The sequence below is a fragment of the Arvicanthis niloticus genome, chromosome 26, assembly GCF_011762505.2.
Source record: "Arvicanthis niloticus isolate mArvNil1 chromosome 26, mArvNil1.pat.X, whole genome shotgun sequence".
NCBI lineage: Eukaryota > Metazoa > Chordata > Mammalia > Rodentia > Muridae > Arvicanthis > Arvicanthis niloticus.
This window is the reverse complement of record NC_133434.1, coordinates 7114287-7258465: the sequence shown is the minus strand read 5'-3', so window position 1 is coordinate 7258465 and position 144179 is coordinate 7114287. Positions and strand designations below refer to the sequence as shown.

The following is a 144179-nucleotide window of genomic DNA, read 5'->3' as shown; positions in this document are numbered from 1 at the left end:
TTGAACCCCATCTCCTAATAACCTTCATATCTTAAGGGAAACCTATTGAGTTGCTTTCTTTTCTCGGTGTTTCTCCATCCTCAATGGTAATTTTCTACAGATACTACTCCCAGTATTCCTTATTACTTTACTATTTCTTTAGAATGGAATGCAACAAAATATCTAAGCTATTATCTGTCCTGAGAGTTTCCCAAGTGACTTTGCAAAACTAGTTTATGGCTGCTTTTTAGTCTTCAGTGCTCAAGATGATTTTCCGGAAGTCATCAATGCCAAGCAGGAACTTTCCTATTAAGGAACATCCCTAGACGTCCAAAGGCGCATTGCATCATTGTGATGTCATTTCTATACCTACTTGGAATTTTTATTTTAGTTTCTTGTTACGTTCTTACATACAGAACTTTATTAATAAGTTCAGCAATATCAATAAAGATTGTAGAAAAAGTATGGAGCCCAGAGAGTTACTGATACAGACTATTTAACTAATCTGTGAATTTCTTTAAAATAAGTGTTAGAAAAAATCATGTCATCAGTTATAGTATTGTGGTGATAAACTAGAAAATAATCATAAAATCAGTTATAATAAATTCCTACCTAATGGGAAATAGTGAAACGTAAGCCAATAATATAAATCCAATTGGCTTTATGAAAGAGTCATTTCTTGAGTCATCCTGAGTTTAAAATAGCTAGTGCCAAATGTATTGTTAACCTCAAGGTGAAGATTAATTTATTCCTCATCCGGAGGTTGCTAAACATGTGGCCATTTTTGAAATGAGGTATACTACAACCAGTATTGGAATATGCATGAATATCAGTAGATGAATAAACGAGACAGAAGTGACATTTATGACCACATTTGAGTTTATTAACCTTCAATAAAGAACACTGTGTAGTCAATTTATATCACAATAAAAAAAAAGTACTTGAACTGTTGCTGGAGTTAGACATGGTGGAATATTCTGGAATCTTCTTACTTATGAGGTTAAGGTGAGAAGATCAGGATTTCACGTTATTCTTGGATAATTAGTTTGAGACCAATCTCGGATACATAATATTATATCTCAAAGTTTTAATAAGAAAAAAGACAACAATAACAATATGAGACAAACTGAAGGAAAAAAAACTAGCTACTTCTCGTGGTAATGCAGAAATCAAGAAGAAATGTATCAAAGGTCTTAGTGAAACACTTGAAAGATTGAAAACAAAGGGCAAACATGAGAGAAACACTCCAAGACAGATGCAGAATCAAAGAACTTCAACACAGAATTCAGTATTTTTTTAACTTTTTTTTTTAATTCTTGAGATCATAATCACATCATAAAATCCTTCCCTTTCTTCCCATTCATATAACTCTCTTTGTTCTCTTTCAAATTCTTGTCGCCCTTTTGTAGGCAGGGCTTTAATGACATAGGAATGAAAGTAAACACTGGCCAATAGGTTAAAAAAACAAACAAATAATTCTCCACAAGAAGAGAAATGTTTATTAAGAATATGGGGTTACATTTTCCAGCATTCCTTCAACCGGATATCAATGTCTGCAGTATGAAAAGAAATCAACTGTCTTACTCACTAAAACAAAACAAAACAAAGAAATAATAAAAAAAAATTTGGTCAATAAATGTGTACCAGATCTGTGTACTTTTCAAAATAAGAAGATAAGAAGTGAAAATTACACAAACACAGACTTGAACATTTTTTGCCATGAGGCAATCAAAATCCAATCTGTAATGATAGTCTGTCTCGTTTAACTCATAACAAATATCGTCAAGAAAAGAAATAGAAAACAACAGCAAGGCTGTTATCAAAATAACACATCTGTACTGCTGCAGGAAATGTAACTACAGAATTTAGAGAGGAGGCTGAAAAAAAAAAAAAGACAAGTAACCATTACTGGCTGTTAGGCAGCTAAGGAAATTAGACCTAGAATATAACATCAATGTGCACCCATGATTGTTACAGTACTACTCATAACAATAAATCATAGAAATAGCATAGGACCTCACTGATGCATAAATGGCTAAAATGCAAGATATAGAAACAACAGAGAATTATTTAGTCAAACAAAGAAAAAAACCATTTGTCATAAGAAAATGCATGGAACTAAATATCATTTTAATAGTCATACGCAAGAAAGAGAAAAACATGTGCTTTGTGTTTATACCATATGTCATATAAAAAGACACAAAACTACCACAGATAAATTAAAAATGATTGAGAAAGCATGAGGAAATTTAAAGAGGTTACTGTTAACAAACTACTAACCCTGATCTCATTCATATGTTACAGTGATATATATTTGGGGTTATTATTAATGAACCACTATGAGTACATGCATATATTAAAATAATGCATATTTTTGCATAATTAGTTATACATTAATCATACAGCTCTACAATTGTAGTCAACACAGTGAACAATGTTACCTAAAGAAGCCATATGTAGAGGAGAAATTAAAGATTTTTTTTTTCCAAAGCAAACTGAGTTCTTCTATGAGAACAGAACATTTTGAATAAAAGTTCAGAATCCACGGCCTGAGTAGATGGTTTAATGTTTATGAGCACTCAGCATTCCCAGAGAAGACTACAGTTCAACTGTAATACCACAGGATGGCTCACAACTATCTCTAACTCCAGATTCATGGCATCTGACATCTGTTTCCAGCCTCCGCAGACAATGCACAAAAGCGTTATACATACCCATATGCAGATAAAACTCTCAAACATATACAAGAATCAATCAATAAGCCTTTAAAAATTCTAAAATTTGCTATTTGAACCAATGAAAAGATAAATGGTCACTTTATAGTAAAAAAAAATGCATTTATAGAAGAATATCTAAATCATAAAAACAAACCAAAAATTACTTTAGACAAACCTTTTAAGATCGTAAAAATACTTATATCATCCAAGTTATCATAGAACAAAAGATGAATTTTGTGCTAAAATATTTGCTTGATTTCTCAGAAGAAAAATTAATCTTTGTTTTGATATTCAAAATATTTTGCCACACTAAGCAGAACTTTCGAATTACTCTTTTCCCATCTCTGTGAGTTTTCAGTTTGTTAAATTGTACACATCAACAATACATGAGCTCCACGAAAGAGAAGGGTGATTTAGTTGTATTCAGGCACCATTGCCCTGCTGATGTTACTGTTTTAATATCAAGTAGCATTATCCAACAACGCAACAACAAAATATAAAATTCCTATAACCACAACTGTTTCTAAGACCTTCCTTAAAAGAGATAAAGAGATAACTTGCCATTTCCCCATTTCCCCATGCTTTGATGTTGCAAATTTCTTCCTACGTTGACTTTTAACTACAAATCATTACTCTGATTCCTGCGGTTGTATTCATTCTTCTCCAACCAGAAAACCAATCATTCTCCAACTAGCTGTTAGACTAAGTTTATCAAGGATAAGGAGTCCTATAAAAGCTTTATGAGGAGTGGAGAGGAAGCACAGCCACAAAGGTCCTGTGATACACACACACACACACACAAAATTTGTCATTAAAAAATAAATGTAAAACACCCAGCTAAGAAGGTCAAATGCACATTATTTACACCTGCAATGTAGATTATATTCAAGAACCAGTTAATAAAAACATCTAGATCATGAAGGTCTGACATTCCCAAGAGATACACTGATGCCCAAGAACGAATAAATGACAAGTTGTTTCATACATCATTACATTGACAAAGAGAGGCAAGTTGCCACAAGGTACTTGGACAGTGCTGTGTTAGTTACTTTGTAAAGTTCTTAGCAGATCATTGATTATTTTTAGGATACATCCCACACTGACATTTAGTTAATGGATGAAGTAGTAAAGAAGATTTTGCCAATAGTGTATAACTAAGAAATAATTATACCAAAATCAAATGGAAGAAAAGATATACCAATATTCTATAAATAATCAGATTTTTAAAAATACTTAAAGAAATCTAGTCCACAGAATTTGATTAAATCCACAGAAAATTCTCATTAGCATTACTATAGTGATAAATATATTAATTCCTTATCAAAATCTTCTCTGGCTAAATGTTTTTTTCAGGGCAAGTTTAACATCTTTGTTCCTCAAACTATAGATTAAGGGGTTCATCATAGGCACCAATATGGTATAAAAAATAGAAGACCTTTTTCCCTGATCCATAGACTCAGGTGAAGAGGGTTGAAGATACATAAATGCACCTGAACCAAAGAATAAAGAAACAGCAATTATGTGGGAGCTGCAGGTGCTAAAGGCTTTGGATCTGCCCTCAGTGGATCTCATTTGAAAGATGTTAGAGAGAATGAAGCCATAAGAGGTAAAAATGATAACACTGGGCACAATGATATCTATTCCACCTACAACAATAATCTCTACCTCATTGGCATAGGTGTTGGTACAGGAGAGCTGCAACAAAGGAAGTAGATCACAGAAATAGTGGTTGATGGTGTTCCTGTCACAGAAGGTCAGTCTAAGCATCCATCCAGTGTGGATCATGGCACCAGAAAATCCCATTATATATGAACCAAACATAAGATAGGAGCACACCTTGGGAGACATAGCAATGTTATACAAGAGTGGATTGCATATGGCCACATAACGGTCATAGGCCATTGATGACAGAACACAACATTCGCTAACAGCAAAAAAACAAAAGAAGTAGAGCTGGGTCATACATCCCACATAGGAGATAAAGTTCTTCCTTACTAAGAAGTTCATCAGCATTTTAGGTGTAATCACAGATGAATAACAGAGGTCTATTAGGGACAAGTTTAAAAGGAAAAAGTACATGGGGGTGTGAAGGTGAGAATTCAGTGCAATTAACGTGATCAAAGACAAATTCCCCAATGCTGTTGTTATGTATATTAGCAGAAAGAGTAGGAACAGGGGTAACTGGAGATCAGGGTCATTTGTCAACCCCTGTAGAATGAATTCCATCACTAAAGAACCATTCTCCAAACCCATTCTTCTTTAAGATAATCTGTGAATAGACAATAGAAAAATAACTGTGACAATTATAAGAGCACATGAAATTACTACCATAGCTTCTCTCATACCGGGGAAGTAGACTCTGTAAATGCATTACAGTTAGCAATTAAATTCACAGAATTTGCCATTGATACTATCAGGACACAGAGAGATATTTTCTCATATTAGTACATTAAAGGCTAAATAGAGTAAAGCAATTCACCAACAATCTATAAAGCTATGACCACTGTTTTTACTTACTAACATGAGTGCCCAGATATCTACTGGTCTACAGGACCAGTAAAGAATTTCCAACCCACTTTTCCTATTGTCATTGCTTCAGTCCTGTCCTGATACATGGAGAACCTGTCCCAACCTAGAGCTAGCATCATCTAGATACAATTGTCGTGGCATCAGGACCAACAATTTGTTTTAAATCTAAATAAAATTTAGATTTATCCAGATTCCCTGAGTGATTCGAAGCCTGTCCCTGCTATAGGAATGTGTGTTAATCTATAAAGATCTGAGAGGTGACACCCAGCGTGGCAGTTTATTGACTATGACATTGTATCACGGTGTTTCCTGAATCTTTTAATAGCTCATGCAATATTTTCCAGGGCATACTTCTGTGAATTTTCATTTGATTTTTAGAATTGATATAATATCAAATGAAAGGATACTCCTGAGATCCTAGGACTTCACTGAAAGGTCAAACAGCTACAAGCATAAAAAAAAAAAAAAAAAAAAAAATCCTCAAGACCCTGAAGGGAAACACTGTATCATATCTTCAATATGTGCACGAAAAACAGAATGTAGTGTGTTGTTTGCTGGGGCTCATAAGTTTGAAAATCAAGAGCTACCAGATAAATTTGCAAAATCGTTCAAAAGATAAACATTCTTTAGCCTGGAGAGCTAATCTTCACCAAGTTAAAGTAGTTAAGAATGGTGTATGTTTTGATTAAACAAACAAAAAATATTATCTTATCACTACCTGGGTGTGCATTTCTAATGAAGAAAAAGACATGTGAATAAACACCTTGTTGGAGAATTTTACATCTGACCAATGGATCAAAAGCTTAACTCATGTTTGTCATTTTATATCATAGCTAAAGATTATAAAGAAAAATGAAGACACCAGCATAAATGACTTACCATGTACCAAATCATGAGAGAATCCTCATCATGCCTTTAGTTTTGCTGTGTTATATCAGTCTCTGAGAGTTTTGAGCATTTGATTCTAAGAAGACATAGCACAAACTTAATTTTCCTATACCCTGGAATCTTAATTTGTCACAATTCATCATTACACCCTTTAATTCTTTAAAGTGCTGTCTTCTTTTTTATCTCACTTACCCCCAGATGAGACAAGAAAAGTTCTGTGCAGCTCTCTAGCATGATATATTTGGCTATTTCAAGGTAGAAGCCTACTAACTCTCTTCTCTGAGAACAAAATATAAAAAAGACATGGCGTGATGGTGTTTGGATGCTAGACCGTGACATGTTTTTTATTCCTTAGAGAGTTGACATTTCAGAGAGTCATGCTGTTCTCTTTAGGGACTACATTCTGTGCTTGAGACAATATTGTACCCCATCTCCTAATAACCTTCGTATCTTAAGGGAAATCTATTGTGTTGCTTTCTTTTCTCATTGTTTCTTCCTCCTTAATGATAATTTTCTACAGATTTTATTCCCAGTATTCCTTATTACCTTACAATTTCTTTAGGATGGAATGCAGCAAAATATCTAAGCTATTCTCTGTCCTTAGAGTACTGGAAATTACTTTCTAAAAGTAGTTGATTGTTGCTGTGTTTTGTCTTCAGTGCTCAAAATCAATTTCAGGAAGTCATCAATGCCAAAAAGGAGCTCTCCCATTGAGAAACATCCCTAGACTACTAAGGCACACATAAAGCATTACATCATTGCTACATCACTTCAATACTTACTTGAATCTTTTGCTTTAGTTTCCAGTTATTAAACTTTATTAAAGAGTTCAGCTCATTAATTTATAAAGATTGTAAAAAAATGTATGGAGCCCAGAGAGCTACTTATATAAGCTATTAAACTAATTCTTGCATTTCTGTAAAACAACAATCATAAAAGAACATGTCTTCAATTGTAGTCTTATGATGATTAAAAAATTCATGACATGTGTTACAATAAATCCCACATAAGTGGAAATAGTTAAATATAACATATGAATAAAAAACCCTATTGGCTTTTTGATGGAGCAATTTATTGAGTCATTACTAGTTTAAAATATCTTATGTCAAATGTAGTTTTGTAAGCTTTGCATTGGTTTATTGTGAATTTAATAACATACATCCTAAGCACACTCATCTCCCTCTCACTTCATACCCACCCTTCACCCTTGCAATCTCTTCCCAACTGAGAAAAAAATTCTTGTTGTGGAAGCTGTAGCATGGGTGTCTCAAAGCATACCATTTTGTTTACACTTTGGTTGCTAATGTTTATTGCAATGACCCATTGATCTAGTTTTAGATCTCTGGCTTTTATTACTATACCTATACTTGACCCTTCCTGAGACTCCTCTCAGATATCCTGCTGTTGCCCATGTCATGGAGATCTTGCAACTTTGCATCTGCACGACCAGCCCCTTCATTCACTCTAGCAGTTCAACGGGTTTAGATGTTGGGGTGGACCAATTCAACATCTGAGAGATATCTGAGCTAGCCAGCCTCCTTGTTCTCATGCTCTCAATATCTTGGGGCAGGTTCCCTGAAAACCCCATGACCAGGCCGAGCTCTACCCTGATGCTCAGTCAAGGTGCAGGTTCCACTCTCCAAAGTGTTGCAGCCAGCGAGGGACATGGTAGTTCCTCCACTCTCAACAGGTGTGTGTATGGCAAGCCAACTCTCCCACCTGCCATACGTGGCAAGAGGTGAGGGGTTGAGAAAGAGGCAAGCATCTCTCACTTTTTTACTTCACCACAGACAAGAGACAGGGATACTTTTCCTGTACTCAAGCCCTTTCGTCAGCTGGCCTGTAACTCCCATGCCTAGAGCCAGCTGGACTGTGCTGCCCAGGTGAGATGAGCTGTCAGCTCTTCAGAGTGTTGCAGCATGTGAGGGGCAGGGTCACTTCTCCCACCTGCTGCTGGTAGGGAGGGCAAAAGGTAGGAGTGGAGATTCCCTTCCTTGTCCAACACTGCCACACAGCAGAAAAGTGGAAGAGTTGTTTCTCATGGCTGGTACACCTGAAACCTCCACATCCATGCCAACTGTATTATACTGCCCAGGCAAATTCCAGGGCCTGCTTTTTTTTTTTTTTAGGACTGCACCTGGTTAGAGACAAAGACAGCTCTCCTGGTGTCATTACTCAAACACCTATCACAGGTGGTAAGAGGGATGTAAGAGGAAGATATTTCTTGCTCAGCCACACCATTGCATGGAAGATGAATGGCAGGGCCAGCATTCCCACACCCATATCTTCAGTGCAGGTTCACCTGCAACTCCCATAATGTGCTGAGTTTGCTGTTCCAAGTACCACAGCTGGCTAAGGGTGGGTCCACTCTTCTGATCTTATGACCCCAGGGCCAGCTTTCCCAGGATGCCCAGGTGACAGGTAGGGTTGGTTCTGCATATCCCTTACACATCAACTTGTGGGGGGAAACTCAGGCCACAGATGTTTGACAAGCATTGGTGATAACAGACCCCTGATGCTCCAACACCCCAGATTCAGACATGGCCCTCCATTGGCAGCACAGGACAGGACCCCACCATGGTCCCAGGTGACATCACTGACTATGGCTACTCACATCAGCCTGTTCCTCAGTATCCACCATGTCTCCCTCTCTTCCTTGTGCCCACATCCATCTGTTTCTCTTTCATTTCTCTACCACTTACTTGCTGCACTTAGTGGTTCCCAGGGTCTCTGAGTGTCTGGGGTCATCTTGGGCATGGTCTGTGCCACTAGAGCCTTGCAGCACTGGACTGGTTGTTATCTCAGGCTATCTCCCTGTCTGGATCTCATAGCACCAGGCTGGTAGTTGTCTTGGGATCACTCCTTACCCAGGCCCATCTGAGTGGCCCCTTGTGAGGGTTGTCTGTCTTGGGTTCATTCCTTCTCAAGGCTTGCATTCCCAGGTGGGTGGTGTTCTTTTAGTTTCCATCTCGCTGCCCTCCCTGGGAGCCTGTTAGGGCCTATGTGGTATTGGACTGGTGGTTGTATCAGGCTACCTTCCTGTATGGGTACCTTGGCACGGGGATGGGGGATGTCTCAGACTCACTGTTTTAGAGAAAGGTAGGCTACTAATCATTCAAATGTTTGCAATTCTGAACAGAGAGCCTATACATAGTCTCTCCTCTCTGCCACTTACTGTGGCATGTAACACAGCAGCAACATGTGCAACAGTTCTAGGGGCAGAATATTTTTAATTTTATTCCTTTCATGGAGATTACTAGACACAAAATGTTGTGTTTAAAATGGGTTAGACTACAGCTACTTTCTGAACCTCTGGTATTAGTTATTCAGTAACAAATATATTTTGTGTATGGTTTTGTTTTGTTTTGTTTTTGTTTTGTTTTGTTTTGTTTTGTTTTTTGGTTTTTCAAGACAGGGTTTCTCTGTGTAGTCCTGGCTGTCCTGGAACTCACTCTGTAGACCAGGCTGGCCTCGAACTCAGAAATCCGCCTGCCTCTGCCTCCCAAGTGCTGGGATTAAAGGCGTGCACCACCACCGCCCAGCTTTGTGTATGTTTTTATACTTCACATTTGGCAAATGAAATTTCCAGTTATTCTATCACTTTCCATTCTTACTTGACTTTATTTTTGTTGCCAAGGCATTTATGATCAAATATTAGTACTTGTGGTCCAATTTATGGGTATCCATGTTTTCTTGATTGTTTAATATATTGAGTCACACTTATTAAATATTGTGTCTACACCTCTGTGCTAGACCACAAATCAAGTGTTAGAAACTCTAAAGCAGAAACATTGCCGGACTAAAACACCTTTGGACTTTAGAAAAAGCCTTAGGTTCAAATAAGTTCTTGTCTCAAAAATCATAAAAATAGAAAAATTAAGAGTAAAAATAGAAATTGAACCAAATATTTTAATTAAATCAAGACTTGTGGATTTACCCTTGTTTTTATTTATTTATTTATTTATTTATTTATTTATTTTTATAAAAGTAAGACATAAGTCATCCTGGACAACGCTAGATGATTTGTCATAATAAATAATAGATAATAAATAATTATTTCAAGTAAATTCCAATAAGATTTACTTGCAGAACCTAAGAGTATAAGTCTTTGCTGGTATATACAAGGCTCTGTGTATTTGTGTATAATTGAACAAGAATAATAATATGATGGCCTATTTGAAACTCATGAGTGCTGATATAGAAACCCTGTCTAAAATCAAGGTGAATTTAACCAGCACATCATCTCTTCCTAAGACAGTACATATGTATCACATATAACTAAAAAATAACATATTTTAATATGCGGTAAGCCACAAAGACATGAGATATCTGTGATAACAGAGGACAAAAATCCTCTAAATGAATGTTATTGGAAAATAAGAATTAATATTCAAAGAATAAATAAAATTTAGAAAGTAATAGACAAACAAAATGATTTAAAAAGATTTAAAAAATTGATTTAAAAAGAAACAAACAATTGAAATGAACAACAGCAACAAACCATTAAGAGAAACCATGACAACAGATTTGCAGCACACAACCCTCTCCAGAATCAGAGCAGCCAAGAATTACTGTACTGAGAAATTACTTTGCCTATGAGGCAGGTGTCTAAGAGGATACTGTTAATTGTTATTAGAAGTCCAACCGCAGCAAACAGACACTCCAGACGACATGGTTCCAAGGCAGGGAGGTTTATTCAGGAGATACGGCAAAGGTAGGGGGAAAAAGATGGAAGAAGACAGAAGAAGAGAAGTAGAGGTCAGCCATGACCTCGTGGAGAGAGAGGAAGAGAGGGGGGAGGGGACAGAGAGGCAAGAGGGTAGAGGGTAAGAGATTAAGAGTAAGAGAGTAAGAGAGAGAGGAGGGGACAAGCAGCCCCTTTTATAGTGGACCAGGCCTACCTGGCTGTTACCAGATAACTGTGGGGAGGAGCATACCTGGCTGTTGCCAGGTAACTGTGGAGGTGGACTTTAGACAGAATACTAACAGATACACTGAACATTCTTTTGTTTGCTTGCTTGGTTTTTGTTCTGTGGGGTTTGTTTTATTTTTGCTTTTTGTTTTAGGTTTTTTTTTTTTTTTTTTTTTTTTTTTTTTTTTATAGAGATTTAGAAAGCCCTTAATTGCTGTCTGAGGCCTGGGCCGGACCTCTGCTAGGCCAGCTTGTGAGTACAACCTGGATTCCGCCAGACACATTCCGGGGGATCCATAGAACCCATAGCCAGCGCTAGCACTCCCCTGCCACCGCGTGCCCTCTTCTGGTCTGAGGCCTGGTGGTGAGTGTACCCCGGTTACCGCTGCCAGACACATTCTGGGGGCTCCACAGATCCCACAACCAGCTTTAGGTAGGAAAACCCACATACTACCCTGAACTCATAGCTGGGTGCCCTGAGTGCTCAGAATACAGCAGATACCCCCCCCCCGCCCCTGCCGGCTAGCAGCCCCCTTCTGCCCATCTCCCGGGTCTGAGGCCTAGACCAGACCTCTGCCAGGACTGCAGTTGTGCGGAACCCGGATTCTGCCTGAGACATACTGGAAGGTCCACTCAACCCAGAGCCACAGAGGAACAACTGAACTCAGAGTGTCAAACAACATATCCTGAGATATCCAAGAGGAGACATTGCACCCAGAACAGCAGACAACTAGCTGGACTGCTACCTTGGAGGCACCATATCCTGAGGCATCCTAGAGATACCACTGTAATCAGGGCAGCTGGAAAAAATCACAGAGACATCTGGACCCCTAGAAGACCAAACACAAGCAAGACAACTGGAAAGGCAGGTTACAATCAGAGACAGAAGCACAGGTAGCACTAGATTTAACCAGATGGCAAAAGGCAGGTGCAAGAACGTAAGCAACAGAAACCAAAGTTACATGGCATCATCAGAACCCAGTTCCCCCATCATAGCAAGCCCTGAACACACCATCACACCAGAAAAGCAGAATTCAGAATTAAAATCACTACTCATGATGATGATAGAGGACTTTAAGAAAGACATAAATAACACTCTCAAAGAACAGATAGAAACCCTAAAAGAGGAAACACAAAAATCTCTTAAGGAATTGCAAGAAAATGCAACCAAACGGGAGAAGGAATTAAACAAAACCATGCAGGATCTAAAAATGGAAGTAGAAACAATAAAGAAATCACAAAGGGATAATACTCTGGAGATAGAAAACTTAAAAAAATGATCAGGAGTCATAGACACAAGTATTACCAACAGAATACAGGAGATGGAAGAGAGAATCTCATGTGCAGAAGATACCATGGAAAACATTGACACAACTGTCAAAGAAAATGCAAAATACAAAAAGCTACTAACCCAAAATATACAAGAAATCCAAGACACAATGAGAAGGCCAAACCTAAGGATAATAGGAATAGATGAGGGGGAAGACTCCCAACTTAAAGGACCAGTAAATATCCTCAACAAAATTATAGAGGAAAACTTCCCTAACCTAAAGAAAGAGCTGTCCATAAATATACAAGAAGCCTACAGGACTCCAAATAGTTTAGACCAGAAAAGAAATACTTCCTGCCACATAATAGTCAAAACATCAAATGTACAAAACAAAGAAAAAATACTAAAAGCAGTAAGGAAAAAATGCAAAGTAACATATAAAGGCAGACCTATAAGAATTACACTAGACTTCTCACCAGAGACCATAAAAGCCAGAAGATCCTGGACTGATATCATACAGACCCTAAAAGAACATAAATGTCAGCCCAGACTACTATACCCAGCAAAACTGTCAATCATTATTCATGGAGAAACCAAAATATTCCATGACAAATCCAAATTTACACAATATCTCAACACAAACCCAGCACTTCAAAGGATAATTGGTGGAAAACTCCATCACAAGGAGCAAAACTACAACCTAGAAAAAGCAGGAAAGTAATCTTCTAAAAACCATAAAAGAAGGTAGCTACAAAAACATATCTCCACTGCCAATAACAAAAATAACAGGAAACAACACTCATTTTTCCTTAATATCTCTTAATGTCAATGGACTCAATTCTCCAGTACAAAGACATAGACTATCAGACTGGATACGTAAATAGGACCCAACATTTTGCTGTATTCAGGAAACGCACCTCTGTGGAAAGGACAGACACTACCTCAGAGTAAAAGGTTGGAAAACAATCTTCCAAGCAAATGGTCCCAAGAAACAAGCTGGAGTAGCGATTCTAATATCAAATAAAATCAGTTTTCAACCAGAAGTAATCAAAAAAGATAAAGAAGGACACTTCATATTCATCAAAGGAAAAAGGTACCAAGAGGAACTCACAATTCTCAACACCTATGCCCCAAATGTAAGGGCACCCACATATATAAAAGACACTTTACTAAAGCTTAAAGCATGCATTGCACCCTACACAATAATAGTGGGAGATTTCAACACCCCACTCTCAGCTATGGACAGATCATGGAAACAGAAACTAAATCGAGACACAATGAAACTAACAGAAGTTATGAACCAATTGGACCTAACTGACATCTATAGAACATTTCATCCTAAAAAAAAAGAATATACCTTCTTCTCAGCACCTCATGGTACCTTCTCCAAAATCGACCATATAATTGGTCACAAAACAGGCCTCAACAGGTACAAAAAGATTGAAATAATCCCTAGTACCTTATCAGACCACCATGGGTTAAGACTTGTCTTTGACATAGACAAAAACAAGAGAAAGCCCACATACACTTGGCAAATGAACAATGCTCTACTCAATGATAACTTGGTCAAGGAAGAAATTAAGAAAGAAATTAAAGACTTTTTAGATTTAAATGAAAATGAGGACACATCATATCAAAACATGTGGGACTCATTGAAAGCAGTACTAAGAGGAAAAATCATAGCTCTAAGTGCTCACAAAAAGAAAGTAGAAAGAGCATACATTAACAACTTGACAGCAAACCTGAAAGCATTAGAACAAAAAGAAGCTAGTATACCCAAGAGGAGTAGACGGCAGGAAATAATCAAACTCAGGGCTGAAATCAACCAAGTCGAAAGAAAAAGAACTATACAAAATATCAACAAAACCAGGAGCTGGTTCTTTGAGAAAATCAACAAGATAGACAAACCCTTAGCCAGACTAACCAAAGGGCGCAGAGACAGCATTCAAATTAATAAAATCAGAACTGAAAAGGGAGACATAACAACAGAAACAGAGGAAATTAAAAAAATTATCAGATCCTACTACAAAGGCCTATACTCAACAAAATTGGAAAATCTGGAGGAAATGAACCATTTTCTAGATAGATACCAGGTACCAAAGTTAAACGAGGAGCAGATAAACCACCTAAACAGTCCCATAACCCCTAAAGAAATAGACACAGTCATTAAAAATCTTCCCACCAAAAAATGTTCAGGGCCAGATGGTTTCAGTGCAGAATTCTTCCAGGCCTTCAAGGAAGACCACTTCTGGGTATATACCCAGAAAATGCCTCAACAAATAACAAAGACATATGCTCCACTATGTTCATAGCAGCCCTATTTATAATAGCCAGAAGCTGGAAAGAACCCAGATGCCCTTCGACAGAGGAATGGATACAAAAAATGTGGTACATTTACACAATGGAATATTACTCAGCTATTAAAAATAATGAATTTGGGAAATTCTTAGGTAAATGGATGGAACTAGAAAATATCATCCTGAGTGAGGTAACCCAATCACAAAAGAACACACTTGGTATTTACTCACTGATAAGCAGGGATTAGCCCAAAAATCTGAAATAACAAAGGTTCAACTACCAGACGACATGAAGCTCATGAAGAAGAAAGAACAAGTAAGGATGTCTAGGTCTTTCTTAGAAGGAGTAACTAAATACCCAAGGGAGCAAATATGGAGACAAAGTGTGGGACAGAATCTGAAGGGAGGGTTGTAGAGAGACCATTCCATCTGGGTATTCATTCCATGGGCAGTCACCAAAAATAGACACTGATAGGGATGTCAGGATGGGAAAGCTGACAGCAGCCAGATAAGGCTATCTCCTTAGAGTTCCCCCAGAGTCGGACATACCCAGAGACAGATACCCACAGCTATCCATTAATCTGATCAAAGGTTCCCAATGGAGGAATTAGAGAGTAAATAGAAGGAACCTTAAGGGCTGGTGGCCCCGTGAGGAGAGCAACAATACCAACCAGCCAGAGCTCCCCAGGGTCTAAACCACCAGCCTAGGAGCACATAAGGAGAGACACATGACTCCAGCTGTATATGTAGGGGAGGATGGCCTTGTTGGGCATAGGTGGGAGACAAGATCATTGGTACCCTGAAGGCTGAGCACTGAGGGGGGGGAATCTGAGGGTGGGGGCTGGGAGTAGGTGGGTAAACACCTTCATAGAGGCAGGAGGAGGGGGGATGTGATATGGGGTTCCTGGGTGGTGGGGGAAATATGGTAAGGGGATAAAATTTGAAATGTAAATATTATATCCAATAAAAGAGGGGAAAAATAGAAAAGCAGTTAGAACCAACATTCTTAATAAAATGTCAGCCCTCTTTTAAAAAAAACTATCTTGATACTAAAAGTTGTTTTGAGAATTGTATATTGCAGAATGATCAGCCTTGGTGTATCTACTCAACAAGCAAGCTGGGCAGACCTGCTCAAACCCCTGAGGTCCGGGAATTCCATCTGGAGGCAGCGAAGACACAGTATCAGAGGATTGTCAACTTGCTCTCCACCCCCACCAACTCCTCTTCTAATATCTCAACGCCCATAATCAGCTTGAAGAAGCTAATGATGAGTCAGCACCCCTATTCCCTGGGCTTGGGGATTAAGGTGGTAAATGTTGGGCTGTCTCTCTAGGGAAAAGTAGTGGTTTTGTCGAAATAGAGAGGATTAGCTAGGGTTTATTGCATAGCCATAACCTATTAGTAGAAATCTGTATAATTAATATCAAGATGAAGATATAAATTCTTAAATGGCACCAATTTACTTTGTTTACAAATTTTAAGGTTTTCATTGGCCTGAGCTTCTTAGTGATATAAGAGTGAGATGAATATTGTTACTCTCATAGGCATTGTACCAGTATAACACATTTAGGAATACAAAGCTTAGACCCAGTCCTTCTTTAACTTTTTTAACTGATTTGAGATGGTCAGCCTGTGAGTTAAGGGACTATAGCAAATTCATGGCTTGGAGTTTATTATAAGGGTGTTCTCTATGTTTTATTTAGAAATAGCTGAGTGGAGTTAACAGACAACAGTCCAGATTACCTTACATGGATAGCTGGTTTTCAAAACATCAGAAATCCTTAGAATTGACATGACAAACATTTCAGTATTAATGTTCATTTTCATTAGAGACCTGTCTGCTCCGGACATCTTCCTATATTGAATTCTAAGAAGAAATTGAGCATCCTTGGAGTTACTCCAGTTGTGGTGAGACAGCCACTAGTCAAGAATTGCCACTTTCCTTCTACAGACAAATTACTGTCCAGAAAAAGACACACTTGCAGAATAGTCGACTGATTATATCTGCCTAGACAGAGTAATCAGCCCTTAATAATTCTGCAGCACTAAGGTCTGTCAGATGATCCTGGGCTAGAAGGCAGAAGAACAGATGCTCCAATGTTTTGAAGTAGAGCAAGTGTCCAGGTGTTCAGAGGTCTCTATAAATTGGCTAAGTTTTAGAAACTATGATTTGTGCTTCCCACAATTATAGTTAACTCAGTCATTCTGGATTTCTGATGGGGTTGAAAACATATAGCTATTGATCTTAAGAGAAAAGACTTGAGTGGATGGTCGTCAGCTGACATTCATCCTAAAGCCAGGTTCAGAACTACATGTTTTAGTTAGAATAGATGACAGAGGAGCGGGTTAGTCAACAAAAGGATGGACTGGGTATTAGGACTATCCTGTACCTCACTGGTACAAATTGGCATAATTATGTTCTAATTGTATTTTGAGAGAAAAGTTTCATTTTAACAGGAAGGGTGATGTGTAGGAGGAGCTACGGTAGGAGGAGTACTGAGAGGAAGAAAAGGAGTAAGAAGAGGAGAAGAAGAAGGAGAGGAGAAGCTAGGTGAAGAAAGAGAGAAAGAGGGGGGAGACAGGGAGGCAGAGGTTCAAGTATCTCCACCAGTCAAAGATAGTTGTTATATCTAGGTTGGTCAGTGGGTTACACCTTTGATTGAACAATTCCAAACTTATAAAGCCTATGATTAACATTATTTTTAAAAAATGTATAAATGCAAAAAGGAAAAAGGGGCATGGGATAGGGGTTTCCTAAGGGGGGTGGGGGGAGGAATGGGGAAAGGGGATGCCATCTGAAGTGTAAATAAAATATCTAATAAAAAAAGAAAAAAAATAAAAAAAATAAAAATTAAAACATTAGAATTAGAAAAAAATAAAGAAACAACAACAACAACAACAACAAAAAAACAAAAAACAAAAACAAAAAACAAAAAACAAAACAACAAAAAAAAGAAAGCCCTTAATTCTGGTTATTAGAACAGAGGATGTGGAACAGTTCATCATCACTGACTATGAGTTTTTCTGATTTAAAAGGTTATTAAAAGGCAATAAAAAGTTTATTAATTAAAAACATTTATTAATAAAAGTTTATTAATAAAAAAGTTTATTAAAAAGTTATTAAAAGGGAAAAGGAGGGATGTCTCTAGGAAAAGTAGATAGGGAAACAGATGCAAAATAAAAATGTTGATGGAACACAACTAATCTGGGTGCTGTATTTGTGTTAATCATTTAAGAAGAACTCTGCCTTTCTTAATATAGAAGCATGGTTGACCAAGGAGCCATTGTGTGATATCTACTTTGTGGTCAAGTATTGCAGACCATAACTGAAGCAAGATGGTGAAGGATCTTCACATAAGATTGGTTTCAAAGTTTGGTAATCCTTGGGGCAAGCTCCTAGAGACCCTAGTCAATCAATGAACTCTGAGTTTAGTTGAGCAAACTTACTTCAATAAATAAAACAGAGAGAGAGAGAGAGAGAGAGAGAGAGGTATCACAGCAAAAGATAGCGTATATTAACTCAGACTTCCTCATTACAAATTTATATGAGTACATGTGCATTCACATATGTGTGCCTATACATATATTTCACACACATACATGTACTACCCATACAACTGTAATTGGTATTGAAAGTATAATTCATGAAGGATAAGTTCATATTATGTTAAAATAGACTTCTCTAAAAATGTTTTTTTTAACTGTATGATAATTAAGAATCAAATTCTAATATAAAATATTGAAAAGCAGCTCCAATATTTTCTATCCTCAGTGAATCCGCACAACCATATATAAATGCACACATACATAAATATCTTTTAAATATTTATTTTTAAAAGTGAAATTATCTCCATTTGTATCATACTATGTAAAATACCTTACAAATATCACTGTACAACTTTTGGATCTGAAAACTATGATCAGTGTAGTTGCATAAAAAATTAACACTCCAAAATAAATTTTTTTCTCTATATACAAATAAAAAACTTACAAATAAAGAATTCAGGAAAAACATAACACTCATACCAACTTCAGAAACATGAGAATAAACCTAAGTGAAGATCTGAGAACCCTGCGATTGGGACTTTAAAACTCTGGATAAAAAAAGAAAGGAAGACGAATGCTCATGCATTAGAAGAATAAATTTCTTCAAAATGGCTATGTTACCAATAAGTATATGCAAATTCAATGTGACTATCATAAAATAATAGTATTCTTCACAGAAAAAGAAAAGTCCTGATTAACATTAAAGCATAAAAGATTCTAAGTTTCCAAAAAAAATTCTAAATAAAAAAAAACAAAAACATAGAGCATTGCTTGTAGTGTGAGAACACTTGTTGTCAATGCACACTACAGATGTCCATAGCAAAAGCAGCATGGAACTGCTCAGGGACAGACACTCAGAGCAGGGAAATAGAATAGTTGACTTAGATCTAGGCAACTGATTATTGACAATACTATTAAGAGACACTGCAGAAAATACAGCATCTTCAACACAGTGGGTGAGGAAAACTGTATATTTATATGAAAGAGTACAACTAGAGGCCATTTGTCACTTTATGCAAAAATCAATTTATTTGAATCCAGACCTTAATGTAAGTTCTAAAGCTTTGACATCATTAGAGGAGTAGATAGAGAAACACATGAGGTGGTAAGACTCTGAAACTGTCTTTAAAAACTTGATAATCCATAGCAAAAACACAGCAGTAAGACTGAATGAAATTAAAAATTTCTGCCTCAGCAAATAACACTCTCAATAGAGTGAAGAGGCAGGCTGCAGAGTGGAAAAAAATTTTTGGCAACTGTATTTCTAACAAGGTATTACTATCTATACTGTGCAAAACTGCGGAACATTAAATGTTAAATCACAGTTTAATTCAGTCAATAAATGGATAAACGAACTAAGCATTCAGTTTTCAATGATATAGTATAGGGTGTGTGTGTGTGTGTGTGTGTGTGTGTGCGTGTGTGTGTGTGTAAAACTTTTCAGCATCCTTAATCATCATGGATACACAAATCAAAACTACAATGAGACATCATCTTATCTTAGCCAGAATTTCTATGGACAAGAAAACAAATAGCAGCAAACACTGTGGAGAATGGGAGAAAATTGAAATGCTTACATACCACCGCTGCATATGCAAATTAGGGCACCCATAATAGAAGCTCATAAAACATAACTATCAAATGTCCCAACTAGAAAAATTCTAAAACATAACAATCAAATGTCCCAGTTGCATCACTCCTGACATGGAAATTTCACAACCTTCTTTTATGGACCTAACTTTAAAAAAGCAACACAAATGGTAATGTAAACGATAAGGAGAGTTTATAGCACTGTCAAGTGGGGCATTCTCCAGGGGTAAGAATAGACATTGGCCAACATGACCATTGCAGACCAGAGCATTTATAGATGAGAGTGTACAATAGTCAAAAAAAAGAGAAAACCTGCTGTACTGGTTTGTAGTTTCAGCAGACTATATTTCTTCAAAGACTTTGCAGGCTAATAGCAGCATTTTCCTATCCAAGTGATTGACAAGATCACTTTGATTAAATTTTAAACGCAGAAAAGTGATGTGTCCCTGTTCTCCATAAGATCATTGCTAGACAAAAATCTTATGACCATATGGGAGGTTTCTAATGTCCTGTACTGCTACCCAAGCCATAAATATGACCAAGGTTTCAGTCAGATTAGTTATCAGAGTCCATAATGACATCCAAGCATGCTAATACATAATTAGGGACATGATATTCCTTAGCATACACTCCTAAGTATCAAACAAATACCCTACAGTGACCTTTGTAGATCCAAATTTATTATAGCATTAGTTGCAACTGTCAAGAGATGCAACATGTCCAGATGCTCATCAGTAGATGAATGAATGAGGAATATGTGGTATTTATAAACTCAATGGAGTTTATTAACCTGTATTACTGTGTTATCTGCAGGAAAATGGACACAATTAGAAACCTTCAGGTTAATTTATATACATGAAACTCAAAAAGACAAATTACATATTTTTGTGTCATGTTCAGGCTCTAGACCTAAATGTAAACAACATGAAACTGAAAGAATTGGGATAAGGAACAGAAGCAAAAGTAATGGGTTGGGTCAAGAGAACAGCAAAGTATAATTTAAGAAAAAAACCCACTAATACCATCTTTTGCTTCATTTTCAAAATCAAATAATAAATATAATTATCTATATTTCAATATAAAAATTCCATGACATCAGGGCTGATGGTGTATTTGTAAAGACAATGTCGATTAGTGGGAGGTAAGTGAAATTTTATATATTCGTGAAAATTGAATAATGTAACAATTATAATCTGTTAACTAAATAATACAAATAATAAATCAAAGTATGACTCTGAATAAATGTAGCTATAAACTTGAAAATTTACTAGATAGATTAGTTGAATTTGAACTATTAAGTATAGACACAACTATAGCTGTCTTTATTAGTTAATTACAATGTCCTTGCCTGGGAGGAAGTAAATGCTTCACTAAGTATCTCTCATAAGAGCAAATGTAGCCATAAATAATATTGTTGATAATTTGATCAAATGTTTATTATTTAATAAAAAGTATTCTAAAGTACACTTGGTACAGAAAACAATCACAATCCATAAAGCTTATATCTGACCCAAAACCATATACATACAGTTTCATAAGGCCTGGGATTTTACTCTTGCTAATAGAGCAGGTAATTAATGACACCTAGACTGCAAAGGAAAGGAAAAGAAGTAACTCAACAGTAGGCCCTACACAAAAATACACTGAGAAACAATTCTAGTATAAGCTGTTATATAATGTATAATAGTGCTGTATTTTATATATATATATATATATATATTACAGTAAATTGAATATAATATAATTATAATATAATATAAATATAATGAAATATATATATTTCAATTTACTGCTCTAAGATACTCAATAATAATCATGAAAACTGCAGTACACAGTCTGACTGTTACAAAGTCTATAGTGAGGTTTTCTGATTGTTGTCAGGGCCTTCCTGAAGCAGCATCTCATGACAGAACAAGACAGAGAGGCTGGGAGCAAGAGTCAGGATGCAAAGAGGAGAGTGAACAGTAGAGGGACAAATATATTATTGCTATGAAGAATCCAATTCTGTAAAAATGATTCTATTTCTTCAATAGCTTCACCAATGCAATCGGGACAACAGCTGCCAGGATGGACCATCTATTAAAAGCACTACATAGTACTTTACACTGGCAATTACATTTCAAAATGACTTTGAGGTAAGAGATGTAAACAATGGCAAAGCCAATGCTATTTGCTCTTACTATCAAAGAACATTTTAAAATTAAAACATTTAAAAACTGTTAAAATACAATTGCACACAAAACTAAAACCTTAGAGATATCTCAAAAAGATGAGTGCATCAGATTTTTTGTTGTCTATTCAAAGTTGATTTATTACATCACCTTTAAAGTTTGTGTGTGTGTGTGTGTGTGTGTGTGTGTGTGTAGTGAGTTTCATAACCAGTTTACTTCCTTTGACATCGTACACCTCTTGTTTCAGATACTATCTCATTTTTACCAAGAACTTGATGATTAAACTAAGCTTGTAGGCCTGGGAGCTTAAGGAGCCACCTGTCTCTGACTCTCCAGTATTGTCATTAGAAATGCCTCTCTTCCATCACACTTGGTTCTTTTGGGGGGATGGTGAAGAGGGGATGATCAGGGGGGTAATCTGGTTCTCAAGATTGCATGTAACCCCTTTATCTACTATGGTATCTTCCCAACCCTATCTTTAGTTTAATGTAATTGATCAATAAGACATTTATACCACGTTTCTTCCAAAGAATAAAGATTTTTTTTTGAATTTTTGAATATAGAGAAATATTTAGAAAAGCAAAGATGAAGAAAATTATTGTTATCTTAAAATTCATTGGGAATGTTCCATTGACCTCACATCTTAGTTTTCTATGTCTGGAATTAATTTGAAGTCTTATGTTTAAAAAGCCCATTGTTATTAGAAAATGGTCTTTGCACTCCAGTGATTGTCATTTAAAAGCTTCTTTCCTATGTCATTCAAAGTCTCATTTGAAATGGGATAATATTCTTGGCTCACATTGATCTCCATTACATAAGCCATATAAAGATGATTTTCATTGAACAGATGTGCTGCAATGATCTCTACTTCCGATGACCTTGGGTAGTCATCAGAACCATCATTAATATCACATAGATGGATAATCCGTGCTTCTAGTGTTGCCGATTGATAGTGATGCTCCTGAGCTGAGAGCTTAGTTTGCAAAATCCATACATTATATCTCTCAGAGGCACACTGCACAGTGGGAATAGATAAGCGCGATCACTGTTCTTCACAGTTCTATAGCCACCAATGAAAAAGCCCCTGTCACTTATTATAGAATAAGTTTTCCGGGGAAATTCAACTATCACTGTGAAATACTCCACAGCCCTAAAAGATTCTCTCAGAATTCACACAGCACTCAAGATACCTTTATTTGGTTTCATTATAAAAATTGTACCATAATGCACTGGGATGGGCATACTACAAACTCGACAATAACAATGGATGTTGACAATGTGAAAAAAGTGGAATACATTACTGATGGAAACATGCAAGTAGTAGCCATGTTTTTTTAACACTCTGGTAGTACAAAACGAGAGTTACTGTAGCTGGGAACATTCAAATGACACATGGTCACTATGAAAGGAGATCAGGACTAGAGATAGTCTATTTGATTCACAACTTAAAAATATACAAATAACTGTACTGTCCAATGACATGCTGACATTTATTGTTCATGAATTCTTTATTTGGGCTTGTTAAAACCACTAATACTTTTGAGAATGTGGTATGATGGTAATGAAAGGAAAAAGTAAATTACTTACTAATTGCTGAAATAGCTTTAGGCTCAAATTGCTTTTTGGTGCTCTCAAAACTGAAGGCTTTCCAATGCTAGGGATCAAAGAAAATCCACTGAAAATGAAACAAGTTATAAATTCTCCTCTCTATTGTAAATATAAAATAAAAAAAAACAAAAATACACACACACACACACACACACACACACACACACACACTATAATGAAGAATGTAGGAAAATATATTGACCAATACACAATAAAACTTGAGTTATAACTAAAGGTAAAGAGGATATCGAATTCTGATTAAAACTTACTTTTGGTTAACGTTTTTTTCAGAGCAATTTTAACATCTTTGTTCCTAAGGCTATAGATTAATGGATTCATCAAGGGGACCACAATGTTATAAAAGACAGAAGATATTTTTCCCTGGTCCATAGACCCAACTGAGGAAGGTTTTAGATACATAAAAGTACATGATCCAAAGAACAGTGAAAGAGCAATTATGTGGGAGCTGCATGTGCTGAAGGCTTTGGACATGCCTGCTGTGGAGCTTATTTTGAGGATGCTGGAGAGGATGAAGCCATAAGAGGTAAAGATGATCACAGTGGGTACAATAATATCCTTTCCTGCTACAATGAATAACTCTATTTCATTAACATAGGTACTGGTGCAGGAAAGCTGGAGCAAAGGGAGGATGTCACAGAAATAGTGATTGATGGTGTTTCCATCACAGAAAGTCAGTCTTAGGATACATCCAGTGTGGATCATGGCACCAGAAAGTCCCATCAAATATGTACCAATCATAAGGTAAGAACACACCTTAGGAGACATGACAATGTTGTACAAGAGTGGATTACAAATGGCCACATAGCGATCATAGGCCATTGCTGTCAGCACATAACATTCAGAAATTGCAAAAAAGGCAAAGAAGTAGAACTGAGTCATGCATCCCTCATAAGAAATAACATTCTTCTTTAGTAAGAAGCTCATCAGCATTTTGGGTGTAATGACTGAACAATAACAAAGGTCTATGCAGGACAAGTTAAGAAGGAAAAAATACATGGGAGTGTGAAGGTGAGAATTCAGAACAATCAGCATGATCAAAGTAAAGTTCCCCAGTGTAGCTATCATGTACATCACCAGAAAGAGTAGGAACAGGGGTATTTGTAGGTCAGGCTGGTTTGTTAATCCCAACAAGATGAACTCAGTGACAAAGGAAGCATTTTCCAGAGCCATTCTTCTCTAAAAGAATCTATAGAAAGAAAAATGATGAAATTAGGTAACATAAAAGAACACACCACCAAAGCTTCTCCTATAAACATGAGGTATGTATTAGAAATGTCTGAAAGTTATTAATTTGAAAAAATAAAACAATCACATTTCACGATATCACATTACTCAAAGTCATAGTGTTCTCCCTTTAAATATGAAATATATTCTTGTACATGAACAGCAATGTATGCAAGATGACTAGAGTACTGTCATATTCAATACAATTATTAGAAAAACTAAGAGAGAAATGTGAAGCAGGTTGTTCCAACTGAAATTGCCCTTTCTCTCCTTAGTACTGTTTATTTAACCCATCTTCTCCCTTGGGATTGAAGAGGCTAGACTAACATGGTACAGAACATCTAAGTTGGACCCTTGCAGAATTGAAACATAAAAATAACTTAATTCTAGGGATAGTTCATGTAGAGAACTGTGTGTCTACTCTCGTAGCTTAACAGGACTAGCAGGTGTTGCTAGATTAACATTTTATAAAAGGAACCCAACAGTTTTTTGTGTATACTTCAAAGTGTAACAAGCTTGGACTGGATAATAACTAGAGAGTTATCTGTTGCATCAACAGTGAGTTGATAGGATCACATTTAAAATGCTTTTGAGGTTCGACTGTGTTTGTCTCTTTCCCTCTCTCTCATCTTTATCTCCATGTCTCTGATTCTATCCTTCTCCCTGTCTTTTGTTCTGTTTCTCTGTCTATCTCTCTCTGCCTGTGTCTGTATGTCTGTCTCTGTCTTTCTGTCTCTCTCCCTCCCTACCTCTTTCTCTCTGTCTCTGTATATGTGTATCTGTGTGGTTGTGTGTGTGTGGGGGTTGTGTTTGCACAAGCTTGTATATGTATTTTCCCAGCATGTAATTCATAACAAAATAAAGGTCATTACAAATTGAAGTCTACAGCTTGGTATACAGTTATTGAGATTCACCTTACAAGGAGTAATCTTCACTTGGGTGTCTTTGGAAAGAAAGAAGGAGCCATACTTATCAGGGATATCCAAATAAGGATCCTCAGAGGCTTCTGGTCAGGTCCTGTTGCTAGAATGCAGCTCCTTGAAGTCAGCTACTTATGTTAAGTGTGTGGAATCCCCAGACTTGAAAAAAAATTTCCTAGGGAGACCTTTCATTTTCCAGTTTCATACTGATGGATCCCTCTCCAGTTTAGTTACCAGCCCTCTCACAACAAAACCCATGAATTCAAAATTTATCTCTGTCTATTGATATAGCTCCAGCTCAACACGAACCCTAACTGCAAACACAATAAGCTCAAAGCTTAAAATAGGAAACACTTTAAGACATCTATTATATGTGTGATCTAAGTTTTGTAACAAAATAGTGGTCATATAGTACATAGGACACATACATAGGACATAGAATGTTGGTTACTAGAGCAAATAGGAGAGAAAAAACTCAGAATTAAAAAATAAAGGACTGTCAAATGTCACTGTATAAATTTCTGAATAGTAAAAGAAAACTCCAAATACATGATGTTGGTTTTAAACATGCAAGAACTATGTGTTAAAACAAAACCCATTCAATGGAGAAAGATTCCTAGACTTGGGGATATACTTTTCAACAGATTAACAGGAATTATGCCTATCATCAACTTGAAATTTTAAGAGAGTATATCTTAAGGTCACCTACTCACTACACACAGATTAAAACCAAATAAAAGCAGGCTATGTGCAGGACAGCCACATTCAAGTTAGCTTCATTGGTGAGCATTTCATAAACACATGAGTTAAACCACATTTATCTGACATTAGCATTTTAGAGTTAAAGATATCTAAGTGAACATGTCAATTAAAAAGTAAAATATAAGCATACAGTTCAAAACTTACCCTCCTTTTGTGAGAAAACTGTTTGCTTACTTATTAGTTTTACTTACTCTGGTATCCTGAGGAGGACTTGTATTTCCTTGTTGCAGTATGAGGTGATGCAATACAAAATTAATATTCCATACTCTGGAAATATTTCTGAACTACTGATCATAATTCATAAAGCTATTCCCTAACACTGTGAAGAATCATGGGGAAGCATACAGATTTATTTTTTACCATCCTGGCCACTGGGCAAGACACCAGATATTTTACATAATTTATATGGTTATGGTTAGGGAAGGGGCTTTCTTACTCTCTGGGCACAGGCCTCAGATATAAAGAAATAATGGGGTTATTGCATCTGCTTCCTAAACTATAATGTATGTCTAGACCTTTAGGGACCAGTTCACTATTCAGTTATGCCTTCCCCTTTAGGGAATGTACTTTCTCCCTGCTTGGACCAATACCAAACTCCCATCTGCCAGTCACTTTCATTTCTTAAGGGAAATCTGCTGCTTTTTTTTCCTCTTTGTTACCATATCCACAGTCTACTACCATTATTGTCTATTATCTCATTAATTTTATATTCTTTCAAGAAAGTCACTGTTTGGAAAAATTTTTTTCTCATCATCTTGTAATGTTTTTATAGGTCTGTATCAAACTCAAGAAGTCACCCATGATAGGTATGTGCTCCACCATTGAACAATATATACAGACCCCCTAAACTGAAAATCACATTTCCTGTTCAGTGTGAAGTGGTGCACTCTTTTAATTCCACCATTCAAGAGGTAAAGGCAGGCATATCTCTGTGAGTTCAAGGCTAGCAAGACTCTACATGTTAAGTGCCAGGCCAGCCAGGACTACATAAAAAGACATATCTCTTAAAATAAATAAAGAAACAAAATTACATTTATGGTACAGCAACTCAAGTTAATATTTTAAACAATAATTGAAAAATATATGTATATATATTATATATGTGTATGTATATATTATATACATATAATATATAATATATATTAATACAAATAAGATATATAGTGTTATTTTTTTAAATAATCCTCTATATGTTTATATATGTATATATGTGTATGTATATATTATATACATATAATATATATATAATATATATATTAATACGAATAAGATATATAGTGTTATTTATTTTTTTAAATAACCCTCTATATGTTTCTTTACTTTTTGTATTTCTATTTTCATTTTCATTTCCATCTTCTTTGTTCCTTGCTGTCTTTGTTTCATTCTTTCTATCTTTCTTTACTTCTTTTATTCACTTTACATCCAGCTCAGTCCTCTGCTCCCCTCAGTAACCTCCTCCCAAAATCTTTCCGTTTCTTTTGTCTCTGCCTTAATATTTGTTTCTTTCCACCAACTTACTTGGAGTTTAATATATATATTGAAAATTGCTCTATTCACAATGGCCAGAAAATGTAATACGCTTGGAAATGAGTGAAATATTATAATCACATAATTCTTATCCTTGAGTTAACTGTGAAATTGAGTTACTCAGTTTTGCAAACCAACTATTTCTTATTTTGCATAATATTTTATATAGATAATTTGATCATGCTGAATAAGCTTTTTAATATGTTGTTGAACTGCTTATATTTAATTATAGTCAACTATCCTTGAGTCCTTGGAATGAAACACAAGTTGTCATTGTGAACACTTTTTGGGATGTGTTGTGAATTTGATATACTAGTATTTTACCAAAAAATATTTCATACCCTTTTATTAGTAGGATAAGCACATAATTTATTCTTTATTTGTTTTTATGCAGTTTTAGAATTAGAATAGTAGTTTAGTTTCTCTAATTTGCTAGAATACAAAATCTTTCAATATGCCACACAAATCCTCAGGATTTCATGAGTCTATATTGTAAGCCACCTATTTTTATCTTTAATGTTATTAATCTGTACCTTGTCTCTTTTGGTTAATACAAATAAGATATATAGTGTTATTTATTTTTTTAAATAACCCTCTATATGTTTCTTTACTTTTTGTATTTCTATTTTCATTTGCATTTCCATCTTCTTTGTTCCTTGCTGTCTTTTTTTCATTCTTTCTATCTTTCTTTACTTCTTTTATTCACTTTACATCCAGCTCAGTCCTCTGCTTTCCTCAGTCACCTCCTCCCAAAATCTTTCCATTTCTTTTGTCTCTGCCTTAATATTTGTTTCTTTCCACCAACTTACTTGGAGTTTAATTCATTTTTATTTTTTAAACTTTAAGATATTCTATTAACTCATATTTTAAAATTATCTCTAATTTTCAAAATATAAGTATTTAGCTCTTCACTTCTGTTTTTCTTACATCCACAGGGTCTGGTATATTATGTTTTTATTTCATTCTGTTCTACAAATATTTCCTTCCTAGTGTATTGTTAAGACATACAGTATTAAGACATGTGATATGTTGTTCAGGCTTTATAAATTAATATAGTCTTGTAAACTTGATTTATGTTTCTATTTACTGTACCTTGATAACCTATGAGAAAACAATTCAATTTTTTTCTATTTGTACTGAAACTTTTTTATGTTCTAAAATGTCATTTATTTTTAGAAAAGTTCAATGAGTTGTTGTGAAGAATGTATTTTCTAGCTTTTACACAAATATTCCTTTCATTTCTGTTGAGTTATTTTGATTTATGCAGTCATTTAATTCTAGATTCTACTTTTGCCTGAACACCCAACGTGTTGACCACTATTTTAGTTTCTTATTCCACCTAAATGTAGCCATTTCCCATTTGCATCCAAATATAATCATCTTCTAACCATAGTAGAAATGGCATATTGAAATTATGATTTGGGTGTGATAATGTTTGAAAAATTTATATTTAGAATTGTATTATCCTCTAGACTGATGATTGTCTATAATAATCAATATTTGTTGTCCATCTGAATAATCTTGTATTATTTTTAAAACATCAGTACTGATGAAGTACTTTGCTTTTCAGTTGCATTTGTTTGGAACTTACATTTCTAGACTATCTAAGCTATTTTCATCATTACCATTAATGTGCATTTCTTGGAGGCATGTATAACTGCAGTCTATTTTTAACCATGTCTGCTAGCATGTCTTTAATTAGAGAATCGAAATTGCCATAGTCTTCTTTATCAATTGCTGTCATTTTTTTGTTTTATGTTTGTCTTATTCATCATTCTCACATGCATATTGACTGTTCTACTACAGTTTATTCTTTTCTAGTTTTATGTGTGTGTTTATCTTTCTCTTCAGAATGTTGGCTTCATTCAGGTAACTCTAAGTTTTGTAGTGATAAATTACTTTGCTCTCTACCACTATCTTTCTGTACATTAGATGTATCAGCATGAAACATTACGGACACTTACCTTTCTGATTTTCTTTTATTCAATTTTAGTTAGATTAGCCTTTTACAAAAGTTTCTTTTTACAGGGTTAGTACAGAATGTTTGTCTAGGTGATCATATAGTAAAGAGAAATGCAGAATGATGTGCCAAAAAGTTTAGAAGATGAGAAAGAAAAGGGCTACAACTCAAAAGTCCATTTGTGCTTTCATACACCCTTAACCAGAACACGCTCATCACATTCTTTTGGAAATGGGCTAACAGTTTACATATTAAGAGTTTAGATTAAGTAATTTCAAGACGAAGTTTTTAATTCCTCTTTGTACTTATTAAGAAGGAATCTACTTTTCTATGTCATCCAGTATGTCCAAATTTTCATATTGTTTTAGAGACATGTTCTTTATTAAATGTAAGAACAACTGAGCCCCGTGCTTTTCTTCCATTATAATTCTTAGGTGTGACAATTCTCTCTCTCTCTCTCTCTCTCTCTCTCTCTCTCTCTCTCTCTCTTTCTCTCTCTTTCTCTCTCTCTTTCTCTCTGTGTGTGTGAGTGAGTGTGTGTATCTGTGACTGTGTCTATGTGTTTTGTGTGTGTCATATTTAATTTTGTGATATATGAATATGTGTACTAAAGAAAGAGGTCAAGGTCCCTGGTTTATCACTCTCAGCACTAGTCATTTGAAATAGAGTCCTACTCACTACATATGGAGGTGCTCTCTAGCCAGCAGGATCCAGTGTTCTCCCTGTCTACACATATCACAGCTCTTGTGCCATAAGCATATATGTATCCAATCCTGGATGTGTTATAATGAGGGTGGGCTCCACACTCAGATCATTATGCCTGTGTAGCAAATGCATACACCATATGAATGATCTCTCCATCACCAGCTCTATGTCAATGACATATATTTTTAAGTTTCCTCTCTTTAAAAAGAAAATCAAATAAGTACATCTTATACTCAACTACAAAGAGCTATCAAATATATCATCTGTAATAACTTCATCAGTCTTATATTTTAAAATTATTTTCCCAAATTCCATTAAAGAACAAAAACCCATATCAAATATATTTTCTAAAACTGTAGAAATTTATTTATATTTTAAGATTTACTGGGTGAAAGATTAGAGGGATGATGTCATATAGATACTCTAATTAGTGTTCAAATTCATAATGATGTAAGTGCACCACAACTATGGAGAATTAGAAACAATGAAAATGTTATTTGCATAATTATAAATTCTATCCATTCGATAAGGAAAGTCTCTTTTCCCAAAGGAGGAAACCTGTAGGTTAAAAAAAAAAAAACTGAAAGAGGGGTCAACTGTTTTACACAAATAGACATTTTGGAATGAAAACCAGTGTTGCCAATGCTAATATCTAATCATAACAAACAAATCAACAATTACCTATACAAAACATATCAACACATAAATACAAAACTATGATAACATCAAAATAGTGAATGTTATTGTACTACAAAGCTGAATATTGTTAATTGATTACTATCATTTGATTGATATCAATTGATTTGATATCAATTGATTACTAATATGATTACTATAATCATTTTTTGGTCTGTTTTCTCAAAGGTAGAAAGAATACAACCTTTTATTCTAGAAAAGAAATATAATAGTTTGGGCTTGAGAATGAATTTTCTCTCAGATGACTTCACTTATCAATTTGTGTTCAGGTGCTTAAGCCTTTTTTTTTAACAGAAATAGGGTGTTTGGGTGATATGTTTACATTGAATCAGCATATAAAAGTCCAGATATCAGAAAAACTTTAACTGTCCTCAGATATTCTGACAGAAAAAATTAATATTTCATTATTACCAATAACTTCAATCCATCCTACTTAGAAAAGTCTAGAAAGCTCAATATATTTAAGGTCTTTTAATTTGGAGATGACATATGGTGGTGAGCTTTAATTTTAATTTTTAAAAATTTTCTAAGTTTTTATTTGACTTTTAATTATAGTTCCTCTTCCAATCTTTAATAAATTAATTGGTGATTAATCCATGTGTTATAGGTACACCAAAGTACATATGTGGAAGTCCAAGGACAACTTTTGGGAACCAATTTGTTTCCCTTCCAACATGTTGAGTTCTAGGGATTGAGCATAGATGATCAGACCTTGCAGCAGGTGCCTTTACTTGATGAATCTTCTCACCTGACCACTATTTTAGTTTCTTATTCCACACAAATGTAGCTATTTCCCATTTACATACAAATATAATCATTTTCTAACCATAGTAGACTGTAGCTTTTCTCAAAACTTTGAAAGTAGAAGATAATACAGTGTCTCACATGACAAATATGTCTTTAAACTGAAATGTATCTTCAAAACCCTGGGAGGGAGGGAACTCAGATATTTTGACTTTGTGTCTGCTCGGGTATGAGGTCATGTTGTTAGGCTCTTTCCTTTCCTACACTAATCTTAAATACTAAACACCTAAAAATAAGCCAAATTCATATTTTTGACATTTTTGTACAAAAATCTGGCTTTTAAGACAGTCACTTTCAAACTATTTTAAATTACAACAAAAATAGCCATTAACCTGTTTTCTGACAGAATGTAAATCAACATTTATCCTGATAAGAATGTTAATCATCTGAAGTCAAAACAGTTGGCTTTTCAAAGAAATAATAGTTTTGTTTATGTTCATTTTTCACAATTACTGAAACAAAATGAATAAATATTGTGTCAGAAAGTAAGAAAAAGGGCATTCTTTTACTTGTGGTATTTTGAGGAAATAATTGTGACACTTTAATAATAAACCATGGTGCACATTAGTATACTATTCATGTTGTAGATATATATGAGAAATCTTTAGTGTGAGTTTTTTGGTACAATGATGAATACAAAAATACCAAAACAATCTCATTATTTATAGTTCACAACAGCAAAATGTGTTGCATAAATAATTTTTGCAGAACTTCATCTATATCTGAGGTATTCATTTGTGATGTTGGATGATGAAATTAAAGAAAGACATAGTCTCATTTGTGAGTTCATTAAAATATAATAAAAGTCAGATTTTATTATATTAGCAAAATTTCATCTCAGCAGTTTTTTGATCATTTAATAAATAATGTATTCTTCTAGAAGAAAAAATGATGACAATAATTAAAATGCAATTGATTAAAATGTTTTAACATGATAAAAATATGTAATAAAAGGTAAGGAAAAAGGAGTAGCTATCATTAATAAGACATGCAAACAAATTCAGAGTGTGCCTAATAATTATACAAACAATAGAAAAACATTTCATCTTCTAGTATTTTAATAAAAGAGATAAATTTTCACATAACCAAAAGCAAATACAGGTGCTGTGTCTAACAAAACTTCCACCTACTCAAGGTTTTCCTCAGGGCAACTTTAACATCTTTGTTCCTCATGCTGTAGATTAAGGGGTTCATCATGGGAACCACATTGGTATAAAAGACAGAAGAGATTTTTCCTTCATTCATAGACCCAGCTGATGAGGGTTTAAGATACATAAAAGCTCCTGATCCAAAGAAGAGAGAAACAGCAATTATGTGGGAACTGCAGGTGCTGAAGGCCTTGGACCTGCCTTCATTGGAGCTTATGTGGAAGATGCTGGAGAGAATAAAACCATAAGAGATGAAAATGGTGATGCTGGGCACGAGGATGTTGATGCCCACAACAATGAAAACCTCTAGTTCATTGACATAGGTGCTGGTGCAGGAGAGCTGCATCACAGGTAGGATGTCGCAGAAGTAGTGGTTGATGCTGTTTGCATCACAGAAGGTCAGCCTTAGCATGCATCCTGTGTGAGCCATGGCACCAGAAAATGCCATCAAGTATGAACCAAGCATAAGACAGGAACATATTTTAGGGGACATAGCAATATTATATAATAGTGGATTACAGATGGCCACATAGCGATCATAGGCCATTGACATTAACACATAACACTCAGAAATAACAAAAAATGAATAAAAATAGAGTTGGGTCATACACCCCATATAAGATATAATATTCTTATTTATTGTAAAGTTCAAAAGCATTTTGGGTGTAAACACTGAAGAGTAACAGAGGTCTATCAAAGACAAGTTAAAGAGAAAAAAGTACATAGGGGTGTGAAGGTGTGAATTCAGTCCAATAAGAATTACCAAACCCAAATTCCCAGTCACAGTTATCATATACATTACAAGGAACAGGAAGAACAGAGGGAGTTGGAGATTGGGCTGGTCTGTTAAGCCAATAAGGATGAATTCAGTCACAAAAGACCTATTTCCAAAAGCCATTCTTTTCAACTGGAATCTGTAGGCACAAGACAATGTGTTATATTCTTTACAACACAGTATCTATATCTATCTATAGATGATAGATAGATGAATAGATAATAGATAGATGATAGATAGATAGATAGATGATAGATAGATATCTTGCCACCAATATATATTTACAGAAAATTCTCAAGTCTACCTTAATCTCAAACTGTAAAATTTGCCTGTGCTATGACTCTGAGTGGCATAGAGTCTCCATCATTAGTCTTTCCAAGGTAAATATGTCAGTGTTCCTCAGCTACTTAAACTAATTAATGAAGGCTGGGTCATTTCATGAAAATGTGACTGCTCACAAACCAAAGTATAAGGAAACTTGTAAGTGTACAGAAAATTTTTTCATCTCATTACTTAATTAATTACTTGATTTACTTGTTTTCTAGGAAGAAAAATAGCAATAGAAGCTTTAACAATTGGTGCTAACCTCTATTCAAATTAGAATTATTCTATTCAAATTCAATTTTTCTCATACACGAATAAGGACTCTGACTATAGGCAAGGTTACTTAACTACTGTATATCACAGAATCAAAGTTGTAAATCTACTCTCAAATTTCCTGTTCTTGAAGAACAAAGAAAGAATTATTCATGCTCTACTTTTAAACTATCTTTAATTTCTATCTGGATCATATTTATGTCAACTGTATTTGCATCTCAAAGTTTAAGAGATGGGCCTGTCTTATATCCCTGAACTTCCATTATTAACAAAAAAAGACATTAAAGTAAATAGATTTCACAAACTCACCCTTGTTGAGCCAGAAAACATTGGTGCTTCCTTATTCTTGTTTGAAATGAAATTTTCAGTATTTGTATTTCATGGGCCTTTTGTTGTTGTTATTACTAAGAATTAATTACCAATGTTTCTCAGAAATATTTATGAATTGTAAGGTACACTTTCTAATTATGTTTTTCACTATTTCATAACAGAGAAATATCCTCATGTTGGTCTATTTGAAACTTTATAAAACAGAAAATTTTGGATGTGACTATAATAATATTAATATAATATACCAGGCTTTAAACACAAGGCAATCTTGTTTGTTCTCTTCCCTTGAGAACAGACCCATGGTGCAAGAAGGGAGTACCAGGATTTTGTTTATTCCATTTTCCAAGATCTAGCTTTAATTCCCAAGGGACTTAAAATCTTACTGAAGTTTTTCATTCACCCTTGGGCTTGTACAACTCCCAAGACAAGCCCCAAAACAAGATCCTATCTCTGTGTTGTATCCATATCTGAGGGGAACTATGTTTAATTATCTGATTCCTTTCCTGTCAGGGGACAGCCCCAGCATAGGACAGGTCCCTCAGAAGAGATAAGGAGTGGACTAAGACATGAGTCATCCATAGTGGTCAGAGGCATTTTTGCAGCAAGATGCTTCTTTATTTATACAGAACTCAGTAGGCAGGGATAGATTCATGTTGTTCCAAAACTTAGATCATATCATTTTTGCCCACAGATATGTGTTTTAACTTCCTCTTGATCATACATAAGTTTAGTCATCACTGATAAACCATGACAGAACACAGTTATATTTTACTGTCATTTTTCCTCATCAACTCCATACCCCAACTTTTAAGAATCTAGAGGTACAGTTTGAGAAAGCCTGACAGACAGGCTTGTGGCTCTTATTATTTTAAGGACTCTAGATAGAAAGAAAATCTTTAAGGCAGCCTACATAAATTCCCATGTTCCAAGCAGTGTGTATTAACCACTTTCCATGGTCAGAGTGTTGTCATTAGGCCCAAGAAAAATTTTCAGGTCAAAGCTGCTGCAGTTATTATTCAATTTTTTTCCATAATGAATTGTTTATATCTTTGTAGAATTGATTTATAAATCTAATTTTGGTATTATTTTGCTCCTTGGTCATGCAATACTGTAGTGGCCCTGCACAGGCTATGTTTTCTGTGAACTGGAAGGTCTTAATACTTCATTCTTTATCATTTACCCACATCATTCTTTGTCCATCATTTTAAGTTCCTATATAGGGAGGGCTGTGGTAACTCAGGCAATCTAATTTAGATACTGTATCTTTTTCTCAAGGGACATACCATTGTGGTCCCCAATCTTCTATGCCATGCAATCACCTAATCATATAGGAAGATGCTTTTAATCTGATCTGCTGCTAAGTCCTCTAGCCCACTGACTCTTGTTCACTTTAAAAGTTTGTTTTATTCTTATTATCTTGTTTCTGAGTCAGTACAGTGGCAGATGTTCCAAGAGTGTCTTGGAGTCAGAGCCTCATCTGGAGATCTTGGGTGACTTTATTTGAATCACAACCTCCAAGACATATAAGAAAGTTCTTCAGTTAGGGCCAGATAAGGATATCTCCATAAAAGCTTGAGGGCTAGTGTGCTCAGGACTTTCATGGAGAAGGTTAGAAGCCTATTCTCCTGGAAGAAGGCATAAATGTTTCATAAGAAATTTTCCTTTGATCCACTATCCCCTAGTTGTTCAATATTAAAGATCTCTTCCCACCACCCCCACCCTCCATGCACCAGCATGTAATATGTGGATAACAAGACCCAAAGTGAAAGACAGCAGGACAGCAATTGGGTCACATGGCTCAGCTTTTCTGTATCTTTGTAAGAAACTGTGTAGAATTAGATATAGCTGGTCAACTTCACACATCCTAAATAGAAATGTCCCATATGCTCTCATTCTCTATTTCCTATTGCCTTAGTCTGAACTTTTCAGTAATTTTCAGTTCAATAGTCTCCCACAGAATATTTCATTTTATAAAATTTTCTCATCCCAACATTTTTACTTTTATAATATTTAAAAATTGTAACAGAAGGGCCCTTCTAACAATTCAGTATAATTAGTTATATCAGCTAAGCTTTCATTGCATGGTATTTACAATATATACAGTAAATCACTACTAAGTGCACTAAGATCACTACTAAGACTAAGAGAACATATTTCATCAGGTTGCTATGACAACTAAATAAAATACTCTAAGTAAATTGGTGATAACATAGAGGCACAGGTCAAATACCTAAAACAACACAATGTATTGCTGTTGCTCTTGGTGGCCCACCAAAGGAAGATAGAAAGACCCTATTTCTGAAGAATATATTTTGATTGCAGAATATAGAGAAGTTGTTCACGAAAGGAAATATCTCTCTCTCTCTCTCTCTCTCTCTCTCTCTCTCTCTCTCTCTCTCTCTCTCCTGTGTATAAGTAATTGTGTGGGAAATCACTATGGAGAATGGTAGATATAAAAGAACATTAGTGATATTACTCACTGATGTACAATGATGCCAACCTGCAAGTTAAGATATACTAAGAAGTGTAATAATAGAAAGACTGTTTAACGGTATAAAAATCTGTTCGCATTATTGGTTTTGCTTTTTGTTTTATAGGAGGGATATTTTACAGGGTACTATAAATCTAGCCAACACGAGTAGTATGCTTGGTATTCTCTTAGAGAAAACTTACTGTTGATGCTTTTATAAAAGGATCATCTTTTTGAATGGTTTTCTGAATATATATGTTTATATCCACAGATTTGCATTGTTTTCAACCTTAGTTAAAGAACTTTCATATTGCAAAGAGTGGTGGTTACTGCAGAGATCCATTATTGCTCAAAGTGCTAAGAATAAATAACTGTTAGCGACTACCCTTTCAGGGGATATCAGTATCAACACTAATACTCCATGTAAGGCTCAGGAAATATTACAGAAATGAGATGAAAATAATCTGGAAGCATGAAGAAAACGCTGAGTTATGAAGTACTCCCTTCTGAACATGATGTGGCCATGGCAATCAAATCTATATCCACAGAGAAAACTAACCCTTTCTCCCTCAACAGTGATCAGTTGTCAATAGCTCCTCAACTAGGGGTAGGCTGACTGAATTCTTTCATTATCCATGCTGGAATTCTGACTCTATTAATCTTGTATGGATCCTAAGCAGGCAGCCACAGTTACTTTGACATCATTTATTCCAGCAGCTCTCTTACATACAGTACATATGCTATTAAATTATTCCTCCACAACTCTTGGCTCTTCCAATCCCATCACCTTTCTCCCAGGATATTCTCTTAGACTTGGGGCCCAGGCTGTGATATAGATGTCCTGTTTGGGAATTTGTATTCTACGGACATTTTTCTCTTCACTTGACAAGTTGTATGGCACTGTATTAGCTGTTGTCTATAGCATAAAGAAATTTATTTAACAAGGGTGGAGAGTGGTACTCATTGTACTAATATATTAATACAGAGATTAATATTTAAAAGGTAGTGTGAAGCCATGTCAAGCTAGAAAAATAATAGTAATTGTTTTTCTCCTGTGGATTATGAGCTCTCCATTCAAGGACACTTGACCAGATTTAGTACAAACTATGAGTTTTCTTCTTTGGAGTGGGCCTTAAGTCCAATAAGAAAGTAGTTAATTACATCATTCATACTATTAATACATCCATGGACTTCTTAATTATCCTTCTACTCATTGTTTCCTTCATTTTGCTTGTCATAATATTGACTATGAGAACAACCTATCAAGATGCCATTTCAATAAACACACACACACACACACACACACACACACACACACACACACAGCAGATGTCCTCAATTTTGTAAAACATTACTACACATAAAGACAAAGGCTAAATTCTAAACAATAGCTGATGATTTTACCACTCTATTCTCATGAATATAAATGTCACCCCACAAAAGTTAAACAAAGAAAGATTTGAGCTATATGAAATGCATGAAATTATGTTTGAACACTTGAGTATTTGAAGTTATATATCTGAACATTTGAACACATGACTGAACATTTGGTAGTGCTGTTTGAGAGGGCTGTAAATCATTTTGGAGATAGAACTTTGACAGGTAAGATCCCGGGAGAGAGTTTTCAAATTTCATATACATGCTCACCTTCCCATCCACACAATATTTACTGACTTTGATACTATTAGGCTATTATGACTGAGATCATCGTCTTTTTTTTTTTCTCACAAACTTCACTATTGGTGTATAGAAAGGCTACTGATTTTGTAAGTTGATTTTGTATCCTGACACTTTGGTAAATTATTTTGATCCTTCCTATAGGTATTCTTTTAGAATTTTTGGAATCTCCTATATATAATAACATATTGCCTGTAATTAAGAATAAATTGACTTTTTTTCTTGCTTATTTGTGCCTCTTTAATTTCCTCCCCAGTACTTATATTTACAGCTAGTACTTCAAGCACTGTACAGAAAAGGAGGGGAGATAGTGAATATACCTGACTCATTCTGATTTTAATGAGAATGCTACATTTTTTCTCTATTTTGGATAATAGTGACTGGGTTTGTCATATATATCCTTTCTTATGTTGATGTATGTTCCCTCTAATGCTACTTTCTCTAGTACATTTATCATGTCATTTGGCAGATAATATTTTCTGAAACTATCATGGAATTTTATTTTATTATGATTTATTACATTTATTGGCTTATATATGTTAAATGATCCTTATATATTTAGTGAAAAAACAACTTGATTGCTATGTATTTTTGTTGATGGAGTGTGTTAGGTTTTGTTTGTATGTGTGTTTTTGTTTGATATGTATGTGTTAAGTTTGCAAGTCTTTATATTAATTTAGTTAGTTTACATCACGACTGCTCTCTCTCCTCCCTCCTGTCCTCCCAGTTCTTCTTTTCCACCTCCTGCCCCCAATCTATTCCCCCTCCCTTTATATTGAGGATTTTTCCATGTTTGTTCATCAGAAATATTGGTTTGTAGTTTTCTTGTTATGTTGTGTCTTTATCTAGTATAGATATCACAATAATATTGGCCTTATAGAAGGATTTTATAACTTCTTATGATTTTTAGAATAATTTTTAAAAGTATTATTAGTTGTAGATTTTTCTAAGTCAGGTTGAATTTTGCTATGATTCTATCTGGGCTTGAGATACTATTTAGACACAAGAGCTTTTCTTATTGTTTCAATTTTGTTTGTTATAAGTCTTTTTAAATAATTGATTTATTCTCATTTTGTCTTTGGTCATTCAGAGGATTGGAGAAATTCATGTATTTATTTAGATATTATATATGTTTTAAAGTATTACTATGCAATATTCTGAATTTGGTTACTGCCTGTAATGTTTCCATGTTCATTGCTGACTCTGTTGGCTTGGTTAAACTCTTTATATCTTTTAATTAATCACAACAATGGTCTGTCAATCTTGTTTAACCTTTCTAAGAACCAGTTCCTAGATTCATGTAATTTTGTACTGTTTGTTTTAATTCCATTACTTTGTGATTTAAAAAGAATTCTTGTCGTCAACCAGATGTGGAGCTTGTTGTCTCTTGTTTTTCAAAATTCTTCAACTGTATCATTTCTGTACTCTTTCTGATTTTTTTTTAAATGAGGGGTTGTGAGACTATAAATTTCCCTCTTATGACTCCTGTAGAGTAGGTTACGTTCTCGATTTGTTTCACTTTCCCATTGGGTTCAAAAGATTTCTTAATTTCATCTTTACCTAGTCATCATGTAGTGTCTTGGCTACTTTTTGGTAAACTTGACACAAGCTAGAGTCATCAGATTAGGGAGCTACAATTGAGAAAATTCCTCTATAAGACTGTAAAATTCCTCTGAAAGCAAGCTTATAGGGCATTTTCTTATTAGTTGATAGGGGAATGTCCACTTCATTGTAGCTGGTATCCTGCCTAGACTGGTGGATATGGGTTCTATAACAGAGCTGGGTAAGCAAACCATTAGAAACAACCCAGTAAGCAACACTCCTTTATAGCTTCTTGCATCAGCTCAGGTTCCTAGGTTCCTGACATGTTAATTTCCTGTCCTGACTCCCTTTGATGATGAACAGTAATATGGAAGTAGAAGACAAATGAATTCTTTACTCCCTAACTTGGTTTTAGATCATGTTTTTTTTTTTTTTTTGTATCAGATAACTAGAAATCCTAACTTGTACATTTAGTATACTAAAAATTCATCAGCAATTGATTTTTTATTACATCTTGATAATGTATGACAAATGGGCTTAATATAATATTTCTGAATTTATTATAATTTGGTTGTATCAAGAAGTTTGGTACCTTGAAAAAAAATCTACTTTCTCTGGTTTAAAACTATGTCAAATTCCCCATTATATTGTAAACTCTATTTCCATATAAAAATATATGGTTTTAATTTACAAAGAAAAATGTGAACAAAAAAAGGCTTTAGTCACTGGAAAAATTGTGAACCAAAGGAAGCCTATATCTTACTGCTGGTGTGAATGAATGTAAACTAGTCTTGCCAATACAGAACGTACATGGAATTTTCTCAAAACCTAAAAATAGATCTACTATAAGAACCACTACTCCCAGGCATTTGTATGAAGGATTTCATGTTAATATCACAGAGCTACCTCTACATCAGTTCAATCATAACAACTATGTTATAAAGCAAACTAAACGTCCAACAGCAGAAAAAAATAGCCAAAGAAAGTGTGGTGTATTTATACCACACTTAGAGTAGAGAGTACTTCAAGCATAAGAAAAACCAAAGTCATCATATGTAAGTGTTATATGTATATATATATATATATATATATATATATATATATATATATATATATGTATATATATAAAATACATATATATTATACATATATATTATACATATATATTATACATATATATATATAATTTGTGAGAAAAAAGATATAACTGAGATAATCCTATGAACCAAATTAAGACATTCTTTGAAAAGCCTGAATATGACATAGAATTGAAATTTTTCAAGGGAGTGGAAGGGACTTGCAACAGGAGTGGTAGAGAGGGTAAGATACAAAAGTTCAGAAGAGGGCTGCATACATAATGACATGTTTCTGGATGAAAATGTTCTTAGGAAACACAATATTATAGACAATGATTATATATGGTGAGGATTTGAAAAACAATACTTAAAATGTTCTTCAAATTTAACATCAGAGTATCAGTTTTTAAATCTTATGACTCTCAGAAGCTACTAAAAGTTTCCTATTCATTGTGTTATATTAAGGAAACTTTAGTTGATCAAATCTGAATGGCCTCACCCTAAATGACAAGGACCATCAGAGTTGTCCCCTCCAGATGCTGTTGTGAGATTTGAAGCAGGAGTGAGCAGCATCTATCAATCTCTCTCAACCTTGTTTTTATTTTATAGATGGGGATGAAACCTTTCAAGATTCCTTCAAGTTTTTACTAACAAATTAGACCACTCCTGTTCCAAGTCCCTTCTACTCCCTTGAAAAGTTTCAATTCTGTTCAGACTTATGTATAGATACCTATATGTAATCTAGAAATCATAAATCAGAAATATATATCAGATTTGCTTTTCTAAGAATGTCTTAATTTGGTTCATAGAATTATCTGCTTAGGAAAAAATAATAGTCTTTTTAAAAAACACATGCATAGATAAATATCCTAGAGAATATAATTAAAAGTATTATCATACTCTGAGTTTTATGTAGATAAATTGAAAAATGATAGATATAAAGTTAATGGGTTTATAGTTCTAGTTGTTATATTTTCCATCAATTTTAGTGATAGATAAGCACATCAAAAATATATTCAATAATCAAGAATAAAAAACATCTAATGTGAATATCCACAGCTTTGAAATGCCTACTCTAACTATATAGAAGTTCACTGAGATATACCTACTTTAGTAGAGTTAATTTCAGTGTGTTATTTGTTTAAATTTCAAAGTTTTTAATGACAAAATGATTTTTAATTTTTAAAAATTTTATTTAAATTTTTCTCATTTTTTGTTGGTAGATGCTGCAACTGATTATAGTCAATAGATAATACATAAAATAGATAGATAATATTACATATAAATATGCCAGTTTGTAAATGTCTCTAGGCTTTAACAAGGTATATTTAAAATCAACATCTATTTTCCCAAACACTATTAAGGTATGAAACCCGTTAGAGACATCTAAGACAATACTTTCACCTTGTAGATCTAATACTTGTGGAATTCTAACTAGATCATGTAGGAAAACATGGGTCTGATGATACCTCAGAGGTTTCAGTTAACATCTGTCTTCATTATCAGTGTCTTGTCTCCTATAAAATGATTTTTAATATCTTTACTCTGTTTCCTTACCTATTCTTTTATGTGTGTAGGTTGGGGGGAGTGCAATGCAACATTCTTTTTTCGACTTTGATTTTCTCTAATAATATCCTCAGGAGTTCTCTCTACAAATGTACAGAAGTTAATTGACTTAAAGAATTAGATCTTCGTTGCACTTTATTCAGATTGACTAATATATATAAACAGAATTCATAGTAAACTGAACATGTGATATAATGAGAAACATAATCAATGCAATGGAAACCCATAAAAGAAACACTAGTCAAGCCTCAGGCAATCTAAAGGTGTGTCCAGCAATGTAACAGAACACAAAGGGATGATACAATGCAATCAGACTGAGAGGAACATGTATGGATGATACAATGCAATCAGAGTGAGAGGAACATGTGGATCAAACATTACAAAATGCAAAAGACACAAGATAGCATCGATATTACTGACTAGATACATTTTTCTCTCAACAAAGAAAATCATTTTATTGGATCAAGAGACATGACTCCATTGTTGAAAATATTCATTGCTCTTGCAGAGGACTTGAGTAAATTTCAGGGAATCCACATGGAAACTCACAATCACTGTTAACTCTAGTCCTGTGCTTCTACTGCCTTTTGGCCTCTGTGAGCTCTTGTATGCCCGAGGTGCAATAAGCTCATACAAGGACACACACACACATACACACACACACACACAAACATATACACACACAAACACACACATATATGTGTTTGTGTGTGTGTGTGTGTGATGTTCACTGAAAACACATTTTAACTAAAAACTATAAACAAGAGAAAAACAAACAATAATTTTAAATATATACACATATTATATAGCTAAGGTATATAAATATATGTATAAATGAATTCATAAGAAAGACTAAGGTGGTTAATATTGATTTCAGGTGGGTAAATAGTTGGTATTTCTGAAATGTAAGTCCCAGATTTAATATTGTCAAAAGCTACCATAATAGAAAAATCAATTGTTTATTCTAAGTTTCAAACTGTCAAAATATTTAATAAAGTTTAGAAAAAATAACAAAATACGTACAAGGTATGTTTAAGATGTTTATTGTAGAATTTGATGTTTTGTCCTCTTCTCTAAAGAACAATCATTAATCATCTTGTTCCATGAAAGACATTATCATAACTTTAGTCTCTAAATAGGTTTTCTGACGTTTAAATTTTCCATTTTAGGTTGAGTCATTGCTAAATGTTTCTGGCCCAAAAATATACCTATAACTTCTGAGGGAAAAAGTTTTAACTTGACAGATTATCTAAATGTCTTTGTTAAAAATTTTTAGACCATAGTGCTTACTTATATGAACATTTAACTTGAGTTTACTGTGAAACCTTCCATTGGCGATTTCTAAAGGGTATATCCTTCAATACAGTAAGGGATGTCCGGGACAGAAGCATACTGTTACCATTCTGAAGGCCTGTGCCAGCTGAGTCCCTCCATGTCCTTGACACAATGTAAAGCGTGGTCATTATCAGACAGTAATCTTTCTTCACAGGGAGAAAACGTGAAAAATATCACTTCAAATACATAAATTTATTCAATATACATACGTAATAAATTAAACATTCCTATAGTAAAAAATGAAAGTTCTTATCTGTAAAAAGTAGAGATAAATTATTGAAAGGAAACCCATTTTTTCTTAACTCTACTAACAAAATAGTGATCACACAATGAAACTAACTTTCCAAGTCCAGTAACTACATGAGAAAGGACACACTTTCAGATCATCACCTTCTCTGACTCAGGGTCTTTATCAAGGCAGCTTTAACATCTTTGTTCCTCAAGCTATAGATTAAAGGATTCAGCAGAGGAACTGTATTGGTATAAAAGACAGAGGAGATTTTGCCTTCATTCATTGACTCAACAGAAGATGGCTTAAGATACATAAATGCACCTGATCCAAAGAACAGAGAAACTGCAATTATGTGAGAACTGCAGGTGCTGACGGCCTTGGACCTGTCCTCCTTGGAGGTGATATGAAAAATACTTGAGAGGATGAAACCATAAGAGATGAAGATGGTGATGCTGGGAACAATGATGTTGATACCCACAACAACAAATACCTCCAGATCATTGACATAGGTGCTGGTGCAGGAGAGCTGAAGCAAAGGGGGGATGTCACAGAAGTAGTGATTGATGGCATTTGAATCACAGAATATCAGTCTCAGCATACATCCTGTGTGAGCCATGGCACCAGAAAATGCCATCATGTATGAACTAAACATAAGGCTCACACATAGTTTAGGAGACATGACAACGTTGTACAAGAGTGGATTACAGATGGCCACATAGCGATCATAGGCCATTGAGGTCAAAACATAACACTCGGAAATGGAGAAGAAACTGAAAAAGAAAAGCTGGGTCATGCATCCGCTATAGGATATAATGTTTTTCTCTGATAAAAAGCCCATCAGCATTTTGGGTGTGAACACAGAGGAGTACCAGAGGTCAACAAAGGACAAGTTAAAGAGGAAAAAGTACATTGGTGTGTGAAGGTGAGAATTCAGTCCAATTAAACTAATCAAACCCAGATTTCCCAACACAGTAACCACATACATCACTAGAAACAAGATGAAGAAGGGGCACTGGAGATAAGATTCCTTGGTTAATCCCACCAGAATGAACTCAGTCACTGAAGAGTCATTTTCAAAACCCATTCTTCTTTAAAGGAATCTGTGAACACAATAGAAGAGAAATAATATTAAAGAAAAATACAACCATTCACACAACAGTCTTTTATACTACATAGAGTATCATCTTAAGAACTAATTCTTTTAATATAATCATTATTTTGTGCTTAAATTCTCTCTCTTTCTCTCTCTCTCTCTCTCTCTCTCTCTCTCTCTCTCTCTCTCTCTCTCTCTCTCACACACACACACACACACACAATCACACACTATTTCATACTCCTTTTGATAATTTTAGCCATCAGTCTCATATTTTCTGAGTTCTAGCCTCCTTTCTCTATGTGCTCAATTTTATATTATTTTTATTCATCATCAGGCTAATTTGTGCTGACAATATATTTTTGTAAGAGTGGCCTTCCACTAGAAGAGATGGTTAACTCATCAAGGACTACACTCTAAATAAAAACTGACTCTTCTTCTCCCTGCAGCCTATAATTGCTAAGGCAAAGACTTCAAACCAGACTCCCCTTCCTATGCAAGGATTTGGTCTGTACTGGGCTTGCACAAATCTTTTGCATGATTTTACAATTATTGTAAGTTTGTATGTATAAGTGTCCAAAAGACACATTGTCTTATATTAATTCACCATCTGGATCTTATACTTTTTCTGTTCCTAATTATTAACAAGAAAAATAATTTTGTACAATATGAATCCCATCCTGTATGAAAACGTGTCTTCTGAAATTTAAAGAATAAGGAAAGAGAGAGTTGAACCAAGCTAGAAGAATCACATTCAGTTTTTACTTGTCATGAAACTTCCACTCATTGATGAGATTAGCAATATATACCTTGGTAACATTTGTTGACCTCTAACACAGATTAAACTTTGATAAAATGAAATAAGTATCTTGTTCTGAAAAATTCAAGAATAGTTGAGTTACTCTCACATCATAGAAAAAATCTATGACTATAGAACAGTACAGTTCTATTCAAGAAGAAATAATAACTTCAAAATTCTGCTTTTCTAACATCTCCAGTATCTCGGAACAGTTTCCAAGTCCCATTTTGAGCAGAACTTTAGATACCTTTCATTTGATTTACAAAATATGGAAAATAGTGATTCATATTTTAGATCTATGGACGTTAAACTTAAAGGAAGACAATAATATGAATGGAATTCAGACAGTCGTATTTATCAAGTTAAAAAATACACTTTTTCCACTTCGGTTTTTTCTTTCTTTCTTTCTTTCTTTCCTTTTTTTTTTTTTTTTTTAACTTACTTAGCTGGTCTTGAAGGAGCAATTATGTCATTGGTATATTTTGAGTATATTCAGCCAGTATCTCAAACTGAAACTCATATCTTAATATATCATAAGTTAAAGCCATCTCAAGGAGCAGAATAAAATTATCACCTTTCCTTTTTATGTGTAAGTGTTTCAATGTGCTACTAATGTTATTGTGCAGCCCCATATAAACAGGGTAGATGATCACCCAGACTTCTCAAAGGAATAGTTTCTATGTGTGTTAGGGAGATAAGTTGTTTACAGTTACACCTTGGACTTTCAATCTGTTTCAGTTTTTCCTTAGGGAACTTCGACACTTTACTCAAGTTTTCCTTCACTTTAGGGACTGGAAGACTCCTCCAAGGAGAATGAAAACTACATAGTTTCTAATTCAGTAAGGTAAAAGAATAGGAAATGCAGACTCCTTCTTAATTAACACAGTATTGGAGCCATAATTACATACACATCAATCTGTGAAGATTCTGAAAATTAGGCATGGAGTTCCTGCATCTTTGCCTGCCATTGTACTGGCCACACTGGATTCACAGGGAAAAAAATCATGCACTACTCCTGACATAGCAGCACAGAATAAGGATGAAAACACCCTCCTAGGAAACAAATGTAACAAGCACACACACATTTAATGTCACATTGTGTTTATCTGTTATTTTTGAGATTATTTTCTATGTAGCCTGTCTCACAGGTCTTTCTAAACAACACAGTACATACACTGATCTCAACTGCCAGTAAGAAAGAAGTCATGGGTGAAAGTGGGAGGCTGTATAGTTAATACTTTCAAGTCAATATAGGGATAAGAGTTAAAAAAGAGTTAAAAAAATCTCACCCATTATTTCTCCCAAATAAAAAATAAATGATGAGTGCAGCCCTTCCAAAGCCCTAAACTCTCTATGAGTTAACCAGATCTTTGTTTGCTGTCCAGAATGTTGAGCTATTGTCGAATGTTAATAAGAATTAGGATGCAGTACACTCATTTTCAGTAACAACAAGAATAGATATGGGCATGTGGAAAGGAGATCACCACCATTCCTACCCAAAATGTGTCAAAGGCTTAAAATATGAAAACTCCTAGACACATTATCTCCTAGCATCACCCCCATGGATGGAAAGAAGTATCTAATATATCATGATCCAACTTATTTGGATACTGCTCTGGAGTTGGTTTCAGTCTCTGTTTCCTCATAGCTCTGAAGGAACCTATCATTCTGTACATCTGGAAGCTACCCAGGACAAAACAAAACAAAAGAAGTAAATGCTGTGTTCAAGTATATGAAAATAGTTAACACCAAAAGTTTTCAAACTCTTCACAAACTCTGAAGGACCATTAATACATAAAAAATATTTTATAAGTCTAATTACTAAAGTCAAACAAAAATAGTCAGACAAATATACTCACTCCCATGACTATATTTTAAGTTTTTCTTTAATCCAGCTAATTATGTATGGTTAGTTTGGACATCGTTGTCTTATCAAGATTGCATTCCAACCATTTACTTATATTTATTTCTTACTAATTATTTAATAAAGTTGGCTACATTTTGTTGTATAATTTTTTTACTCTCTGTTGGGGTTCGTTCGTATATATTCTCATTTTCTTAATTACCTTCCCATATTATTCATTCTTAATATATTAAAATGGAATTGACATTTGTGTTGACAGTTAAAGATTGTTGAATGTTTGTGCCATTGTAAGATGTTAGTTTGAATCTTTAGAACTTTTGGCATAGAAGGCCATATCCTTTCTGAAGAGGATTCATTATTCTTCACTGTTTCTATTTGCATTTTAATACTAATTGGGTCCCCCAAAGCAGTTTGCAAGAGAGGGGCCTACAAATAATTTTTGGAAAACTGTCCCACCTTGATTCTGATTTGTAAATAAAGATGCCAGCAACTAATAGCTGAAGAGGAAAGACATACACTGGATTTTAGGATTCCTGGTCTTGGGACCATGAGGAGGAGGACAAAAGAGATCCACCATGCCAGGAGACTGTGGAAAGAGGAAGACATGGTGTAGAAAATCAGAGCACCTTGGGCTCTGGATCAAGAAAGGGGCCCAGACCACTGACTAATAGGAGTTCAGAGCAGCCAAGATGGAACATAGAAATTAGTAAATAGTAACTCAGAATTACCAGTGGGAGGTAGATTCTAGAAGCATGCAGGTTAGCAAGTTACCCAGCTATTGTGCTGCTGCTTAGAGCATATTAAAATGACAAAGCTCTGTATGTGTTTCTTATACTGGAAAATAAACCATTGAGGCTGTAGCAACACCATCTGGGATTTATTAATAAATATTAATTCTTAACATCGGGATTTCTTGTTCTTTTATTCCCCAATGACTGAGTCTAGAAATTTAATACCACATTAAAAAGAAATTTCAAAATATTTATCACTGTAATCTTTATTTCAGGGTTAGTGTTGAATGAAATTTTTTTCTGGGTCCTTATGTTAGATAATATCCTCACTCTGTCTTATGATTTTGCATCTCTTTTATAATGGTGATTTCAGAGTTTCTACTCTTTTTATTTGCAGCACACTTTCTTCAGCACATTTAAAGACAATTTTTATCTATTAATCATTTATTGTTAAATCATATCACATTTCAGGCTGTAAGCAATCAAGGAGATGAATATCACACCTTGAAACTACACAGAAAAGAACTAAGGACCAACTATTTATTCTTTCTCCATTTTCTCTGTGTGTGTGTATGCCTGCATGTAATTCTAGTATATGTACTTGCTTTTTGTGTGCTTGTGGGATATGTGTGTGTATGTGTGTGTGTTTATACATTTGTATACACATATGTATGCAGGTACACATTAAAATATGTGTCCATGTATAGGAAAGCTGTACATTTAGATGTATGTGTATCTGTGTCTCTAGGTAGGGGTTACAAAATGCTATAACCCACTATTATATGTCTCAAGGCAACACAGAGAGGATCATATGAACTTTAATAAGAGTTGAAATACTTCATGATAATTCTGTAATTTTAGGTTACAACAGGCATAGTAATCAAACAGCCCTCTGTATGCTAAATATTAGCCCAGGCTCATATAGCCCACTTATTAGAAAAGATGTAGGAGCTACATTGTAATTAATGCCTCCTACAGAAAGGTGGGTACAGATAGGGGACTGGGAGTACTTTGTTAGGATCTGTCCAAAGCCTGTAACTGGGGGGTTAGAAAGGTTTTCCATGCCAGGCGGTGGTGGTGCACGCCTTTAATCCCAGCACTTGGGAGGCAGAGGCAGGTGGATTTCTGAGTTCAAGGCCAGTCTGGTCTACAGAGTGAGTTCCAGGACAGCCAGGGCTATACAGAGAAACCTTGTGTCGAAAAACAAAACAAAACAAAACAAAAAAGGGGGGGTTCCATAGAAACAGTGGCTAACAGAAAAGAATGTAGATGGTTTTCATGACCCCAAAAGGTATGTCTTACTGCCAGCAAAAGTCCACCCATTTGCAGCCTTCTTAATTGGATTTTGGGAGAAATATTGGAAATACTCTGAAGAGAATCCATGCTACCTACATCATATTGGTCCACCACAATAGCTGATATCTGTATTCACCAGAATAGTTCATTACTCCTTGAATAAATAGCCAACTTGACCTGAGGAAGGCCAGCCACATCCATCCTTTGAAAAAGTCAAATGTTATTTCTCAAGTTATTTTTTGAAGCTGCTATGGATATTTAGTGCTTCAAACTGAGGACTGCAAAAATCAAATTATCTTGTCCATTAAAAAAATATTCAGCTGGGCAGTGGTGGCACATGCCTTTAATCCCAGCACTTGCAAGGCAGAGGCAGGTGGATTTCTGAGTTCAAGGCCAGCCTGGTCTGCAGAGTGAGTTCCAGGAAAGCCAGGGCTACACAGAGAAACCCTGTTTTGAAAACCAACCAAACAAACAAAAAAGAAAAAAAAAAAAAGAAAAGAAAAGAAAAGAAAAGCAATCTAATTTTCTCGTATCTTAAAAAGACACTGTCTTAGCCAGAGGTAATGGCACATACCTTTAATCCCAGCACTCAGGAGGCAAAGATAGGTGGATCTCGGTTAGTTTGAGACCAGTCTTGTCTACAGAGGTCTAGTATAGACAGGGCTACAGAGCTACACAGAAAAACCCTGTCTTGAAACAATAAAATAAAATAAAATAAAATAAAATAAATTAAAATAAAATAAAATATGAAGTAAAATAAAATGATTTTCTTAAAATTCTAACAGTTTAATTTAAAAAAAAAACAAAGAAACCAGCAAACAAACAAACAAATAAAATATTATTTGCTACCTGTACCTTATACATTCTGCAACTTAAATTTCATATAAGAATAGGATATAAAATCCAGCCAACTCAAAAATGATGTGTCTTCATAAAAGCCAATCAATATAGGAATGATTTGTTTTCAGGACCACTTTGAGTTTGCATTTATTATCCAATAACCTGAGCATTCACTCTGTCAAGAGAAATGATCTTTATGATTTTTCTAGGGATTTTCAGAGAAACACTGGAGCTAAAGGGAGAGCTATTTTGCCAACATTCATGGACTAAATTTGATCTTTCCACCTAGACATCATGACCACTTGCAGCTCTCTTGCCATGGCTGTCTTCACGATGCTTGATTTACATCCATCTTCCAGTGTAAGCAACTCCACTACCTGAAGCTCTGCGGATGTGCACTCAGTAAGGATCGTTATTGTCATATGACATATATAAACTATGATTAAGGAAGGTGATTTCCAAAGCTTCCTTTAAAGTCTCTGCAATGAGTGGCTTTACATGCCTAGCTTCTTTCATTCCTGGTCTAAAACCTATTATTTCATGCTTTTTCTGTCTTTTATCTTATTTATTGTAATACAGAGTTATACTAAGATACCTTTATTTATAATATTATGGATAAATTCAACTTCCTATTCTAAAAGGTTACATCTGGTCCTACAAAAACAATAATCATCAACAAACTGAAAACTGTAACTGAGAATGACACACACACACACCACAGAAAAGAAACAATCATTTTTCAAAAATGGAACTATTGCTGTGAAGTTGTAATTCCTCAAATAAAAAACAACAACATGAATTAAGAATATGCATATCTACAAGCAATTGACTTGAAATCAGGAAAAAAGTAGGAAACTTTATCGTATTTTATTGTCAGTACATCACCGTCATTTCTGGGCATCAGTATTTAGTCCACACAGTAAGTGAATGTAAGCAGTCTAAGATAGACTGATAGGTTTGTTTCCCGATAGAAGCAGAAAGCACAGAGTACAGGTGCAAACTGTGATGTTTCTGACAGTTTTTGTGAGTAGGTTAAGAATTTATTTACTTGCTATGTAGTAATCCACTGTGTATATGTACATTTTTTGTATCCATTTTTCTTTTGAGAGACATCTGGATTGTTTCCAGCTTCTGGTTATTAGAAATAGGCTGCTATGAACATAGTGGAGCATGTGTCCTTGTTATATGTTGGAACATCTTTTGGGTATAAGCCCAGGAATGGTATGGCTGGATCCTCCGATAATACTATGTCCAATTTTCTGAGGAACTGGCAGACTGATTTTCAGAGCCAGCAATCAGGCTGAACTCAGGGAACCTGGTGGGGGAGCTGGCAGAAGGAGCAGAGGGGGATTGCAACCCCATTGGAAGAACAATATAGGCTGGCCTACAACCCAGTTTTCCCAGAAACTAGACCACCAACTAGGGAGTATACCTAAAAGGATCTTTGGCTCCAGATACATGTGTAGCAGAGCCTTGCTTTATAGCAACAGGAGGGGAAACCCTTGGTCCCAGGGAGATTTGATGTCCCAGAGTAGGGAGATGCTGGAGGGATGGGGCAAGAGAGTGGGGGTGGGGGGACACTCTCAGACAGACAAAAGGGAGGGGGAGAGAAGATGTGTGGTTGAGTTGGTGTAGGGGGTAACCAGGAGGTGGGAAATCATGGGATGTGGGGTTGGTAGAGAGGGTAACTGCGAAGTGGGATATCATTTGAGATGTAAACAAAGAGAATGATTAATAACAATAAAACAAAAAAAATTAAAAATAATTTTCTGTAAAATGGAGAACACATAGTAAGGAGAAAAGGCATTATTCTGACTTACATTCCTAAAGACATGTATGAAAATGTAAAAAACCTACAACCAATTATAAATGATCAGACTTGTACTAGTCTACTTGATCAATTACAGAACCATTCTAATTTTCAGGAAAGAAACATAGAAATTCAAAATGACAATATAAATCCAAATATCTTTTTTTAAATATTAAGCATAATTCAACAAATGGCAAAAATCATTAATAATCTTGAAAATGGTAAACAAAAAATACTTTAAAACTATGAGAAATGCAGCTTAAAATGTTAAATATTTTAGTTTTTTGGATATGAATAAGGTAAGGGTGGCATTACATGTTTACTCCTTTCAAAATTTCCATCTGCTCAGAGTTTTTCTCAGGGCCATTTTACATCTTTGTTCCTTAAAGTGTAGATTAAGGGATTCATTAAGGGTCGGGAGAGGGAGGCACAAAAAAAGCATTGGGAGGAATTGGGGTGGGTCGTTAGAGGAAGGAGGTCCGCTGCATATTGGATGTATTGTAGCTAGGAGAGGGTAGCTTGTAGTTCCTCCTGAGACTGGTTTTCCTGTTGGATAATATTTGTATGAGTAAAGGCTGATTTGGGGGCAGGGACAAGTTCACGGGAGACATGTAGGTCAGCTACCTGGTGTCTGGCATAGCCATTGGGGTAAAGTTTATCCACGACTCCGGTTCGCCAATGTTCATTCCTGATCGCTGATGGAAAGCTGAAAATGAGTTTTAAGGTTGGTGATCATGGTACCATTGCAACCGGTGGATTCCATCCTGCAGCTTCAATATCTGCAACCTCCATATGTGGAGACCTCTTGGAGACATTTACCTGTTTTTCAGTAAGGAAAGCAGAGAAAAGGGCTGGGGATAGTGGAGATGGATTCTGGGTGTAGGAGGATCTCAATCTTGGTTCGACATCCTTCAAGTGGGCAGTCCTGGGTTCCTATAACTTTGTTGTGTCCATTATAGGTTTTCTTAGCATAAAATCTTCAATGGTAGGTGTTGGGAAGGCTAGGGAGAGGCTGGGCGGTAGCATAGTTAGCATAAAGGATGACAGAAACTGCCAAGAGAATGGAGGAGAGTGGGGCTTGTGGAGGGCACATGGCCTGGGCAGCTGTCATCAGGTCATGGATGTCCTTCCGGGAGATCCTGCTGCTCCTCTGGGCATGGTGTCTCCTTTGCCTCCTCCCTGTCCTTGGTTCTTGGTCTGTCAGTGAGAGGCGAGCCATCTCTTGGTTGGTGGATTGGTATCGGACATTTCTGGCAGAGACCCAGATAGGCTTGGGCTGGTCCTGTGGAAAAACACAAGCAAAACCCCACCCAGTTGTGAGGAGGGGGTCTGGTCTCTTCCAAATTCCATCCAACGGATCTTGCCATCGTACTAGGATAGGGGGAGCTAATTGTGGTGTGTGCCAATGGAGGGAAATAGGAGGGTGTTTGGAGGTTTTGTAGATGTTAAATATGTTTAGGGTAGTCAGGGCCATCATTAATTGTACATTAGGAGGATAAGTGGTGGCTTGTTGTTTCAGTAGTTGGGCTTTCAGGGTCTGATGTGTTCTTTCTATTATTCCTTGAGCCTGAGGGTTATGGGCAATTTCCCAGCATGTGCAGAAGGTTTTAAATTGAGAGCTAGTGAAGGCGGAGCCGTTATCAGTTTTTATCTGTTGAAGAATGCCCATGATGGCAAAGGTAGAGAGTATATGGTAGATCAGCCTTTTTGAGTTTTCACCTGTCTGGGCTGTAGCCCATACAAAATGTGAATAAGCAAGTAACATATTTTTGTGTACTGGGGATCATGGGTAACATCAATTTGCCATAAAGCATTAGTTTTGAGGCCTCGGGAATGGGTGCCCATGGTTTGTAAAGCTGGGGTGGTAATGAGGGATGCACAAGAGGCTCATGTTTTTATTTTCCTTTGGAGCTGAGCAAGGGGGATGTGAAGGAAGCGAGCATGAAGCCCCTTTAGATTTGTATGTGTGCGTGAATGAAATTGGTCTGCTTGCTCAGTGGAGACTATGAATGTCCCTGTTGAGGCAGTTTGGTCAGTACATTTCCCACATATATAGGACGTGGCAGGGGACTGTGGGATCAGATGTGCTGGATGTAGATGGGGGAGGCTCTCTCCTGTCGGAGGGCGCGGACCTGTATGAGTAGAGGGGAAAGTGGATTGTCATCGAATTTGATAAATGATCTTGACAACCAGGGAAGCAAATTGACAGCATATACACTGTCTGAAGAGGCTAAGGGGGCCTTTGACTTCTTTTAGATATAGGTAAATGGCATATAGTTCTTTATATTGGGGGGAGTGGTAGGGGAGCTCTTTGAATAGGAGGATGGGGGCTCATCTTCAGGGAAGTAGTATATTACTGCTGCAGTTCCCCTCTTCCCCTCAGTATATATTGAGGGGGCTCCTGCTATGGGCTCTCTGGAGAATAGTTTGGGGGTAGCCATCGCAACAGAGGGAGGGCAGAGGCCCATTATCAGGATAATGGTTGTCAATTTGTCCTGGGAATCCTATTAAGCTGATAGCAAAGTGGGTATGATTTTTGATTAGCCACTGAATGTCAGAGAGAGAGAGAGAATGGGGTGACAAGAATGTCAGGTTCTTTTCCTAGGGTTTGTAGGGCCCTATCTCTGCCATTTTTAATCATATTGGTAAGTGCATCCACTTCATTTAGAATTCGGGGTGCACCACCCATTGGGGCATGGAGCCATTCTAGCACCCCCTGTGGTTGGTAAAGGGCTCCTACAAGGGTAGGGGAGGAATTAAAGACAAGGAGATGTACAGGTACTGTTGGGTCATACCTAGCAAGAGCCATATCATTTAGGGCTGAATTGATGGATTTTAGGGCTTGGACTGCTTCTGGGGACAGTATCCTTGAGGAGGAGGGACTTTTATCTTCTTTCAGGAGGTTAAAGAGGGGTTGAAGGGTGCTTGTGGGGAGGTGAAGCCAGGGTTGAAGCCAACTTGAGGTTGCCCAAAAAGCTCTGCAGGGAGGCAAGAGTTAATTTTTGAGGAAAGGAAAGGGTGGGCTTGAGGGGACATATTGAAGTAAGGGAGATCTCTGTCCCTAAAAATGTAATGGAAAGAATAAGTTGGATTTTGTGAGGGGCTATTTGGAATCCTAGGGCAGATAGGGAAGGTTATCAGCTGGTTCTTAAGTTGGGAGGGAGAGGTAGAAGCATACCCCCATAAAAGAATGTCATCCATATAATGATAGACATTGGGTCCTTTGTCTAAATAGGGTTTTAACACAGTGGCTACAACCTCTGGGCAAATGGTAGGACTGTTAGCCATTCCCTGGGGAAGAACAGTCCATTCATATTGGGAGGCTGGGCAGTAGTTGTTAATGGGAGGCACTGAGAATGCAAAGTGTTTCCAGTCCTGGAGGTGGAGAGGGATGGAAAAAAAGCAATCTTTTATGTCTATTGCTAATAGAGGAACATTGTCAGGAATGGCTGAGACGTGGGGTAGCCCGCTTTGTGGGGATTCCCAGATTCGCATGGTTTTGTTAATTGCTCTCAAATCTTGCAATAGTTTCCATCCCCCTGAGCTCTTTTTAATAGCAAACACAGGGGTGTTCCATGGACTGTGGGAGGGACGGATGTGTTGTAGAGACAGCTGCTCCTCTATGAGTTCTCTGAGGGCTCTAAGTTTTTCACTTGATAGAGGCCACTGTGGGACCCAGACGGCTTCATCAGAGAGCCAGTCAAGTCAGGGAGTACTAGATCTGACTAGTGGCCCCTAGAATTGGGGGTGATTTGGAGAAGGGTTATTTGGGTCTCCTTGGGTACTATTTTCTTCATAAGTAATATCCTCTATCTTAATGTGGTCTCTTTCTGGCTGGGTGGTAAGAACCACATCTAAGGCTTATAAGATATCTCTCCCTAAAAGATTGGTGGCTACCTGAGCCACCAGGGGGTGTATAAGACCCATATGGGTCTTCCCACCTATAGGTCTATTTGGTGATGAATGCATGAGAGGTACCCCCTATGCCTTGGAGCTGGGGCCCAGGGGTCAACTGTCAGTTCTGTGGGATCTCTTGCTGTCTTAGAATCATCCAATCTGCTCCAGTGTCAATAAGACACTTGAATGGTTTACCATCTATTTTAATGGTTAATTTTGGGTGGGAGCCTTCTGAGATGCTGAACACCCATAAGGCTTCTACAGGAGTAGTTGTCCCTCTTACTGTCGGGGCTGAGGGTTGCCCTGTTTGAAGTTTAAAGGCTCCAGTGACTTACCATCTTTATCATATCGAGCAGTACAGTGCCTCCTCCAGGGGAAACCTTTTCTACAGCAGGGACAGGGGGCCTTAGAGGGATCAAAATCTGTTATAGGAGGGGAGTTTAGTGGGCATTCATTTCTCCAATGTCCTGCCTCTCCACATTTGAAGCAGATTCCTTCTGTTTTTACTGCTTCCACAAATACCTGAGCTATGAATGCAACCTGGTGTGATTCAGTTCCTATTTCTCAGGTTGCCACAATCTACCTATCATGATGCTCCTCCCGGAGACCCTGGCAAGCTAGCCTAGACTCAGAAGTCATGCCTTCCCAAACAATGTTTTTAAGAAGAAGGTCTCTAGGTGTGTGGTTGGAGGTTTTTCTTTCTAAGCTCATTTTAATTCTGAGAATAAAATCAGATAGGGATTCTCCAGGCTTCTAATGGAGGGAGAGCAGGGAGTGGGCTGGGTCTTGTGACCCCAAGAGTGGAGTGAGCCTATTCCAGGCTTGAATGGCACAGAGGCAGACCTGCTCATAGTACCCTTCTGGCTGAGTTGCCTGCTGTGCCCCAGTAGAGAAATCTTCCTGGACAAAGAGTTCTTTAAAATGCCATGGAGTGTCATCGCCCCTCTTTTGGTTTTGCCTAACTTGTTGAAGACATTCATCATGATAGTAGGCTTCCCACTCTAGAAACATTAGGCCAGGAAGAGCAGAACAGCAAATATCTCTCTAATCTTGGGGGGTGTTTAAGTGGCAATATGGCTCTGCAGGAGGGATTTTGTCCACGGTGCATGAATGCCATCTTCCTTCACTGCTTGCCTGAATTCTTTTAGGTTTGAGGCTTGGAGTGGATACCAATTAAGTGGCTTAGCTCTGGTGGGGTTGATATTAACTGGAAATGCTCGAATAGTTTGTGTTTCGAGTTCTGTATCAGATTCCTGAGTAGCATGGGAGGCGGGGTTAGTTTTTGTGTGAGAGTCCCTGAAATTGCAAACTTGTTGAGTGTGATGGTTGATTATAAGAGACTATGGAATTTGGCAGGGTTTTATCTGCGGATTCTGAAGGTTTCTTACTTTTGTGGCTAGGAGTAGGGGGGACGGAATTTATCTCTCTTTGGTTAGGAAGTAAGGGGTGAGGCAAGGGAAAGCCCCTTTGGTATTTTAATGGAGGCTTGCCTTTGGATGGGGAGGGAGGAGCAGGAGGAGCAGATGGATTTTTTGGCATTTCCTCCAAGGCATAAGGGGGAAGGGGTGTGTAGATTGATTTTATTTCTCTTATTAATTGGGTAAGGGCTGTGAGGTCTGAAAAGGGATGATTTTGGGACCTTGATCTTTGGGTTTCTTTGGATGAGGGTGTCTAAAGCTGTGTTGTTCTCAGTCTGTCTTATTTTTGATGGCCCTATGCATTGCCAAATTGCAGCTAAGATCAGCAAAAAAACATGAGGGAGTGTTTTCCCTTCTTGGGTATTTCTGTTTTTAATGAGGGAAACTACTCTACTCCATGAATCAGCTCTATAGATATTGTCCTTAGCCATACATGGTGCTACCTGAAGGACTTCCTCCCAAAACATGGAGGCTTGTTTTTTTCGTTATTTTTACCCCTTGGGATTTTAGTAGGACACATACTTGCCTGGCCTGGGGCGATTTTATTTTTTATGTGATGATGAGTTTCCCATGACAGAAAAGAGGAGAAACACTTTGTCCAATGGGAATGTTCCCTTCGCCTATTGGCTTTGGGAGATTCCACAGAGATCCAAATCGCTAAGCCTTCTGCAGACTTAAGAACAGGCAGTCAGCCAGGGCTATACAGAGAAACCCTGTCTCCAAAAAAAAAAAAAAAAAAAGAACTGGCAAACTGGCAGTCACCCTGTGGCTTTTAACTGGCTGCTAAGTTACCAGTGGGTTTTTTTTTTTTTTTTTTTTTTTTTTTTTTTTTTTTTTTTTTTGAGTCTAGATAGAGTCTTTGGCAATGCCCATTGCAGGTTGTCGGAATTTAAGCAGAGGCCAGAGAAGCCTTCAACCAACACCAGAGAGTGGCCCTGGCCAGGAGGTATCAGTTGCTCCTTTATCTTATTTAAATCCAGGCAATGGCTCTAACCGAAAACACAGAAGGAAGTAATAGGTTGCTTGTCTCCAGAGTTGTAGACTTACTTTTCAGCAGTATTAGTTCGTGTCATGTGTCATAGTTCAATCTCACGTTGGGTGCCAGATGTAGGAACCAGCTCCGGATGGGGTCCCACAAAATCTCCAGTTTGGCAGAGGACAGGGTGCAAACAGTCATTGTCTCTGCCGTTGCCCCTGCCCACGGGTGGTCCAGGGTAGAGTGTCAGCAGGGAAGGTCCACTAGGAGAACCCCAAAGATGCTTCGGGAGAGCTGGCATCTTCCAAAGTGTTACAGCTCTTTGCTAAACTGGGAGGTACCGGCTAGGAAGCAGGGAAAGAGAGCAGATCTCTTGCCCAGTGTTAACAGCTCTTGCCTGGCTAGCTGGCGAAGAGGAAAGGATCCACGACAGAAGATCTCGAACAACAGGATGATTCTTGTGTGCACCCCCTTTACTTCTCAATTGAGCTCAATATATACAGTTTGGGGTGGGTGAAGGTTTTAGCAGCAGGTAATCCCATTGCTTAGTCTGAGATTTTGGGGATGCCTCATATGCATGTGGGGAGAGCCTGGGGCACTATTCCTATGTGACCCAATGGCCATAGACCTCTCCATGTGGGAGGGGCTGTGAAGGGCGAAAGCTGAGAGAGCCAGGGGCCCAGGAACAGAGCTGAACGCCTTCCATCCCAGGGAGTCTCTGGGGTTCAAAAGCTCATTCGACCAGGTGCCCGACTGTCTCTCATTGTTCAGCGCCCCACAAACCACATTCATATAAAATACAGAAGAGGTTTTTCCTGGATCCATATATGAAGAAGAAGATGGTGTGAGATACATAAATGTACCTGATCCAAAGAACAGACAAACTGCAATCAAATCATTGTGTAGATGTACCACATTATTTTATCCATCATTCAGCTGAGAAACATCTATATCCACAGAGAAAACTAACCCTTTCTCCCTCAACAGTGATCAGTTGTCAATAGCTCCTCAACTAGGGGAAGGCTGATTGAATTATTTCATTATTTATGCTGAAATTCTGACCCTATTAATCTTGTATGGATCCTAAGCAGGCAGCCACAGTTACTTTGACATCATTTATTCCAGCAGTTCTCTTATATACAATAAATATGCTTTTAAAGTAGTCCTTCACAACCTTTGGCTCTTCCAATCCCATCACCTTTCTCCCAGGATATTCTCTTAGACTTGGGGCCCAGGCTCTGATATAGATGTCCCGTTTGGGAATTTGTACTCTACAGACATTTTTCTCTTCACTTGACAAGTTGTATGGCACTGTATTAGCTGTTGTTTATAGCATAAAGAAATTTCTTTAATAAGGATGCAGAGTGGTACTCATTGTACTAATATATTAATACAGAGATGAATACTTACAAGGTATTTTGAAATTATGTAAAGCTAGAAAAATAATAGTAATTGGTTTTCTCCTATGAACTATGAGCTCCCCATTCAAGGACACTTGACCAGATCTAGTACAAGCTATGAGTTTTCTTCTTTGGAGTGGGCCTTAAGTCCAATAAGAAAGTAGTTAATTACATCATTCGTACTATTAATACATCCATGGACATCTTAGTTATCCCTCTACTCATTCCTTCCTCTGTCCTAATCTAACATTTTCTTATTTTTAAAACTACTCTCTGTTAGTCTTTTTCCCTCTTTATAATACCTGTACTTCATTACACCACTGTCTTTAAGATTTTCCCCATGGTTCTCTTCTCATTTCATAGTTTCCAGTATTTCCCCATGTGAGAGAGAGAGCATTCAGTGTCTCACTTTCTGCATCTCTATTACTTCATTTTGTGTTTTTTTTCTAATCCCATACATTTACTTTCAAATCTCATAATTTTATTTTTTTAGATGACTAAGTTTTTTTTACATAGTATGATATTGCTTTTTTTAAAATTCATACTAAATTCCTGACTAGAATTAGCACATGATATTCAATTAAGTGACATTGATAACATTTGCCTCTAAGGATACCACATCCAGCCTAAAAATATCAAAATATAGAACAGAACAGTACAAAGGAAGATGTGAGGAAGCTGAGAGAGGAAATTTACTCTTCATTTTTAGATACAATAGAATGAGGATCTAAAATCATTTGAAGTGTCTCCTGTTCCAAACTGTGAAAATGTTAATAGTTATATTGAAGTTTCACCTTGTAAGGGAATGGTTGTAAGAAAAACATTTAGGGTTTCCATGGCATAGCTGCACTGACATGTGGATATTAGATTTTTTTATTGGATATTTTATTTACATTTCAGATGCCATCCCCTTTCCCCATTTCTCCCCCCCCCCACCAGAAAACTCCTATCCTATGCCCCCTTTTCCTTTTTGCTTTTATACACTTTTTAAAAATGTTAATCAAAGGCTTTATAAGTTTGGTAATGCTCAATCAGAAGTGTAACCTAATACCCAGCCTAGATATAACAACTATCTTTGACTGGTGGAGACATGTGAACAACTGCCTCCATATCCCCTCCCCTCTCTTTTTCTCTCCTTTTCTCTCTCATCATCTAGCTTTTCCTCTCCTTCTTCTCTTTCTCTCCTTACTCTTTCTCTTCCTCTCAGTACCCCTCTCACCTTAGCTCCTCCTACACATCACCCTTCCTGTTAAAAAACACTTTTCTCTCAAAATACAATTAGAGCATAATTATGCCAATTTGTACCAGTGAGGTACAAGATGATGACTAAGTTTTTTATTGTGTATGTATACCGATGTGGATTTTCATTGCTCATTCATCAGTTGTTGGGTACCTCAGTTGTTTTAATATCCTAGCTGTTATGAATAGAGCATCAGTGAACATGGTTGTACAAGGGTCTTTATAGTAAGAATAGATTCATTAAGATTTATGCCTAGGAGCAGTACAGCTGGCTAACTTGGTGAATTTATTTCCAGTTTTCTGAGTAAATTGCAGGCTGATTTCACAAGTCCCTGAACCTGTTCACACTCCTACCAACAATGTGCAATCTTTTGTCTATTTCTCACATCCAAGTCAGCATTTGTAATAATTGTCTTTGTTGATGGACCTCCAGACTGAAGTGAAAAGGAATCTTCAATAATTTTAATCTGTGTTTTCTTGATGGCTAAAGAGGTTAGACAAATTTCCAAGTGTAATGTGATAATCTAAATCAGAATTGTCCTCCCACTGGCTTGTGTATTTAGATATTTGTTCCCTTGTTAATGGTGTTGCACAGAAAGGTCAGGATGCTTTTTAGAGGTGTAACTTTGCTAGAGAATATGTGATGGGTGCTGGATGTCTTTTAAAATGTAGCCTTTCCCTCCTTTTAGCTCACTCTCTGATTCCTATATGTGAGTGGAAATGTCAAAACATGGCTTCCTGTTCTGGCTCTCTGCTGCCATGTCTCTTCTAGTGCTATGGATCCCTCCTCTAGACCCATAAGCCAAAGTAAATTCTTTGTGATAACTATTATTTGTTGTCAACTTGATTATATCTGGAATGACCTACAATCCAGAAATGGAAGACATATCTGTGGGGGATTTTTTTTTCTTAGTTTGAAGTAGGTACAACTGCTTTTAGTCCATACTTTCAAAGAAGACACACCTTTAATATGGGTCACATATTGTGCTACAGCCTACATAAAGATGTGAAAGATAGAAGTGTTTGCTCCCTGTCTCCTTCCCTTGCCCTTGTGAGCACATCCATTTCTTCACTGGCAATGGAGTCTACTTGTCTGGGATTTCAGCATATACTGAAGACCAACTGAGACATCCAGCCTTGTAGACTGAGCAATTACTGGATACTTGGACTTTCTATTTACAGCCAGACATTGTTAGATTACCTGGACTGTAGGTAATCTAACAATAATATAAGTCTTTCTAGTAATCCAGCAACAAAATGTCACTAATATAGCTTAGGATGTTGAACAATTTTTTAAGTGTTTGTTAACCATCTCTAATTTTTATATTGAGAATTTGTAGTGTAGTTTAGAAGTCTATTTTTAATTCTTTCCATGCCAGGAAGTGTTTGTTGACAGGAGCTTGATATGGCTGTCTTCTGAGAGGCTCTGCAGCTTGTTATTTATGTAAGTCCTTAACATGTGAAACAGAGGCTATCCCAAAAGCTGTTGCCTGAACATAGAATATAGTCTACTCTCTGGGTACCTTGTCTGAACTCAGTGGGAGTGGAAGCTTTTAGCCTTGCAGAGACTTGAAGTGCCAGGGTGAGGAGGACACATGGGGGGGGGGCACACCTGCTTACAGAAGAAGGGCAGGAAAGACAGGAAAAGGATTGTGGGAAGGTATGACAGGGAGAGAGAGAATGAGCAGGATATGAAGTGAATAAGAAAAATAAACAAAAAACAACAACAAATAAAATTTTTTTTTTAAAAAAGAGACAAACATAAATTGGGAGGCACTGTTTTAGAAAAATCTATGAATGTTCAACATGGATAATGAAGAATTTTGTGATATGTATAGAGAGGGAAGTTTTTTTTTTATAACACTCACAGCAGAAAATTTCCCAAATCTAGAGAAAGTGAAACACACCAAGCTACAAAGGCATTTAGCGCTCTAAACAACAAAGGCAGGAAGAAAATCCTGCATCATATTACATTTAAAATAATAAATATACAGAAATATAGTACATTGAAATCTATGAGAGAAACATACAAAACAGCACTGAAAGACAGCCCCTTTGGAATACTTGCAGATTTACGAAAAAATATATTGAGGAACCTGGGAATATTTTTGTTGCTGTTATTTATTTTTGAGATTTCAATTTAATTACAAAGATTTTCCTTCCCTTTCTTCCTTCCAAACCCTCCCATCTCTCCTTCAATTTTTTGTCTCTTTTTCATTAATTATTACTGCCTATGTCTCTACATATCTATCTCTATCTCTATCTCTATCTCTATCTCTATCTCTATCTCTATCTCTATCTCTATCTCTATCTCTATCTATCTATTGCTAAATATAGCAAGTTGAGTCCACACTATTACTGGTATTTGTGTTTTCAGGATTGATGGTTTGGATATGGACAACAAATTAGTATGCTCTTGCCTGCAGAAAACTACCTCTCTTGTTCCCAGCTTCCATGGACTATTTATAGTTCTTTATGTAGGGCTGAGGCCTCATGGACTTTTCTCCATCCATTCTGGCATTTTATTGGTGCAACACTGCAACTTTTAAAGGTGTTGGGCCTGAAAAATGTAGCTTTAGAAAATAATTTATATTCTTACTTCACTCTGAGAAGACTCTTCTGTGAAAGCAGTTGCATTTTATGAATGAGTCACTTGACTGGTGACTGATCCAAGACCTACTATATTTTCAAACTCACCTCTTCATTCTCCATATTGTGAACCTCTCCCCACTTTTCTCCATCTGAATCATTATGAATCTGGGCACCTCCATGATAAAAATATATGCTATTAATATGTGCATGGCATGTGACAGTAACTAAATGTATCCTGTTGAGTACATATGATATTACTTGTATGCATATTTTCAGGGCTAATTATTTGACATTGGACAACCAATTACGGTGCTCTTCTGTGGACAGGACCACATGTCCCTCTCCCAGGTTTAATCGACTGTAGTTCTTTGTGTACTGATCTTTCTCATGGGCTTTTCCCAATCTATCCATCACATTCTTTGGAGTGATCTTTGTTCTGCTCACATTTAAAAGGTCATATTTTTGCCATTTTTTTTTTTTTTTGGTATAGATCCTGATACTCAGAGATAAGTGTAGTCTTTATCCCACATCAGCGACTATTAGAGAAATATGTTTCAAAATTTAAAGAGAAATCCCAATCCAGACTAAATTACCCAGAAAAATAACTTATTATAATTAAAGACAAAGAAAATCTTACCATGGTGAAAAACGGGCTAAAGGAATATATGGTCACTAAGTCATATCCACAGAATATAAAAGAATCATTTCAACTGATGAAAAAGAACATATCCACAAGGATAGAGAAAACAGACCACATTGGAACATTAGATGAGCATGTGGGAAAAAATACCAAACAATATGGAATCAACAAAATGACAAGAGTCAGAAAACATATTTTTCTAATGGCTTCAATTTTCCAATCAAAGTACATCGACTAGGAATATAAATAAAAAAATAGGACCAATCTATTTGTTACCTCCAAGAAATGCAGTTTGCCAGTCATAACAGTGACTATGAGAACAACCTATCAAGATGACATTTTAATTTAAACACACACACAAACACACAGAGAGAGACACACATGCACACACACACACACACATACACACAAGACAGATGCACTCAATTTTCTAAAATATTACTACACATAAAGACAAAGGCTAAATTCTAAACAATAGCAAATGATTTTAACACTCTATTCTCATGAATATAAATATCACCCCACAAAAGGTAAACAAAGAAAGATTGAGCTATATGAAATGCATGAAATTATATGTTTGAACACTTGAGTATTTGAAGTTATATATCTGAACATTTGAACACATGACTGAACATTTGGTAGTGCTGTTTGAGAGGGCTGTAAATCCTTTTGGAGATAAAACTTTGACAGGTAAGATCCCTGGAGAGAGTTTTCAAATTCTATATACATGCTCCATTTCCCATCCACACAATAATTACTGACTTTGATATTGTTAGGCTATTATAAATGAGATCGTCTTTTTTTTTTTTTTTTAAAGTTTGTTATTGGTGTATAGAAAGGCGACTGATTTTATAAGTTGATTTTGTATCCTGCCACTTTGGTAAATTATTTTGATCCTTTCTATAGGTTTTCTTTTAGAATTTTTGGAATCTCCTATATATAATAACATATCGCCTGTAATTGAAGATAAATTGACTTTTTCCTTTCTTATTTGTGCCCCTTTAATTTTTCTCCCCAGTTCTTATTGTTATAGCTAGTACTTCAAACACTGTACAGAAAAGGAAGGGAGATAGTAAATATGCCTGACTCATTCTGATTTTAATGAGAATGCTATTTTTTCATTATCTTGGATAATAGTAACTGCGTTTGTCATATATATCCGTTCTTATGTTGATGTATGTTCCCTCTAATGCTACTTTCTCTAGTACATTTATCATGTACTTTGACAGAGGTTTTTTTAAAAGTAATTATGGCTTTTTATTTTATTAAGATTTATTACATTTATTGACTCATGTATGTTAAATTATCCTTATATGTTTAGTGAAAAACCAACTTGATATATATTTTTGTTGATGAAGCGTTTTAGGTTTTGTTTGTGTGTTTTTGTTTGATATGTATGTGTTAAGTTTGCAAGTCTTTATATTAATTTAGTTACTTTACATCATGACTGCTCTCTTTCCTCCCTCCTCTCCTCCCAGTTCTTCTTTTTCCACCTTCTTCCCCCAATTCATTCTCCCTCTCTTTATATTGAGGATTTTTGCCTGTATGTTCATCAGAAATATTGGTTTGTAGTTTTCTTGTTCTGTTGGTCTTTATCTAGTATGGATATCACAATAATATTGGCTTTGTAGTAGGATTTTATAAGTTCCTATGATTTTTAAAATAATTTTTAAAAGTATTATTAGTTGTAGATATTCTTTCTAAGTCAGGTTGAATTTTGCTATGAATCTATCTGGGCTTGAGATACTATTTAGACACAAGGGCTTTTCTTATTGCTTCAATTTTGTTTGTTATAAGTCTTTTTAAATAATTGATTTATTCTCATTTTGTCTTTGGTCATTCAGAGGAATGGAGAAATACATGTATTTACTTAGATATTATCTATGTTTTTAAAGTATTACTATGCAATATTCTGAATTTGTTTACTGCCTGTAATGTTTCCATATTCATTGCTGACTCTGTTGGCTTGGTTAACCTCTTTCTATCTTTTAATTAATCAGACCAATGGTCTGTCAATCTTGTTTATTTTTTCGAAGAACCAGTTCCTAAGATTCATGGAATTTTGTACTGTTTGTTTATATTCCAGTAATCTGTGATTTAAAAAGAATTCTTGTCATCTACTAGATGTGGAGCTTGTTATCTCTTGTTTTTCAAAATTCTTCAACTGTATCATTTCTGTACTTTTTCTGATTTCTTTTTAAATGAGGGGGTGTGAGACTATAAATTTCCCTCTTAGGACTCCTGTAGAGTAGGTTGCGTTCTTGTTTTGTTTAGCTTTCCCACTGAGCTCAAAAGATTTCTTAATTTCATCTTTATCTAGTCATCATGTAGTGTCTTGGCTACTTTTCAGTAAACTTGACACAGCTAGAGTCATCAGACTGGGGAGCTACAATTGAGAAAATTCCTCTATAAGACTGGTAAAATTCCTCTGTAAGCAAGCTTATAGGGCATTTTCTTATTTAGTTGTTAGTGTAATGTCCACCTTATTGTAGCTGGTATCGTGCCTGGACTGGTGGATATGGGTTCTATAACAGAATAGGCTAAGCAAACCATTAGAAACAACCCAGTAAGTAACACTCCTTTACAGCTTCTGCATCACCTCCTGCCCCTAGGTTCCTGACATGTTAATTTCCTGTCCTGACTTCCTATGATGATGAACAATAATATGGAAGTATAATCCAAACGAACTCTTTACTCCCTAACTTGGATTTTGGTCATGTTTTTTCATCAGATCACTAGAAATCCTAACTAGTACATTAAGTATACTAGAAATTCATCAGCAATTGATTTTTCTTATTACATCTTGATAATGTATGACAAATGGGGTTAATATAGTATTTCTAAATTTGTTATAATTTAGTTGTGTCAAGAAGTTTGGTACCTTAAAAAAATTCTACTTTCTCTTGTTTAAAACTCTGTCAAATTTTCTATTATATTGTAAACTCTATTTTCATATATAAAAATATATGGTTTTAATTTACAAAGAAAAATATGAACAAAAAAAGCTTTAGGTACTGATAAAATTATGAACCGAAGGAAGCCTATATATTACTGCTGGTGTGAATGTAAACTAATCTTGCCAATATAGAATGTACATGGAATTTTCTCAAAACCTAAAAATAGATCTACTATAAGAACCACTGCTCCCAGGCATTTGTATGAAGGATTCCATGTTAATATCACAGACATAGCTCTATATCAGATCAGTCATAATAACTATGGCATAGAGCAAATTAAATGTCCAACAGCAGAAAAATAGCCAAAGAAAAAATGTGTGATGTATTTATACCACACATAGAGTAGAGAGTACTTCAAGCATAAGAAAAAACAAAGTCATCATATATATGTATGTATATATATACACATATATACATACATATACATACATATATATACACATATATGTATATAATTATACATATATATGTATAAATTGTGCAAAAAAGATATAACTGAGATAATCCTATGAACCAAATTAAGACATTCTTAGAAAAACCTGCATATGAACATAGAATTGAAACTTTTCAAGGGAGTAGAAGGGACTTGCAACAGGAGTGGTAGAGAGGGTAAGATACAAAAGTACAGAGTGCTGCATACATAATGACATGTTTCTGGATGAAAATGTTCTTAGGAAACACAATATTACAGACAATGATTATATACGGTGATGATTTGAAAAACAGTACTTTCTTAAAATGTTTTTCAAATTTAACGTCAGAGCTACAGTTTTTAAATCTTATGACTCTCAAAAGCTACTTAAAATTTCCTATTCATTGTGATATATTAAGGAAACTTTAGTTCATCAAATCTGAATGGCCTCACTATAAATGACAAGGACCATCAGAGTTGCCCTCTCCAGATGCTGATGTGAGATTTGATTAAGCAGCATCTATAAGTCTCTCCCAATCTTGTTTTCATTTTACAGATGGGAATGAAACCTTTCAAGGTTCCTTCAAGTTTTTACTGGCAAATTAGACTGCTCCTGTTACAAGTTCCTTCTACTCCCTTGAAAAGTTACAATTCTATGCAGACTTATGTCTAGGTACCTATATGTAATCTAGAAATCATAAATCAGAAAAAATTTTCAGATTTGCTTTTCTAAGAATGTATTAATTTGGTTTGTAGGATTATCTGTTTAGGAAAATATAATAGTCTTTTTTAAAAACACATGCATAGATAAATACCCTAGAGAATATAATTAAAAGTGTTATCAGACTTTGAGTTTAATGTAGATAAATTGAAAAATGATAGACATAAAGTTAATGATTTTTATAATTCTACTGTTACATTTTCATCATCCTTAGTGGTAGATAAGCACATCAAAAATATATTAAATAATCAAGAATAAAAGAGTAATGTATAATGTGAATATCCACAGCTTTAAAATGCCTACTCTAAGTATATAAAACTTCACTGAGATATACCTGCTTCAGGTATACCTGCTTATAATTTTAGTGTGTTAATCGTTTAAATTTCAAGATTTTATAACAAAATGATTTTTATTTTTATTTTTTTTATTTTTTATTGTATATTATATTTACATTTCAGATTTTATCCCCTTACCCCATTCCCCCCACCACCCAGGAATCCCCTATTCCATCCTCCCTTCTCCTGCTTCTATGAGGATGTGCCCCCACCTACCCCCCCACTCCCACCTCCCCATTCTCTAATTCTCCCTCCCCTAAGTGTTCAGCCTTCATGGGACCAAGGATCTCCTCTCCCACCTATTCTCGACAAGGCCATCCTATCCTAGATACAAAATGATTTTTAATTTGTAAACATTTTATTTAATATTTTTTATTTTTGTTGGTAGATATTGCAACTGATTGTAGTCAGTAGATAATAGATAAGATAGATAAATAATATTACATATAAATATGCCAGTTTATAAATGTCTCTAGGCTTTAACAAGATACATTCAAAATCAACATCTATTTTTCAAACACTATTGAAGTATGAAACCCTTTAGATATGTCTAAGACAATACTTTCACCTTGTAGACCTAATAATTGTGGAATTCTAACAAGATCATGCAGGAAAACATGAGTCTGATGATACCTCAGAGGTTTCAGTTAACATCTCTCTTCATTATCAGTGTCTTGTCTCCTATAAAATGATTTTTAATATCTTTACTCCGTTTTCTTACCTATTCTCTTATGTGTGTAGGTTGGGGGGAGGGAGTGTGATGCAACATTCTTTTTGCCAATTTGATTTTCTCTAACAATATCCTCAGGATTTCTCTCTACGAATGTACAAAAGTTAATTGACTTAAAAAGCTAGAATTCGATTTTAGCCGCACTTTATTCACAATGATTAATGTATATAAACAGAATTCATAGTAAACTGGACATGTGTTATAATGAGAAACATAATCAATGCAATGGAAACCAATAAAAGAAACGCTAGTCAAGCCTCAGGCAATCTAAAGGTGTGTCCAGCAATGTAACAGAACACAAAGGGATGATACAATACAATCAGAGTGAGAGGAACATGTGGATCAAACATTATAAAATGCAAAATCTATGATATAGCATCGATATTACTGACTAGATACATTTTTCTCTCAACAAAGAAAATCATTTTATTGGATCAAGAGACATGACTCCATTGTTGAAAATATTCATTGCTCTTGCAGAGGACTTGAGTAAATTTCAGGGAATCCACATGGAAACTCGCAATCATTATTAACTCTAGTCCTGTGCTTCTACTGCCTTCTTCTGGCCTCTGTGAGCTCCTGTATGTTCATGGTGCAACAAGCTCATACAAGCACACACACGCGCGCATGCACACACACACACACACACACACATACATATACACATTTTTAACTAAAAACTATAAAGAAGAGAAAAACAATAAACAATAATTTCAAATATATACACAAACTATATAGCTAAGGTATATAAACATATGTATAAATGAACTCTTAAGAAAGATCAAGGTGGCTAATATTGGTTTCAGATGGGTAAATATTGGTATTTCTGAAATGTAAGTATCTTGTTCCATGAAAGACATTATCATAACTTAGGTTAATCTCCAAGAGAGTTTTTGAACTTTACATTTTCTATTTTAGGTTGAGTCATTGTCAGAGGTTTCTGGCCCCAAAACATATCTATAATTGCTGGGAAAAAAGTTTTAACTTGACAGATTAACTAGACATCTTTGCTAAAAATTTTTAGATCACAGTGCTTGCTTATATGAGCATGAAACTTGAGTTTACTGTGAAACTTTCCATTTCCAAATTCTAAAGGGTATATCCTTCAATACAGTAAGGGATGTCCGGGATAGAAGCATACTGTTACCTTTCTGAAGGCCTGTGCCAGCTGAGTCCCTCCATGTCCTTGACACAATGTACAGCGTGGTCATTATCAGACAGTAATCTTTCTTCACAGGAAGAAAAGTGAAAAAATATCACTTCAAATACATAAATTTATTCAATATACATATGAAATAAATTAAAAATTCCTATGGTAAGAAATAAAAGTTCTTATCTGTAAAAAATAGAGATAAATTATTGAAAGGAAACCCAATTTTTCTTAACTCCACTAACAAAATAGTGACCACACAAATGAAACTAAAGAAACTAACTTTCCAAGTCCAGTAACTACAATGGAAAGGACACACTTTCAGATCAACACTTTCTCTTACTCAGGGTCTTTATCAAGGCAACTTTAACATCTTTGTTTCTTAAGCTATAGATTAAAGGATTCAGCAGAGGAACTGTATTGGTATAAAAGACAGAGGAGATTTTGCCTTCATTCATTGACTCAGCAGAAGTTAGTTTGATGTATGTAAATGCACCTGATCCAAAAAACAGAGAAACTGCAATTATGTGGGAACTGCAGGTGCTGAAGGCTTTGGACCTGCTCTCCTTGGAGGTGATATGAAAAATACTTGAGATAATGAAACCATAAGAGATAAAGATGGTGATGCTGGGAACAATGATGTTGATTCCCGCAACAACAAATACCTCCAGCTCATTCACATAGGTGCTGGTGCAGGAGAGCTGAAGCAAAGGGGGGATGTCACAGAAGTAGTGATTGATGGTGTTGGCACTGCAGAAGGTCAGTCTCAGCATGCATCCTGTGTGAGCCATGGCACTAGAAAATGCCATCATGTATGAACTAAACATAAGGCTCAAACATACTTTAGGAGACATGACAATGTTGTACAAGAGTGGATTACAAATGGCCACATAGCGATCATAGGCCATTGAGGTCAAAATATAACACTCAGAAATGGAGAAAAAACAGAAAAAGAAAAGCTGGGTCATGCATCCTCTATAGGAAATAATATTTTTCTCTGATAGGAAGCCCATCAGCATTTTGGGTGTGAATACAGACGAGTACCAGAGGTCAACAAAGGACAAGTTAAAGAGGAGAAAGTACATTGGTGTCTGGAGATGAGAATTCAGTACAATTAAGCTAATCAAACCCAGATTTCCCAACACAGTGACCACATACATCACTAGAAACAAGATGAAGAGGGGGTACTGGAGATCAGGTTCCATGTTTAATCCCACCAGAATGAATTCAGTCATTGAAGAGTCATTTTCAAAAACCATTCTTCCTTAAAGGAATCTGTGAGCACAGGCCAAGAGAAATAATGTTACAGGAAAATACAACCATTTCCACAACAGTCTTTTATACAACATAGAGTATCATTCTAAAAACTATTCATTATTTTGTGCTTAAGTTCTCTCTCTCTCTCTCTCTCTCTCTCTCTCTCTCTCTCTCTCTGTCTGTCTGTCTTTCTCTCTTTCACACACATACACACATACAATTTCATAATCCTTTTGGTAATTTTAGCCATCAATCTCTCATATTTTCTGAGTTCTAGCCTCCCTTTTCTATGTGCTCAATTTTATATTATTTGTATTCTTCATCAGGATAATTTGTGTTGCTAATATGGTTTTGGAAGTATAGCCTTCCTCTAGAGGTGGTTAACTCAGCAAGGACTACAATCTAGGCAAAACCTGACTCTCCTCCCAGGAGCTTATAATTTCTAAGGCAAGGACTTCAAACCCCACTCTCCTTCCTATGCAAGGATTTGGTCTGTATTGGGCTTGCACAAATCTTATGCATGATTTTACAATTACTGCAAGTTTGTATGTGTAACTTCCATTATGTGTCCAAAGACATATTTTCCTTATATTAATTCACCCTCTGCCTCTTATATTCTTTTTGCCCCTAATTATTAGCAAGAAAAATAATTTTGTACAATATCAATCCCATCCTGTATGAAACCATGTCTTCTGAAATTTGAAGAATAAGGAAGGAGAGAGCTGAAACAAGATAGAATCATATTCAGTTTTTCCTTGTCATGAAACATCTGCTCATTGATGAGATTAGCAATATATACCTTGGTAACATTTGTTGACCTCTAACACAGGTTAAACTTTGATAAAATGAAATCAGTTTCTTGTTCTAAAAAATTCAAGAATAGTTGAGTTACTCTCACATCATAGAAAAAAAATCTATGAATATAGAACAGTAATGTTCTATTCAAGAAGAAATAATAACTTCGAAATTCTGCCTTCCCTAACATCCCCAATATCTCTGAACAGTTTCCAAGCCCCATTTTGAGTAGAACTTTAAATGCCTTTTATTTGAATCTGCAAAATAGTGATTTATATTTTAGATCTCTGGACTTTAAGGTTAAAGGAAGACAATAATATAAATGGAATTCAGAGATTCACATTTATCAAATTAAAACATATACTTTGTCTTCATTTTTTTTTACTTACCTAGCTGGTCTTGAAGGAGCAATTATATCATTGATATATGTCCCGTATGTTCAGCCATATCTCAAACTGAAACTCATTACTTAGTATCATAAGTTAAAGCCATCTCAAGGAGCAGAATAAAATTATCACCTTTCCTTTTTATGTGTAAGTGTTTCAATGTGCTACTAATGTTATCGTGCAGCCCCATAGAAACAGGGTAGATGATCACCCAGACTTCTCAAAGGAATAGTTTCTATGTGTATTAGGGAGATAAGTTGTTTACAGTTACACCTTGGACTTTCAATCTTTTTCAGTTTTTCCTTAGGGAACTTTGACACTTTACTCAAGTTTTCCGTCATTTTAGGGACTGGAAGACTCCTCCAAGGGGAATGTAAACTACAGTTTCTAATTCAGTAAGGTAATAGAATAGGAAGTGCAGAATCTTTCTTAATTGACACAGTATTGGAGCCATAATTATATACACATCAATCTGTGACAATTCTGAAAATTATGCGTAGAGTTTCTGCATCTTTGCCTGCCATTGTACCAGCCACACTGGATTCAGAGGGGGAAACCAACTATGCACTACTCCTGACATAGCGGCACAGAATAAGGATGAAAAAACCCTCCTAGGAAATGAATGTAACAAGCACACACACATTTAATGTCACATTGTTTTTACCTGTTATTTTTGAGATTATTTTCTATGTAGCCTGTCTCACAGGTCTTTCTGAACAACAAAGTATATACTCTGATCTCAACTGCCAGTAAGAAAGAAGACATGGGTGAAAGTGGGAGGCTGTATAGTTAATACTTTCAAGTCAATATAGGGATAAGAGTTTTAAAAAATCTCACCCATAGTTTCTCCCAATTAAAAAATAAATGGTGAGTGTGGCACTTCCATTGTCCTAAACTGTCTATGAGTTAACCAGATCTTTGATTGTTGTCCAGAACTTTGAGCTATTGTCAGGGGTTAATAAGAATTAGGATGCAGTACACTCATTTTCAGTAACAACAAGAATAGATATGGGCATGTGGAAAGGAGATCACCACCATTCCTACCCAAAATGTGTCAAAGGCTTAAAATATGAAAACTCCTAGAAACATTGTCTCCTAGCATCATCCCCATGGATGGAAAGAAGTATCTAATATCATGTTGTAACACATTTGGATACTGCTCTGGAGTTGGTTTCAGTCTCTGTTCCTTCAAAGTTCTGAAGAAATCTATCATTCTGAACATCTGGAAGCTATCCCGGACAAAACAAAACAAAAGAAGTAAAAGCTGTATTCAAGCATATGAAAATAGTTAACATCAAAACTTTTCAAACTCTTCCCAAACTTTGAAGGACCATTAATACATAAAAAATATTTTATAAGTCTAATTACTAAAGTCAAACAAAAATAGTCACACAAATATACTCACTCCCATGACGATATTTTAAGTTTTTCTTTAATCCAGCTAAGTATGTTTGGTTAGTTTGGACATCGTTGTCTTATCAAGATTGCATTCCAACCATTTACTTATATTTATTTCTTACTAATTATTTAATATAGTTGGGTATAATTTTTGTACACTTTTTTTTTTTACTCTCTGTTGGGATTTGTTCGTATATATTCTCATTTTCTTAATTACCTTCTCATATTATTCATTGTTAATATATTAAAATGGAATTGACATTTGTATTGACAGTTAAAGATTGTTGAATGTTTGTGTCATTATAAGATGTTAGTTTGAATCTTTAGAACTTTTGGCATAGAAGGCCATATCCTTTCTGAAGAGGATTCATTATTCTTCACTGTAGCTACTATGTTTTAATACTAATTGGGTCCCCCAAAGCAGTTTGCATGAGAGGGCCTACAAATAGTTTTTGGATAATTGTTACACCTTGATCCTGATTTGTAAATAAAGATGCCAGCAACTAATAGCTGAAGAGGAAAGACATACACTGGATTTTAGGATTCCTGGTCTTGGGACCATGAGGAGAAGGATGAAAGAGATCCACCATGCCAGGAGACTGTGGAAAGGGGGGAGACATGGGGTAGAAAATCAAGCAGAGCACCTTGGGCTCTGGACCAAGAAAGTGGTCCAGATCACTGACTAATTGGAGTTCAGAGCAGCCAAGATGGAACATAGAAATTAGTAAATAGTAATTCAGAATTACCAGTGGGAAGTAGATTCTAGAAGCATGCAGGTTAGCAAGTTACCCAGCTATTGTGCTGCTGCTTAGAGCATATTAGTGTATTAAAATGACAAAGCTCTGTATGTGGTGTTTCTTATTCTGGAACATAAACCATTGAGGCTGTAGCAACACCACCTGGGATTTATTAATAAATATTAATTCTTCACATCAGGATTTCTTGTTCTTTTTTCCCCAATGACTGAGTCTAGAAATTTTAGTACCATATTGAAAAGAAATTTCAAAATATTTATCACTGTAATCTTAATCCAGGGTTAGTGTTGAATGAAAATTTTTTTTCTGGGTCCTTATGTTAGGTAATATCCTCATTCTGTCTTATGATTTTGCATCTCTTTTATAATGGTGTTTTCAGAATTTCCACTCTTTTTATTTGCAGCACACTTTCTTCAGCACATTTAAATACAATTTTTATCTATTAATCATTTATTGTTAAATCACATCACATTTCAGGCTGTAAGCAGTCAAGGAGATGAATATCCTAACTTTTAACTACACAGAAAAGAACTAAGGACCAACTATTTTTTCTTTCTCCATTTTCTCTGTGTGTGTGTATGCCTGCATGCAGTATATGTACTTGCTTTTTGTGTACTTGTGGTGTGTGTGTGTGCATACATGTGTATACACATGTGCATGCAGGTACACATTGAAATATGTGTCAATGTATGTGGAAACTGTACTTTTAGATGTATGTGTATCTGTATCTCTAGGTAATGAGTTACAAAATGCTATAACCCACTACTATATGGCTCAAGACAACACAGAAAGTGTCATATGAACTTTAATAAGAATTGAAACACTTCATGATAATTCTGTAATTATAGTTTATAACAGGCATAGTAATCAAGCAACCCTCTGTTGGTAAATATTAGCCCAGGCTCATATAGCTCAGTTATTAGAAAAGGTATAAGAGCTTCATTGTAATAAATGCCTCCTACAGAAAGGTGGGTACAGATAGGGGACTGGGAGTACTTTTTTGGGATCTGTCCAAAGCCTGTAACTGGGGGTTAGGAAGGGTCTCCATAGTAACAGTGGCTAACAGAAAAAAAATGTAGAAGGTTTTGATGACCCCAAAAGGTGTGTCTTAATGCCAGCAAGAGTCCACCCATTTACAGCCTTCTTAATTGGATTTTGGGAGAAATATTGGCAATTCTCTGAAGAGAATCCATGCTACCTACATCATATTGGTCCACCACAATAGCTGATATCTGTATTCACCAGAATAGTTCATTACTCCTTGAATAAATAGCCAACTTGACCTGAGGAAGGCCAGCCACATCCATCCTTTGAAAATGTCAAATGTTATTTCTCAAGTTATTTTTTGATGCTGCTATGGATATTTAGTCCTTCAAACTAAGAAATGCAAAAATCGACATTATCTTGCCCATTAAAAAAAATCCAGTTGGGCAGTGGTGGCACATGCCTTTAATCCCAGCACTTAAGAGGCAGAGGTAGGTAGATTTCTGAGTTCAAAGCCAGCCTTGTCTGCAGAGTGAGTTCCAGGACAGCCAGGACTACACAGAGAAACCCTGTTGAAAAACAAACAAAAAGAAAAGAAAAAATATCCAATTCTCTCGTATCTTAAAAAGACATTGTCTTAGCCAGAGGTAATGGCCCATAACTTTAATCCCAGTACTCAGGAGGCAAAGGTAGGTGGATCTCTGTTAGTTTGAGATGAGTCTTGTCTACAGATGGAGGTATAGTATAGACAGGGCTACAGAGCTACATAGAGAAACTCTCGTCTTGAAAACCATAAAATAAAATAAAATAAAATAAAATAAAATAAAATAAAAGTAAAATAAAATACAAAGTAAAATAAAATGAGTCTCTTAAAATTCTCACTAACAGTTTAATTCAAAAACCAAGGAAACCAGCAAACAAACAAACAAAAAAACAAATAAAATCTTATTTGCTACCTGTACCTTATACATTCTGCAACTTAAATTTCATATAAGAATAGGACATAAAGTCCAGCCAACTCAAGAATGATTTGTCTTCATAAACGCCAATCAATATAGGAATGATTTGTTTTCAGGACCAGTTTGAGTTTACATTTACTATCCAATAACCTGAGCATTCACCCTGTCAAGAGAAATGATCTTTATGATATTTCTAGGGATTTTCAGAAAAAATCATTGGAGCTAAAGGGAGAGCTATTTTCTCAACATTCATTTGAGACTAAATTTGATCTTCCCACCTAGAGTCTCCATGACAACTTGCAGCTCTCTTGCCATGGCTGTCTTCATGATGCTTGATTTATATCCATCTTCCAGTGTAAGCAACTCCACTACCTAAAGCTCTGCGGATGTGCACTCAGTAAGGATTGTTATTGTCATATGACATATATAAACTATGAGGGAAGGTGATTTCCAAACCTCCCTTTTAAAGCCTCTGCAATGAGTGGCTTTACATGCCTAGCTTCTTTCATTCCTGGTCTAAAAACCTATTATTTCGTGCTTTTTCTATCTTTTATTTTATTATACTGTAATACAGAGTTATACTCAGATACCTTTATTTATAATATTATGGATAAACTCAACTTCCTATTCCAAAAGGTTTTATCTGCTTCTACAAAAACAATAATCATCAACAAACTGGAAACTATAACTGAGAACACACACACACACACACGCGCGCACACACACACACACAATGCACCACACAGAAAAGAAAAATCATTTTTTAAAAATAGAAATATTCTTGCAAAGTTGCAATTCCTCAAATAAAAAACAATAACATGAATTAAGAATACGTATATCTAGGACCAATTGACTTGAAATCAGGAAAAAAAATGGGAAACTTAAGCGTATTTTATTGTCAGTACATCACTGTTCTTTCTGGGCATCAGTATTTAGTCCACACAGTAAGTGAATGTAAGCAGTATAAGATAGACTGATAGGTTTGTTTCCTGATAGAAGCAGAAAGCACAGAGTGCAGGTGCAAACTGTGATGTTTCTGACAGTTTTTATGAGTAGTTTAAGAATGTATTTATTGCTGTGTAGTAATCCACTGTGTATATGTACAACATTTTCTATATCCATTTTTCTGTTGAAGAACATCTGGATTGTTTCCAGCTGACTATTATAAATAAGACTGCTATTAACATAGTGGAGCATATGTCGTTATATGTTGGAACATTTTTTCGGTATAAGCCCAGGAATAGCATGGCTGGATCCTCAGATAATACTATGTCCGATTTTCTGAGGAACTGGCAGACTGATTTTCAAAGCCAGAAATCAGGCTGAACTCAGGGAACCTGATGGGGAAGCTGGCAGAAGGACTGGAGAAACAGAGAAGGATTGCAACCCCATTGGAAGAACAATATAGGGTGGCCTGACAACCCAGTTCTTCCAGAGACTAGACCACCAACTAGGGAGTATACCTAAAGGAATCTTTGGCTCCAGATACATGTGTAGCAGAGCCTTGCTCCACAGCAACAGGAGGGGAAGCCCTTGGTTCCAGGGAGATTTGATGCCCCAGAGTAGGGGGATGCTGGAATGGTGGGACAAGAGAGTGTGGATGGGGGGCACTCTCAGACAAAAGGAAGGGGGAGAGCAGATGGGGGGCACTCTCAGACAGACAAAAGGAAGGGGGAGAGCAAATGTATGATGGAGTTGGTGTAGGGGGTAGCCAGGAAGTGGGGTATCATGGGATGTGGGGTTGGTAGAAGGGGTAACTGGGAAGTGGGATATCATTTTACATGTAAACAGAGTATGATTACTACTAATAAAAGAAAGACAAGAAAAATTATTTTCAGTAAATGGAGATCACATAGTAAAAAGAAAAGGCATTGTTCTGACTTGCATTCCCAAAGACACCTTATGAGTGAAAATGTAAAAAACCCTACAACCAATGATAAATGATCAGACTTGTACTAGTCTACTTGATCAATTACAGAACCATTCTAGTTTTCAGAAAAAAAAACATAGAAATTCAAAATGACAATATAAATTCAAATATTTTTTTTAAATATTAGGCATAATTCAACAAATGGCAAAAAATCATTAAAAATCTTGAAAATGGTAAACAAAAGAAAAATACTTTAAAACTATGAGAAATGAAGTTTAAAATGTTAAATATTTTAGTTTTTGGACATGAATAAAATAAGGGTGTCATTAATCAAGATACAATGCATCTATATTTCCAGGTATTCTGTGGTAAATTTTAAATACTAAATTTAAAAACAGAATAATGCCTAAGAAGGAAAAATAGAATAAAATATTACACTGAAACACATTTTAAGTAAATACAAAATATCAGCATGCCTCCTAGCCACAGGCAGATACGTGTTTTCTCCTTTCAAAACTTCCATCTGCTCAGAGTTTTTCTCAGGGCCATTTTTACATCTTTGTTCCTTAAACTGTAGATTAAGGGATTCATCATGGGAACCACATTTGTATAAAATACAGAAGAGGTTTTTCCTTGATCCATAGATGAAGAAGAAGATGGTTTGAGATACATAAATGCACCTGATCCAAAGAACAGACAAACTGCAATTATGTGGGAACTGCAGGTGCTGAAGGCCTTGGACCTGCCTTCATTGGACTTGATGTGGAAAATGCTGGAGAGGATAAAACCATAAGAGATGAAGATGGTGATGCTGGGAACAATGATGTTGATGCCCACAACAATGAAAACTACGAGCTCATTCACATAGGTGCTGGTGCAGGAGAGCTGCATCACAGGGAGAATGTCGCAGAAGTAGTGGTTGATGGTGTTAGCATCACAGAAGGTCAGTCTTAGCATACATCCTGTGTGAGCCATGGCACCAGAAAATGCCATTACATATGTACCAAGCATAAGGTTCAAACACAACTTAGGGGACATGGCAACAGTGTACAAGAGTGGATTACAGATGGCCACATAGCGATCATAGGCCATTGAAGTCAACATATAACACTCAGAAATCACAAAAAAGCAAAAGAAATAGAGCTGGGTCAAGCATCCCATGTAAGAAATTGCATTCCTGCTCAACATAAAATTCATCAGCATTTTTGGGGTGAACACAGTAGAGTAACAGAGGTCTATAAAGGACAAGTTAAAGAGGAAAAAGTACATAGGGGTGTGTAGATGTGAATTTAACATAATAAGAATTATCAAACACAAATTTCCCAATGCAGTCACAATATACATTATTAGAAACACAAAGAACAGGGGTATTTGGAGATCATGCTGGCTTGTTAAACCTACCAGAATGAATTCAGTCACCAAAGAGACATTTGTAGAGGCCATGTTTCTCTAAGAGAATCTGCAGACACAGGAAAATGTTCTCATTAGGTAATGATCTTTCTTCCTATCATGGTTCTTTCACCACCAGTGAAAAGAATTTGGGTTGAATACATGTGAGACTAGCCCTACCTGAGCACATAAAAGTGTACAGTACATCAGGAAACTATCATATACAGAGGACATTGATAAAAACATAAATATAATTTCTGGAAATGAAGTTAAGTGAAAAAAGATGAGGAAAGAAACATTTCCCTCACATTTATTTATTCTTTCAATAGAGTCCTGTCCACACATATAAAACTGGAGGTTGAGGCCTTGGCCACTCATTAATGGTCATATGTATCAATTTATTTCTGGTAGAGCTATGAATAAGGCTAGAGATTTTGACATCAGATCAAATGTCATGTTGACATATGTCTCATATTAAGAAGAATGTTTATACATGTGGGATTCAGAAAATCAATATATCAGCAAAAATTCAGAGATTTCTTACCTTTGCTCTTCACTATATGTAAAAGAGAAATTCTGGATTCCAAAGCTTTTGTTGCTTTTATTATATTAAGAAAATATAATAAAGACTTAATTCCTGATATACTCTGAAAATACTTCTGAACTACAGGTGATATTTTGTTATTAGAATTTGGAGTGTTCTCCAACAGCAGAGGAAACTAACTTTATTATGATCTGCACACTGCCACTAGATAAGGCCAAGTTTTTATTGTGACTTAAATGGCTCAACTCATTTGCTTATAAATGGAGTAGAAGTAGACTTACTCCCTTCCCAAGAGGACAGCATGTAAATATAAAAAGAAAATGAGGTGATTGTATTTACAACTTGGATCATGAAGTGCCTTTAGTTCCCTTGGGACTTAAAATTTTTTGCAAGTTTCTCTTTAGGGAAAATACACCTTCTTGTAGATATGGAAATGCAAACTCCCAACTTCCCCAATTATCTTGATTTCTGTAGAGGGATCTACTGCTTGTTTTGCTGTTTCTTTTTTTTTTTTTTTTATCTTAATTAAGAATTTCCATCGGAATATACTCCAAGCTTCCTAATTAATTTCTCTAAAAATTTTTAAAGATTTTAAATGACTTCGAGTTCTGCAGACCATAGAATGCCAAATATAAATAAAGATAGATTGGTAGATAGATCAATTGATCGATCAACTGACCGACCGACCGACCGACAGACAGACAGACAGACATATAGATACATGATAGGTAGATGAAGATAGACAGACAGATAAATAGATACATGATAGATAGAAGATGGTAGACAGACACACACACACAGAGAGAGAGAGAGAGAGAGAGAGAGAGATGTTTATTATTTAAACAATTTTAAAGGATCAAATTTTTTTGTGTAGTGGTTTCTCTAAGCACCCACTGGATACTTCTGAGAACTTCAGTCAGTAATTGGGGGTTTGATTTCATGCTTTCAACACTATCTTTAGAAGAAAACAGTTTTATCTTATAAAGTCCAATTTAAGTACTTTTGTCTTATAAATCTGTCTTCTAATTCTTTCCTAATTTTTGCCTAACCCTAAATCACAAATTTCCTCTATTATTATCTTCAGTAAGCCTTAAATTTTAGTGTTTGCATTTACATAGAAACTCACTATGTGAAATTTTTTAAAGATGTGAGTCAGGTATTCATATTGGTACTCTTTCTGGTTTTTATAAGAAATTATATTTATTCCATTATCATTTGAAAATCTTGTTATTTATACATAATTTTAAAAATTAATTGACTTAGTATATGAGAGTTGATTCATGTACTATGTTGTTCAGTTCAAATATTCTGCTGGGCAGTGGTGCCCCATGTCTTCAATTCCTCCACTCTGGAGGAAAACACAAGCATATCTCTGAGTTTGAGTCCAGCCTGGTCTATAGATGGAATTCCAGGAACTAGGCAATGTTACTGTCTGTATATTGCCATGCTCATTTGAACACTGAACACAATGTATTCCTAAGTGTATATGCTTAGTGACTGAAAGAATGCATAGAAACCATTGTAGTTATAGAGTTATTCAAAAGCATTTCAAGAGCATAGAAAAGATTATGAATATTTCCACAAATTTTTTAGGAGATCAGTTTAGATAAGGAATGTTATAACCATCTTAGCAATATTTTGTTCCTTCCAAGGAACATTTTGTTAGGACAGTTAATTATTAGGTATTATTACAAAAAAGGGAAAACCATAAGTTCTTTTATTTATTTTTAAAATTTACCTAAAGTCATGTTTTAATTAGGATGACTGTCTGAATGTCAGGTCTATACTCTTTTTCTTTTGTTTTGTTTTGTTTTGTTTTTGTTTTTCAAGACAGGGTTTCTCTGTGTAGCCCTGGCTGTCCTGGAACTCACTCTGTAGACCAGGCTGGCCTCGAACTCAGAAATCTGCCTGCCTCTGCCTCCCAAGTGCTGGGATTAAAGGCGTGCGCCACTACTACCTGGCTTACTCTTTTCATAACATGAGTCTATACAAAAGTTTATGTATGCCAAAAAATTCCACATTATATTTTTCCCATTGTTCCCCTTCCTCCCCTTACCACCTTTACAAATCTCTTCTCCCATTGACCCTGCCTCTTCTACTCAGAGAGGGGACTCCTCTTGTGTAACGCTCCACTGGGGAGCATCTAGTCCTAGTAGGTCTAGGCACGTCCCCTCCCACTGAGGCTCAACCAGAGCTTCAAGAAGAGGAGGAAAGAATCCAATGTTTGGGAACAGAGACAGAAACAGCCCCTGTTCCATGTGTTAGGGGAACCCCATGAACACAGCACATTTGCTACAAATGTGTAGGTTTTCTGGGTCCAGCTTCTGCCTGCTCCCTGATTGGTGGCTCAGGGTTTAAAACTCCCCTGGTCACAGGTTAGTTGACTCTGTGGGTCTTCCCGTGGTGTTCTTAACCCCTCAAACTTGCTCACTTCTTTCTTCAGCTCTTCCATAAGAGTCCCTGAGTCTGCCTGATGTTTGGCTTGGGTATTTGCATCTTCCTCTATCTGCTGCTAGATGAAACATCTAGGAGACAATCATGCAAGTTTCCTACCAGCAAGCATAGCAGAGTATCATTAATAGTGCCAGAGGTTGCCTCTCTCACATGATAGATCTCAAGTTAAGAAAGTCCTTAGCTGACTATTCACTCAGATTCTGCTCCATCTTAATCCCTGCAAACCTAGTAGGCAAGACACATTTTGGATTGAAGATTTTGTAGGTGGATTGATGTCCCCATTCCTCCTATAGAAGTTCTGTCTGGGTACAGGAGGTGACCATTTCATTCTCTATATTACCCTTTGGTAGGAATTTAAGCTAGGGTTAATCCTTATAGATTTTATGTATCCTCTCTCATCCCAGGCTTCCAGATAGTCACCAGAGATGCCCACCTCCTACCCCAAACAAATAGATTTCTATTCTCCCTCTCAGCCCACTTTTGCCAGCCTCTCTTCTCACACCTGTTTGCCATCCCGGGTCCCCTCCTCACCTCTTCCTCTACCCAGTTCTCTCTATCCATCAACCTCTGATGACTATTTAGTTTTCCCTTCTGAGTGAGATTCCTACCTCCTTCCTCAGGACACCCTAATTACTCAGTTTCTTTTATTTTGTGGATTGTAGCATGGTTGTGTTTTATGACTATTGTCCACTTATAAATGAGTACATACTGTAAGTATTTTTCTATATGCCTGAAAAACTCATGATGTCTTTGTTTTTAGTAGCCGAATAGTATTTCATTGTATAGATGTAGCACATTATTTTATCCATCATTCAGCTGAGAAACATCTAGTTTGTTTCCAGTTTCTTACTTTTACAAATGAAGCTGCTGTGAACATAGTTGAAAAAGTCTCCCTGTGGTATACTGAGGAATCTTTTGGGCATATGCCCATGAGTGGTATAGCTGGGTCGTGAGGTAGAACTATTGCCGGTTTCTCAGAAATCATCAAATTGATTTCCAAAGTGGTTGTGCAAGATTTCATTTCTATCAACAATGGAAGAGTTTTACCCCTTCTCCACATGTTTGCTAGCATGATCTTAGACATTGTGATGGGTATAAGATGGAATCTTGGGGTGTTTTGATTGCATTTCCCTGATGACTAAGGCCATTGAACATTTCTTTAAGTGCTTCTTGGTTATATGAGATTCCTCTGTTTAGAATTTTCTGTTTAACTCTGCAGCTCATTTTTAATTGGGTCTTTTGTATTGTCTAAATTCTTGAGTTATTTATGAATTTTGAATATTAGCTCTATGACTGAAATGTGGTTAGTGAAGGTCCTTTTCTAATTGGTAGGCTGTCGTTTTGTCTTATTGATAGTGTCTTTTCCCTTTTCAGTGTCATAAATCCCATTTATCAATTTTTGATCTTAAAGCCTGAGCCATTGGTGTTCTGTTCAGAAAGTTGTTTCATCTGTTTTGTTTGGTTTTTACAGTGACCACCAAGACCTGTAGAATTAAATTCTGGTAATACTTTTTATTTAAATATTCCTAGTGACTAGTAATGGTGGGCCCTGCTAATGAGCGCATTGAAAATTTGCATGTTTCTTTGTAGACATGTATGTGTGATCCAGGGCTCTTTTCATTAGTACCTTATCGCTGTAGAGGTAGAAGAGTTGTCTCTATATTCTGTGATTGCAAAATGTTTTTTGATTCAGTGCTTCAGCAGTTGCTTTTCTCATTGCTGTGACAAAATTTCCAAGAGGAACCACTTAACAAAAAGGGATGTATATTGGCTTACAGACTAACATAAAGAGAATCATGATGAGGAATCAAGGTGGCGTAAGTGAAAGGCAGATTGCCACACTGTGTCCACAGTCAAGAAAAAAAGAGATTGCTGCTGCTCACCTTACTTCTTTTTCAACTTATTTTTCTCCCATATATTATATTCCATTTGCAGTTTCTCCTTCCTCCTCTCCTCCTATTCCCTCCTCCACACATTTTCTCTTTCCAAAATCCACTTCTCCATTTCCCTTCAGAAAAGGGTAGGGCTCCCATAGTTATCAACCATACATGATATATCAAGTTAAATTAAGACTAGGCACATCCATTCTATTAAGGCTAGATGAGGGAAACTGGTAGGAGGAAAAGGGTCCCAAAAGCAGGCAAAAGAGTCAGAACAAACTCCTCCTCCCTCTATTAGAAGTCTCATTGGAACATCAAATTACATAACTATAACATATATGCAGAGGACCTAGGTCATATCTAGAGAGACTCCCTGTTTTGTTGGTTCATTCTCAGTCATCTCCTATGAGCCCTGGTTAGTTGATTCTGTGGGCAGATTTCTTGTGGTGACCTTGATATATCCTTTTACTCATTCAATACTTCTTCCCCCTTTTCCATAGGATTCCCCAGTTTCTGTCTAACGTTTGAGTCTGAGTCTCTGCATCTGCTCCTGCTCCTGCTCCTGTACATTGCGAGATAAAGCCTCCCTGAGGACCATTATGCTAGAATCTGGTCTATAAGAGTATCGTTAAGAATCATTTCATGGGCTGGGCGGTGGTGGCTCACACCTTTAATCCCAGCACTTGGGAGGCAGAGGCAGACAGATTTCTGAGTTCAAGGCCAGCCTGGTCTACAGAGTGAGTTCCAGGACAGCCAGGGCTACACAGAGAAACCCTGTCTCGAAAAACCAAAAATAAAAACATAAAAAATAATAATAAAAAAAAAAGAATCATTTCATGGTTTGGAATGGCATCCCTTGGAATAGTGCAAACTACAGACAGAAAGCATCTTTCCACCTCTATTAATTTAATCTAGAAATTCCTGGACAATATGACCAGAAGATTTTCTTTCAACAAACGTAGCCTTTCTTACTTTCCCAATAAGACAATCTTCATCACTCAGAGCAATACTCATGCTTTATCATATTTGGGGCAAAAGACAGTGTGAGATTAACAGAGCAAGAGAAATATTAGCCATGCTCTATAGAAGAAAGTTAAGATTCAGATAGTAATGTGATTTTCAAAACCCCTTCCCTATTCCTAGGAGAGAGGATCTTTTACTCATTGTCTCACTGGCTTCTAGTTTAATGTCGGTCCTTCACACTCATTCTCTCCAATATCTTCTTTTCTTGAACTAAAGGACCAATAAAACATTCAAATTACTTTTCTTTTTATTTGTAGATGAACTCAATACCCTATTGCAAAAAGCCTGGACAGTTATAATGAAAATAATAATCCAAAATAAAGTAACCACTGCAACAACCCTAGACACATGTGTCATGAAAACAAACCATAATCCAGTTTCAAAAAAAACAAGCTATAATCCAGTTTTGAAAAAATATAAATTTCTGTGTTCATTTTCTCAAAATAAAAATAACATATGCAAAAAGTAAGCATAAATTAATAGGGTATTTGAAACCTGAAACAAGGAGAAAATTCTACATGTTTCATTAAACTATGGATTACCAATAAGTCATTATCTATCAAACTGGCCATTGCAAAGGGTATGTTGCTTTCCAATGGAAGATGTACAGAAAAGAACAGAACAGAATCAGATGTTCAAATTATATATTAAATGAAATAACTTCAAATGAGAAATTCTTACACAGAGTAGAAACTGGGATGCTAGTGTTACTTATTTGAAGAATAGTTTTGTATTATAAGTAGGAAAAAGTTAAGTTTGTAATGAAAGGGATGAAAAGGTAAATTGCTTTAAGACATTGTTTTTAAATAAAACACAGCATGGGCAATTATAAAAAATGACAAAACAAGAAAGATGATAAACTCTGGATATATTAAAACCAAATCTAGAAGACTCAAATTTATTTTGATGAAAAAAATAGGTTTCAGGATTACACTATGACTTTATGCATGTTCAAAACCTGAAATTTTTAAATAAAAAGAATATTTTCTAAGAAAGACAAACACAGACATATCCTTTGTTGCCCATCAACACAAACTATCTCTACGCAAATATAAGATTTATAAAGACAACACTGAACAGTCAAAACTTCTTCCTGCTCAGAGTTTTCTAGAGGGAAACTTGGATATCTTTGTTCCTCAAGTTGTAAATTGAGGAATTCATCATGGGAACAACATCGGTATAAAAAAACAGAAGAAAATTTTCCTTCATCCAAAGACCCAGCTGAGGATGATTTGAAATATGCAAATGCACTGAACCAAAGAACAGAAAAGCAACAATGATGTGGGAGCTGCAAGTGCTGAAAGATGTAGGTCTACCTTCAGGGGATCTGATGCAGAAGATACTGGAGAAGGTGAGACCATAGGCAATAAACATAGTTGAGGAAGGAACAATAATATTAATGCACCCAACAACAAAAATTACAAGCTCATTGACATATGTGTTTGTACAGGAGAGCTGAAGCAAAGGGGAGATATCACAGAAGTAGTGGTTGATTGTGTTGGCATCACAAAATATTACAATTATACTTTCCAATCACTCTAGAGAACCTGTACTACCAGTGTAAATAGAACATTTCCCAATTATCTGAGCTCAGAAGGGAAATGTGAGTTTTTCCTCTCTTGTTTTTCGAAGTTGTTGTCCATATGTCTTGCTTCTGGCTTTTCAAATTCTGGGTCTGAAAGCTGTAGACTGTTTTGCCAAGTCACCTCCCATGCTGTGATACCAGAAATATCACAGATCCTATTTTTAAAAACTATATTTCTAAACAATCATGACTGCAGGAGAAATGTTAACACAGAGGACAGAAATATTATGGGGCCTCAGACATACAGAACTGAAGACAAATGAGAAAGTTTGGATTGAAACAAATATTCTTTTTTCATGGATGAAAACTACCTAAATTGGTTAAACAATATCAACATTCAGTCGTGTACTCATATACAAAGAAGTAACTTTTTATGAACCAGTATGTCGTATTTATATATTTAGGATTCTATAGATATATATATATATATAACAACAATTAAAGACATAAAGACCCTGAATTTTAGAGAGAGTAAACTGTGTATGTGAAGGGTTAGAGGCAAGAAAGGGGAAACAGAAAAATGTGTAATTATATTTTCATTTTAAGAAATAAAATACTTGGTGGGGCAGTACATGGATGCCCTTTCCTTCAGTCTCTGCTCCACCCTTTGTCCCTGCATTTCCTTTTGACAGGAGCAATTCTGGATTAATATTTTTGAGATGGGTGAGTGGTCCCATCTCTCAACAGGGAACCTTGCCTATTTACTAGATATGGTCTCTACAGGTTCTCTCTCCCCTTTGGTATTTCAGCTAATGAAATCCCTATTGGATCCTGGGAAACTCTTGTTTTTCTGGCATCTGGGACTTTCTAGTAGCTACCACCAGTTCTCCATCCCCCAACTGCTACACAACTCCATTCAATTATCTGATCCTCTCTACTTCCTCCTTGTCTCCTCCCTCACCTGATCCTGCCCACCTTTTTCCTCTCCCTTCCTTCTCCCTCCAAGATCTCTCCCTCCATCTACATCCTGTGATTAATTTCTTCCCCCTTATGAGTAGGACTGAAGCATACACATTTTCATCTTCCTTCTTTTTGGGTTTCATATGGTATTTGAGTTGTATTTCAAGCTATTTTTTGGCTGATATCCACCTATCAGTGAGTTCATACCATCAGTGTTCTTTGGTGACTGGGTTACCTTACTCAGGATAATATTTTCTAGTTCTATCCTTTTTCTGAATTTTTCATGAAGTCACTGTTTTTAATAGCTGAGTAGTACTCCATTGTGTAAATGTACCACATTTTCTGTATCCATTTCTTTGTTGAGGGATATCTGGGTTGTTACCAAACCCAGTTGCTATTGTTGATGCCAAGATGCACTTTCTGGCAGGAGCTTGGTATAGCTGCTCCCTGAAAATCTGTGCCAGAGCCTGACCAAATAAAATAGGGATGTTTGGAGCCAACCATCAGACTAAGTGCTGTGACCACAACTGAGGAATTAGGGAAAAAAGTGAAGGAACTGAAGAGGTTAGTAACCCCACAGGAAGAACAATATCAACCAGCCAGAATCTCCAGAGTTCCCAGTGACTAAACCACTAACCAAGAAATACACATGGAAGGACCCATGCCACCTGCTGCATATGTAGCAGAAGATTACCTTATCTGGCATCTGTGGGAGAGTAGTCTCTTAGTCCTGTGAAGGCTCAATACCACAGCACAGGGGAATGCTAGGGTGCTGAGGCAGGAGAGGATGCGTGGGAGGTGAGTACCCTCGTAGAAGCAGGAGGAATGGGGTGGGGTTGGGGGTTTAACTTAGAATAGAAATGACATTTGAAATGTAAATAAATGAAACAACCAATGAAAATATAGCCCCCAAAAGTACTAAAATATATACTCTAAAAACTTTTAGAAAAATGAAATAAAATATGACTGCATCCTTTACGCAGTTCCCTCTCCTTACTCCAAGCAATACAGTGCTTACCCATGTATGCATAAAAATCTTCTTGTGTCACCTATTTTTATATGTGATACTGGTATTAAAGATTAATAATATTAACCTGAAGTTATATATTTAACAGCTTTATATGTAATATGTAACATGAAAATGAAAATATCAAGTGAGGAAAAGACCCCCTGTGCTCAGATACTATCAGTTTTAATATTGAGAAAAATGCTATCATACCAAAAGCAATGTACAGATTAAATGAAATTCCCATAAAAATTCAACTGAAATTCTTCATAAAATTGAAAACCAATGAGCACTCCTTCACATACATACTCATATACAATAACAGAAATAAATGTTGACTTGAATTTTGGATATAATTTCAAAAAAATTTCTGAACATGTCCTAAACAAACTTTAGCAAATTTGTATACTTTAAATAAAAAGATGATTATTATATAATAGAAATATTTAAAAACCTTATGTATTGACAATGCCTTGTCCTGGAATAGTAATCATTTCCTCAAGGTATAATTCATTATATGAATGTAAATAAGCCCACCTTTGTCATAAATTTGTGAATTTGCCATTTTAAAACGGAAAAGAGTAATAGATTTTTCTTCTGAAAACTGCTTCAGGGGCTGAGATTCATTCAGTGAATAAAGCTCTTGCTGCTCAAGTTTAGGACCTGGGTTCTCGATCATCTGAATTTATATAAACCTGGCTGTTCTAGCTCAGATCTGTCAATGTTCCTAAGAGGAGGGGAGTGAAGAGGAGACATGAGGGGAATTCTTAGAAGTGAGTGGGACACTAGCCTGGGAAACCCATCAGTAAACAAGAAACCCTATACCCAAAACAAGATGGAAAAGAAAGACCGACACCCAAAATAGCCATACATTTCCATATGTATTTTGTGGTGAGATTGTATTACACACACACACACACACACACACACTCATACACACACATTGTCTTTCTGTTTCTCTTTCTCAACCCACTCACTAGAAACATATACAAAAAGAAAAAACAAATTGTCTTAAAATAAACTTCTTTTAAAAACAATCAGCAATTTCACTGCAATTTTATTATTATTTGGTTATGTATCTTATATACCTATATGTATATAGTTGTGTAAAAAAAATTCTCAGATAAACTTTAAGAATCCTTTATTTAGTGCATAGTTGAGTGAGTAGCATGTATAATTATGTAAATGATATATGCTGGTTAGTTTTTGCCAAGTTGACACCAACTAAAGTCATCTGCAAAGAAGAATCTCAACTGAGGGGTTACTTCCAACATATTGGTATGTAAGCTTGACTTTGAAGGAAATTTCTTGGTACTTTATTCTGTGGGAGAATCCAGCCCACTGTAGGGAGATTGTCCTAGTCAGGAGGAAGTAGAGAAAATCTTTGAATCCAAGCCAGTGAAAAGTGTCCCTCCATTTTCTCTGCTTCAGTGTTTTTGTGCCTTCACTTCCCTTACTGAAGGACTGCAACCTGTAAGCAAAGAAACCATTGCCTCTTCCAAGTTGTTCTTGACCTGTGTGTTATCATAGAAATGAATAAGTACTCCTTAACTGTTTAAAACCTGGAAACTATTACCCTTTGTGGTTTCCATGAATTAATTTAAGCCTCATAATATAATGATAAAAAGACAGGCTTGTTTTATTATTATATCACACATACATATTTCAACACATAATGCTGTATCTCAAAATTTTCTGAGTGAATTTTTTTGCCATTTCAATAAATTATAAAAATTAAATTAAAAAATATAAGAAGAAAATGTGGAATAGAGTTATCAATTAAATATGTTGACTAAATACAAGGTATAATTAAAGCTAAAAGTGCAGGCATGAAGAAGACACATGTATCCAGTTAAACCTTCCACCTTGCCAAAGTTTTTCTTAGAGCAATTTTAACATCTTTATTTTTCAAGCTGTAGATTAAGGGATTCATCATAGGAACCACATTGGTATAAAAAACAGAAGAGATTTTTGCCCCTTCCATAAACCCAGGTGAGGAGGGTTTGAAACACACAAATGCACCTGAACCGAAGAACAGAGAAACAGCAATGATGTGGGAGCTGCAGGTGCTGAAGGCTTTGGACCTGCCCTTAGAGGAACTGATGCGGAAGATGCTGGACAGGATAAAACCATAAGAGATAAAGATGGTAGGAGTGGAACCAATGATGTTGATGACCACCGTGACATAAGCTACAAGCTTATTAACATAAGTGCTGGTGCAGGAGAGCTGGAGCAAAGGGAGGATGTCACAGAAATAATGGTTGATGTTTGCATCACAGAAAGTCAATCTCAGCATATGCACAGTGAGAGCTACAGCCTCAGAAAATGCCATCAAATACGAACCAATCATTAGTTTTAAACACACTTGAGGAGACACGATAACATTATACAAAAGTGGTTTACAAATGGCTACATATCGATCATAGGCCATTGAAGTCAGCATATAGCATTCAGAAACAACGAAAAAACAATAGAAATAGAGCTGGGTCATACATTGCATATAGGAAATGACATTCAGTCTTAATATAAAATTCATCAACATTTTGGGAGTGAACACAGAAGAATAACAAAAATCTATAAAGGACAAGTTAAAGAGGAAAAAGTACATGGGTGTGTGAAGATGTGAATTTAGCAAAACTAGAATCATCAACCCCAAATTTCCCAACGCAGTGACCAGATACATTGCTAGAAATAGAAGGAACAGGGGTATTTGGAGATCAGACTGGTGTGTTAATCCTACTAGAATGAATTCTGTCACCAAGGAGACATTTACTGAGTCCATTCTTTTCTAAGGGAATCTGTAGACATGAGAAAAAGAGTTATATTAGAAGATGATCCACACTCTGTCATGGGTCAATCCCATCTGTGATGTGCATGCTAGGAATGTTTCTTCTAGCTCCAAGTATGTCTACTAAATCAGCTGGTGTAGTTGAAAGCAAATTGTCTTACAGTCATGAAATTAGTAGTACTAAATCTCAGTATTATTTCTGAAAACAAAAATATATTCAAAGGATGAACAAAAAGGTCAATCTTCTCCCACCTAATTTTTTTCTTCTCTAGAGCCCTCCGTACATTATTGATGTCTTGGCAACCCAGAGCTAACTTCTGCAGCTATAGATTTTTCTCTGCTACAATATGAATGAAAAACATGTGTTGAATCCAAAACTATAAGAACAAGAGTGATGTAACTTCTGCCCTATGTCACAGAGTCATTAATCTTGAAGACTTGAGTCCTAGCCATGCATAATATCCATAATAGAGATGCTGGTAATCCAGTGACCACTTATGCCTATTAATATTCTTTGTTTCCCCTGGTGGCTTTCTTCTGCCACTATCTGTTAGTCACCAGTTATATAGAATAGAAAAGAAACGGCTTTGCTAAAGACCTTCCCATACTAAGAAATACATTAATACACCTGGTTCTCTCTCTCTCTCTCTCTCTCTCTCTCTCTCTCTCTCTCTCTCTCAAAATCTTTCTCTCTCTCAAAATCTCTCTCTCTCTCAAAATCTCTCTCTCTCTCTCTCTCTCTCTGTGTGTGTGTGTGTGTGTGTGTGTGTGTGTGTGTGTGTTTAAAATAAATTCTCTTACAATACATTGTGAGGACAGTTTCCCCTCTCTACATTCTTCCCTATCCTTCTGTACCTCCCTTTTCCCCTTGATTCACTCATCCACTATTTTCTCTTCAGAGAAGAATAGGCCTCCAAGAGACACAACCATACATGACAAGATAAGATAAACAATATAAGGCAGAAGTCCTCATATGGAGGCTGAATGAGGCAATCCAGTATGAGCAAAGGAGTCTGAGAAGCAGGCTAAAGAGAAACACTCACTCCCACTGTTAGATATCCCAGTCCAAACCTGGAAGGCTTCTTGAATTTCTATCTATCCATGTAGATCTGGTAGAAATACTTCAAACTCCAAGGATTCATTTCATATCTTGTCCGTCTGAGAAGATGTAGTCAAAACTTAGTGCCTGAATGTTCCTGGGATGATGGCTGAATTTTAGAACATAGTATGTGATTAATACTTTGAGTCTTTACTTGAAGCAGAAAAAATATGAACTGTAATGATATCATCCCACTGCTAATGATAAGGAACAGAGAATTTTGTATGGGTTTACCTACAGAATACATGTATACATGTGCTTATAAACTGTAGGAGTGTGTCTGCCTCTTCCCCAGAGAATAGCATTTAGATAGAAGAGTGAACTTGGGGAATTGTGTTACACCCTGGATGATGATCTATCTTTAGATCTTGAGAACTCATGTATTTTCTCTTCTCTCTGGGGGAAGTGCATCCCCCCCAGTGGATGTAGAAAGATAGAATCTCATTTCCTCAGTCATCTTGGGATATGTGGATAAATTTGTGTTTTAGATTCTTTGTCTATTACTTTCTGCAGTGAAGTAAAAATTCCCCACAGACTGTTCACCAAGTTATGTGTCCGGTAGGTATGGCGTGTTGTAGCACATCACCTCCAGAGCTGGCTCATGTGAAACACCATGACTTATATTTCTTAAGAAATTGTAACTTATAAATATGTACTATTATAATAAATTCTATTATATTTATATAATTCTATTATATAAATAATTATAAATTCTGATTATCTTGTTTAACCAACAAGACTTATTATTTCATTTTTTTCCATACTGTCATTCTAAAATGACTAATTTGATAGTATTAAATTTGTCTACTTTTCTTTAATGGATAGTTCTTTCAATGTCATCCCATAATCATTGCCTAATGATAGGTCCTAAACTACTCCCTCTAGTTGAAGCCTTATAAAATTCTTACTGTTTATTGTTCACATTAAATCCATACCTCATTTTGTTTCAGTAGTCTCTCTCTCTCTCTCTCTCTCTCTCTCTCTCTCTGTGTGTGTGTGTGTGTGTGTGTCTCCTCTCATAGGGCTATGCAATTATAATTATTGTAACCTTATTTCCTAAAATTCTTCTAAATTACTCATTCAATTTCTTATATACTATTTACAAAATTAGTAGTCTTATGTATGCTCGACTTTTTTTTAGACTTTGCTTAGACTGTGAAGCTCAGGAACACAATTCGGTTAAAACCTCCCAGATTCTAAGCAATAACTTTACTCTCTGTCCATACAGATGTGTCATTTGGACCTTGAACATAAGGTGTAACTGAGGATGTGGTGCCTGATGGAAGGTGGTAAGCATCATGCTTCTTGACTGATTTCAAAGCACATGAGGAACATGGGGAAATTATGAAGATAAATGCAACCATAATACATAACTTTAACAAATATGTCTGAACTTCCCTCTATGTACCCTGTATGCTATTTAGAACTAGAATGAAATAGTAGGTAAGCAGCAAGATATTTATCCTTACAGAAATTACAGGCTTTAAGGCACCACAAGAGTTAATGAAGTAAAAAAACTATTTTAATGATACACAGTGTATAAGCAAATTTATGACAACTGGCATTTACAGGGAACTTATCATGAGCCACTTAACAATTCTTACCATATGCTTTATAGTATCTAATTTAATTGTTACATACATACCGATTTTACAATAAGTTTCATTAAGCAGAGAGTATCAAATCCCCAAGATATTATTCTGAGTAAACACTGGTTAGAAAATGGATTCAATTCCTGACATTTCACTTTACACAAAAAATAAATTTAAAAATCCACCTCAATGTACACACACATACACACACACACACTAAAAACAAAAACAAAAAAACAAACAAAAAACATAAATGAAACTCTTTGAATATATAGGAATAGGTGAAGACTCTACAAAGGAAATAAGCCTTTCACATGGACCTCCAAAACAGTCTGACATGACACCATGACTCTGAAGATGTCCTGAGAGTATCCCTGGAAGAAAGCAAAACATTTGAGTTGGCCTATCCATGGATGAAGATGCTTTATTCCTGGGGATTTTGGAGACAAAATATACTGAATTTTTTTTTATACCAGAGAGGTCACATTTCTCTTAACAAAGTAAAGTATAATAATGTTGTCTGCCATCTTCTTCCTCACAACACTTATTTCATTTTAGATACTGTATTGATTTTCTTGTGGCTATGATAAAATGCCCGACAATAGCAAGTTGGATTTACCCACACATTCACAGATACACAGGCATACTCAAATGTTAAAAACAGTGAGTGGGATGGGTAGTGTTGGAGGGAAGAGAGGGAAGATAAGAATATGATAATGATAATCTCAAAAATAGAATAAATTTAAAAATATGGCTCAATAACCTTAAGAGTACAGTAGTAACATGCATACCTTAGTGGTAACCAACAGATCTCTTTTCAGACAAGATAGAAATCATACTTGGTACTAGAATCCTAGACAACAACCCATGGATTGTGAGGCCAGAGGCCTAAGGAGAAGAACCTATAACTTAGAACTAGAATGAAATAGTAGGTAAGCAGCAAGATATTTATCCTTACAGAAATTACAGGCTTTAAGGCACCACAAGAGTTAATGAAGTAAAAAAAAAAAAATATTCTAATGATAACTACCACTTCACTAAACTACCATAATTCCTAAGTAAGGAAAAAATATTAAAATATTTTTTCCTTATGCCTACAGATAAGCATATTTCTCACCTTCATCAAGGAACCCTTTTTTTTTTTTTTTTTTGCAGCAGACAAAGGGAATTACAGGAAAACTATAAAAAAAATCAGTATCTACAGTTGTGGAGCCCAGTCACTTTGTGTGTCATTTTTGCTACCCCACCTAAGCTCTGGGAATGGCCCTAGCTTGCAACCTCCATCCAGCTTCACTTGAATCCATGGATAAAACACATGGACACAGTTGTTCCTTTTCAACTTGCAAAGGGCACAGCTGCTGGGCACTGTCTCCTACCTGGAAAAACATGCTCTTCATAATATTCTTATTTCTACACCTCCCACCTGCCTTAAACTTAAGTTGCTAGGTTACATCTAGTCCCTGCTAAACACTCCTGACCACTTGCCTATAAGAGCAGCCAAAGGCCCCTGCTCCTCCAGAGACCTCACATAGCTGCTTGATTCTTCTCTCTTCAAAGCATGATGTATCTCTCCTACGTTGTAGCTGTTCCTTTTCCTCTTGGGACCCAGAAGTCCCACCTATTTCTTCCACCCAGTAATTAGTCCATGGCTTATTTACTGACAAATCAAGAAACAATTTTGGAACAGAACCCTGGCATGAGAACCACCCCTACACAGTACCAACCAATATATTTAAAGTACATTAGAATTAATGATCAAGGATGATTGGGAGAGAGGGAGAGAAAATATTATAAGAGCCGGAGAATCAGAGTTCTCTGTGAGATAGTGTCTCCTAGAATTTCCATCCATAAAGTTTCACCAAGAAGACCACCTTAACATGAGCTAAAGAAGGACAAAACCTTAAAACAAAACAAACAAACAAGCAGAAAACAATAACATGGGTGGCCTCAAACCTCCACAAAGAATTGCAGGCAACTGTGGATTGATGAGAATTGGAGAAATAGACTTATCCAGTGAATAGTAAACACGATCGGTCATCTAATATTGAATGATCAGCCCTAAAAATGTATATTCACATAACTTTATAAAGACTTAGCATGTTGTATGTATGTGTTGAAGAACTAGTATATACATACATAGATATATATGTATATAACAGCAATTAGTGTGGAAAAGGAGGTCATGAATTTGAAAAGAAAACAGAGGTGGGTATATGACAAGTTTTAGAAGGAGGAAACTGTAAAGAAAATGATCAAATTATAAACCCAAAAATTAATTTTGAAAGGTTTGCCATATTTGTGACAATGAAAATCAAAGATGAAATATTGACTTCAGTTTAAGCTGTTTAAAGAAGAGGACCATCAGTTCTAAATAATGCTTCCAAAATGTGTTACAAATATTACAAGAGGAAAATGAGAAGCTACATGCACAACAGCAAATTCCACACTAGTTATGCTTTACCTGTTTATTTACATGACTATTTTTCATTACTTGAGAAAAAACATAAGTTTACAATTATAGTAGGAAAACATCTAAGGTTTTATTTTGAAAGATTCTTAAATGTGACAGATGTTACATGCATAGTTCATTGTATAAATTGTCAGCAAAAAAAAAAGATATACTCAAGAAGGATCATAAAGATGTTTTTACAAGACTCATATTTTTTCTATTGTGATTGAGAAGACATAAAGTTAGTTTCTACTATAGTATGTATGTGTATCTCAGAAATATCACTGAATTATTCCCAACATTTCTAGGATATTCATTGAGTGTGGTATGCTAATCCATTGAGACCACTCAATTTATCCTGGTGACATATTAATGAGTTTAAGGCCAGTCTGGTGTTCTTGGGACCCCATCCCCCCACATTAAAAAACAAACCTACAATAGCAACAGTTGAAAAATAATTGTGTTACAATGTATTGTTTTCTAAAACATTAGTGAACTATGCAAGTGTTATAGCCAGACAGTGTTGACACATGCCTTTAATTCCAGAACTAGGGAGGTGGGGCAGATGGATCTCTGAGTTTGAGGAATGTCTCATCCACAGAATGACTTCCAGGACAGCCAGGGCTACAAAGACAAACTCATTTTAGAAAACCAAATAAATATACTACAACAACTACAACTACAGCTACAGCCACAGCCACAGCCACAGCCACAGCCACAGCCACAGCCACAGCCACAGCCACAGCCACAGCCACAGCCACAGCCACTGCCACTGCCACTGCCACTGCCACTGCCACTGCTACTGCTAGTGCTACTTCTACTACTGATGAAAGAAGAAGAAGAAGAAAAAGAAGAAGAAGAAGAAGAAGAAGAAGAAGAAGGAGGAGGAGGAGGAGGAGGAGGAGGAGGAGGAGGAGGAGGAGGAGGAGGAGGAGGAGGAGGAGGAGGAGGAAGAGGAGGAGAGAAGGAAGAGGAGGAGGAGGAAAAAGAGGAGGAAGAGGAGGAGGAAAAAAGAAGGAGAAGGAGAAGGAAAGGAAGAGGAAGAAGTAGAAGGAGAAGAAAACAAAGTATTCTCCTCCTCCTCCTCCTCCTCCTCCTCCTCCTCCTCCTCCTCCTCCTCCTCCTCCTCCTTCTTTCATCAGTAGTAGAAGGAAAAGAAACACAAAATGTTGTGTTTTATGTTTTAAGTATCCCTAATAATTCTCTAATTTGAACATAATAAAACTTACAAAACACAATAAATATCAAGGACAATAAATAGAGAAAATTGTCACTACTGAACTCTCGTAGGTAAATACTATCTCTTTGCCCAAATAACAAGCAGAAGACACATATGGACATCAAATCTTCCACCTGCTCAACATTTTTCTCAGGTCTACTTTAACATTTTTTCCCTCCAACTACTGATTCATCTTTAACCGGAACCACAATAATGGTTTGCCAGTATGGATGCTATGTTTCCCTGTCCCTCAGAATACCACATGTGTGTGTGAGCACTGCCCATTTGTATGCCTTTCATAGCATGTATTTTGTAACATTAGCTCATTTATAAAATGGGCTTTAATTATTTTTTAAACATTTTTGCAGTACATTGGCCTAATGTTGCTTATATTTTAATGCTAATATTGGGCCCCTGAGACTGGTTGCCCTCGAGATGAAAGAGTTCCCTTGAAAACACTGAATGACCCTGTCCCCAAATTATTTCTGATTATTAAATTAAGAGGTCAACAGCTAATAGTTGGACAGAAGTGACAAAGATAGGGGTTAGATTTTGTGGTCTTGGGGCCAGAGGAGAATCATGATGAGAGGAAATGCAGGAGAAGGAAGAAAAAGCCACCAAACTTTAAGAGTAAAGAGAACGTGGGGGATGGCCAATTGGCATTAAGAACAGCCCAAATGAAACATAAAAAGTATTAACTTGGGGTTAGCGATAGGAAAGTAGATTCTAACAGCAACTCAGCTCTTGTGCTTTTTAAGGTTTACTCTAACTATAAAGATTGTATGTAATTTTTATCCAGGATCTAATACAGAGTAGAAACCCCAGGTCAGAATTTAAATAATTTCTGCAACAATTTTTACTGTTTCATTATGAATTTCATATGGTGTACCCCAATGCTACTCCTTTTGCCCTCCTAACATATCTATCCTCTGCCCTTGCAATACATCCCCATGAATAAAATATAAATAAATGTTAGGTTAATGTGGGTCCAGAGTTTGCCTCGCCTTGGGCTAGGGCCACTGAGGGAGGTGAGACACTCGGAGTTTGACTGTGCTCACTCCATGCCAGGTGTCAGGCTATGAGAAGCAGTGCAGAACTCTGCTCTGGAGTGGGGGCACATAGTCTGAGGTCCCCCGGGATTACCAGAGTTAGTTTAAGGGTCCCCGGGCCTGTGATGAGGCCAGGGATCATCTGGTTCTCAGGCTCTTGGGAACCCAGGCTCCGCTGGGAGCGGAAGAAGAGCCTAGAACAAAGTTGGGGGGTCATGGGCTGGATTGGCCTTCAGATGAAGGGGAGAGGGGGAGAGAAGCTTCAGCTGTGTCCAGCTGTAGAGGGAGCTCTTGGCTTGGGTTGGTAGTTGCTGTGGCTGGGAACACAAGAGAGGTCTTCTGTAGATTAGATAGCGGCTGTGTAGACAAAGCCCTTCTCCACTGTCCTCACAGCAGATCCCGATGAAAACAGTCTAAGGTCTTAAGATGTTTATTGTCATGGTAGAAAGTGTACCCCAGTTTTCTCAGGGCCAGCCTGAATGTAAATATCTTTTGCTGAGAGGAGTGTCTGGGAAGGAAAACTTAATTGGCTAAGCCCTTCCAGCCTTTGGGTGCCTCATTAATACGGAGATCTGTCTTAAGGCTACTTAACCGGTGGTCATGCATTCTACCTGTGGAGGGGGCTAGTATGGGCATTGCCCTTATGTGGCTAAAAGACACAAATCTATGGAGAGCTGTGGCCTCCTGTGGAGAGCCTGGAGTCTGGGGGTGTAAAGAAATGCGCCTGCAATCCCTTAGGATCACATGGGGTCTCTGGAAGCTTCTAGCCTGCTCTCAAACCAGAAACCAAGATCTGACATATAAATATGTAAATAAATAAATAATAAAATAAAAAATAAAACCATCTTGCTATGAAAGCTGTGGTATGCTGTCTGCCCAGCAAATGTTCTTGCAGTCTCTGAATCACTAAAAATACTTCACTGATACAATTACTTAAAATACTACACTGTATTCACTTTCATTAATTTTACTTGCTTTCTATTTTTTCTCGGTGTCAAGTTTTCTAAAAGACAAATCTTAGCGTATCCAAATGTATTTTCTAAAAGATTTCGAATTCAAATATTTGTTTATGATTTTGGTCTATGTTTGGAGAGTGGTTTTCTCCCAATTTTTATGGGTGGTTTTCTTTGTGAATATTTATGAATGTAAAATAAATTGTTCAAAAGTCTTTTCTCAGTGAAATTAATATGGCGATTTGTTATAAAGCAATAAGCTACTTACATGAAAATTTGTTTTTGACTCTTATATTCCATTCTATTATTATTTGTGTATTTTTTATGACAAAAGAAATCTGTTATGATTCTACATAGTAAAGCCTGTTGATAAACTTGGTGAGGCTACATTTCAATTTACTAAGCAGCTCAATTCTCCAGTCACTACAGGAAGAAAGTACTGATGTAGAAGAATTGTGCTCTTACTCTAATTTCTAGAAGGGAATCTGTACAGGTTTACTGGGCTTCCAGATGCTCTGTTCCAAATATCTAAGGAGTCAGTCATTGACAATAGATACAGGGAGTATCTGTGTTACCTCGGATTGACATGCAACCACATATTTTTTGTTTAGTTTGGAACAAAGTGGGTTCTGAAAGGCAAATGTAATTGTTCAAGACACTATTGAATTAAATTAACCACAAGAACATGCATGATGATTAATAGTGATTATCACCTGAACAGGAGTTAGAATAATCTAGTGCAGCATGTTTCAACATCTTGTGAGAGAGATTATAGATTTCTTCAAGTGTCATAGTTTCATCCTGAAGGTGGGCAGCAACTTTCAATGTGGCAGACCTAAGACAAAATAAAAATGATAGTGACCCAAGCCCTAGCATTCATCTCTCCTCGTTTCCAAACTTTCATCGCAGACATCTGTCTCCTGGTCCTGCCACTGTCCTTTTTCTTTCCTCATGGTTTGTGTCATCAATCTGTGAATCAAAATAAACCCTTCCTTAAATGCCTCTGTAAGGCATTTTGTCACAGCAGTGAACCAAACCTAGGTCCTCTACAAGACTACCAGTCTTGCAGGTACTCTTAATTGCTGAACCATTGCACTGCTTCTGGGTTTTTTTTGTTTGTTTGTTTAGTTTAGTTTATAATATAAGATTTTTTTCTCCCCTTTCCTCACTCCAAAGACCTCCATATAATCATCCTGTGTGTCCTTCAGATGCTAGCCTTTTTTCCTACTAATTATTATTCCTTGAAGATATACATGTATGCATATATACTCTTAAATATAACTTTCCTTGTCTGTATAATGATACTTTTATTTATGTTTTCAGGGCTGACTATTTGTTGCTGGAAAAGCAACTCAGATCTCTTCCCTGGAGAAGACCACCTTTCTCCCATATTTTCTCAAGTGCATATAGTTCTTTTCCCCATCCCCATCCACTTTGGCGAGTCCATTGGTGTTGTTTTTATTGCTAATGTGTGTGTGTATTATATTACATATATACATGTTTATATGATATATAGTACTGGCTATTTTTGACTCACTCAGTAGATAGACTAGCCTCATCCTTGAAGAGATCAGCCTATCTCTGGCTCCTGAGTACTGGGACCAAAGACATGTGTCACCATGCCTAGCTTTATGTTATATGTTTTAATTAAAGTTATTTAATCTATACACCTAGTCTATATCTATTAAATAATATACATACATAAAAATCTTCAGTGTTAATGAACTTATTAATTCCATGGGTTACCACCAATTTTCCTGACACAATTTCAATGGTAACTTCAATAGCTATGATAATGTTTATATAATAACAGCTATTTCAGAACTCCCAATAAGCCAACAGCAATGGTGATGAATGATAGAATGAGAGGATCTTGTTCATTTCAAGAATGTTACATGGCAAGAATCTTTCTTTGATAAACAGAACAATAGAACTTGTACAAGATGAAACAAGACAGTGCTATTGAAACATATGATATATTAGTTAATTTGTACAGAATTTCTAGTTTAGAAGCTAAGTCCATGAGGATATGGTGCACAAAACTTAGAAAATGTGTGGCCAAAACTAGTCACGTGTTTACAATTTCAGTCATCTTTCCACTTGGGGACACTTGTATCACATGGGTGAAATGATGAAATCAAAGAAACCTTCATTTTGATTGCTACATGATGTAGTTCAGAGCCTAAAGCCTATGTCGGCTCTAGAGTCCAGCATGCAAATATTTGGGAAGTAGTTGGCCTGACATGCAAAGGGTGACAAATAATTACTGCTAAAGGTAGACTATGAAATAAATGTCCCTTCACATAAGCAAAGGAAGACTTAACGTATCTGGATGGTGTGTACAAACTAGACAGGCCTTAAAAACAGTGAAATAAATGTAGCCCTTTATGCGATTAAAGTCATACGGAATTTTCTTTTCTTTTAGCAGCACTTCTCCTTAATGCATAGGCATCATTTAAAAATTATTTTTTAAGGGATCATGCAAATCTTCAAATCTACGTCTAAGACATGCACACAGATATACATTGCATTTATTTTGGCCAATAAAATTGCTATTTTATTTCCTGGGTAAGAAAATTTGACTTTGCTTTCCCAAACTTCCTTGAATTTAAATGACTACTACTAACACAGACACTCACATTTCTCCTTTTATTTTAGAGAAAGTAAGAAATATCATCTAACAAAAACTTGTTCAGCACTGAACAGATGTTCCCTAAGTCAGGAAATTAATTGCTCTAAGATCTCCAAATCCCAGCTCTACAGGATTCTTGATGTACTCTAGTAAAAAACAAAATTCACAGTTTTGTCATTACTAGATTTATTAATTCAGAACTTTTTCTATTCAAATCCACATAAGTCATATACAGTGGCAAATTCCTACTTATAATCTCAACACTTAGGAGGGTAATACAAAAGAATAATGAGTTTGTTATAGTCCTAGGCTTTATAATAAGACAAAACAGAGAGTAGAAATTAGAAAATCTAAAGATAAGCTAGAGAATTAACAACTGAATATTTACAATTTTAATTTATTATATTATTTTAATTTACTGAAAATTTTAAATTATTTAACTATTTAATTTTTTAAAAGAATGAAGTATTCTTCCTCTTGCTCACAGTGCCTTAATCTGTGAACTGTTTTGCACAATTTTTTTTTTATTACCAAATAGTTGGAATTTCAACTTCTTAGGATTCTCCCTATAGCTTGATACATCACATGAAACAAGTAAGATCTGCATCTAGAAGCAAAACAGTTTCTATCTAGGTAAGCATGCTTTTCTTCAAAGTCTTATGCAGGGCAATGTGGACATCCTTGTTCCTCAAACTGTAGATGAAAGGGTTCAACATTGGTCCCACTATGGTGTAAAAAACAGTGGATACTTTATCTTCACCCACAGATCCAACAGGAGAAGGCTTAAGATATATGAATGCTGAGGCTCCAAAGAAAATAGAAATGGCTATAATGTGGGAGCCACAGGTACTGATAGCCTTGGATCTGCCCTCAGTGGAACGGATATGGGAAATGTTGAAAATGATCAAAGTATAAGAAGTGAAGATGATGAATGTAGGCCCTATCACATTGACACCCACAACAATGAAAACCACCAGCTCATTGACAGAGGTGTTTGTGCAGGAGAGCTTCAGGAGAGGGGGTATATCGCACATGTAGTGATTAATAATATTGCCCTCACAGAAGGTGAGCTCAGCATGCAAATTGTGTGGGCTATGGCACCTACAAATCCCATCACATACACACCCATTGTCATCATGAAGCAGACCTGATAGGACATGCTAACCTTATAAAGCAATGGCTTACAGATGGCCGCATATCTGTCATAGGCCATTGCTGTCAAAATACAACATTCATCAATAACAAAGAAAGCAAAGAAAAAGAGCTGAGTCATGCACTCAGCATGAGAGATGATGTTCTGCTTCACAAAACCCACCAGCATTTTGGGGGTTATGACAGAGGAGTAGCAGAAATCAATGAAGGAAAGATTGAAGAGAAAGTAGTACATGGGGGTGTGCAGGTGAGGATTCAACACAATCAGAACAATCAAGCCCAGGTTCCCCACCATGGAGACCACATAGATTCCCAAGAAGAGGACAAAGAAAGGCATCTGTAGCTCTGGCTGCTGTGTCAAGCCCAGCAGGATAAACTCCTTCACTGTGGTGGAGTCATTGTCAGAGGCCATTCTCCTCAGGCCACATCTATGAGAAAAGAAGAAATAGGAATATTAATATGATACCCCAGCTTTTCCCAGTAAACCCTCTATAATAATATTAAGAGTCAGAATGGAAAATTAGTTTCAAACTTATTTATCTCTGCACTTCTTTTCTATTTACGTTTCTATAGGTATACACTGAGAATACTAAGGGAATGTATAAAGGTGAATAGTGGCCCAGAGAGACAGTAAACAGCACTTGCCTTCAAGCCTGATAACCTTAGTTTAGTCTTTTGGATCCATAGCAGGAAAATCGCTGCAATTTTTCCACTGATCTTTCCATTCAAGCTGTGAACTGTATACACCCACACAACAAACACATAAACAAACAATAAGGTAGATTAATGTTTTAAAGTACTAATGTTTAATAAATCAAGATGTATATATTAAATATACATTTCTGAGAGGATAAGGAGCAAACTGTTTCAGGATCTCTGCTTAATTTCTACCTCGATAGCCTAGCTACAACCTCAGACTCCATGGTGGTCTCAGATGAGATGAGGCATATCGAGGACACCTCGACTCCCTTAGCAGAGGTTTCAAAGTTCACCTCTTTGGATGGAGACTTCAGGAAAAAATCTTCACCACTTTATTTCCTTCCATTACAGTAATAGTGATAGCTACTGATGGATCTAGGGTTCCATGACGCAGAAAAAGATAATGCTAGTCTTTTAGTTTGTAACGAATTTTGTACTGAGAGATCCAGCACATACACTTTGCTTTCCAAGGCTCTAAGATATCATTAGTGACTGATTATAACTGATGGAGACAGACTTTGCCCAGAGCATCCTCACTAACCTTGGGGAGATAAGTAGCATCTACTGATGCCAAAAGAGCCACCTGCCAATATGGCCCAAGAGGATTTTGACACTGTAAATCCTAGGGACCTGATTAAAAATTGAAAGACTTATGCTTCTCCAAGGGAAACACTGTGGAGAATTAACTGTCCTGTATTTACTCACATGTTCACCATGGCTTCATGGAATCATATCATTTTAAATTTATTTTTAAATTTCATATCAAATGGAATAGAAAATTAAGTAACACATTGCATATCTCAACAGAGGAGACTTACTAGCTGCTGTCAATATCTGAAAAAATATATACATAGATATATACACATACACATATATGTATATTACTATATACATTTATATATACTATATACATATATAGTACATATAGTATACACATATACTATAATTTGAATAAAGACTGTCTCAAATATACTTACATATGACAACACTTGATTTCATTGGTAGTGCCCCTAGGGAAGTTATGAAACTTTCAAAGGTAGAGACTTACAGTAGTAAGTATGTTATTTAAGGCTTGTTTGAGGGTTTCTAGCCCTGTCACACTTACTATACTTTCTGTCTCTCTCCCTCTCTCTCTAATTTGTGGATGAATGTGTGGTCATTCTGCTTACTGCTTCTGCCAAAATTCTATGTCATGCTTGCGATGATAAACTTTATCTTTTTGGAAATGTAAGCTAAATTAAACCCTTTCTTATGCTTCTTTTGATCACATTCTTTTAACCCAGTAATGCACTCACTCAGAACACATATTGCTACCTGTATGTGCATGTGAGTGAGTTATCCACTGAAGCATAGGCAACTTATCACTGGGCGCCATCCTAAATTCACCTGTTCACGTACTGGCACATTACTACTTTCCTGATTTTCACTGTTTCTCAGACTAAATACATAAAACAGGACATTTGAGCTAGCACCTACATATGATTGTTTTTGCTCTACATACAATTTTCCTATTTCATCCATATAAAATCAAATTTCACAGTGTCATTTTTCTTAATGGCTGAGTAATAGTCTACTGTGTATAGCTATCACGTTTTCATTACCTTTTCATTGGTTGATGGATGTCTACATTCCATTTTGAAGCTCTTGTTAATAGAATGGGAATGAACATGTTTTTTAAAGTAACTCTCTTGTAAGAAGTAAAGGCCTTTTCTTATGTGCCTGGCTTTTTGTTTATAGCTGTCTCACATGGTGGAGCGATTTCTAGGTTTGTGAGTACTACAGATTTATTTCCACATTTGCTTTATTAGCGTACCCTCAATGACAATATTGTATAAATGTTCCCCCTTTCCTACACCCATGTCCACACTGGTCATTTGTATTCCTGATGACTAGCAATGTGAATGGACAAAGGAGAAGGAAAAAGAAGAAAGAAGCAAAGGGAAGAAGGACTATTTGTCCCAGAGGGAGAAAAGACTGACTCAAGATAGAGAAGAGACAGATGTGGCCTATAGGCAAATGTCAGTTTACAAAGGTAAAAGGGGAAACCCTATGTTATGAAGAGTTGATTGGTTTTGATTATCATGTTAATTAAATTGGCCAAAAGGGGGAGGGGCATTCTGATTGCTGGACTTCAGTGATTCAACAATAAAGTAGAATGAAGTTGTGATATTGACAAGAAGTGAATTTACGGAAGGTCATTACAGCAGATAAAATATGGGAAATATAAAAAAACCAGCACATATTTTCTCTCACTTTTAGATTTTAGATGTTATAATAAATATATCTGCACAACTTGAAAGAAGTAAGTCTATCTGAGAAAAGATGGAGGAAGGAAAGAAAGGATAGAGGAAAAGTACACAATGGAATTATGGCATATATGAATAAAAATGTTCGTGAATCTCATCATTAGGTACAATTAATATATAGCAAGTAAAGAATGAAAGAAATCAATATGATGGCCTAGATTTAATGTAAGCAAAGCAAAGTAGAAGGAGGTCTCAGTGTGGAAAGTAAAGCAGTCGATTTGGGAGATCTGGCAATACAGGGGAAGGAACAGTGATTAAAACCAAAGTCCAACTATACTCATTAATCAAAATGTCATAAAGAAGCACATTATCTTGTATGGTAACTTCAAAAATATGAAATAATAAAAATGAAATAAAACTTGTTCAGATATATATTATGAAAATTAAAATGTGACAAATATACACTATAGTGTTTTATTCGGTGATTAAAAAAATTATGTCATCTGAAGAAAATGAATAAAACTGTAAATAGCTGTTTTAAATAATTCAAGCCATTTTCTGATTTTTCAAGAATCAGAAAACTATTATATTTTTCACTTATATGCAGAATCTAGATTTTAAATATTCATTATATTACATATATAAAATATAAAATTAAATACAGATATACGACAGGAGAGATAGGTATTCACAGAGAGTAGGCAACAGCACAGAGTGATGAGAGGAATAATGACAAAATAACACATTATCTTCCATATGAACAATCAATAATTAATTAGAAAGAACTATGTGCATATCATATATTCACATACATGAACACACACAGGTGACATTAAAGTTTATAGGGCTCTTTAGTTGGTAATGAAAGGGGACCTGAGAGAGAGAGAGAGAGAGAGAGAGAGAGAGAGAGAGAGAGAGAGAGAGAATAATAGATGGGGAGAGTGGATGATCATGAATATAAGCAAGACCCTATGACTTACACATAATAATGTTATAGTGAAACTCATTATGTATGATAACTAAAATAGCTTGTTTGCCTCCACAATTATAACATTCCATAAGATACAGAGTTAAGGATACTCCTCAAAACTTTCAAATTCATCCTTAATATGCAAAGTTCAGAAACTGACAAGGACAGACATGTTGAGAGGCAGGTACAAATATGTAATGGTAACACTCAGAAAGCTGAGTTAAACACTGCCTGACTATATAGTAAAGATGCCCTAATTAGCCAACCACACATTCAAAAAAAACCCAGTAAGTCTAATGAAAACTCTCCAAGTGAACTAAATGTGATGTTCTAGTTGTGATCCTGAAACAGATAATGAATGTGAAATAAAAACCAAACAAATTCCCAGCCTAATGGAATAATATGCCGGTATGTATGCCTATAATGTAGCAGATTGAGAAAGGAAGATCCTGAGTTCAGACCAGAATGGTCAACAGAGAAAGTTCTTGTAAATACTAAGTAAGTAGATGATATATATATATATATATATATATATATATATATATATATATATATATATATATATATATATATGTAGAGAGAGAGGCAGAGAGAGAGAGAGAGAGACAGACAGACAGACAGACAGACAGACAGACAGACATAAATATATAGATAATAATGTTGTTTGAGGCACACGGCTCACCAAAGACCACACCAGGCTAAAGGGTTCCACATGAGGTTTATTTATATTGAGCAAAGGTGATGGCAAGAAGACAACATAGCGAGAGAGAGTAGAGAAGTAGAGGAGTAAAGGCCAGCCATGAGCACGTAGAGAGGTGGAAGGGAAGAAGGAAGGGATGAGGAGATAGGGAGAAGCAAGAGGCAAGAGAAGAGCAAGAGAGAGAGGAGGGGGCAAGCATCCCCTTTTATAGTGTGCCAGGCCTACCTAACTGTTGCCTGGTAACTGTGGGGAGGAGCACACCTGGCTGTTGCCAGGTAACTGTGGGGGTAGAGTTTAGACAGAATGCTAACAGATAATAAATAAGAATCTCAAATAAGTCACAATAATACATATACTTTAATAATATATTAATATTACTTCATTAATTATCAAATATATACTGATATGGAACAGCAGTAGAGAAAATGCATGTGTAATTTATATGCCTTGCTTCTATCTTGAACATTTTTTCTATAAATCTGAATCAATTCTAATACTCAAGCACCATGTAAAAAATGCATAGAAAGCTGTACTTATTCTGCTGCATTGTATTCACAATGGAGTCCGTGATTAGACAGTAAAAGAGGAAGTAGAGCTGGGAGAAAAAGAGGAAGGGGAGGAGACTACTGAAGAGGAGGAGTGAGAGGTGACCGGAAGAGAGACAGGTGGAAGGACAATGGAAGAGAAGGGTATGACCTGGAAAAAATGCAAGTTATAAGGGATCACGTAGATAGTCAATAAAATAGGAAGCTAAATGGGATTAGCAATTTAAACACTAAAAAATTTTTTTGAATAAACTTGAAAAATCAATAAAATGTTCAAAAGTAAATGCAAAAAATAAATGATTGAAAATATCAGAACTTCGGTGATACATTGGTCATCTTCAGTCGATCTACTGAATGTTAATTTAGTTCCCAGAGAGAACAAAGTATAAGAGACAAAAATTAAAATGTGTAGCTGAAGATACCTAAACATGAAAGTTAGATGCCTAATTATGAGACCTCGGGCTCTTCATAATATTTTATAGCAAAGTGACTAAATGAGCGTCTGATCCACTATTGCATCTGAAATACGGGTCCTAGATTATTGAGACCTAATCTCCTACAAACACGGATAATTCTACTGAATAATGTTCTGCAGTACAGTTTTTAAAGATGACTACAATTCTCTTTCCATATTTTATAAATGACTAACTGACCAGCAAGCTTATGTCTTATAAACATTTAAAACTTATATTTTGTGACAAAAATATAGAATAAGCTATCAATTATACAACATATTAGTAAACTTATTTGTGTTTGGGGTAGAGAGATGGCTATTTGTTAAAGTGTTTTTTTACCTGAGCCTGACGGCCTAGGTTGTATTTTCTAAATGTATATAAGATGGCACTGCTGAGGTCAAGCATCTGGAATTCTGGTGAACCTGTGGAAATTGGAGACAAGAAAATCCATAGAAGCTCATACCCCAGCTAGCCTGGTTTACCCTGCACTAAAGGTATCCTGCTTTGAGCAACTTGGGAAAATTTAAAGTAACAGCTAAAGGTGAACCTCCAGTCTTCAAACAAACTTACAAACTATAAATACTTATAAAATTTATCCAAAACTTAAAATATCCCAGAAGATACAATTTATTTTTATTAAATATTATTTCCAGTAAAATATATTTAAAATTATTCATGAAAATATGTAATTGTTCTGAAGCATGTGTCATCAGGCTCTGAACTTAATTGTTAATGATTATGTCGACATTTAATTATAAATCATGTATGCACATGATGAGTTTTTCTGATTTTATTTGTAATTGAAAATAAAATCTTACATATTTTGTTTATGAGTAACATGCTAAATAGTAGATATCAACTGTGTGGTGAGTAAATTGAATAAAACAAAAAATTCATCAACTAACATCATTATTATGTCAGATGACACAATATAATTATTCTTTGCAGCACACATATGTAAAATTTATTACTTTATAAATTTTAATTATAGAAATAATTACCAGTCATTATGCAGTGTATTGGACTCAAATGTACTTTTGCTGATTTAAGCCATATACATGATCTGCCTTTTTCTTTCTGTCTTCTACATAGCCTTCATACTTTCAGTAACTATGATTCTAATACAAAATGAGACAACACTTATTATTTGTCATTTTGAGTTTTACATGTGAAAGGTTTCAAGATTTTGTAACATAAAAATTCACTTTTTTTTTTCCTGAGGTAAGAAATAGCCTAGGAAAGAGTACAGAGGAATAATGAAAATTATCTGTGTATTTATTGCATCATTAATATAAATACCAACAAATTTTAGATTCTCCAATTACTTACAGGTTTATTGATTCTAATTAAAATCTGTCTTTTCTCTGAAACTTAATCAATGATTTCCTTAATGCCACCTTGACATCCTTGTTCCTCAAACTGTAGATCAGAGGGTTGAGCATGGGCCCAACATTAGTGTAGAAAACTGAAGATATTTTTCCTTGTTCCATAGATCCAGAAGAATATTTAAGATACATGAATGCAGCTGATCCAAAGAAAAGGGAAATCGCCGTGATGTGAGAGCTACAGGTGCTGAAGGCTTTTGATCTTCCTTGTGTGGATTTGATGTTTAGAATGTTGGGAAGAATGAAAACATAGGAAACAAGGATGGTAAAACTGGGAACTGTGATGTTAATACCCACAACTATGAGAACCACGACCTCATTGACATAGGTGCTGGTGCAGGAAAGTTGGAGGAGAGGGAGAATGTCACACAAGTAATGATTGATGACATTGGCATTGCAGAAGGTCAATCTGAGCATGCAGCCTGTGTGGGCAGAGGCTCCAGCAAACCCCATCCCATAAGCAGCAAAAGATATCACGGAACAGACCTGTGGGGACATGGTGACCTTATACAGCAGTGGATTACAGATGGCCACGTAGCGATCATAAGCCATTGAGGTCAACATGTAGCATTCAGAGATAACAAAAAAGAGAAAGAGAAACAGCTGAGTCATGCACCCCTCATAGGAGATGGAATTCTTCTCAGAGACAAAGTTTATCAGCATTTTGGGGCTGAAGACAGAAGAATAACAGAGATCAATGAAGGAGAGGTTGAAGAGGAAATAGTACATGGGGGTGTGCAGGTGAGGATTGAGGCCAATAAGGGATATCAAGCCAATGTTTCCCATCACTGTGACTATGTAGTGTGACTATGTAGATCATTAGAAACAGGTAAAAGAGAGGCAACTGGAGCTCTGGACGATCTGTCAAACCAGCAAGGACAAACTCTGTCACAAAGGAGCCATTTCCAGTCACCATGCTTACCATTCAAAATCTGAAAGAGAAGAAAATTTTATTAATAAATGGACCGTTATGTTCCATGATTTTGCCATCAGCAGAATTTAGCACAATTGACAAAATTTATGCTTTGTCATCTGAATATGTCATCACACTCTCCTAGTATGGCAAATATGAGTTAGCCCATGCTTGTCCTTATAACCTGAGTACTACAACAATATTCTCGTATCCTTGCCTCAGTCTGCTGAGGTACTGTGCCTGACTTGAATGTCTATCCATTAATTAACTTTGTTATTGGGATGTAGTTTTCAAAATACTGTATCTTCACTCTGGTCCTTCAATTCCCATTCCTTAGTTGCATTAGACATCCTAGTTCTTCTGTGATGTACATAAACAGTGAATTCTGGTAGGGCATCAGACAGACAGATTTATTCCTCACAGTGTGAGGTTTCCATAGCACTTACTACTAGATTCTGAAGCTAACAATTGATGGCACGTATGGAGAATGTCCACAGTAGCTCAAGATTTATCTTTTTAATAATATAATATCTAATTATATCTTCAGTGTTTCTTTACATTTTCTTTACTGTATCCTAACTTCACAAAGGGATGGAGAAAGGTTTTGCTTTCAAAGGATTACAAAAGCATGAAAGAAAAAATAGTAATTAATGTTGCTGTGGATTTCATTAATGATACTTATTTTAATGCTCAAACTAAATGCTTATTATATATAAAATCCTTCTGTAGGTGTTACTTTAATATTTTGTTTAAGATAAGTACCCACTCCCTACTATGGTAGCATTGTATTTCATGTGTTACTTAGAACTATTATGCTTGTCTTTCTCATTGACCAAAGAGGAAACCAACACAACAAAGAGGAAACACATATAAGCAACAACAGAATCTGAGCTCTGTAGTACTGATCCGATGTGTGTTTGTCTGTTTGTTGTTTTTCAATGTAATAAGTACTGTCTTTTTTTTACACACAAAAGTAATTGCAAACAGGAATAGCAATGAATGAACTCACCTTTACTTGTTTTAGAACAGCCCTTTCTATATACCTCACCTTCACTATCCAGAATGCAGAATTGGCATCAAATACCAGTTAAAGGTGGCCAGATGTCATCACAAAATCTTATATATTAAAAGTCTCCCAGCATAGGTTTCATGATTTGAGACTCACTCTGAGATATGAATAATACTTCTAACCAGTCATTTTCCCAAAATTGGTGAAGGAAAGTCACATATATCACTCCAGAGCTACCACTTAAGTAGAACACGCAGACCGTTTATAATCTTTTAGACCTGATAGAAGTCCAGGAATGCTCCCCCCCCCCCCACTAAGGAACACTCCATGGTGATCAAGTAGAAAGGGAAAAAACAAGATCTATGTTTAAATCCCACTTTGTCATAGCATACATAATATTTTCACCAGGGATTGTCTAGTCCACTGGGTATAGACTTACAAAGATGTAAATACAATTAACACCATTAAAATTTCCACTGATTCTGCCTATGAAGTAAATTAGTTTTAGACAAAATCTGTATGTGACTGATGTAAATTTTATTTCTTATGCTCATTTTAGTAAATTTATTTTATATTTATTATACAAAGTAAGGATTTCATCTAATAAACTTTGAACATATTCACCTCATATTGGTCTTTCTATTTCACATTTCTCCAATTTTTTCTCTTCTACAACACTAATAGTATCCAGTTTACATCTATACCCTTTTATATTTCTCTATAGATCACACATATAGCATGTTGATTTTCAGTTCCCATCATTTTTTCACACAAATAGAATAACTGCAATACTATTTATTAAAGAAGCAATAAACCTACATAGTGTATGATGTCATGTGATCTTTATACAGGCATCAATTGATAAGCACATATATCAAACATGGGAAGAGGTAATTTGTTCTTGGGCATTGCTTCTTTACAAATATATAAAATTAGAATGGTACTTTACTTCATGAAACTTTAGTTATCTTACATTGTTCAAATAAATTTTTGTAATAATGCGAAATCAGTAAGATATATTGATATTTATGAGCAACCACTTCAAGAAAAGGACTTCACAATTTCCACAAATATATAGAGATTTACTTATGAAAAGTTATTTATTTTGATATATTTTAAGTAAAACTTGATACACTGAATGCATTTAATGTAAAAGCTTATGACATAAAACTACCTGAAAACACTGCTAGATTTAGTGTTGGAAGGTCATTACCAACACATTTCAGTGGACTCTTTGTTAATTTCAATACACACATAAGCAGAAATTTAAATTTTCTGAAAACTATATTTTAAGGAACACCATTAAATTTTTATTTACTACAGTTGCTTCTTCCATTCAGTAAGCTATTCATTAATTTTAATATTATTAATATTATATTATATATTAATATATTAATTATATATAATTAATATATATTAATACTTAATATATGCAGTCAGTTTGGGAATATAAAAATTAAATAAGTATTTAATGCATAAGACTCAGCTCTTTTGTGCTATTTGTAATAGGTGAGTTAACTGTAGTTAGTGGAAGCATCAGTCTTTATGTACAGAATACAGTAAGGATTTAATCTATTGATGCCCATTTAACAAAGTATGTCTCACAACGGTCCACATAGACATCTGAAAACTTTCAACAAAAGGGGAATATTTGAGTAGTTGAAAACATCATGACTTCCCTAAACTAACTAACTCTCTCTCTCTCTCTCTCTCTCTCTCTCTCTCTCTCTCTCTCTCTCTCCTCTCTCTTACACACTAATGAATGAGAGAGAAACAGAATATTTTTGATGACTGGATAAGCTATGCCCACATGTGTGGGGAGCTGACAGAAGGCGGCTATCATCCTTGCAGCCATCTTGAGTCATATATCCTGACAAGAGACTTGATTACAATAGCTTATAACAGGTGAGCACACTCTGATAACATCTTGTTTTAGATACCCAGGATTTTCCCTTGGGTATGTGAGACTTAAAGGTGTGATTTAGAGATAAGGCCTAAGGGCATGACTTAAAGCCGTGACTTAAAGGTGTGGCTTAGAAGTGAGACATATAAAAGACCGGAGGCAGACAGAAGAAATTATTAGGCATTTGGAGTAGGTACAGTATACACTCGAGACTTGGAAGAGAACTAGGAATTAGACACTTGGAGTAGGCACTTGAGACTCGAGAAAGGCAACTAGGGATCAGACACTTATACTTGGATGAGACTCGAGACTAGAACTTGGAACTGGAAACTTGGAACTTGAAGGCACTAGGGACTAGGAACTAGGAACTAGGAATTCAAGACTAGGGACTTGGAGAGAAGAAGAGAGACTGAAGAATAAGCGGGATTGAATCACACTCTATCTGGTCTCCATTCTTCGAGTCTGTCCTCTCTCTCTCTTGCTGAACCCTGACCAGCAGACCAGAGCAGCTTGGGGCAGTGCAGGCTCTAAAAACTTAGCCCCCAAGGCTTTTGGCAGTGCGGGTCCAACATTGATAGAGTGGTCCCCGACATTTTGGTCCCCAAGCGTGGGGCAGAGTGGTTCGGTTCTCAACATTTTTGGCGCCCAACGTCGGGCAGCTTGGGCCCCAACACACATGTATATGAGATGTCATGCAACCATGTTTGAAGAATTCAATGGGAAGAGAGAAAAGAACCACTTGGTAAAGGCATTCAGGGTGGTTAAGCACTGAAGCCCTGACTTCTTAGACTGATATGAGATAAGAAAATCAAAACAAGGTCCTTAAAATTATTAAATAGAAATTCACATAAAGTTTTTTAAACGGACATAAAAAATTTTTCACACAACTTCTGCTTACAGTGAAATTAGAAGTGTAAAACAGTAGCAAAATTAGGAAACTGACATTGGTACCATAATATTAACTAAACCACAAATATTGTTCAGGTTTCAGGAACACTGTGTATGTGTGTGTGGGGCGGGGGGTGAGTTTTCAGGTCTTTGCATAGATTTGTAGAACTCAATCCTAAAAACATTGCTCCCAACCTGGCCACAATCAGGATACAATATTATTCTACCAATATAGAACAACAACTGCACATAAATTATATATCCACACTGCTAACATCATCATCTTATTGTCTGACAACTAATGATCTTGTCATCATCTCTACACTATGACTAATTTGAGGATGATAAATGGATTCCTACACCATGTGACTGGAGATGCTCTCAAGGATTTATGGTTATCTTAGTTGGTTTTGTTTTTGTTTTATTTTGTTTTGTTTTGTTTTTCACTACACATAATGTCTCTCTATGCTGTGGCATCTATGAAAAAGGAGTTGCTTCATTGCTGAAAAATATTCTATTTATGATAATCCAAGTGAGAATAATATAATAGTACTTGGACCTTGTATCATCACAAGGCTTTGTATATGGATAATCATTCTAAAACAGAGGCTGGAGTACCATAGTTGAGTCTACTGGAATTAGCATTTTTCAAGTCTCACCTTTATCATTATAAAAAGAATAGGGAGGCTATAATCCTGTTTCAGTTCTGGAAACTCTATGGTAACAAAAGTTGGCAAGTTGTAATTCTATCTCACCCATGATTTGAAGTCTTCATTAGGATTGCCTTCATATATTTTAGGAATGATCTACTGCATGATGTTTCTACACCACCCCTCAAATGCTCCACAGTTCTAGCTGTCTCCCTATGCATTCTCTTTCCCGAACAGATCCTCCTTTTCAACCCCTGCGCTGCTAATTCACCTGTATATCATATTTTAATCCCCCTTACTAAGGGGAACTATGAGCCAACTGTAGCTCTTTCTGGTATATATAAACTTTCTGAGTCTACCTATTATAGTATACTTATTATTTACTTAATGGCTAATACCCACATATAATTAAATACATGCAATATTTGACTTTCCGCATCTAGGTTACCTCGTTTAAGATGGATTTTTCAAGTTCTATCCATTCTGCTTCAAATTCCATGATGTCACTTTTTTAAACACTTGAATAATATCACATTGTGTAAATGTACCACCTTTTTCTTTTTATTTATTCTGTTGAGGGTCATCAAGGGTGTTTCAAAATTTCTGGCTACTATAAATAGATAGAGCAGCAGTGACCATGGTTGAACAAGTGCTTTTGTGGTAGGATAGAATATAGTGTGAGTATATGCCCTAGAGTGGTATAATGGTTTGTTAGGTAGGTTGACTCCTAACATTGTGAGAAAACAAAAATAAACTGTAATTTTGTAGTGGATGTACATGTTTGCACTCCTACCAGTAATAGTAGTAAGTTTTCCTTACTTCATATCTTCATCAGCATGAGTTGTCATTTGTGTTATAATTCTTGCCATTCTGAGAGGTCTAAGCTGGAATCCCAAAGTAGTTTTGATTTGCATTTCCCTGATGACTAAAAAATGTTGAACTTGTCTTTCTCAGCCATTTGAGTTTACTCTACTGGAAATTGTTTATTTTGATCTGTACCCAATTTTTAAACTGGATTGTTTGGTTTTTAATATCTAGTTTTTTGAGTTGTTTATATTTTTTTGGTAGTAGTCTTCTGTCAGATGTTGAATTGGTAAAATTATTTTTTCATCCTGTTTGAATAATGTTGTTCCATCACTTACAGAAGCTTTTCAGTTTCATGAGGTCCCATTTATTAATTCTTGATTTTAGTGCCCATGCAAATGGTGTGCTATTGAGAAAGTCCTCTCCTGTGCTATTACTGGGCCTGGCTTATATACAATTGAGTTGTTGGCCCTTGGAAATCTACAAATAATTCTGCCACAAACCTTTGAACCAAAAGTATGTCCTGCTTGCAAATATGCTAAGGCAATGGTGACACAAATCTTTTGAAAGTAACCAACCATTGTCTGATTTGACTTAAGGCCCACTCCCTGAGATAGAAGCCATACCCAATACTTCTCGGTGATCAAGAAGCAGAGTTTAGATAGTCTAGAGACCTAGAGTAAATTCAAGTATAAAAACATAGCAAAAATAATGAAGAATGACTTATTGTCATTTTTCTTCTATGCTTATAGATCAGAGTCTTAGTCAGCCATCATCTGAGATGCTTCCTCCTTCACCAGATGAAAACAAATAGGACCACATATTATACAGAGAAAGATAGAGAACCCTAATAAGCTCTAAAAGGAATATCTACATCAAATCCCTTCTTCAGAGCTCAGCAAACACAGCAGAAGAGGCAGAAAGAACGTTAACATGAGAGGAGATGGGGGATGCCAGGAAAAGAAAGTCCTTTAAATCAAAAGCTGAACTCACAGAGACAGAATTGGCAAGCAGAATGCCTGCATAGGTTTGGACCAGGTCCTCTGCGTGCACGCGCGCAACACACACACACACACACACACACACACACACACACACCACACACACATACACACACACACACACACACATATATATAATGAATTTTATAGTACTCTAGAGTGTTATGTGAACAAGTTGATCTGAGTCCTCTGTCTTCTCTTGCACTCTTTTCTTTCTGTTTGTTTGCTTTGTCCAACTACAATATGATGTATTTTGTTCTGTTTTATTATAGTTTCTTTTGTTATCTTTTGATACTATCTCTTAGAAATCTGTTGTTTTCTAATAAGAGACAGAAAAGAAGTGGATCTGGATGGGAGAAGAGGGAAAGAGGAACTGAGAGGAGTTGAGGGACGAGAAACTGTATTCATGATATATTATATGAGAGAAAAATCTATTTTCAATAAAATAAAAAAATAGTGGAAAGAGAATTAAACACAAGGGAGCTTTGAGCTGCTCCATAATTATTGTTGTTAAAAACCGTAGTTATTATCTATAATCATATCAAAAAGGAACAGGGATTTGGGAATTTAAAAACTGTGCATAATGAGAATATATATAGCTTTTTTGATTGATGGAGACACCACACACTTCAAACACAAATGTGAAAGAATTGATCTGTATGTGAACTGAAAGCCTACTCCACAAGGACTAGCTTTCCTGAAAGCATTATTTGAATTGCCAAAGAAGAGAAGCAACCAATAGTCTGACCAAGAAGTTTGCCCTATGAATCACAACAATGAACAACATGACAAGACACTCCTTAAAATGAAAAGTAGCATCTCATATCTAGGAGGTAACCAGAAGCTTCCTAAATGGACTTAAGATCAGATCAATAGGAAGAAATTATGCTTGATACTAGAAACCTAGCCAATACCCAGAGCTAGTGAGGTTATGGATATTAAAGCAGAACATAAAATCACTATTTTACTAAACCAGAATAATTCTCACCTACATTATAAATACTTATCCTTGTACCCACCAACATGTACAACAACCTTCACCACCCATTAAAGAAGATTCTCTTTGCAATAACTGAATACCACTATAGAAAACTATAAGTATTCCAAATGTAGAGAGCAGTTGATCTCTAGTTCTAAGTCCAAGTTTATAAATCTGCAACACAATTCCTGAGATTTAGCTCAGAGAACATTAGGAAAGAGGGGGGCAGTAGGATTATGAGCCAGAGTATGAGGAAATCTTTCAGGAGACTGAGTCTCCTAGAAATGAAGCACCCATGATACTTCAATAATATTTATGCCTAAATAAGACCTGAGCAAGAAAAACAGCATATTAATGCACATGCCAATGAGTAAGAGAAATCTCATTGAGACTCCATACCCAGACAAAGAAATGCTTACAGTGAAAAAGAATTAGCCTTCTCAGGGTAAACTCCCCTACTGGTTATTGAATACCAAGTAATCTACCCTGAAATTATAAGTACAAGCAACACTAAAAAGATTCAGCAGGCTAGGCGGACAATTATACATACATACATACATACATACATACATACATACATATGTGTGTATATATGCATATATAATCATATATATATGATTGTATATATATATACATATATATGTGTGTGTATGTATGTGTTACATATATATGACATAGATAGATGATACACAGGGATAGATATAGATAAATGTATGTGCGTATGTATATGTGTATAAAGAGGCCATAAATTCAAAGAAGAGTTGAGAAATGGGAAGAAACTGGGGACAATGATGGAAATATATTTTAATTAAAAATAAATCTCTCCCCTGATCCAGTTTACAAGATTTATATGTTACATAAAAATGGGCCCAATCATGACTGCAGCTAAGTTTCACAGAGCATTGTCTCATCTGTGACCTGATGAGACTACTTGAGTCATGCAGCATGTCTCTACATGTATTACTCTAAATGACAGGCAAGCGGACTTTCTTACCCTGAGATCAAAGTTACATTTAGAGCAAGTAGGTTGTATCTCTATGATAAGAAAGATATTTTATTTTTTTCTGAACCTACTACTTTTGAATTGAATACCTTCCAGAGAGAGTAAAGAGTTTACTAAGACTCAATTTGATATGTGTATAGCTAATAATTTTAATTTTAAATATTAAATTCAGAATTAATTTAAATGCTAAATTATTTTATTTACCTAGATCAATGAAAGCAATTCAACTTGTAAAATAAGCCCATTTGCTAAGGTGATAGTTCAATAGATAGAACACTTGCCATGTAAGAGTGAGGACTGGAGGTCAAACTTCCACATAATTTCCAGGTGGATACCTTGATCTGCCTGTAGTTACAGTACTCAGAAGGCAGAGACAGGATATTTTTGTAGCAAGCTGGCTATCCAGACTGGCTATATTACTGAGCTCAGACATCAACTGAGAGACTCTAACTCAATGAATACATGGATAATGATAGTGAAGGTCTCCTGATATAAACCCCAGGCATTTACATACACACACATGTATATCTTATGTGTCTACACACTTATATGAACACTAATTACACACACATGCTGATGGCATAAATAAAGAAGCCCATTTACTTCACAGAACTGAGCCATACTATGTTCTGATTTGCTTTACACCAGACTATGTTGACTACATAAGAATTTACATTGACATTTTGTATGTTGAACATAAAACTCAACATTTACTTTTTGTTTAAGCACATTTTAGGTTTGGGTTTTACACACCTGACCCTGTGTCCTTAAGAAATGCTGCATGTCAACTAAAATAAGTGTATGTAAATAGATTTCAAATCACTTTTCACAAATATGACTTATATTAAATAAGAATAAAGCAATTGTTTAAAAAAATTATAAAATATTCTTGAGAAGGCAACCATAGCAGATTTGCTTAAATAGTCATATAAATATTATAATAAATAAAAATGGTTCACTTTACTACAAATCATTTTATTTAGATTGATTCTAAGATTTAACTAGTATAATGATTTCTCAGCCTACATTTTCAAAAAATATCTTTTCAAATATGATCTACACAAATTTAAAAAATCACAATTTTAATATTCACCTTATTTCAAAAGCATGTACCACTACTTATACTAATGCCTCAGAACTAAAACAGACTCTCCTAGTAGAAAATATAAGGCTCCTGATATTCAGGCAGCTCACAAAATTTGCTGCCATAAGAATATGTTACTAGGAAATGGTCCCTGAAGGAAGAAGGCTTCATGGAGAGCTAACTGCTTGTCAGTAGGATTCATGAACCATTGTTCATCATGGGCTAAGCTTATCAGTGATGCAAGAACACTTGTGTTTCCCATATAACTGTCAGTGTCACATATCTGGACTTCTGTGAGCAACCTCCCCAAATACATTGTTATACCAGACTGACTTGCGTTCAATTGTTTCTTTTGTTTGTTGTTGGTACCCTACGTAGAATAACTGAAAGTTTATTCTTTTGTCCCCAGAAAAAGTCTTTTGATGTACATGGAGAACTACTAGTTCTGAACAGATTCTGGTCCTGTGAAGACACACAAAAGAAAATGCTATACAGTATAGTGAAGTGATTTGTTGTATGTCTGGCTAAGTCGTTTTTCTGTACAAATAAATATGTCACATGAAATAGGCTACTTAAATATACATTTAACTAAGAGAACATGAATCCTTGGGAAGAATTATTCAATCTCCTAAGACTCACCACCCTAGAAAAACGATCCATAATCATAAAAAGGATGAAAATATTACCCTGTTTCCCATGCCTGAGCCACTAAAATGTGTACACTGTAAGAATATGTGCATTTAAATCTTGGATCTTAATTTTTTGCATTATCTCTATAATAGGTACCATTGATTTCTGAGTCAATTTTTTGATAGAATCCCAACTTTTGAAATCATTATGAAACAGCTCTATAGAAGATCTATCTGGTTTTTCACAATCATCTGCCTTTACATTTCTTTGTGAAATGTACAATGGTTGTGACACTAGTCCCTGATTCATAAGATGTGTGGCCTTAAAAAGTCACATAGCTATTTCCTTATTCAGATTCCAGATACATATTGAAATAACAATATAGAAACACATATTACTCTCGGCCATGAGAATAAAACTCAAGCAAAAGCATGTATGTACTTTATTTCTAACCTTAAGTGTACTTGTGTTTTGGTTTTCAGAGGAAGCAAATACATTGTGTTTCCAAACTGTATCCTTCATATATAAACAGTACAGGAAATAAATGGCTGCATGTTCTGTAGCCATGAATGTAATTAATTTAAAAACAATCATAGACCAATCCACATATTAGAGAAAGACAGTAACAATTTCAGCTCAATTCAAGAAGGCAATCAGACTGTCTGTGTATTTTCAAAATTGTGGTGGTGGACAAGGCTGATTGCATCCTCAGTGTCTTGTAAGAATCAATTATTATTTGAACAACATACACAGTATTGTTATAGAATTGAAATTAAAAATCTAGACCAAGAAAAATTCCCAAGAGGATCCAAAATAATCTTGAAAATAGACAACTGTGCTATATCTGCATAGTTGCCCCTTTTAATGTAATCTGAGTAACTTAGTTAATAAAAGTTTCCTGTTGTCTAAGGAAACAAACAAAGAAAATCAAAATTGTCTCAGAAATGAAAGCAGGAAAGAAAACAGGTACAAAGAACACAGCTTATGAATTTCCTTGCACAGAGAAGACACACAGCAAAAAGCCATACGTATCTTTAGGAGAATAAAGAAAAACCTGAAACTGGGTCTAGATTTGATACTGGCAGTGATCAACATCTTGGAGCTGTATTAAGATAAAAACAACTGATAGAAAATAATAGACATAAGAGTTACATTTCTTAGTAGCGGGAATAAAGAGATTACAGTGGAAATCTTTTTGAAACCCTCGAGAGAGTAAAAGAAGCATAACAGGAGAATATAATGAAAAAGAAAAGAGAGAGGGTATGACTATGCAGTGGGGCAGGGCTATAAAAGCCCAACTGTCCACTCAGCTTGTGATTCTTTTCATTGTTCTCTTCACAGCAAGTTTGACATCCTTGTTCCTGAGGCTGTAAATGAGAGGATTCAGCATGGGTACCACAAGAGTGTAAAATATTGATAAAAATTTCCCCTGGCCCACAGTCTCAGCAGATTTTGGCTTGACATATGCAAGCAGTCCAGATCCATAGAAGAGGCTCACAGTTATGATGTGAGACCCACAAGTGCCCAAGGCTTTGGACCAACCCTTACCTGAGGACATGTGAAGGATATTGAAAAGGATCATAGCATATGAGACTAAGATAATGAGGCTGGACAATATGATAATTGCTCCAACCACAGCAGCGCTCACAAGCTCATTGACATAGGTGCTAGTACAAGAGAGCTGAAGGAGAGGGAAGATGTCACACATGTAGTGGTTGATGATGTTTGCATTACAAAAACTGAGCCTGATCATAAATCCTGTGTGAGCCAGGGCACCAGCAAAACCCATAAAGTAAGAACCAAACACCAGCAGACAGCAGATTTTAGGAGACATGACAGTTGTGTACTGGAGTGGCTGACAGATGGCCACATAGCGATCATAGGCCATGGCTGTTAGCACATAACATTCAGAGTTTACAAAAAAGCAGAAGAAAAACAGCTGGCTCATGCATCCTTCATAAGAGATGGTCTTGTGCTCTGACACAAAACCCATCAGCATTGTGGGATTACAAACAAGTGAATAACAAAAATCAATGCAGGACAGATTGAGGATGAAGAAGTACATGGGGGTGTGAAGATGTGAATTCAGGCAAATGAGATTCATCAAGCTCAGGTTTCCCACCACAGTGGCTGTGTAGTTTAATAAGAAGAGGACAAACAGGGGCAACTGGAGCTCTCGTTGAACTGTTAACCCCATAAGAATGAACTCAGTCACCGAAGAGTTACTCTCTGTAACCATTTGCTTCATGACTTGCATCTGTAATAATAAGAGAATAAAGTGCCATTAATAAGTTTCCCATCATTGATCCCAGACTGAGAACTGGGGTTTCTACTTACTAAGTTAGGTGCTTAGTGAACACCCAGCAAGGCATACAGTAGCACTACTGCTCTTGTTTCCTCAGAAAACACCATTTCCTTTTTCCTTACACCCACATTGTTTTCATGCATCCAGAAGAAATACAGACAGAACTCCCCAATATCTCTAAACATTACTTTCCTTGGTTTTTCTAGACTTTCTTAGGAATTAGGGTGGAAATGAGTAAGATGTAACTAACCCACAGAGGTTTGAAGAAAAATTGTTAAGGCAAGGACTATTTACTGTTCACCTTGGGTTTCTGGAGCCTGCTCTAATATCAAAACACATGATGCGTTTCCACCCACTGTCCTGAGAGGATTAAAGTAAAAAATAATGAAGCAGGCTATAATCATTAGTTTAGATATGCCTGAGACATGCTAGGAGTCGCATTACAAGAAGTAGCCTGAATCTGTATTTGAGAACTTCACCAGAAATTTATTTTCACACAAAGGAATGAAAATGACGTTTTCTATGAATCTGTGAACCATCACTTGAGTTGAATGAGAATATGTATTGTAAGTCCAGGATCACTGGAGAAAATGCATTAGGAATCCTTGAAATTATTCTCTTTGTTATGGGACTTCTTCCCATGTTGGGTGAGCCCTTGAGAGTAGACGTCAATGAGATTGTGTTTGCATCCAGTGTGATAACTACTCTTCCATGTTTAGAAATGATATAATTTCCCAGGTGGAGTACCTGAGCCTCAGGGAAAAGTTGAGACTGGTATCCTTTCTTATTCTACTCCTTATACTTCTAATAACTCTTAAATAAATATCCAGGGACAAGCCATCTTGCCATTTACAATTTTCCTATGATAACAGTAATAAACATAGGTCATTGAGTAACATCGTAAAAACATTTATGCAAGGAGAATTGCAAGTCTATATAAATTTAAATCAGATTTCCAACTTTGTAACTACGAAAGTGCAGACTTCTTAGATCCGTTTTTATGTATAGTTGTAAAAAGGCACTTATAAAAATAATTTGATTTTATATCAGTGTAGAATCTTTCCCTAGAGTATATAAATCTGTGGTTCAATTTTAGCCCCTCAAAAAATTGATTATATTGTTAAATAAAACAGCTATCTTGCTGTATAATTGAATGAAATTGATAACAAATGTATAAGAACTCCCTACATGTATGAAAGGAGAGTGTTAGCTAACCTATATTCATATTCCTATTCAGATAAATTGTTTCTCAGCTTTGACACTATTGACATTTTTAGTCGGTATCTTTTGGCTCCTTAGTATGGAGTAGAGCAGAAATAGCATCCATGGAGTCAACCTCCTCCATGTTAATATCATCTCCCCTCATCACATACACTGGTTGACACCCAAAAGAATTTCTGGAACTATTTTAATACACTCTATGTGTACTATGGTGGCTGAGAAAATTAGGTGCCAAAGCAAGATGCACCATTAGGGTGAGAACTTCTAAGAGATGATATATTTAAATCAAACTCTAAGAAAAATTACCAAGCTTCTCTGTCCTGGATATACTTAAAGTATCATTTTAAAATAGTATATATTAAAAAAATCAAAGTGTTAGCTCTTTGTATATAGCTCCTTTGCATGATTTCTATCTATCTCTTCAATGGATCACCTTATCATGGACTACTGTTGTTGAGATGATAAAGTTTCTACTCATTCTTAATTCATACCTAAAAGATGACATTTTATATTTGACATAAATAATATTATGAAATACATTATTTCTGTCATACAAATGTTTTATCCTCATGAAAAATAATCTAACTAGTTTTATATAAATATTACATGTACTTTTTACTTGGGTTCTGGGGATGAAACCTCTCAAACTGAGTTATGTTCCCAGTTCTGATTTACTTACTAACTTAAATTTTTTGTAGATTTTGTGGTGTATTGAGTATATCCAGATTACAGTTTTACTTTCCTCTACGCCAGTCAGTTCCTCCCTACCACCCCTCACATCTAGATCCACTTCCTTTCTGTCTCTGATTAGAGATAAATAGGCTTCTAAAATAACCTGGAACATGAAAAGATAACATACGATCAAACAAAAACATCATATCACAGTTGGACAAGGTAAACTAATAGAAGGGAAAGATGCCCAAGAGAAGTCAGACATCCACTTAGTTACACATTCAGGGATCCATTAAAAATACTGAACTGAAAGCTAGAATGTATATGCACAGAATTTGAGGCAGACCAGTGTTGTCCCTGTGCTTGCTGATTCGTTCCGTGATTTCTATGAGCTATCCTCAATAGACTTAGAGGACCTTGTTCTCTTGTCCTCCATCCTCTCAGGCTCTTACACTTTTTCTGGCTCTGTTTACAAGAGGTTTCCTGATACCTAAGTGGGGACATTTGATGGTGATGTCCCGTTTACAACTACATGTTCCAAGGTCTTAATCTATGAATAATGAATGACTGTGTGTCTCTGAATTTGTTCCCATCTGCTATAGCAAGGAGCCTCTTTGATGATGACTAATATTATTAATAAAATTATGAGTCATTTTATTGTTAATATTGTTTTAGAACACAAGTATTTGCTTTTACCCTGGTTTTATGAGATATCTTATTCACAGAAACAGTATTAGTTATGATTTCTATCCCCTGGGGAGGACCTTAATCAAACCTGACATTGATTGGTTATTCTTACAAGCTTTGTGTCACCATTGCATAGCATGTTTTTTAGGTATGACAGATTATAGAATGAAGGGTTTGTGACTGGGTTTGTGATTACAGTTTCTTTTGGTAGCCTCCAAAAGAAAAGCATATCCATACCAAAGACATTAGAGCCTAGGGATGAATTTTCCATGTGGGGACAAGCTCTCCCTCTCTATGTTTAATGAGTTATATGAGTATTTTCTTTAACAATTAGACCTTGCTTTCAGTTTGTGGAGAGCAATCTATTGTCTTGGCAATAGCTGGTTTATTTATGAATTTCCATGGAAGTGTTTTGGCCAACATATCTGCTGTATGTACACTCACCACTTGACACTTGTTTGGTGACTAACGATGGCCAGTTGGGATTCCATCTACCTCATTATTTGGAGACTTCCTTATGATCACCTTCATATACTTTAGGAAGTTTCTACTGTACCAGAGCGCCCATCAAATTTACCCCCTACATTCCCTATCTCAAACTCACTTTTCCCCTCCATATAACCCTCATCCTCCCATTCCCAATTACCCATCCTCAGTCCACTGATAAATTCTATTTTATTACTCCATCCCAGTCTCTTCCTCTCTACCTAACCTCTCTGGTTTTATGAATTGTAGCTTAGTTATCATTTGTTTAACAGTTAATATCTACATACAAGTGAATGAATACCATAATTATCTTTTTATGTCTGGGTTACCTCAGTCAGTATGATTTTATGGTGTGTTTTTTTAATAACTGAATAATACTCCATTGTGTAAAGCACATGATATTTTCTTCATCGATTCCTCTGTTCAGGGACATCTAGGTTGTTTTCAGCCACTGGCTATTATGAACAGAGCAGCAATGAACATGGTCAAGCAAGCAAGTGTTCCCATGGCAGGATGAAACACCCTTTGGGTATGTGAGGAAAAATGGTGTAGATGCATGCTAATGTAACTAGATGCCTAATTTTGTGAGGAACCAACATACTAATTTCTATAGTGGCTTTACAGGTTTGCACTCCTACCAGCAATAGCTCACTCCACATCCTCAGGAACATGCGAAGTCAGTTGTGTTACTGATCTTAACCATTCTGAATGGTATAAGATAGAATTGCAAAGTAGTTTTGATTTGCATGTGTCTGGTGTCTAAGAATGTTCAATATTTCATAGTGTTTCTTGGCCATTTGAGTTTCCTCTATTAAGAATTCTCAGTTTAGATCTGAAGAAACTGTTGTCTTGGTATCTAGTCTTTTGAGTTCTTTGATACATTGGAAACTAACATTTTATCTAATGGGGAGTTAGTAAATATTTTTTTCCATTCTATAAGCTGCCACTTTGTCTAATGACTGTGTCCTTTACCTTAGAGAAGTTTTTCAGTTTCATGAAGCAGTTCTGCCAGTTCTGTCACAATTCTCTTTCTGTACCTCCATTTCTTTATGGTATTCACTGTGTTTAAAATCTGGGATTTAAAAGGCCTGCCTACATTCTCCCATACCATCTGAGTACCTTTAAGAAACTATTTTTTTTATCAACAGGCAGATTTAATTTTTTTATTTTATTGTATATTTTATGTATTTACATTTCAAATATTAACCCATTTCTCAGTTTTCCCTCCACAAGACCCATCCCATTCCCCTCCCCCTGCTTCCATGAGGGTGGTCCTCCTCCCACCCACCCACACCCACCTCAATGCCCTAGCATTCCCCTACCCTAAGGAATCAAGCCTTAACAGGACCAAGGGCCTCCCCTCCCATTGATTTCTGACAATGCCATCCATCCTCTGCTATGTATGTGACTGGTGCCATGGGTCCTTTCAAGTGTACTCTTTTGTTGGTGGTTTAGTCTCTGGGAGCTCTAGAGGCTCTGGTTGGGTTGATATTATTCTTTCTATGGGTTGCAAACTGCTTCAGCTCCTTCATTCCTTTCTCTAACTTCTCCATTGGGATCCCTGTGCTCAGTCCATTTTCACATCTCAAGTACAGAAAAAGAAGATTTATATTTAACAGTATATTTAAAATGTGACATATGTAATGATATTCCAGGTATTTATTTGAAAAGAAAAAAATGTAGCATAATATTAAAAGAAAAGATTTTAATTTCACCTTATTGAGATATAAATACATGTACATGAGCATAACCTTAGTGTATTTACAAATATGTTGATATAAATATTGATAATGAACAAACCTAAAACTATGGACATGTTTATATTTGATTAATGATATATAATGTCAGCTGTGGCTTAATTTTGGCATTAGAGAATCCTAGTCATATAATAAAGAAAAATAGCAATTTTGGCATTATGTGTAATATTCTGTTCAATAGGCAGAAACCTTTTAAAAATAACCACATACATAATTCACAGGTGAATCTAATAATAATTACATTTATATTTAGACTAATTGTCAGCACAGCAATATCAGGTGGGTTTGAAGAAATTAGTGGGCAGAAATGTAATCTAAATCTATTTTCAAATATCAGAAAAATTAAACATTATTTTACAAACATAGAATATCATTAAAGGCATATAGCCCAAAACCCCAAATAAAAAATCTTTCCAAGACTGCAAAATTCTCAAAGTATTGATGACTTTATACTCTAAAACTTTTATTATCTATTTTTACTTTTAATGTAATAAGTAATTAATATCCCAAAACAAAAAAAATTGATCTGCAGAAATCTTAAAGAAAATCAAAAAAGAGATGAATGTATTTAGAAAATAATCAAGACCCTGGCATTTCTTAGATAAATATTATATATTAGAAAAAAGAAAAATTTGTAGTATTAGTTTAAGATAATGAAATATTATTTCTGGCTCATTTCTTCCAATTATAAGAGCAGGGTGTCTGAAGCAATAGGATCTTGCTATCAAATTCTTAGAGGCAAATAAGGCCACAGGAATATACCAAATTACTGGATTCTTTTCAACTGCCTTGAACAACAACTCAGAAAAGGTTTCCCAAGCCTGGAACTGAAGTTTTTGTGGTGACTAGCTCTCAGAGTATCAAAAGGTTTAATATAAACTGACAAGGGAAAAAAGAATCAATAGTCTTACCTAACTGCAAATCCTCTGAATAACAATAACTATCATAGCAAGATATCCCTGAGGGTGCAATGATGACACCAACCAATAACTGTCTAATTGTCTTAAGTCCTTCATAACATGAGGGAATTGATGCCTTATACTTTAAACCTAGCCAAACAACTAGTTGGTAATGCCACAGATCCTAGAGGACACCCTACTACTGTGACTCTCCCAAATCAGTACATTTTCTCACTATATTCAATATATATCCTTATACTCACACATACTAACCATCATTAAAGACACTATTTACATTACAGAAATACAAAGCTGAGTAAAATGCAAAGACTGGACATGGGTTTTTTTCCATCTATATGAGTACATAATCACTATAATTACTATACCAAAGGCTCACAGGACATCAGAGATGAGGAATAAAAAGATTTAAAAAGACAGAAACAAGATGTTTGCTTTGAGATAGAATCTTCTTTATAAGACAGAGAGTTGTACCCAAGAAATTTCAAAAATATGGATGCTTAAAAGAGACTTGCAAACTAAAACAGTTACAACATTCTACATGCCAAAGTGGATAGGTGAAATCTCACAAGTCTCCACCACTAGATGAAGAGCTACAGACAAAGAATAGTTTTTGAGCACAGGAGAACTCTGTCTTCTCCTGAGATGAGTTCTCTCATAGGTTATTTGATCCCAAAGAGTCAGTTCTAAAAGTACATAAATATAAGTAACTCTAAGTGAACTAAGCTGCCCCTATTTGTACATCTATATGCAAATATATTTTGTCCTATGTGCAAATGTGTTAAATAAATTATTAGTCGTGAATTTGACAGCAAGCTGGGGGAACATGGAAAGAATTGAAGGGGAATCATTAGATACAAATTACACACACACACACAGACACACAAAATCATGACAATCTCTAAATAAGTAATTGAAAAATATGAAAAAAAACTATCCCCACAAGGTCTATATATGATACCGGTACAGGTGTAAATTAGAGCCACATTCACACAAAAGCTATGCAGAGAGAGAAAAAAAATGTAACTATATTTCATGGAGAAAGAGAGAAAGATATTAGAGTGGACATATTACTTTTTTACTCTGGACATATTCGAGAAATGAAAAGAAAGAAAGTGCACCATAAAAGAAGTTTACAGAGAAGAGAAGTGAAGAGAAGCAGTCAAATTAGAGACATGGGTTATGGCTACAACACGAATGCTTCACTTAGATTGTGACTCTCTTTAGTGTTCTCTTCACAGCAAGTTTGACATCCTTGTTCCGGAGGCTGTAGATGAGCGGGTTCAACAAAGGCAGCACAAAAGTGTAAACTACTGAAAAAAATTTCCTCTGAACTACAGATTCTGCAGATGATGGCTTGATATGGGCAAGCAGACCAAATCCGTAGAACAGAGCAACAGTTATTATATGAGAACTACATGTGCTCACAGCTTTGGACCAACCCTTGGATGAAGACAAATGGATAACATTGACAAGAATCAAAGCATATGAGGAGACAATGATGAGGCTGGATAGAACAACAACCACAGCCACGGAGACAGAACTCACGAGCTCATTGGCATGACTGCTGTCACAGGAGAGCTCAAGGAGGGGGAAAGTATCACACATGTAGTGATTGATGACTTTTGAACCACAAAACCTGAGGTGAATTATGCATCCTGTGTGGACAATAGCAGAAGAGACACCCATCAAGTGTGCAGCAAGCATTAGCAAGGAACAAGCCCTGGGAGACATAACTACTGTGTACAGCAGAGGCCTACAGATGGCCACATATCTATCATAGGCCATAGCTGTCAGAACGTAGCACTCAGAGTTAACGAAAAGACAGAAGAAAAACAACTGGGTCATGCATCCCGTGAAGGAGATGGTGTTATGCTCTAAGACAAATCCCATGAGCATCTTGGGAGTAAAAACAAAGGAATAACAGAAGTCAATGAAGGACAAGTTGAGGATAAAAAAGTACATGGGTGTGTGCAGATGCAAATTCAGACAGATAAGCATCATTAAGCTCAGGTTTCCCATCACAGTGGCCATATAGTTCACCAAGAACAGGGCAAATAAGGGCCACCGGAGCTCAGGCTGGTATGTCAGTCCCATAAGAATGAACTCAGACGCTGAAGAGTCATTTTCCACAGTCATTTGCTTCATGTGTGGCATCTGTAAAAACATCAATCAGAACCAGGTGACCTTAGCAACGAAACCTGCATCTTAACCCCAGAGAAAGAACTGGGCTTCAATGTTTCCATTCTCCTGGTTGTCTAAAGAAACACAGCAAGGCATTCAAAGAGCACAATTACCACTTTTTTCTCAAGTCCCCACCCACAATGAGTGACTCTGTCCTGAGATAATACAGAGAAGAATGTTGTTGAACATTTCCCCATTATTTAGACTTCACTAATGAATGGGACTAAAAGAAGTCATCCAGGGGCTTGCTCCAGATTCCACAACTTATACTGCTTTGTATTTGAAGAGAAAAGTATCAAGTCATGGGTGATTCAGGGCTTACCTTTTACCTGGCTGCTTTACTGCTGTTGAAGCACCGGAGTCCTTCCTCCCAGTATCCTAAAGATTCTGGTATCTGATGATAAATCTATTAACATCCATCAGAACAGATCCATCACTGGCTTTGAGAAACCCATACACTTAGGGAAAATGATATTATTTCTATTTGAGAATTTATCTAGATTTTTTTCTCCTTACCTATATGATGGAATAAAAAAAGAACATGCATGAAGCTGCAAACATCTCCTCATTCACATTACAGTCTCTCTGATGAACCAGCCTAGAGTTTCTTATTTTCATGATTTTCTGACAGTTGCATGAACTCCTTTGATGGTAGAAAATTCTGAGCCTATTTACCAGAGATGCTATGAACCTAACATTTAGTCTTTGGGGATTTGAAGTTCTACTCAATCTATAATTTTCCTCTAGGAGTACCTAGTTCCCAGGGCAGAGTTGCATGCTCTCCTTTGAGATTTTTTTTCCACTACGTAAAAACAAATCTAATAGAGGAAAAGCCAAGGATATAATCACTTGCCATTTCTGAGGATTTCCTACAATCTTTTGGGATTTTATTAATACATATGGAACTTCTATAAAGAATAGATTAAGGAATACCAAAGAAATATTAAGTGCTTCTGAGTTTCATCCCAGGTTGTGAGATTTGTTACTATGAACCTGCCAAAAAGTAATGTAAAGTGCCTGAACTTGATTTATACTTAAAGTTTTATATTCTTATGTGTAGATATGGTAAAAAAAATTCATAAAAGTCAGAGTGGCATGCACATCAGTGGTCCTCTATGTTTCAACAAATGGATATAATTTTATGCTGATTGAAAGACATTCTTTTCAAGAAATGCTATTGAGGAAACTCCTTATGTACATGCAGAAGATGGAATGTAGATTTACATCTTTTACTCTGTACAAGTCAATTTAAATCTTACCAAAGTCCTTTAAATAAGACATAAATGCTTGAAATTTCTAGAGGAACCTAACAGAAATATGCTTTATTATCAAGCAACCTTGTTTTCAATAAGAATGCAATAGCAGAAAAAAACAATTGAATTAATAAATGAAATTAAAGAAAACTTGAATGTTTCTTCACAAGAAAAAATATTTAGGGAAGTGACAGCAATCAGAATAGAAGAAAAATATTTGCCACCTATTCAACGGGCATGTTATGATTACCCACGTACAAAAACCTAAAAAACAAAGAATAATAATTGAGTTAGCAAATGGTCAAATAAAAGCTGGGAATGAGGCACACTGAAAGAATGTTTGACTAGTATTTATAGAACCCTTATTTTGATATCCACTGTTGCAAAATATAAACAAACACAATAATTAAATGAGCAAATTAACTGAAATCAAGTCCTCCAATTTTTAATACTAAAAAATAATTTTTATTATTATAAAAATAATTTTTATTATAATAAAAATAATTTTTATTATAATAAAAATAATTTTTATTATTATAAAAATAATTTTTATTATAATAAAAATAATTTTTATTATAATAAAAATTATAATAGCTAATAAATATATGGAAAAATATTTACTATCCTTTGCCATCAGGAAAATGACAAATCAAAACTACATGAAATATTACATGGAGTCTCAAGCCTGTAATCCCTGCATGTGGGAGGTGAAAACTTGAATTTTAAGAAATTTCATGACACTCTTGATTACAGAGTAAGTCACTGTGGGGGCAGCAGGGAGATAAAAGAAAAAAAATACCAACCACAATCACTATCACAACACTAAACCTGCGCGCGCACACACACACACACACACATTGGGATTTTATCCTCCTGCATTGTGAATATCTGTCAGGAAGAAAAAATAATAATAATAACTGGCTAGGATGCTAAGAAAAATCAACCCTTACAAAATTAGTGGAATTGTGAAGTAGTTCAGACACTATGAAAATGATTTTGGAGTTTTCTCCAGAAGAGCTTAAATGAGATTCATCATGGGATTCTGTATTGTCATTCCAGTCATCTAATAGGTATAAACCCACCAACTGCAATCCTTTCTTTTATATCTAAATCCTTTGGGTCTAGATATTATAACATTCTTATTATTTACTTATGGCTACATCTGCATATAAGTGAATACATACCATATTTCCCTTTCAGAGGCAGAGTTTTCTTGCTCACAGATTGTCAAAGAGGCTTCCTCCTTCACCAGATAAACCACACATTACAAAGAGAAAGAAAGAGACCTTGGAAGAATAAGTTCTAAAAAAAATGTCTCCATCAAATTACTGCTCTCAGATCTCTGGGAACACAGTAGAAGACATAAACAGTGTAAGAGTTATAGGAGATGAAGGGAACCAAGAGAAGATAATCGTCTACATCAACTGAGGAAAGCTCATCTGAACTCACAGAGTCTGAAGCAGCAAGAAGAATGCCTGCATAGATCTGCACCAGGTCCTTTTCATCTATATTATTTTTATAAGACTCTGGAGTGTGTGGACAATTTGGGTGTTGAGTCTTATGACTTCTCTTGCCCTCTTTTCTTTCGGTTGGTTTGCCTTCTACAATTACGGTGTGATGGTTTTGCTATATTTTACTATGTTTTATTTTATTAGGTTTTGTTGCTAACTTTTAGAGGTCAGTTGTTTTCTAATGAGAGACAGAAAGGGAGTGGATCTGGATTTTGAGCAGAGGGGAAGAGGAACTGGGAGAAGTTAAGGGATGGGAAACTGTAATCAATATACATTATATGAGAAAAATCTATTTTCAATAAAAGAGAAAAATAGTGGGAAAGGGAAGTGAACACAGGTGAGCTGGAGCCGTTCTATCATTATGGTTTGTTAAAACATAATTATTAGTTATAATCACATCAGAGAGGAACAGGGACTTGAGAGTTAAAAACTGTGAATACTGAGAATACATATAGCTTACCTAAAATAGGAAACCTCCAGGTAAAAATAACCTCATACTTACATATCATACATATAATCCTATTTTTAGGCATATACATACACAGTTTAAATGAAAACATCACTTTCATGCTGATAATACTTCCCCAAAGGACACAGGCTATCTAACAAAAATGCCAGTACTAGGAATGAGAATACCCATTTTGTTGTTGGCCAAGGGAGTCCATTAGACACCAAAAAGTATAAAAATAGTGCCCTTGATTGCCTCCCAGAAGTTGAAAATAAGTTAGCTTGATGAAGATGCCACACTCTTCAAACACAATGTGTGAAAGAATTGATCAGGACCTGACCTGAAAGCCTACCCCACAAGGACTAGCTTTCATAGTACTACAAGGTCTTATTTGAGTTGCCAAAGAAGATAATTAACCAATAGTCCAACCCAGTAATGACACCTACGAATCACAACAGTGACTAACATGGCAAGGCACTCCTGAAGATGTAAGTAGCACCTCATATCTAGGAGGTAACCAACGGCTGTCTAAGTGGACTTAAGGTCAGCTCAATAAAAGAGAACTACGCTTGATACTGGAAACCTAGCCAATACTCACAGCCAGCGGGGTTAAAGATTCTAAAGCAGAACATATAATCACCACATATTAAAACATCCTAAATCTCCCTACCTGCATTCTAAATACTTATCCTTGTACCAAACCAATATGTACACCTCACACCACTTATCAATGAAGCTTCTCTTTCCAATAAATGAAGAATACTACAGGTGGTCAAATTTTAGAGAACAATTAACCTTTGGTTCCAAGTCCCAATTTACAAGTCTACAGCATAATTTATGCACCCAAGGCTCAGGAAATATCGGGAAAGAGGGAAGAGCATGATTATGAGACAGGGTACCAGGAAATCTTTTGGGAGATCGAGTCACCTATAAATGACACACCCATGCTATTTCAACAACATTTTTGCTAAACAATACCTGAACAAGGAAAACACTATTTTAATAGACATGTTAATGTGGAAGGGAGAAATCTCATGAGACACTACATCCAGAAAAATTAATGCTCACAGTGAAAAAGAATTCATCTTCCCCAGCAATTGATTCTTTTACTAGTCATCTACCTTGAATACCAAGTCATCTACCCTGAAATCGTACATTCAAGCAACACTAAACAGAATCAGCAGGATAGACAGATTTTATATGTGTGTGTGTGTGTGTGTGTGTATGTGTGTATATGTATATATACATATATATGTGTGTGTGTGATATGTATATATGATTGATGATAGATAGTTATATATACATATAGTATATGTAAGTATATGAAATAAAAAGAGGCCATTAATTTGAGAGGGTATTGAGAATTGGAGAGATGCTGAAGGAAGGGGGAAAGGGGCAATGGTATAATTATGTTTTAATTGAAAATAAATATCTCCTCTTGCTCCAGCTTACAAAATTCATATGTTACATAAAAATGGGCCCAGTCATGACCACAGATAAGTCTCACAGAACACTGTCTCAATGGTAACCTGGTGTGACCACTTATATTGTGCAGCATATCTGCAGAAGTGTTACTCTAAATGACAGGAAAGCAGACGTTGTTATCCTGAGATCAGTGTTACACTTAGAATAAATAGGTTGTATCTGTATACTAAGTAGGGTATTTTTTCTGTACAAATTTCCTTTGAATCAAAATGTTCCTTCCTTGAGAGAGGAGAAAGTTTACTAAGGCTCAGTTTTTATGTATGTTTGCAGCTAAAATTTTAGTCATAAATATTATTAAGTTAGTAGTTTATTTAAATACAAAATTATTTTATTTTTCCAGATCAATAAAAGCAATTAAACTTGTAAACTAAACACCTTTGCTGAGATGGTAGCTTAATGCATAAAGCACTTGCCATTTAAGAGTGAGGACTGAAGGTCAAACCTGAGAAGTCACATAATTTCCAGGAAGAGACCTTGATCTGCCTGTAGTTGCAGTACTCAGAAGGCAGAGACAGAGTATCTTTGAACAAGCTGGCTATCCATATATTGCTGAGCTCAGATGTCAACTGAAAGACTCTAATTCAATGAGTACATGGATGTGATGATGAAAGTCTCCTGATATCAACCTCCTGCATCTTCATGCACACACATGTACATGCACACCTTGTGTGTACTAACACTCATATGAACGCTATACACACATGCAAAGGGAATCAATAAACAAGCCCATTTACTTCCCAAAACTGAGCCACCAGGCTTTGCTGTTGACTAGAAAAGAATACTCAGATGACATTTTGTATCTTGAATTTACAACCGGTATAATGGTTTTTGGGGGGAGCTATATTTTCAAACAAATGTTTAAGAACTTTTCAATTATTGTGTTCAACATAAATAAAAGATTCACAGTTTAAATGCTCATCAGAGCACACATACCCACTATTTTTTTTTTTATAATATTTCCTCCAAACTGAAGCAGTCTCTCCTGGGGGGAAAAAGCAATGCTCCAAATATTCATGAAGCTCACAATATCAACAATTTGCTGCCACAAAAAAAAGGTTACTAGGAAACGGTCCCTGGAGGAAGAATGTTTTATGTAGAGTTGACTGCCTGTCAGGTTTGGGGTTTAATGAGCCATTGCTTATGATGGCCTGGGCTTATCATTAATGCAGCTATACCTGAGTCTCTTATAATCCTGTCAGTGTCCCATCATCTACATTCCTGTGAGGCACCCCAACAAATTCATTGTTTTACCAGCTTGACTTGTGTTTCAATTGTTCCTTTGATCTGTTGTTGATACCCTAAGTAGAATAACTAAAAGTATATCCTTGTGTCCCCGGAAAAACCCTTATGATGTATATGAAAGATCATGTGTTCTGAACTGATTCTGGTCCTGTGAAGACACACAAAAGATGTTGCACAGTACAATTAACTGCTTTGTGGCTGTCTGGCTAAGTCATTTTTCTCTGCAAATAAATATATTACATGAAATGGGCTACTTAAATATTTATTTAACTAAGAGAACATGATTCCTTGGAAAACCTTACTCAATCTCCTCAGTCTCACCATCCTAGAAAAAGAATCCCTAGTTATAAAAGAGGATGAAAATATTATTCTGTGTCCCATGCATGTGCCACTTAAACATGTACACTGTAAATTCATGTTCTTTTTACAAATTGATCCTAAATCTTTTCATTATTGTTATATTGCCTGAGTCTGTTCACTGACAGAAACCCAACTTTTAAAATCATTATGAAACCTCTCTATAGAAGGTTTGTCTGTTTTTTCATAATTATCTGCCTTGCATTTCTCCACCTATACACAATGATATGATCCTAGTTTTTGAATCATAAGCTGTGTGCCTTTAAAAGCTTATATAACTACTTCCTTGTCCAGATACATCTAAAAATAACAATATAGATATACACATTACTCTTGATCTTGAGAATCAAACCCAAACAAAAGTATGTATACTCTTTATTCCAACAGCTTAAGTGAGGCTATGGTTTGATTATTGCAGGAAGCAAATACATTATTCTTATAAAACGGCATCCTTCATATATAAAGAACAGACAAAATAAATTGCCCTGTGCCCTGTTCCCAGGAATGTAAGTATGTCACTTAGAAAACAATCATAGACCAATCAATATATCAGAGAAAAACTGACAATTTCAGCTTGATTCAACAAGGCAATCAGATTCTCTGTGTATTATCAAAATAGTGGTGGTGGACTAGGCTGATTACCTCCTCAGAGTCATGAAAGGATTAAATATTATTGCAATAAAGTACAGAGTTTCATTATAACTGTGAGACTAAAAGTCTGGAATAACAAAACCTCTCTAAAGGACCCAAAATAAGCTTGAAAATTTGATAATTATGCTATACCTACATTTTTTAACTCTTTTATCTCATCTAAGTAAATTAGTTAATGAAACTCACTGTTGTCTAAGGAAACAAACAAGCAAAGAAAACTAAAATTGTCTAAAAAATAAAAAAAGAAAAGAAAGAAAGGAAGGAAGGAAGAAAGAAAAGAAGGAAGAAAGAAAGAGAGAGAGAGAGAAAGAAAGAAAGAAAGAAAGAAAGAAAGAAAGAAAGAAAAGATCACAGTTTATGAAATTCCTTGCAGAGAAGGCACATGACAACAAGTCATAATCATTCTTATTTTCTAAAAAAGAAAGACAAGGGAACAGGGTCATGATCTAATATTGGCAATAACCAACATCTTGGAGCATCACGAAGAAAAAAACAACTCTGATGAAAAAATTAGACCAGGAGTTACATTTCATAATAGCAGGAAGAAAGAGATTACAGTGGAAATTTTTCCCATACTCTAAAGAGGAGAAGAAAACAGAACAAAAGAATGTAATGAAAAAGACAAATAGAGAAGATAGAGCAATACAGTGGGGCAGGAATATAAAAGCCCAAGTGTTCATTCAGCTTGTGATTCTTTTCATTGTTCTCTTCACAGCAAGTTTGACATCCTTGTTCCTGAGGCTGTAAATGAGAGGATTCAGCATGGGTACCACAAGAGTGTAAAATACTGAGAAAAATTTCCCTTGGCCCACAGTCTCAGCCGATTTTGGCTTGACATATGCAAGCAGTCCAGATCCATAGAAGAGGCTCACAGTTATGATGTGAGACCCACAAGTGCCCAAGGCTTTGGACCAACCCTTACCTGAGGACATATGAAGGATATTGAAAAGGATCATAGCATATGAGACTAAGATAATGAGGCTGGACAAAATGATAATTGTTCCAACCACAGCAGAGCTTACAAGCTTATTCACATAGGTGTTACTACAGGAGATCCAAAGGAGAGGGAAGATGTCACACATGTAGTGGTTGATGATGTTTGAATTACAAAAACTGAGCTTGATCATAAACCCTGTGTGAGTCATGGCCCCAGCAAAACCCATCAAGTAAGAACCAAATACTAGAAGACAGCAGATCTTAGGGGACATGACAGTTGTGTACTGGAGTGGCTGACAGATGGCCACATAGCGATCATAGGCCATGGCTGTTAGCACATAACATTCAGAGTTAGCAAAAAAGCAAAAGAAAAACAGCTGGCTCATGCATCCAGCATAGGAGATGGTCTTGTGCTCTGAAACAAAACCCATCAGCATTGTGGGATTACAAACAAGTGAATAACAAAAATCAATGCAGGACAGATTGAGGATGAAGAAGTACATGGGGGTGTGAAGATGTGAATTCAGGCAAATGAGATTCATCAAGCTCAGGTTTCCCACCACAGTGGCTGTGTAGTTTAATAAGAAGAGGACAAACAGGGGCAACTGGAGCTCTCGTTGAACTGTTAACCCCATAAGAATGAACTCAGTCACTGAAGAGTTACTTTCTGTAACCATTTGCTTCATGACTTGCATCTGTAATATGAAAGAATATAGTGTCATCAATAAGTATCCCATCATTGATCGCAGACTGAGAACTGGAGTTCCTGCTTACTAAGTTAGGTGCTAGGTGAACACCCAGCAAGGCATACAATAGCACTACTGATCCTGTTTGTTTCCTCAGACAGCCCCATTTCCTCTTTCCTCACACACATTTTATTTCCATATATCCAGAAAAAAAAATGAAGGCAGAACTCCATGTCTCTGCACATTACTTCCCATGGTTTTCCTAGACTTCACTAGGAATTAGTGCAGAAGAGTAATGTATAGCTAACCCACAGAGGTTTGAAGAGAAATTGAGAACGCAAGGACTATTTACTGCTCACCTTGATTTTCTAGAGCCTTCTCTGCTATTAAAACACATGATGTCTTTGTCTTCACTGTCCAAAGATAGTTTAAGGTAACAATAATGAGCAGGCTATAATCATTCGTATAGACACACCTCTGGCATGCTAGGAGTAGTATAAGAATAAAGAACATGATCTGTATATGACAACTCCACCAGAGTTTTATTTTCACATAAAGGAAAGAAAATCATTGTCTTCTATGAATCTCTAAATCATCACTTGAGTTAAATGAAAATCAGTATCCTAAGACCAGAACTTCTGAAAAAATTCTTCGGCAGTCCAGGAAATTATTCTCTTTGTTATGGGACTTCTTGCCACATTGGGTGAGCCCTCAAGGATAGACCTCACTGAGCTTGTGTTTGCATCTAGGGTGATAACTAGTGTTGGATGTTTAGAGATAATATAATTTCCCAGCAGGAGTACCTGAGCCTCAGGGCTGAGTTGTGACTGATCTCCTTTCTCATTCTCCTCATTATATTTCTCTCAACTCTCAAAGTCTAATGTCCAGGGACATGCTCACTTGCCATTTGCAATTTTTCTATGATTACAGTAATAATCATTAGACCAATGAGTAAAATTACATCAAAAATCTAATACAGGAGGATTGCAAGTCAATATATAGTTAAATCCAGATTTCCCACTTTGTAACTAGAAAACTACAGATCTCTCTCACCCTTGTTTATGTATAGTTGTAAAACACACTCATAAAAATGATCAGTTTTATCAGTGTAGAATTCTTCTCGAGAATATAAAATATGTGGTTCAAATTTACCACTTCAAAAAAGAAAACACGGTAATATCGTTAAATGAAAGAGCTATGCCACTTTGTAATTCAATGAAATGATTCACAAATGTATTTGAACTCTCCTAAAAGCATGAAAAAAGGGAGCTATTAAGTGTTAGCTACTCTTTATTACTTATTCTTGTTGCGATAAATTGTTTCTCAGCATTGGCATTGTTATTATTTGAAGTAGTTATCATCGTGTGGCACCATACTATAAGTGGAGAAGAAACATTATCCTCGGACTCCATTCCCTCCATGTTAATATCACCTCCCATCATCACATACGCCTGTAGTCATCAAATGGATTTCTGTAACTCTTTAAATACATTCTGTGAGTACTACAGTGGCTGAGAAAATTGGGCGCCAAAGCATGGTGTGCCATTAGAGTGAGTAGTTTGAAACTGAGAACTGCTAAGAGATGATAAATTCTGATTCTAAGAAAAATTACCATGCCATTCTCT

General features: G+C 35.9%; 11 protein-coding genes, 1 non-coding gene and 1 pseudogene across 16 annotated transcripts; all 13 read right to left on the bottom strand.

The window, feature by feature from the left end:
* Window positions 1-853: 853 nt before the first annotated feature.
* On the bottom strand, window positions 854-6371 carry LOC143439001 (olfactory receptor 8B8-like). Its single transcript, XM_076924710.1, has 2 exons — window positions 6105-6371; window positions 854-4965 (listed from the first exon to the last, which is right to left on the bottom strand). Exon 2 carries the CDS (start codon window positions 4947-4949, stop codon window positions 4017-4019), a length of 933 nt encoding a protein of 310 aa, XP_076780825.1. The 5' UTR covers window positions 4950-4965; window positions 6105-6371; the 3' UTR covers window positions 854-4016.
* Window positions 6372-9208: 2837 nt separating this feature from the next.
* Window positions 9209-9336, bottom strand: LOC143439506 (small nucleolar RNA SNORA17). Its single transcript, XR_013107727.1, has one exon. It is a non-coding gene; the product is annotated as a small nucleolar RNA SNORA17 (small nucleolar RNA).
* Window positions 9337-21502: 12166 nt separating this feature from the next.
* LOC143439000 (olfactory receptor 8B8-like) lies at window positions 21503-26892 on the bottom strand. 4 transcript variants are annotated; one of them, XM_076924706.1, is made up of 2 exons: window positions 26579-26892; window positions 21503-24714 (listed from the first exon to the last, which is right to left on the bottom strand). In XM_076924706.1, exon 2 carries the CDS (start codon window positions 24696-24698, stop codon window positions 23766-23768), a length of 933 nt encoding a protein of 310 aa, XP_076780821.1. In that variant the 5' UTR covers window positions 24699-24714; window positions 26579-26892; the 3' UTR covers window positions 21503-23765. The 4 variants fall into 4 exon arrangements, with proteins under 4 accessions (XP_076780821.1, XP_076780823.1, XP_076780822.1 ...); XM_076924708.1 differs by having other exon boundaries at window positions 26609-26892; XM_076924707.1 differs by having other exon boundaries at window positions 26626-26892.
* A 3029-nt stretch (window positions 26893-29921) lies between these two features.
* On the bottom strand, window positions 29922-35181 carry LOC143438999 (olfactory receptor 8B3-like). Its single transcript, XM_076924704.1, has 2 exons — window positions 34956-35181; window positions 29922-34188 (listed from the first exon to the last, which is right to left on the bottom strand). The coding sequence occupies exon 2, from the start codon at window positions 34170-34172 to the stop codon at window positions 33237-33239; it is 936 nt and encodes a 311-aa protein (XP_076780819.1). The 5' UTR covers window positions 34173-34188; window positions 34956-35181; the 3' UTR covers window positions 29922-33236.
* Window positions 35182-43241: 8060 nt separating this feature from the next.
* Window positions 43242-47354, bottom strand: LOC143438998 (olfactory receptor 8B3-like). Its single transcript, XM_076924703.1, has 2 exons — window positions 47209-47354; window positions 43242-45974 (listed from the first exon to the last, which is right to left on the bottom strand). The coding sequence occupies exon 2, from the start codon at window positions 45956-45958 to the stop codon at window positions 45029-45031; it is 930 nt and encodes a 309-aa protein (XP_076780818.1). The 5' UTR covers window positions 45959-45974; window positions 47209-47354; the 3' UTR covers window positions 43242-45028.
* Window positions 47355-70751: 23397 nt separating this feature from the next.
* Window positions 70752-74440, bottom strand: LOC143438997 (olfactory receptor 8B3-like). The gene is made up of 2 exons (XM_076924702.1): window positions 74216-74440; window positions 70752-73049 (listed from the first exon to the last, which is right to left on the bottom strand). Exon 2 carries the CDS (start codon window positions 73031-73033, stop codon window positions 72101-72103), a length of 933 nt encoding a protein of 310 aa, XP_076780817.1. The 5' UTR covers window positions 73034-73049; window positions 74216-74440; the 3' UTR covers window positions 70752-72100.
* A 4744-nt stretch (window positions 74441-79184) lies between these two features.
* Window positions 79185-82324, bottom strand: LOC143438996 (olfactory receptor 8B3-like). Its single transcript, XM_076924701.1, has 2 exons — window positions 82112-82324; window positions 79185-81637 (listed from the first exon to the last, which is right to left on the bottom strand). Exon 2 carries the CDS (start codon window positions 81619-81621, stop codon window positions 80689-80691), a length of 933 nt encoding a protein of 310 aa, XP_076780816.1. The 5' UTR covers window positions 81622-81637; window positions 82112-82324; the 3' UTR covers window positions 79185-80688.
* Window positions 82325-92104: 9780 nt separating this feature from the next.
* LOC143438811 (olfactory receptor 8B3-like) lies at window positions 92105-95059 on the bottom strand. Its single transcript, XM_076924497.1, has 2 exons — window positions 94819-95059; window positions 92105-93757 (listed from the first exon to the last, which is right to left on the bottom strand). Exon 2 carries the CDS (start codon window positions 93739-93741, stop codon window positions 92812-92814), a length of 930 nt encoding a protein of 309 aa, XP_076780612.1. The 5' UTR covers window positions 93742-93757; window positions 94819-95059; the 3' UTR covers window positions 92105-92811.
* Window positions 95060-104850: 9791 nt separating this feature from the next.
* On the bottom strand, window positions 104851-106316 carry LOC143438810 (olfactory receptor 8B8-like; annotated as a pseudogene).
* A 221-nt stretch (window positions 106317-106537) lies between these two features.
* On the bottom strand, window positions 106538-115137 carry LOC143438995 (olfactory receptor 8B3-like). Its single transcript, XM_076924700.1, is given in 4 exon segments — window positions 106538-106629; window positions 111847-113690; window positions 113692-113824; window positions 114815-115137. Coding segments are annotated over 2 exon segments (963 nt in total). The 5' UTR covers window positions 113818-113824; window positions 114815-115137; the 3' UTR covers window positions 106538-106629; window positions 111847-112853.
* Window positions 115138-124175: 9038 nt separating this feature from the next.
* On the bottom strand, window positions 124176-126019 carry LOC143438809 (olfactory receptor 8C8-like). The gene has a single exon (XM_076924496.1). The coding sequence runs from the start codon at window positions 126011-126013 to the stop codon at window positions 125063-125065; it is 951 nt and encodes a 316-aa protein (XP_076780611.1). The 5' UTR covers window positions 126014-126019; the 3' UTR covers window positions 124176-125062.
* A 4749-nt stretch (window positions 126020-130768) lies between these two features.
* On the bottom strand, window positions 130769-134631 carry LOC143438994 (olfactory receptor 8C8-like). Of its 2 annotated transcripts, none has more exons than XM_076924698.1 (2): window positions 134502-134631; window positions 130769-133958 (listed from the first exon to the last, which is right to left on the bottom strand). In XM_076924698.1, the coding sequence occupies exon 2, from the start codon at window positions 133956-133958 to the stop codon at window positions 133008-133010; it is 951 nt and encodes a 316-aa protein (XP_076780813.1). In that variant the 5' UTR covers window positions 134502-134631; the 3' UTR covers window positions 130769-133007. The 2 variants fall into 2 exon arrangements, with proteins under 2 accessions (XP_076780813.1, XP_076780814.1); XM_076924699.1 differs by lacking the exon at window positions 134502-134631 and adding an exon at window positions 134308-134495.
* Window positions 134632-141612: 6981 nt separating this feature from the next.
* LOC143438808 (olfactory receptor 8C8-like) lies at window positions 141613-142566 on the bottom strand. Its single transcript, XM_076924495.1, has one exon. The coding sequence runs from the start codon at window positions 142561-142563 to the stop codon at window positions 141613-141615; it is 951 nt and encodes a 316-aa protein (XP_076780610.1). The 5' UTR covers window positions 142564-142566.
* Window positions 142567-144179: the final 1613 nt, after the last annotated feature.

What these genes read in the sequence shown, in the direction of transcription:
- LOC143438994 (XM_076924698.1), bottom strand. Translation starts at nt 133,958, where the DNA reads ATGCCACACATGAAGCAAATGACTGTGGAAAATGACTCTTCAGCGTCT.
- LOC143438999 (XM_076924704.1), bottom strand. Translation starts at nt 34,172, where the DNA reads ATGGCTTTTGGAAATAGGTCTTTTGTGACTGAATTCATCCTTATTGGC.
- LOC143438998 (XM_076924703.1), bottom strand. Translation starts at nt 45,958, where the DNA reads ATGGGTTTTGAAAATGACTCTTCAGTGACTGAGTTCATTCTGGTGGGA.
- LOC143438997 (XM_076924702.1), bottom strand. Translation starts at nt 73,033, where the DNA reads ATGGTTTTTGAAAATGACTCTTCAATGACTGAATTCATTCTGGTGGGA.
- LOC143439001 (XM_076924710.1), bottom strand. Translation starts at nt 4,949, where the DNA reads ATGGGTTTGGAGAATGGTTCTTTAGTGATGGAATTCATTCTACAGGGG.
- LOC143438811 (XM_076924497.1), bottom strand. Translation starts at nt 93,741, where the DNA reads ATGGACTCAGTAAATGTCTCCTTGGTGACAGAATTCATTCTAGTAGGA.
- LOC143438808 (XM_076924495.1), bottom strand. Translation starts at nt 142,563, where the DNA reads ATGCAAGTCATGAAGCAAATGGTTACAGAAAGTAACTCTTCAGTGACT.
- LOC143438809 (XM_076924496.1), bottom strand. Translation starts at nt 126,013, where the DNA reads ATGCAAGTCATGAAGCAAATGGTTACAGAGAGTAACTCTTCGGTGACT.
- LOC143438996 (XM_076924701.1), bottom strand. Translation starts at nt 81,621, where the DNA reads ATGGCCTCTACAAATGTCTCTTTGGTGACTGAATTCATTCTGGTAGGT.
- LOC143439000 (XM_076924706.1), bottom strand. Translation starts at nt 24,698, where the DNA reads ATGGCTCTGGAAAATGCTTCCTTTGTCACTGAGTTCATCTTGTTGGGA.